General features: G+C 33.6%; 1 protein-coding gene across 1 annotated transcript; it reads right to left on the bottom strand.

Moving 5' to 3' along the window:
* Positions 1–24,337: 24,337 nt before the first annotated feature.
* On the bottom strand, positions 24,338–85,872 carry LOC127557109 (ADP-ribosylation factor-like protein 13B). Its single transcript, XM_051990559.1, is given in 10 exon segments — positions 24,338–24,495; positions 25,348–25,470; positions 49,512–49,734; positions 58,926–59,025; positions 62,338–62,540; positions 64,088–64,193; positions 71,478–71,730; positions 75,441–75,482; positions 76,095–76,165; positions 85,790–85,872. Coding segments are annotated over 10 exon segments (1,362 nt in total).
* Positions 85,873–144,179: the final 58,307 nt, after the last annotated feature.

Here is a 144,179-nt window from a genome sequence, read left to right as displayed (position 1 = left end):
ATAGAGCAAGGTCAAGATCTCCCACTATTATAGTTTTGCTGTCTATTTCATCTTGCAGCTCTCATCACTTCTCCTTTAGGAATGTAGATACTACACCACTTAGTACATATATGTTTAATGTCAATATTGATAATTTTGGGGCCTCTTTCAGGAGGTGTTGGTGAGTGAATTATTTCTAAGGTAGCCTTTAGCAAGATATAGTTTCCTTCCTTACCTTTGCTAATTACATCAATTTTTATTTTTGCTTGATCTGAGATCAGGATGGCTACTCCTGCTTTTTTGACTTCACCTGAAGCATAATAGATTGGGCTCCAGCCTTTTTACCTTTACTCTGTATGTATCACTCTGCTTTAAATGTTTCTTGTAAACAACATATTGTAAGGTTCTACCTTTTAATCCAGTCCACTATTTGCTTAAGCTTTATGGGACAGTTCACCTCATTTTCATTTACCATTAAAAATACTAATTCTGTATTTCCCACTATCTAATTTACTCCAAATTATACTTTTCTCTTTCCTTTTCCCCTTTCTCTCCTCCCTAGTATTATTTGTGTGCACCACTTGCCTCAAGCAGCCATCCCTCTTTAGAGTCCCTTCCTTTTTTTTTTTTTTTTATACCTTCCCCCTGCTATTTCTGTTTTCTCTTCTGTTAGCCTACTCCTTCCCTTCTCCTTTTTCACCTCCCACTTTTCCTATAAGGTGAGAGAAGTTTTTCTGTGTAACTAGATATATCCAATATTCTCTCTTTGAGCCAAATCTGATGAAACTAAGAATCACACAATGCTCATCCCCTTTCCTTCTTTCCCTCAATTATAATGTTTTCTTTGTCTTTTCGTGAGATATAATTTCCCTCATTTTACCTCCAGTTTCCCCTTGTTCTGATATAATCCCATTTCCACATCCAGTTTCTTTTTTATAACAGTAAAATCAAATTATACCTGTGCTATCTATGTATACCCATAACAGTGATACAGGTCTCAAGAGTTTTTTCTTATTACCTTTTATGCTTCTCTTGAGTTCTATATTTGGAAGTCAAATTTTTTGTTCAATTATGATCTTATCATCAGAAATAAATGGAATTCACATGTTTTGTTGACTGTCCATCTTCTTCCCTGAAAGAAAACACTCAGTTTAGTGGGGCAGTTTATTCTTCACTTCATTCCAAGTTTCTTTGCCTTTCAGAATATCAGATTCCAGCCCCTTTGATCCTTTAAGGTGGAAGCTGATAGATCCTGGGTAATCCTTACTGTGGCTCCTTGGTATTTGAATTGTTTCTTTCAGGCTGATTACAGTATTTTTTTTCCTTGATCTGATAGTTCTGAAATTTATCCATGATATTCCTTGGAGTTTTAATTTTGGGGCCTCTTTCAGGAGGTGTTTGGTGAGTGAATTATTTCAAGGACTATTTTACCTTCTGATTCTGTGACATGAGGGCACATTTCTTTGATGATTTCCTGAAAAATGATGTCTAGGTTTTTTTTTTCCATCATGGTTTGTAGGAAATCCACTAATCCTTAAATTGTCTCTCTTACATCTATTTCCCAGGTAAGTTGTTTTCCCAAGTAGGTATTTTACATTTTCTTCTTCTATTTTTTTTATTTTTCTTTTTTGTTTTTTCTTGACTTATTCTTGATGTCTCATTAAGTCATTCATTTCCATTTGTTTAGTTCTGATTTTCAGTGAATTATTTTCTTCATTTAGTTTTTTTAGTTCTTTCTATATTTGTACCATTGAATTTTTAAATGAGTTCTTCTATTTTGTCGATTTTTTTCCATTTCACAAATTCAGTTTTTAAGGAGTTATTTTCTTTTTTCATTTCACAAATTCTGTTTTTCAGGGAGTTGTTTTCTTTTGCCATTTTGTCAACTCTATTTTTTAAGAGTTATGTGCTTCCATTTCACTATTTTTTGTAATGAATTTTCTTCAGATAATTTCTGTGTTTTCTTCCCCAAAACCTCTTGTAAATTTCTCATTTCCTTTCCTTATTTTTCTTCTAGTTCTCTTTTATATTTTCTTCTAGGAAAACCTTATGTGATGGGGATCAATTTATATCACCCTTTGTGGCTTCATCTGGGGACCGATTTATATCTCCCTTTGTGGCTTCATCTGGAAACAATCTGCTTTTAGTCTTCTCAGGTTTTGAAATCTGTCCTTCTCTTTCACCAGAAAAACTATCTATGGTCAGAGTTCTTTTTGTTCTTTTATTCATTTTTTTTAAGTTGAGATCTGCTTTTAGGACAAGTGAGATTGTCCAAGCTTCCTCTACAAGTGGCAGTGGCTGAGCTGACTGGCTTCAGGTACTGGGTGGGTATGGCCAGATCCTGTGGATTTCTGTGTTATGGGATTCTCTATTTACCTTTTATGTTTGTGTTGAATGTTTTATAACTTCACTGCTGTTCTACTGAATTGCATTCAGGGCAGAGCAGCCAACATTGCTGTACATTCTTCCCTGTAGATTCTCCAGTGCCTGGAGCCCCTACTGCCCCAGGTCTGTGCTATCTGCACTTGGTCCACATCACTCCATACCTGAAACAGACCTTTTCTGGAGAACTTCAAAATTATCTTCTGCTGGTAATTTGTTGCACTCCCAGTATTTGGGATTCTGCCAGACTATAATTAATTCAGAATCTGATTTGCTAATTAGTCTGAGGGTCATGGGAGAAGGTCAGAAAGAAATGTGTGTCTTCTCCACCACCTTGGCTTTGCCCACCAGTACCTATTTTTTCTAAAATTCTCTTCACCACCTTAATTTTTTTGTTTGTTTATGTTGTGGTTAGATTTGTTTGTTTTTGATAGAGGGAGGTTGAGATCCCTCACTAATATAGTTTTGTTATCTATTTCTTATTGCAACTTACTTAACTTTTCAGGGAATTCAGATGTACTTGGTGCAAATATTTTTAATATTGACCTTAGTTCATTATCTATGTTATCTTTTCGCAAGATATAGTGTTTTTTTCCTTTTTTTTCAATTATATCTATTTTTGCTTTTGTTTCATCTAAGGTAAAGATCACCACCTCTAATTTATTTACCTCATCTGAGGCATAATAGATTCTATTTCAGTCTTTTACCTATACTTTGTATTTTAGAGGGCTGAAACTCTTGAGTCAATGCACTGAGGTTGGTTTCGAGTTTTTAAAGCCAATTACTGATTGGACAATACTAAGGATCACTTCTGGGTGGGAGACAAAGAAGGAAAGTCGAGAAGATTCTGTTTTCATCCAATTCAATCCTACCTCTAAAGACCAAGAATGAAGACCAAGGACTTTTGTTTATCCTGACTCCAGCTTATTCTAAGGTATCCAAGGTGCTAACACGGTCATCACACTATATGTGTATCTCTGCTTCAAAAATAGAAACAATATATTGTAGGATTCTGGCTTTTAATCCACTCTGCTATTCACTTCCATTTTAAGGAAGAATTCATCTCATTCACATTCACAGTTTAAATGACTCTGTATTACCTGCCATATTATTTACTTTCCTCTTTCTTTCACCCTTTCCCTCCTCACCAGAGGAGTTTTACTTCTGTCTATTACCTCTTTCAATCTGCTCTCCTTTTGTTCACCCTCTTCCATTATTCTTTTCCCTTTCTACTTCTTCCCTTCCTTATGTTATTCATCCTTTCCTTTCCCCTTTCCATTTTTACTTATTTAGAAGGTGAGACAAATGTCTATATCAAACTAAGTATATATGCTATTCCTTCTCTGAGCAAAATCCAAGGAGATTAAGGATCAAACAAGGCTCATCCCCCATTGCTTCTTTCCTTCAACTATAATGGGTCTTTTTGCCTCTTCATGTGGTGTAATTTGTCTAGTTTTATCTTTCCTTTCATCTTCTCCCAGTACAATCCCTTTTCCACTCCCATTTTTTTATATCATCACAATTAAGTCAACTGTTACCTACATCCTCAAAGTATACTTCTAACTTTCCTGACAATAGTTCTCAAGAATTACATGTATCATATTTCCAAGTAGGGATGTAAACATTTTAACCTTTAGAAACAGGTGATTTTCCTTTTCTTTTAAACCTCTTATGCTTCTCTTGAATCCTATATTTGAAGGTCAAATTTTCTGTTCAGCTCTGTCTTTTCATCAAAAATGATTGAAAATCTTCCATTTCATTGAAAATCCATCTTGATAATGCTTATTTTTGTTGAATAGTTGATTCTTGATTGTAGCTCAAATTCCTTTGCCCACCAGAATATCATATTCCAGGCCCTTCGACCCTTTAAAAGGGAAGCTGCTAGGTTTATGGGTAATCCTAATTGTAGCCCCTTCATATTTGAATTGGTTGTTTCTGACTTCTTGCAATATTTTCTCCTTGATCTGATAATTCTGGGATTTAGCCACAATATTCCCTGGAATTTTCACATTGGAGTTTCTTTCAAGAAGTGATCAGTAATTCTGGCCAAGATGGCGGAGAGGAGGTACACAGCTGCGTAAAGTCCGCATTTTCTCTCAGAATCCATTTCATGACAAGCCTCTGAATTAATGCTTGAATGAAAAAAAACCTACAAATAATTACCAAGAGAAGACATCCTTGAAATTCACTAGGAAAGATCTGTCTTTGCTTGAGGGCAGGGAAGGTTTTTAATTCGGTGGCAGGTTGAGGGCAGGCAGCCTAAACAAGAGCCTGGCAGGCAGCTCACAGCTGAGCAGACTGGAGGGGGATGGGGCGTGATCTCAGCCATCTCTGCAGGGAGAGCTTTGCTACAGGATTGGATATTTTGCTCCGGTTGCAAAGTGAAAAGTGACAAGGGAAGGAATAAACTAAGTGGAAGGGAATATGGAAACTGTGAGGGAAAGGAGTAACATAGGAGGAGGAACTTTAAGGCGGGTAGAGGGATACTAAAAAAGGGAGGGCTGTGAAAAGCAAGTGGTGCTCACAAGTTTAATACTGAGGAGGTGGATAAGGGGGAAAGAAGAGAGAAAAGCATAAACAGGGGTTAACAAGTAATACAGAATTGGTAATTTTAACCATAAATTTGAACAGGGTAAACTCCCCCATAAAAAGGAAGCAGTTAGCAAAATGGATTAAAAGCCAGAATCCTACAATATGTTGTTTACAGGAAACACACTTGAAGCAGAGAGATAAATGCAGAGTAAAGGTAAAAGGTTGGAGTAGAATCTACTATGCTTCAGGTGAAATCATAGATATATTCTTATCTTCTTTTATAATAAACTGAAAATATTGATTTCTTCCAGGAATTTTGGGTGTCTGGTACATTACTGGAGAGTCTTTACCTGATTGTTCCTTCTCATTCAAGGATAAATAGGTGTCTCCCCTTTTAACCCATTGCCTTATCTCCTAGCTTTCTCTAGACCCTTCTGAATCTGAAGGTTGGAAGACTCCCCAGTATGTACCATCTCAAGAGCCTGGTTTAAATCATAATCCTCTGTGACAGAAAATACAGAATTAGTAGCTTTGACCATAAATGTGAATAGAGAGAACTCTACCATAAAGCATAAGCAGATAGCAGAATGGATTAAAAACCAGAATCTTTCTCTCTCTCCCCACCCCATATATATATATATATATATATATCAAACAAGAAACATTTAAAACAGAGTGACTGGAGCAGAATCTATTATATTTCAAGTGAAATAAAAAAAAAAGCTGAAGTAGCCATTCTGATCTCAGATCAAGCAAAAGCAAAAATTGATCTAATTAAAAGAGATAAGGAAGGAAACTATATCTTACTAAAGGAAACCATAGAAAATGAAGCAATATCAATACTAAACATATATTCACCAAGTGATATAGCATCTAACTTCCTAAAGGAGAAGTTTAAGAGAGCTGCAAGAAGACATAGACAGCAAAACTATAATAGTGGGAGATCTCAACCTTACTCTCTCAGAACTAAATAAATCAAACCACAAAAGAAATAAGAAAAAAGCTAAAGAGGTAAATACTAGAAAAGTTAAGTATGATAAATCTTTGGAGAAAATTGAATGGAGACAGAAAGGAGTACATTTTATTCTCAGCAATTCATAGAACCTATACAAAAATTGACCATGTATTAGGACCATAAAGACCTCAAAATCAAATGCAGAAAGACAGAAATAGTAAATGCATTTGTTTCAGATCATGATGCAATAAAAATTAATTCAATAAAAAGCCAGGGGAAAATATACCAAAAAGTATTTGCAAACTAAATAATCTCATCCTAAAGAGTGAATGGACTAAACAGCAAATCATAGACACAATCAATAATTTCATCCAAGAAAATGACAATGACATAACATACCAAAATTTGTGGGATGCAGCCAAAATGGTAATAAGGGGAAATTGTATATCTGTAGAAGTTTACTTGCATAAAATAGAGAAAGAGAAGATTAATGAATTGGACATGCAATGAAAATAGCAAGAAAAAATCCTCAATCAAATATCAAACTTAAAATTCTACAAATAAAATAAGAGATTAATACAATTGGAAGTAAAAAAAAAGTGCTTGAATTAATAAATAAAACTAAGAGTTAGTTTTATAAAAAAACAACAAAATAGATAAATCTTTAGTTAATTTGATTAGACAAAGGAAAAGCAAATTGTTAGTGTCAAAAGTGAAAAGAGAGTCCACCAATGAAGAGGAAATTAGAGCAATAATTATGCTCAAAAAGATACCAAACTGCATTATCCTTTGCTTATACTGAAACCAGGTAAGTTGAAAACAGAGAAAGAAAATTATAGACTAATTTCCCTAATGAATATTGATGCAAAAATCTTAAATAAAATGTCAGCAAAATGATTACAGAAAATCATCCCCAGGGTAATACACCATGACAAGAAGGAGTTATACCAGTAACCAAATTAAGAAAAACCATATGATCATCTCAATAGATGCACTAAAAATATTTGATAAAAGCCAACATCCATTCCCAATAAAAATACTTGAGATTATAGGGATAAATGAAGTTTTCCTTAAAATAATCAGGAGCATGTATTTAAAATCATCAGTAAGCATCAATAATGGGGATAAACTGGTATTTCCCAGTAAGATCAGGAGTGAAATAAGGTTGCTCACTATCACTATTAGTGTTCAATATTGTATTAGAAACATTAGCTTCGGCAATAAGAATTGTGAAAGGGATTAAAGGAATTAGAATAGTAATGAGAAAACCAAATTATCACTCTTTGCAGATGGCATGATAGTATACTTAGAGAAACCCAGAGATTCTACTGAAAAGCTATTAGAAATAATACACAACTTTAGCAAAGTTGCAGGATACAAAATAAATCCACATCCTTAGCATTTTTATACATCACCAACAAAATCCAACAGCAAAAGATACAAAGAGGAATTCCATTCAAAATAACTGTTGATAGCATAAAATATTTGGGAATCTATCTTCCAAAGGAAAGTCAGGAATTATGTGAGCAAAACTACAAAACACTTTCCACACAAATAAAGTCAGATTTAAACAATCAGAAATTTATTAAGTGCTCTTAGATAGGTCGAATGAATATAATAAATATGGCAATACTACCTAACCTAATCTATTTCTTTAGTGCTATACCAATCTGACTCCCAAGAAACCATTTTAATGACCTAGAAAAAATAACAATAAAATTTATATGGAAGAACAAAAGGTCACGAATTTCAGGGGAACTAATGAATAAAAAAATCAAATGAAGGCGGCCTAGCTGTACCTGATCTAAAACTATATTCTAAAACAGAGTTCACCAAAACCATTTGGTATTGGCTAAGAAATAGACTAGTTGATCAGTGGAATAGGTTAGGTTCATAGAAAATAGTCAATAAGTATAGCAATCTAATGTTTGACAAACCAAAGACCCCAGCTTTTAGGATAAGAATTCATTATTTGACAAAAATCATTGGGAAAATTGGAAATTAGTATGGCAGAAACTAGGCATGGACCCACACTTAACACCATATACCAAGATAAGATCAAAATGGGTTCATGATTTAGGCATAAGAATGAGACTATAAGTAAATTAGAGGAACATAGGATGGTTTACCACTCAGACTTGTGGAGGAGGAAGGAATTTGTGACCAAAGAAGAATTAGAGATCATTACTGATCACAAAATAGAAAATTTTGATTATATCGAATTAAGAAGCTTTTGTACAAACAAAACTAATGGAAACGAGATTAGAAGGAAAGCAATACATTGGGAATACATTTTTAAGCTAAAAGTTCTGGATAAAGGCCTCCTTTCCAAAATTATAGAGAATTGACTCTAATTTATAAGAAATCAAGCCATTCTGCAATTGATAAGTGGTCAAAGGATGAGGATTTTCAGACAATTTTCAAATGATGAAATTGAAACTATTTTTATTCATATGAAAGGGTGTTCCAAATCACTATTGATCACAGAAATGCAAATTAAGATAATTCTGAGATACCACTACACACCTCTCAGATTGGCTAAGATGACAGGAAAAGATCATGATGGATGTTGGTAGGAATGTGGGAAAACTGGGACACTGATACATTGTTGGTGAAGTTTTGAATGGATCCAACCATTCTGGAGAGCAATTTGGAATTATGCTCAAAAAGTTATCAAACTGTGCATACCCTTTGATCCAGCAGTATTAATACTGGGCTTATATCACAAAGAGATATTAAAGAAAGGAAAGGGACCTTTATGTGTAAAAATGCAGCCCTTTTTGTAGCAGCTAGAAACTGGAAAGTGAATGGATGCTCATCAATTGGAGAATGGTTGGGTAAATTGTGGTATATGAATGTTATGGAATATTATTGTTCTATAAGGAATGACCAGCAGGATAAATACAGAAAGGCTTGTAGAGATTTACATGAACTGATGCCAAGTGAAATGAGCAGAACCAGGAGATCATTATACATTTCAACAACAATAGCGTATGAGGATGCATTCTGATGGAAGTGGGTATCTTTGACAGAGAAGATCCAATTTAGCTCCAATTGATCAATAATGAACAGAATCAGCTACACCCAGAGAAGGAACACTGGGAAATATATGTGGACTACTTGCATTTTTGTTTTTCTTCCCAGGTTATTTTTACCTTCTGAATCCAATTTTTCTTGTGCAACAAGAGAACTGCATGGATCTACACACATATCTTGTATCTAAGATATATTTTAACATGTTTAACATATATGAAACTGCCTGCCATTTAGGTGAGGGGGTGGAGGGAGGGAAAGATAGAGTTGGAACAGAAGAGAGTGCAAGGGACAATGTTGTAAAAATTACCTATGTCTATGTTCTGTCTATAAAAAGTTTAATAAAAAAAAAAAAAGAAGAGTAGTAGTGTAGTAGTAATAGTGTAATAGTAGTGTAGTGGTATACTGTAGTTATAGTGGTAGTAGTTTATAGTAATAATAGTATAGTTATAATAGTAGGATAGTAATAGTAGTATAATAATACTAGTAGTGCAATAGTAGTAGTGTAATAGTAGTGTAGTAGTAGTAGGAGGATAGTAGTAATAGTAGAATAGTAACAGGAGTATAGTAATAGTAGTAGTAGTAGTAGTATAGTAATAGTAGTGTAGTAGTATAGTAGTAGGAGGATGATAGTAATAGTAGTATAGTAGTAATATAGTAGTGGTGTAGTAATAGTAGTAGGTCATTAGTAGAATAGTAATGGTAGTATAGTAGTAGTAGTAGTATAATGATAGTAGTGTGATAATAGTAGTAGTGTATTAGTAGAATAGTAGTAATAGTATAGTAGAGTATAGTAATAGTAGTAGTAGTAGTAGTGTAGTAGTAATAGTGGTAGTAGTTCCAATAATAATAATTTGAGGAAGTTTACCAACTTCTTCACAAAGCATAAAGCTTCCCTGCAGGGGAATATTAAAGAATCAGACATGAATACTATACCAAGGATTCAAAAAACTAATTTCTCTCCTGAAGACATCTCCCATCTTTATATTCTCACCTCCAGCCAATAGCAGTCCTGTTACATTTATCTTCTGTTTTCAGCAGAAGTGCTGAAGGTGCAATATTCCCTAAAATACTGAAGCATTTTCTTTAAGAAGATCATGTATTCTGAAGAAGACCAACCTTTCTAATCGACATGATAATTAAGAACTCAATCCTCATTGCTTATGTCATTGAGATGGTGCCTCTTACTGGCATGAGAGTTATGTCTCTCCATGTTATTAATTATGGAGGGGAATTCTGGGAAGATAGCAGGAGAGGATGATTAATTTTAAGTTCTCCAGATCTCCTCCCCCCCCCCAATGGAACAAATTTGTGCCTCAGAGCAAACATAGACTGGTGAAAAATCAAGAAGACTTGGGGCAGAACAAGGGTCCTCCAGGTACAACCTGAGAAAATCTGAAGACCAACCTGAGTCAGGGATTAACTCAGGTGAAGTGCAAACTCCTCCAGGCTAGTTCTGCAGAAAAACCAATTGGGGAGTCCTGGTGCTCCCTGGGTGTAGCTGGAGCCTCAGCAGGAAACAAAGAAATTTTTACTTCCCAAGCTACTTGTGGAGTCTGAGTCTGGGAAGACTGAGAGAACCTCAGCTGATGATTAGGAACATCAGGCTCAGCTTGTCACTGGATGCGGTCTTGGGTGAAAAGGAACCATCACACCCAATGCAGGAGGGGCAGGAATATTGCTGGCGTGGGCACCTGAGGGGATTTAGGAGTGGGGTTCTTGGTTTGGGGTTCCAGGTCAGAGGGAAGAGCTGAAGGGAAGCTTGAGGCACCATCCCCCACCCAACAAAAAGAGGTGCTTACACTAATCTCTTTTTTTTTAAGCATCAAAACTCTATTTTATTTAGGAGACATATGCATGGGTAATTTTTCAGCATTGACCCTTGCAAAACCTTCTGTTCCAACTTTTCCTTCCTTCCCCCCACTCCCTCCCTTAGATGGCAGGAAGACCAATACATATTAAATATGTTAAAGTATATGTTACATACAATACATGTATACATATTTATCCAATTGATGGGCATGCATTCAATTTCCAGTTTCTCGCCACTACAAAAAGGTCTGCCACAAACATTTTCACACATGTGGGACCCTATCCTTTCTTTAAGATCTTTTTGGGATATAAATCCAATAGTAACACTGCTGGATCAAAGGGTATGCAGTTTGATAACTTTTTGAGCCTAGTTCCAAATCAGGTACAGCTAGGTCACCTTCATTTGATTTTTTTTTTCATTAGTTCCCTTGAAATTCTCGACCTTTTGTTCTTCCATATGGATTTTGTTATTATTTTTTCTAGGTCATTAAAATACTTTCTTAGGAGTCTGATTGGTATATAGCACTCAATAAATAGATTAGTTTAGGGAGTATTGTCATCTTTATTATATTCGCTTGGCCTATCCTAAAGCACTTAATATTTTTCCAAATATTTAAATCTGACTTTATTTGTGTGGAAAGTGTTTTGTAATTTTGCTCATATAATTCCTGACTTTCCTTTGGTAGATAGATCCCCAAATATTTTATGCTATCGACAGTTATTTTGAATGGAATTTCTCTTTGTATCTCTTGCTGTTGGATTTTGTTGGTGATGTATAAAAATGCTGAGCATTTATGTGGATTTATTTTGTATCCTGCAACTTTGCTAAAGTTGTGAATTATTTCTAATAGCTTTTTAGTAGAATCTCTGGGGTTCTCTAAGTATACCAATCATATCATCTGCAAAGAGTGATGATGTGGTTTTACTCATTACCTATTCTAATTCCTTCAATCTCTTTCTCAACTCTTATTGCCAAAGCTAGCATTTCTAATACAATATTGAATAGTGATGGTGATAGTGGGCAATCTTGTTTCACTCCTGATCTTATTGACAATGGTTCCAGTTTATTCCCCATATGATACTTACTAATGGTTTTAAATAGATGTTACTGACTATTTTTAAGGAATTTATTCCTATTCTCTCAAGTGTTTTATTAGACATGGATGTTGGATTTTATTAAATGCTTTTTCTGCATCTATTGAGATGATCACATGGTTTTTGTTAATTTGGTTATTGATATAGTCAATTATGCTAATAGTTTTCCTAATATTGAACCAGCCCGGCACTCCTGGTATACATCCTACTGATGTATTATCCTGGGATGATTTTCTGTAGTCTTTTTGCTAATATTTTAGTTAACATTTTTGCATCAATAATCATTAGAGAGATTGGTCTATAATTTTCTCTCATTGTTTTCAACCTACCTGGTTTAAGTATCACTACCATGTCCATGTTATAAAAGGAATTTGATAGGACTCCTTCATTCCCTATTTTTTTTCAAACAGTTTATATAATACTGGAGTTAATTTTTTTTAAATGTTTGGTAGAATTCACATGTAAATCCATCTGGTCCTAGGGATTTTTCCTTAGGGAGTTGATTCATAGCTTGTTCTATTTCTTTTTGTGAAATGGGACTATTTAAACAATTTACTTCCTCCTCTGTTAATCTGGGAACTCTATATTTTTTGAAGGTAGGCATCCATTTCACTTAAGATTATCAAATTTATTGGCATAAAGTTGGGCAAAGTAACTCCTAATTATTGCTCTCATTTCCTCTTATTTAGTGGAAATTCTCCCTTTTCATTTTTAAGACTAGCAATTTTATCTTCCTCTTTCCTTTTTCTAATCAGAATTACTAATGGTTTGTCTATTTTGTTGGTTTTTTTCATAAAACCAGCTCTTAGTTTTATTAATTCAATAGTTTTTTTTTACTTTCAATTTTATTAATCTCTCCCTTTATTTTAAAAATTTCAAGTTTAGTGTTTGACTTGGGGTTTTTAATTTGTTCCTTTTCTAGCATTTTTAGTTGCAAACCCAATTCATTGACCTTCTCTTTCTCTATTTTATGCAAGTAGATCTCTAGATATATAAAATTTCCCCTTATTACCCCTTTGGCTGCATCCCACACATTTCAGTATGATGTCTCATTAATGTCATTTTCTTGGGTGAAGTTATTAATTATGTTTATGATTTGTTGTTTTAACCAATCATTCTTTAATATGAGATTATTTAGTTTCCAATTATTTTTTTGTTCTATTTTCCCCTGGCTTTTTATTGAATGTAATTTTCATTGCATCATGATCAGAAAAGGATGTGTTTACTATTTCTGCCTTACTGCATTTGAGTTGGAGGTTTTTATGTCCTAATATATGGTCAACTTTTGTATAGGTTCCATGAACTGCTGAGAAAAAAGTGTACTCCTTTTTGTCACCATTCAGTTTTCTCCAAAGATCTATCATATCTAACTTTTCTAGTATTTTATTTACCTCTTTGACTTCTTTCTTATTTATTTTGTGGTTTGATTTATCTAATTCTGAGAGTGAAAGATTTATATCTCCCACTATTATTGTTTTGCTGTCTTTTTCTTCTTGCAGCTCTCTTAATTTCTCTTTAAAGAATTTAGATGCTACACCACTTGGTGCATATATGTTTAATATTGATATTGTTTCATTATCTATGCTACCCTTTAGCAAGATATAGTGCCCTTCCTTATCTCTTTTAATTAGATCAATTTTTGCTTTTGCTTGATCTGAGATCAGAATGTCTACCCCTGCTTTTTTGACTTCACCTGAAGCATAGTAGATTCTGCTCCAACCTTTTATCTTTACTCTGTATCTCCCTGCTTCAGGTGTGTTTCTTGTAAACAATATATTGTAGGATTCTGGCTTTTAATCCAGTGTGCTAACAGCTTCCTTTTTATAGGGGAGTTTACCCCATTCACATTTATGGTTAACATTACCAGTTCTATATTACTTGACATCTTATTAACCCCTGCTTATTTTTTTCTCCTTTCATTACCCTTACCCCTCTCCCCAGTATTAAACTTGTGAACACCATTTGCTTCTCACAGCCCTCCCTTTTTAGTATCCTTCCCCCTACCTAAGAGTTCCTCCCCCTATCTTACCCCTTTCCCTCAAAATTTCTGAATTCCCTTCTGTTTAGCTTACTCCTTTCTCTTCACTTTTCCTCCCCCTCTTTTCAATAAGATGGAAAAAGTTTCACCATAAATTGAATATGTCTAATATTTTTCTCTTTAAGTCGTTTCTGATGAGAGTATGATATGTTCATCCTCCTTCCAGTCTTTCTCTCAGATATAATATGTTTCCTCTTCCTCTTCCTGAGATGTAGTACCCCCATTTTACCCTTTTTCTTGTACAATTTCCTTTCCACCTCTAGTTTCTAAAACAAATTATATATGTGCTATTTATATATCTTTATAGCAGAAATATAGTTCCCAACATTTCTTTTTACCTTTTGTTTAGTTCTGCTTTTTTTCATCAGAAATAGATGAAATTCACTTATTTCGTGAATGTTCATCTTCTTTCCTGGAAAAAAAAATGCTCATTTTGACTGGGTAAGTTTTATTTTTAGCTGCATACCAAGTTCTTTAGCTTTTTGGAATATCAAATTCCAGGCTCTTTGATCCTTTAATGTGGACACTGCTAGATCCTGGGTAATCCTTATTATGGCTCCTCTATATTTGAATTGATTTTTCCTAGCAGCTTGTAATATTTTTTCTTTGGTTTGATAGTTCTGGAATTTAACCACTATATTTCTTGGACTTTTGTGATTTTAGGGTCCCTTTTAGTAGGTTATTGATGAATTCTTTGAATGTCTATTTTACACTCTGTTTCTATAACTTTTGAGCAGTTCTCTTTGATAATTTCCTGAAAATAGTGTCCAGACTCTTTTTTGCATCATATTTTTCAGGGAGTCCAATAATTCTCAGATTGTCTCTCCTAGATCTATTTTCCAGGTCTGTTGTTTTCCCAAGAACGTATTTGACATTTTTTTCCATTGTTTCATTTTTTTGGTTTTGCTTGACTGATTCTTGGTGTCTCCTCGAGTCACTCAATTCCATTTGTTCGATTCTGATTTTCAATTAATTATTTTCTTCACTTACTTTTTTATATCTTTTTCTAATTGTCCAATTGAGTTTTTAAGTGAGTTGTTTTGTTCTATAGAATTTTTTTCCATTTTGCCAATTTTATTTTTTTAGGGAGCTATTTTCTTTTTCCAGTTCACTAATTCTGTTTTTCAAGGATTTGACTTCTTTATCCACTCTATCTTTAAATGAGTGGGATGACTTATTCAAACTCTCTTGCCAAGTTTCCCTTTCCTTTTCCCATTTTTCTTCTAGCTCTCTTGTGAAAGCCTTTTTATTTTCTTCTATAAGAGTCTTGTGTGTTGAGGGTCAGATCATATCCCCTTTTGGGGATTGATCTGTTTTGACGTCTGTTTTTAGTCTCCTCAGGGTTTAAAGTCTGCTCTCTACCCATATAGAAGCTGTTAATAGTTAGAGTCAATTTTAATTTTTTGCTCATTTTGTCAGAGAAGAATCAAAGACAAACTAGCAAAAAAACAAATGCAGTCTGCTTTTTTTTTTTTTTTGCTGGGGGAGCTGGATGGTATTACCGAGCTTCCTCTACAGACTGTGGGGGGAGGCAGCAGTGAGGCACTAGCAGGACATCAATGGCTGAGCTGCGTCTGTGCTCTGAAATTCTGAGATTGTGCTGACACTCTCCAGGTGGGTGTGGCCAACTCCTGAGGAACCCTAACTATTCGAGGTTATAGTCTTTACCTCCTGTGTTTACAGCTTCTCTGCTGGTCTACTGGCTTGCTGCCAGGGTAAAGTGTGCATGCTGTGGTAAAGTTCTTTCCGGAGAAATGACTGAGATCACACTCCACCCCCCTCAGTCAGCTCCATACTCTCGCTGCTTCCCTGCCTTCAATCTGTGCCCAATCTGACCATCTTTGTGCATGAGTAAAAACAAACCTCTTCTGGTGAATTTCAAGGATGTCTTCTGTTGGTAATTATTTGTGGGAGTTTTTTTCAGTCAAGCACTAATTCTGAGGCCTTCTCATGAAATAAATTCTGAGAGCAAAGACAGAGATTAAGTAGATGTGTCCTCTCTGTCATCTTGGCTGGAAATCAATGCTCTAGATTTTCAAAATACTCATTGCATTAACTTTAAATTAAATTAAATTGATTTAAAATTAAGTACTTCTTAGTATATATATTAGAAGTTGATATACAATAAATTTTTAGGTTTCTGTTATTAAAAAAGAAATGCAACATAAAATAATCAGTCAATAAAGAAAGAAACTGTCAAATGAATGGTCAACATTTTATGCTAACTTGATTGAAAAAGCTTTATACCTCTCATATTATTCTTTCACACACAAAATTCTTCACACATAAAGAACATCATTAATTAGAAGATTCAATCTTCAGGGTTATAAAGATGTTTCCAATTGATTAGTATATATCAAAATAGTGGTATTAGGCAGGAATCTATATAAAAAGCAAAGAAACCAAGTTCAAATTTACTATGTTGATTTCTATTTTCACATAACATTCTTGGGAAGCTGAGCCAAGATGGCAGAGATTAGACAAGATCTTTGCTTGAGCTCTTTCTGGCTTCCCTCAGAGTCTACTAGGATCAAGATTCTGAATGGATTTTGCAATGACAGAAACCACAAACATGCAGAGTATAATAATTTCCTAACAATATATCTTAGAAGGACTTCAAGAAAGGTCCATCTCAATTAGGCAGTGGGGGAACTTAGCCCAGTAAAGGCAAGGCATAGGAAAGCCCAGGGTGGAAAGGTAGAGAGGAGGAATCTAGTGCGAGATTTTCAGTCAAAATACAGCAGTGTTACTCTGCCCTTGATCAAAAGGCTAATAGATTAGCAGACTAGTTGTGAGACCTCCAATGCAACTACAGAAAGCAAATTGTGAGCCTTTGAATCAGTGGGACTTGGAGAAGTGCACCCAGCACAGTGGGGAAGATCACCAGCCCGAGCACAGGCTGTGAGAAGTTCCTGTCCTTCTGTAGAGGAGGCTTTGGACACTCTCACTTATTCCCTAGAAGCAGACCTCAAAATTTTAAAATGAGCAAAAAAGCAAAAAGATCTCTGACCATACAGAGCTAGTATGGAGACAGAGAGAAAAACAATAAAAACTCAGAAGAGGAGAGCAGAGGCAAAATGCCTTCAGGGGAAATCTCAAAAGGGGATATAAACTGGGCTCCACTTCAAAAGGCTCTCTTGAAAGAACTCAAAAAGCATCTTAAAAGAAAGTTAGAAGAAAAACATGGAAATGAAATTGGAACTTAGCAGGAGTACCTGGAAAAGGAAACAGAAATTGACTGAAGAAACCAACTCCTTAAAAAATAAAATTGGTAAAATGAAAAAATAATATATACTGAAGAAAAGCACTTCTTAAAAAATAGATTTGGCAAAATGGAAAAAAGTCAACTCCCTGAAAAATAGTAAAGTTCTGGTAAAGTGGGAGGTAAAAATCCAATGAACAAAACAACTTCTTTAAAATTAAAATTGACTAAAAGCAAAAGGAGGTAAAAAAGCTAATTGAAGAAAATAATTCAGTACAAGTTAGAATTGGACAAATGGAAATGATTTAATCAATGGGACATCAAGAAGCAGCCACATAAAACAAACAAAAAAAAAGAATAAAAAACAGAATGTAAAATACCTCATTGGAAAATAAGTCTGGGAAAGAAAATCTAAGAATTATTAGACTACCTGAAAGCCACGATGAAAAAAAAATTTAGGCAATATCTTTCAAGAAATCATCAAGGAAAATCTCCCTGATATTCTAGAATAAGAGGATAAAACAATCTTTGAAAGAATCCACCAATCATCTCCTGAAAGAGACTCCAAAATGAAAACTCCAGGGAAAACTCCAGGGAATGTAGTAGTTAAATTCAAGAATATCAGATCAATACTGGAAGCAGCCAGAAAGTAATCATTCAAATATCAAAGAACTACAATCAGGATTACTCAGGACCTAGCAGCTTCCATATTAAAGGATTGGAGAGTCTGAAATATGATAATCTGGAACTCAAAGGAGGTTGAAATACAACGAAGAATCAACTATCCAGCAAAATTAAGCATTATCTTTCAAATGAAAAAGTTTATATTCAATAAGATAGGGGGAGTTCAATCTTTTTTTATGAAAAGACCAGAGTTGAAAAGAAAATATTGGCAGAAAACTGCCAATAAATTGCTTTAGAGAGCTGGAAAAAATAATTAACAAAATTCATCTAGAAGAACAAAAGGTCACGAATTTCAAAGGAATTAATGAAAAATGCAAATGAAGGTGCCCTACCTGTACCAGAGCTAAAACTATATTATAAAACAGCAATCATCAAAACCATTTGGTACTGGCTAAAAAATAGAGTAGTTTATCATTGAAATAGGTTAAATTTACAAGATACAGTAGTCAATGCCCATAATCTAGTGTTTGATAAACCCAAAGACTTTAGTTTCTGAGTTGTTGAACTCTTTTTTTTAAACAAAAAGTGCTAGTGAAAAGTGAAAGACAGTGTGCAGAAACTAGGCACTGACAAACACCTAACACCCCAAACCAAGGTAAGGTTGAAAGGGGTTCATGATTTAGATATAAAGAATGATATTGCCAACAAATAAGGAGAACAAGGAATAGTCTAGCTCTCATGTCTGTGGAGAAAGGAAGAATTTATGGCCAAAAAAGAACTAGAAAAATTATGAAATGCAAAATGTAATTTTGATTATGGGAAACTACAAAGTTTTTGTACAAACAAAACTGGTGCAGCCAAGATTAAAAGTGAAGCAGAAAACTGGGGGGAAATTTTTTCAGTGATTTTGATAAAGGCCTCATTTCTGTTTTTTAAAATTTATTTTATTTATTTTTTATTATTATTATTTTTTATAATAACTTTTTATTGACAGAATCCATGCCAGGGTAATTTTTTTACATTATCCCTTGCACTCGCTTCTGTTCTGATTTTTCCCCTCCCTCCCTTCACCCCTTCCCCTAGATGGCAAGCAGTCCTATATATGTTAAATATGTTGCAGTATATCCTAGATACAATATATGTTTGCAGAACCAAACAGTTCTCTTGTTGCACAGGGAAAATTGGATTCAGAAGGTAAAAATAACCCAGGAAGAAAAACAAAAATGCAAATAGTTCACATTCATTTCCCAGTGTTCTTTCTATGGATGTAGCTGCTTCTGTCCATCATTTATCAATTGAAACTGAGTTAGGTCTCTTTGTCAATGAAATCCACTTCCATCAGAATACAACCTCATACAATATCGTTGTTGAAGTGTATAATGATCTCCTGGTTCTGCTCATTTCACTTAGCATCAGTTCATGTAAGTCTCTCCAAGCCTCTCTGTATTCATCCTGCTGGTCATTTCTTACAGAACAATAATATTCCATAACATTCATATACCACAATTTACCCAGCCATTCTCCAATTGATGGGCATCCATTCAATTTCCAGTTTCTAGCTACTACAAACAAGGCTGCCACAAACATTTTGGCACATACAGGTCCCTTTCCCTTCTTTAGCATTTCTTTGGGATATAAGCCCAGAAGTAACACTGCTGGATCAAAAGGTATGCACAGTTTGATAACTTTTTGCGCATAATTCCAGATTGCTCTCCAGAATGGTTGGATTCGTTCACAACTCCACCAACAATGCATCAGTGTCCCAGTTTTCCTGCATCCCCTCCAATATTCATCATTATTTTTTCCTGTCATCTTAGCCAATCTGACAGGTGTGTAGTGGTATCTCAGAGTTGTCTTTATTTGCATTTCTCTGATCAATAGTGATTTGGAACACTCTTTCATATGAGTGGTAATAGTTTCAATTTCATCATCTGAAAATTGTCTGTTAATAGCCTTTGACCATTTATCAATTGGAGAATGGCTTTAGCCTCATTTCCAAAATATACAGAGAAATGACTCAAATTTATAAGAATACAAGGAATTCCTTAAATGATAAATGATCAAAGAATATGAACAAACATTTTTTTCAGAAAAAGATATTAAAACTATTTCTAGTCACGGGAAAATGCTCTAATTCACTATTGATTAGAGAAATTCAAATTAAGATGTGCTCAGACTGGCTAAGATGACAGGAAAATATATTAATAAATGTTAGAAAATTGTAGGAAAACTGAGATACTCATTTATTGTTGGGGGAGTTGTGAACCATTCTGAATCTGAAATATGAAACTATGCCCAAAGGCTACAGTAGTGTTTCTACTGGGTCTGTATCTCAAAAAGATCATAAAAAATGGAAAAAAGATGCACTTGAGCAAAATGTTTGTAGCAGCCCTTTTGGTAGTTACAAGGAACTAGAAATTGAGGAGATGGTCATCAGTTGGGAGAATGGCTGAATAAAGAATGGAATATTATTGTTCTATATGAACTGATGAATAGGCTGATTTTAGAAAAGCCAGGCAAGACTTTGATACCAAGTGAATTGAGTAGAACCAAAAGAACATTGAACACAGCAATAAGAAGATTATGCAATGATCAATTCTGATAGATGTAGCTCTTTTTAACAGCAGGGTGATTCAAAGTATTTCCAATAGACTTGAGAGGGAAAGCATCATCTGCATCCAGAAAGAAAACTATGGAGACTGAATGTGTATAAAAGCGTAGTATTTTCACTGTTTTTATAGTTGTTATTTTTTTTTCCCCTTTCTTGTTTTTTTTTTTATTTTTCTCACACAACATGACAAATGTGGAACTATGCTTAAAAGAAATATATGTATCTAACCTATATTGAATTCAATATTGAATACTGAAACCTGAATTGATTAATCTATATTGAATATAGAATTGCTGTCTATGGGAAAGTAGGGTAGGGAGACAGGCATGATTAAAAAAAAAAAAAAAAGAACTTAATGCATTTTCTGAACTATTTCTACCAAAACAAAGCAAATGTTTCAACACTGAGATAAAAGCCTAATGTAAAGTTTGACCTGAATTTTATAATAGTATCAAAAGGTATGTAACAATTGTGGAATTATTTTACTTCAAGAATCAATTTACATTCTAGTTAAAAATTAGCCTAAGAGAGTGTAAAATACATTATCTTCTTTTGAATTACAGTTATCCTGTAGGATGTAAAATATATTATCTTCTCTTAAACTACAGTAATCCTATAGGATGTACTACATCCTGCTAACTAACATTAGATAATTAGCATAACATTAGAATTTGTAATTTTTAATAAATTCACAGCCAAAGTAGATATAAGTATCAATTCCTCCCAACTACCAATTACTCCCAAATTATTCTCTAATACTGTCTCATACTTTGGGGAAAATGGTTCAACACTTTCAGAGAATTTCAGGTCAACTTGAGATAATGGAAGAACATGTCTTATTTTGTACTTCATAAAGAATAGAAATTCTTGTATTAACAAAAGTGACTCCTTCATTTCAAATAAGTGACCCACTTCTAGGTGCTCATTATATTAACACAAAATGGTTATATTAAATGTTATAAAGTAAAAATCTATTTATCCAAAAGTCATTGTTCTAGAACGATAAAATTATATTAATAGAGGAATATCAGATAGCCTATATGAATTTTCAAGATCAATTAATCTATAATATTTATGATGACATCTAACATGATCCAGATAAAAACACAAGTGCAAAGAAAAAAATCCATACTCACAAGGACCCAATTTCAAATGTGTGTTCTTTTTTTTTATTTTTAAGCATATAAGACAAAGTAGAAATATTATCTTTCTCAATCGACTTTCTATGAAGCCAAGTAGAGGCTTTTTTTTAAAATGAAAATTACATAACATTTCACTTTTTGATTTTTTAGTATAATCGAAATTTGTAGTCTAAAATAATACTCACTTACAATAAAAAATTTCTCTAAAGTATTTGGTAGAATCTTTTGCCTCTTGCTCTCTTCAGAAGTTGTCTGTTGTTTGTTTTTGTTTTAATTACTGACTGCTCTATTTCTGTATTATATGAAAACCTGTAAACAACAGTTATACATTCTAAATAAAACAATAAGATAATGACTTTGGACTCACATAATATTTACACATTACTACAAATGATATTAGAGTTATAATTTGTAAAAGGTTTTAATAGTTTATTAATACATTAAGTATCTACATTACATTTTCTTTGCTTGTAAAGTATGACAAATGTTTTAGTTTTTTATTTGGCATTCATGAATGGAATCTGTATAAAATAATGAGATATTTTCCAACACAAATTTAACAATATACTCTGGAAGTTAAAACCTAGATATCTACAGTAACATTTCTTCATTTTCCCTTGCTTAAAATAATAACAAAATACTTGGATAAGAGATTTTACTACAGTATGTAATCATGAGATGCAGATTAATCACATTTTATAACTTAAAATGAAAATGTTAATATTTTTGATGCAGTTCTAATTTATTCAGAAATATATACCACAACTCAACTCATATTAGTGACCTATTGATCATTTGAATCCTAAAACTGATTTATTTATTTAAATAACCAATTTATTTAATTTGTGATTTCACTTTAAAATTTTCTAATTCTTTAATTTATATCCAGGCTTCTGAATTTTTTTAAAGGCCAAGCCATCAATCATCCCTACTTTTAAGATATTTTACAAATTTTTTTTATCATTTAGAATTTGCCTGGTAAATTATATATTGAACATCTGACTTTTTCCTAATAAAAAGTTATCTGTACATATAATTAAAGATCTTTTATAGAACCAGAACAAGGAGGTGAATGCTTTTTAGTGAATGCTTGAACCAAATTACAATGGCCTGCTTTCACAACAGTACATTTCCAATACTTCATCATATTGTAGAATTAGCTGCGTGTTTTACTAATTCAATCAAAAAATATTTATTAAGTTTCCTTCAACAAAGCATTTATCATGTAGTAGCTAAGATCCATTCAAGATTAGATATTAGAATACAAAGACAAAAATTGAACAGTTCCTGCTTTCAAAAAACTTTAATAGAAAAAGTACACAAGCTCTGGAGTTCTATTATATTAGAAAATATGACCCTAGTAACTGAATGTATAAACCACTTAAGACCACAACAGACAAATATAGATTGATTTATCAAAAGTAGGATCATCACTAGACGTTAATGCCATGACAATCCATGAAACAATACAAAGTAAAAAACTAGGAGATATTATGAATCTTACTATTTTTAGATACCTAAATATGAGAACTTATTCAGCTATTAATGAGTCACCACTCTATTAAAGGAAATGAACACTGCCAAAAAAAATTTATTATGAATAAAACTAGAAGAAACAAAGAATGGGAAGGAATGTGCATAGTCTTTTCTTTGGACAGACAGAGTTCATAGAGTTTGTTTTATTATGCAATGGAAAATAACAATAAAGCATCAAACATTTGGCCTGTCTGTGAGTTCATGATAACTATTAGCAAAAAAAGTCATAAAGAAATCTCAATTTATTTATGAACATATGTTGCAGAGGATAAAGAGATAGATAACTTCTACAAAATTTTTAGTAAGATCCTGCAAACTACATTAACATTTTAATATTCAGGAACTAATTAACAGAAGAGGATGGTAGGGAAAAGTAATGGAAAGAGTGGTTTAGGATTATAATATGAAAAGACTAAATGTTTTTGAAATACACAAAAGGTTCATACTTCCGTAAATCATGAACACTTTAAAGGCAATGAAGTTATAAGATTCTGAATAACTACAGAAAATTATCATACAAAAATCAAAAACCCTCTTAACAGATAGGATGAGGCATTGTGGAAGTAATTTCTGAATCAGCAATACATGTAATCAAATTGACTTGTTAGAGCAAAGATTAAAATTAACAGCCAATTAGAAGAAAGGATAAAGATAAAAAACATTAATTCTAGCACCAATTTGCTGACAGATACTAAGAAACTCAAAATAAAAGGGGAAAGACATCAATATGAAATATCTTTATTTCCTATATAAGTTTGGCTCAAAAATTATTCTGGAAGACCAAATACCCAGATGTCTGCCAATTATGCAGTATCTCAAATATTCAATACTTGAATGATCCAAACAAGGAGACTCAAATGGATACCAATTGATTTTGCTCTTTTCAGACTTTAGTACTCTAATTCTACCTCTTTACAGCTGCCCAAATAAGTTCCAGAAACGTCTTCATGATCTTCCCTGCTCAAGAATCATGCAGGTTCTCTACTGCTTCCAGGACTTATTTGTTGTCCAATTTTGGCCTGACTTGATTTCATATAATTTCTCTTCAGCATTCATTCAAACTATTCTATTTCCTACCTCTCTGATTTTGTAAAGACTGTCCTGAATGTTGTGACTAAATGCTCTGTCCTCTAACTCTTTTAACTTCCATCTAAGCTTCATGCTCAGGGATCACTCTTGTGTGAAACTTCTCAAACTGGCACCAAAAGGTGCTTTTCCCTCACTCAAGTTATCTTGTATTTACTTATCTATATTATTGTGAGCTCTATGAAGGCAGGGATTTTTTAAATTTTATCTTTGTATTCTCAATGCCTACCAAACTACATTAAACATTTGCTGTATAGTGGGTTTAAGCAAGTGACAGAATGATGTCTGTGCAAAAAATCACGATAAAATGTTATCCAGATGTATTATCAGAAAAACACAGGAGCCAGTTATGTAGTGAGAGCAAAGTAGGCATGAGTGCTGCACTAATGGCCAAATGTAAAGATTCCAAAGAAAGGAACATCAAGTGTTCCCCATGGGAGTTCCCCATGAAGGATTTATGGAAGGACACTGAAAAAAACTCACAGAATAAAAATAAATAAATAAAGCTGGAAAAGCATTATTAATTAAACTACCTAAGAGTAATTATGACTCACAAAAAGTATCTTAACTCCTTACCTGATTCACATTTTTAAAGTTATCTGTAAAGTTTAACTTACACCAAATTAAGTAAATTTACAATTTCATATCCACTCAACACTAAACTAAATATATGGGCACTGACTTCCAAAGTTTAATCCTTAATTTCTCAACTTCTTTTGACTAGAACCTTATCTTAATATTTTGTATTTGAGAGACATATTTACATGAGAGAAGTGGCATAGTTATTTAATGTTCAAAGAACTTATTCCTTAAAAATACCATTAAATATGATTTTAAAATATTTTAAATACTTAGAAGATTTTATTCTTTTTCTGTTTAATATTATTGGGATAATTATGATGGTTAGGTGATAGCTATATTATTTTTACAACTTCATATTAAGAATATGAAATAATTATAGATGTATTACATAATATACAAATATTAAGAATCAACTACTTCATTATTATTTAAAATATGCAGTGTCAAAATTATACAGGCAAGTAAAGATAACTGATTTCAATATGTGAGTGTGAAAGATAGTATTCTAAGGAATCTCAATTCAACAATTTCCCATTTTATATATCAATCTATGCACATATCTTTATAAGAGAACTTGAGGGGAAAATCCAAAACTATCTTACTATTTTCACTATGAGGACAAACATTATATGCTGGGGTTACCATGAGTGATGACTTTGGGGATAAAGTGAAAACCTGCTAATTTAGGAATGGACAATGTTCAAAAAAGTTTTGGGAAAAAAAATCCCAATTACTTACCATGTATTGGATGTGATGGTCCAGGCATCTCCTGTGTCTCAAGATCAGGGTTGCTTACAGTATGTGGTACTATTTGATTGCATGCTATGGCCCCAAATGTATCATTTTTCTTCTTATTGAAATCTATAAAGAATATAAATGCTATGTCTAGAATCCATTAATTGTATCATGATACATTATGATAAATATTGTAAATTTGCATGAAAATAACTACTGATTTTTTTAAAGCTTGGGTATTGATAGTCAACTGTTATCCTATTCTTTTCTTTCATTAAGAGGTAGAAATGGCCTTGTATCCACAAAAACAAAATTAATTCTATGTGGTCCTACACAAGCCATAAAAGGTTTCAGGAAAGGCTGGCAATAGGTTTTCTCTCTTTAAAATGTACTTTGTTAATTTTGGAAAGTTTCATTGCCAAAGAGTTGGGTACTTAATAAAGTATTCCATCTATGTCTTTATGTCATTAATATAAATGACAAACCTAAGGCAGAGCACTTGGGCATTCTTAATTAGAGAAAACCCTCCATTCTTCTATTAATCTCAATTAACTCACATCTTTGCACACTCCCAACAAAGTTGACTTCTTTCCAAGATATTCCACAAGATATTTTAGGAGATTGTCAAAATCACCTGGCTAAAATCCAGGCCTTACTCAGGAAATACATGTGGAAACTCAGAAAATGACAATTTAATAACTATCAAAAAGTAAAATGAGTGACAATGATTTGTTCTTAATGGATTTACACTGGCTCCAAGTGATATTATCTCCCCCTACAGTGACGGTAGGATTACTACTCTGATGATTCATTTTGAGATATTTTTTTCTAGGTATTAAGATTACTGGTTACAATCATAGAATTGACTTGTCCCTTTTTAGAAAATCAGAAACATATTTGACTGTGGTCTTGTTATAGCATTCCCCATTATGAAATTATGCAAATGCCATTCCCATGTGTCATTAGAAGGATGTCTTGATTATAAATTCACATCAGTATTTGAAGAATTATGAATTTCATTTCTAGAAATAATCTTTCCATTACTATAGATTTTCACCATTCTCCTATGACTTAGTAGTTGATCTTTGAGGAATTGCTGTGAATGAATATTCATTCAAATACAAGAACCCAGTAATGATGCCAGACAAATGACAAGAAGACAAACCTTCCTAACTTGGCAAGATTAAGCAGACAGAACTCATGTTCAACTGAGTTAAACTCTATAAATTCATAATTATCTAAATGAGATTTCAAAGTAGGATTTTAATAGAGAAGAATTCTAATTATTTCACTCAAAGTGAAACATTTATATCATTCTTCCTGCAAAGTATGAACTGTGCTAAGTAGTATATCTTATGCCAGTGATGTTCAAATAGAAAAAGGTCTTTGAATTCCCTAAGGCCATATATTTACTTAGAAAACCACAAATTAACATTTTCTGTGTTGTATTACATTTTTTGTTTATTTTATTAAACTTTCCAAATTACAATTTAATCCACCTTGTATCATATAAGAATTTTGTCAGAGGCAGAGGCAAGGTGGTGATGAGAAGCCAGGGAATTACTTGAGCTCTCCCTAGTTTCCCTCTGAAACAATATGAAATCAAACCTCTAGAAAAATTCTGTGGCAAGCAAAAAAATCAAAAAAAAAAAAAAAAAAGAAGTGAAATAATTTTCCAGCCCAGGATGACTTTGAAGGATTTCAGGAAAAGTCTGACTCATTTTGGTGAAAAAGGAGCACATTTCAAAGCAGGTGCTATCCTGGCAAGCTAGTGGGAGGCTCTTAGTGTGCATAGCACAGATCAACAACTGAGGGTCTGCAGTACTAACTCAATTGACCTGCTGTGAGATCTCCAGCCCCAGTTCAGCAGTAGGGAAAAGAGGGAGGAAAATGACAGTGTGGAACAAGGGGCACCACAGGCATGACTGAGCCACGTCACCCTAGTGAAATAGATAAACTGGCAGTCCCAGAGGCCTTAGCACAGAAAGTCAGTGACTAGGCCCACTGCACTTTGTACAAGTTGCTTTGGGACAGTGCCCTTACACCAAAGGAGTAGGTACAACTTTAAAAAATGAGCAAAACAAGAAAAAAAGATGGACAGAAAGCTACTCTCACAATAGGAAAGAGATTATAAAACAAACTCAGAAAATGACAATGTCAAATTATCAAATGGGGAATATGGATTATTCTCAAGTCCAGAAAGCCACTAGGAAAGATTCAAAAAGGATTTTAAAAATCAAATAAGAAACATAAAACAAAACTTGGGGGAAAAAAAGAGTTATGCAAGAGAATTGTGAAAAAGGACTCCACAGCCTAAATAAAGAAGCCTGAAATGCTGAAGAAGTTGGTAGAGTTGTGAGCTAATTGAAGCATTCTGAAAAGCAATTTGGAATTATGCCTGAACAACTATGAAACTATGCAAACTCTTTGAGTCAGCATTACTACTACTCGAACTGTATCCCAGAGAGATTAGAAAAAAGAAGAAAAAACTCCACATGTACAAAAATGTTGATAGCAGCTTTTTTGTGGTGATAAACAATGGGAAATTGTCAGGAACACACTATGTAACTTTGCTTTACCTCTTGTAGACCTTTTCTTCTCTTCTTGTGAGAGGATGATGGTGATTCAAGGAGACTGTCAGTCGCTGTTCTCTAACCTCCCCATTGAGAAGCCTTGCATTGTCTGACTGCTCTCCTCTTCCCTCTGCCTCCAATTTTATTTTCCCAGTCTATAAGCAACACCTATGTCAGTAAAGGCTGCTTTGCAACTCCTTCAGATGTTCATAGCTATGGAGACTCTCAGAAAATTGACCTGCCCCTTACAGTGCACTTAGGCATGGTCCTTACCAGGAAATTAAGGGGAATGCCCATCAATTCAGAAATAGCTGAACAAGTTGTTGTATATGAATATAACTGAATATTATTGTTCTATAAGAAAAGATGAGCAGGGCATTTCAGAAAACAACAACAACAACAACAACTGCATGGACTTAAATGAACTGATTTTAAATTAAGTGAGCAGAACCAGGAGAATATTGTACACAGTACCACCAATGGTATGTGATGAATAACTATGATAGGTTTAAATCTTCTCAGCAATACAGTGATCCAAGACAATTCCAAAAGAGTTAAGATGAAAATTGCCAAGCATATCCAGAGAAAGAATATGGAACCTGAATGTAAATCAAAGCAAGATATTTTCACTTTTTCATTTATTTTTCCTTTTTGCTGTTTTTTCTGTTCTTGTTCTTGTTCTGATTCTCTTTTTATACAACCTGACCTAATACGGAAATATGTTTAACATGATTGTACATGGATAGCCTATATCAGATTGTCTGCTGTAAGGGTAAAGGTAGGGAAAAGAGGGAGGAAAATTATGGAACTCAAATTTTTTTTTAATGAATGCTGAAAACTATCTTTATATGTAACTAAAAAATAAAATACGAGTAAAAATAAGATTCAATCAAAAAAAATTAAAAGAATAAAAAAATAGAAAAAATGAGAATGATCTCATTTGAAAATAAAAAACTTACCTAGGGGAAAAAAATCCAGAAGACTCTATATAAAAATTACTGGATTACCTAAAAGCCATCATCAAAAAAAAAAAAAATAACCTAAACAGCATCTCTCAAGAAATTACTAAGGAATACTCCTTGATATCCTAGAGCCAGAAGATAAAATAGTCATTGAAAGAATCCACTAATCACAAACTAAAAGAGGTTCCAAAATGAAAACTGCAAGCAATATCATAGCCAGATTCTATAACTATCATGTCATGTTAATATAATAAAAATGATAATTCTAGTTAAATTCTACATACCCATGGAGAAACAGCCAGAAAGTAACAATTGAAATATCAAGAAGCATCAAATGAAGGTGGTCTAGCTGTACCTGATCTAAAATTATATTATAAAGCAGCAGTCACCAAAACCATTTGGTATTGGCTTAGAAATAGATTAGTTGATCAGTGGAAAAGGTTAGGTTCACAAGACAGAATAGTCAACTATAGCAATCTAGTGTTTGACAAACCCAAAGATTCTAAATTTTTGGGATAAGATTTCATTATTTGATAAAAACTGCTGGGATAACTGGAAATTAGTATGGCAGAAATTAGGCAAGGACCCACACTTAACACCACATACCAAGATAAGATCAAAATGGGTCCATGACCTAGGCATAAAGAACGAGATTATAAATAAATTAGAGGAACATAGGATAGTTTATCTCTCAGACTTGTGGAGGAGAAAGAAATTTGTGACCAAAGATGAACTTGAGACCATTACCGATCACAAAATAGAAAATTTTGATTATATCAAATTAAAAAGCCTTTGTACAAACAGAAGGAATGCAAACAAGATTAGTAGGGAAGCAACAAACTGGGAAAACATCTTTACAATTAAAGGTTCTGATAAAGGCCTCATTTCCAAAATATATAGAGAACTGACTCAAATTTATAAAAAATCAAGCCATTCTCCAATTGATAAATGGTCAAAGGATATGAACAGACAATTTTCAGATGAAGAAATTGAAACTATTACCACTCACATGAAAGAGTGTTCCAAATCACTATTGATCAGAGAAATGCAAATTAAGACAACTCTGAGATATCACTACACACCTGGCAGATTGGCTAAGATGACAGGAAAAAATAATGATGAATGTTGGAGGAGATGCGGGAAAACGGGGACACTGATGCATTGTTGGTGGAGTTGTGAATGAATCCAGCCATTCTGGAGAGCAATCTGGAATTATGCCCAAAAAGTTATCAAACTGTGCATACCCTTTGATCCAGCAGTGTTTCTATTGGGCTTATACCCCAAAGAGATACTAAAAAAAGGGAAAGGGACCTGTATGTGCCAAAATGTTTGTAGCAGCCCTGTTTGTAGTGGCTAGAAACTGGAAAATGAATGGATGCCCATCAATTGGAGAATGGCTGGGTAAATTGTGGTATATGAATGTTATGGAATATTATTGCTCTGTAAGGAATGACCAGCAGGATGAATACAGAGAGGCTTGGAGAGACCTACATGGACTGATGCTAAGTGAGATGAGCAGAACCAGGAGATCATTATACACTTCGACAACGATATTATATGAGGATGTATTCTGATGGAAGTGGATTTCTCTGACAAAGAGACTTAACTGAGTTTCATTGGATAAATGATGGACAGAAACAGCTACACCCAAAGAAGGGATACTGGGAAATGAATGTGAACTATTTGATTTTTGATTTTCTTCCCGAGTTATTTTTACCTTCTGAATCCAATTCTCCCTGTGCAGCGGGAGAACTGTTCGGTTTTGCAAATATGTATTGTATCTAGGATATACTGCAACATATTTAACATATATAAAACTGCTTGCCATCTTGGGGGGGGGGAGGAGAGAGGGAGGGGAAAAAAATGAAACATAAGTGATTGCAAGGGATAATGTTGTGTAAAAATTATCCTGGCATGGATTCTGTCAATACAAAGTTATTATTAAATAAAATTAAATTTATACAACATAAAAAAAAAGATTCTACCTTAAAAAAAAAAAAGAAATATCAAGAAGCCACAGGCAGAATTATATAGAATTTATTGGGACAGCTAGGTAGGGCAGTGGATAGATCACCAGCCCTGAAGTCAGAAGGACCTGAGTTCAAATCTGGTCTCAGACATTTAACACTTCCTAGCTGTGTGACCCTGAACAAGTCACTTAACCCCAATTGCCTCAGCAAAAAAAGAAAAAAAAAGAATTATGTAGAATTTAGAACCTAAAATACTTACATTAAAAAACAGAGAAAGAGCAGTTGAATGAATTGGACATGCGATTAAAAAACTAGAAAAAGGACAAATTAAAATACTTCACTTAAACACCAAATTAGAAATTCTCAAAATCAAAGAAAAGATTAATAACATTAACAGCAAGAAAACTATCAAACTAATAAAGACAAACTATGAAATTATAGGGAAAAAAGAAAAAAATGAGATAGATAAACCTTTGACTAATCTGATTTGAAAAAAGAAAAAGAAAAGCAAATAAACAGTATTACAAATTGAAAGGGTGAATTTACTCTCAATGAAGAGCAAATTAAAGCAATAATTGAGAGTCATTTTGCCTATCTCTATGCCAATAAGTGAAAATCTACTTAAGAAGGATTAACATTTACAAAAAACATAAATTGTCTAGATTAACAGAAGAGAAAATAAAATGCTGACTCAATTTTAGAAAATAAAATTTAACAAGCTATCCATGACCTTTCTGACAAAAATCTCCAGGGCTAGATGGATTTAATTGAATTCTACCACATATTTAAAGAACAATTAAGTGAAATCCTATATAAAATAAATGAAATAATAAGTGATGATGGAGTATGAACAAATTCCTTTTATGAAACAAATATGATGCTGATATCTCAACCAGGAAGAACCAAAACAGAGAAAGAAAATTACAAATTCCCTAATGAATAATAATGCAAAAATTAAAAAACATGTATTAGCAATGTCATTGCAGCAATTTGTCGTCAGAATATACCCTGTGACCAGTTGGGGTTTTTATATCAGGATTTCAGGGCTAGTTCAATATTAGAAAACTATCAACATAATTTGATATATCAGTAAAAAATAAGTAACAATAATCACAGTTGTCTCAATAGATGCTGAAAAAGCTTTTGAGAAATTATAGCACACATTCCTATTAAAAACACTACACAGTATAGGAAAGGAGTTTTCAGTAAATTTCATTAAAATGACAAGCAATATAGATCTAAAATTATCAAGAATTATAAAAAAATAAGATCAAGGATAAAACAAGGATGTCCATTATCACAACAGATATTCAATACTGTATTAGAAATATTAGCTTTAGCTATAAGAGAAGAAAGAATTATAACAGGCAATGAACAAATAAAATCATCACTCTTCATAACTGATATGATGGTATATTTAGAGAAAGCTAGAGAATCAACAAAAATATGCTTGAAATGAACAATTTTAATAAAGACATGGGATATAAAATAAACTCACATAAATCATCAACATTTCTCTATATTACCAACAAAAGTCAGCAGCAAGAGACTGGAAGAGAAATGCCAACAAAAATATTTGATATAATATAATATAGTTGGATAATTTACCTGCCAGGAGAAATTCAGTAACTATATGAATACAATTACTTTTCAGATGAATAAAATTACATCTAAGCAATTAGAAAAAAAAGCATCAAATTCTCATGGGTAGGCTGAGTTAATGTAATAAAAATGACAATTCTACCCAAATTAATTTACTTGTTCAGTGCCATAACAAATTGCCAAAATAACTTTATACATCTAAAAAATAATAATGAAACTCATCAGGAAAAACAAAAGATCAAGAATATTAAGAGCATTAATAAAAATAAGGCAAAAGAAGGTTGCTGCACAAGAAAAATAGGATCTAGAGAGAAAAAAAATCGAAGAAGGAAAACAAAATCAAGAGAAAGCGTGAAAATGCTATGTTGTGGTCCACAGTCAGTTCCCATGGGCATCTCTCTAGGTGTATATGGCTTTCTTCATCACTGAAAAACTGAAACTGGTTTGAATCATTTCATTGTTGAAGAGAACCATGTCAATCAGAATTGATCATCGTATAATCTTGCATAATGATCTCCCGGTTCTGCTCATTTCACTTAGTATCAGTTCATGTAAGTCTCTCCAGGCCTCTCTGAAATCATCATGTTAGTCCTTTCTTACAAAACAATAATACTCCATGACATTCATATACCACAATTTATTCAGCCATTCTTCAATTGATGGACATGCATTCAGTTTCCCGTTGCTTGTCACTACAAAAAGGGCTGCCACAAACATCTTGGCACTTATGGGTTTCTTTCTTAAGATCTCTTTGGGATGTAAGCCCAGTAGACACACTGCTGGGTGAAAGAATATGCACAATTTGATAACTTTTTGAGCATTGTTCCAAATTGCTCTTCAGAATGGTTGGATCCATTCAAAGTTCGACTAACAATGTGTCAATGTCCCAGTTTTCCCACATTCCCTCCAACATTCATCATAATCTTTTTCTGTCATCTTAGCCAGACAAAGAAGTATGGAGTGGTATCTCAGATTTGTCTTAATTTGCAATTCTCTGATCAATATTGATTTGGAGCACCTTTTCATATGACTAGAAAGTTTCAATCTCTTCATTTGAAAGTTGTCTGGACATATCCTTTGACCATTTATCAATTGGAGAATGGCTTGAATTCTTATAAATTTGAATTAATTCTCTATATATTTTAGAAATGAGGCCTTTATCAGAATCTTTGAATGTAAAAATGTTTTCCCAGTTTATTGTTTCCCTTCTAATCTTGTTTGCATTAATTTTGTTTGTACAAAGGCTGTTTAAGTTGATGTAATAAAAATTTTCTATTTTGTGATCAATGATGATCTTTAGTTCTTCTTTGGTCCTGAATTCCTTCATCCTCCATAGATCTGAGAGGCAAACTATCCTATAGTCTACTAATTTGTTTATAGTATCATTTTTTATGTCTACATCATGAACTGATTCTGACTTTATCTTGGTATACGGGTTAGGTGTGGGTCAATGCCTCATTTCTGCCATAGCAATTTCCAATTTTCCCAGCAGTTTTTGTCAAATAGTGAGTTCTTATTCTAAAAGCTGGAGTCTTTGGGTTTGTCAAACACTAGATTATTGAAGTTATTGACTATTTTATTCTATGAACCTAACCTATTCCATTGATCAACTAGTCTGTTTCTTAGCCAAAACAAAATGGTTTTGGTGACCATTGTTTTATAATATAATTTTAGATCTGGTACAGCTAGGCCACCTTCATTTGATTTTTTTTTTTCATTACTTCCCTTGAAAATCTTGACCTTTTTTCCTTCCAGATGAATTTTGTTGCTATTTTTTCTAGGTCATTAAAATATCTTGGGGGAGTCTGATTGGTATAGTACTAAATAAATAGATTAATTTAGGTAGTATTGCCATATTTATTATATTCCCTTGACCTATCCAAGAGCGCTTAATATTTTTCCATTTGGTTAGATCTGACTTTATTTGTGTAGAAAGTGTTTTATAGTGTTGTTCATATAGTTCCTAGCTTTCCCTTGGCAGATAAGATTCCCAAATATTTTATACTATCGGCAGTTACTTTAAAAGGATTTTCTCTTTGTCACTCTAACTGTTCGATCTTGTTAGTGATATATAAGAATGCTGATGACTTTATGTGGCTTTATTTTGTATCCTGCAATTTTTTGCTAAAGGTGTGGATTATTTCTAATAGCTTTTTAGTAGAATCTCTGGGGTTCTCTAAATATATTATCACATCATCTGCAAAGAGTGATAATTTGGTTTCCTCATTATATACTCTAATTCATTTAATCTCTTTCTCAACTCTTATTGCCAAACCTAGCATTTCTAATACAATATTGAATAGTAATGGTGATAATGAGCAACCTTATTTCACTTCTGATCTTACAGGGAAATTCTAGTTTATCCCCATTACATATGATGCTTACTGATGGTTTTAAATAGATGCTCCTGACTATATTTAGGAAAAGTTCATTTATTTCTATACTCTCAAGTATTTTTATTAGGAATGAATGTTGGATTTTATCAAATGGTTTTTCTGCATTTATTGAGATGATCATATGATGTTAATTTTTTTTGTTAATTTGATTATTGATATAGTCAATTATGTTAATACTTTTCCTAATATTGAACCAGCCCAGCATTCCTGGTATATATCCTATTTGGTCATGGTGTATTATCCTGGAGATGATTTTCTGTAATCTTTTTGCTAATATTTTATTTAAGATTTTAGCATCAATATTCATTAGGGAGATTGGTCTGTAATTTTCTTTCTCTGTTTTCAACCTACCTGGGGTTAGGTATCAGTACCATGTCTGTGTCATAAAAGGAATTTGGTAGGACTCCTTCAATCCCTATTTTTTCAAATAGTATAGCATTGGAGTTCTTTAAATGTTTGGTAGAATTTACATATAAATCCATCTGGTCCTGGGGATTTTTTTAGGAAACTGATCAATAGTTTGTTCTATTTCTTTTTCTAAAATTGGAGTGTTTAACTAATTTACTTCTTCCTCTGTTAATCTGAGCAAGTATCAAGTATATTTTTGAAGGTATTCCTCAATTTCATTTAAGTTATTGAACTCATTGGCATAAAGTTGGGCAAAGTAACTCCTAATTATTGCTCTAATTTGCTTTTCATTAGTGGAAAATTATTCCTTTTCATTTTTAAGACTAATAATTTTATTTTCCTCTTTCCTTTTTCTAATCAGATTTACCAAAGGTTTGTCTACTTTATTGGTTTTTTCATAAAACCAACTCTTAGTTTTATTTATTAATTCAATAGTTTTTTTTTTTACTTTCAGTTTTATCAATTTCTCCTTTTAATTTTAGAATTTCAAGTTTAATATTTGATTGGTTTTTTAAAAAATTTTTCTGTGTGTGTGTGTGTGTGTGTGTGTGTGTGTATGTAAAGACACACAACTCTTTTTTTTTTTTATAATAGCTTTTTATTTACAGAACATATGCATGGATAATGGATAATTGTCCCTTGCAATCACTTGTGTTCCAACTTTTCCCTTCCCTCCCTCCACCCCCTTCCCTAGATGACAGGCAGTTTTATACATGTTAAACATGTTAAAGTATATCCTAGATATAATATATGTGTGCAGATCCATATAGTTCCCTGTGGCACACACACACACACACACAAATATTGGATTCAGAAGGTAAAAATAACCTGGAAAGAAAAACAAAGATGCAAATAGTCCACATTCATTTCCCAGTGTTCCTTCTCTGGGTGTAGCTGATTCTGTCCATCATTGATTAATTGGAACTCAATTGGATCTTCTCTTTGTCGAAGATATCCACTTCCATCAGAATATAGCTTCATACATTATTGTTGTTTAAGCATATAATGACCTCCTGGTTCTGCTCATTTCACTCAGCATCAGTTGATGTCAGTCCTTCCAACCCTGTTTTCATCCTGCTGGTCATTTCTTACAGAACAATAATATTCCATAACATTCATATACCACAATTGACGCAACCATTCTCCAATTGATGGGCATCCATTTATTTTCTAATTTCTAGCCACTACAAAAAGGGCTGCCACAAACATTTTCACAGATATAGGTCCTTGTCCCTTCCTTAGTATTTCTTTGGGATATAAGCCCAGTAGGAACACTGCAGGATCAAAGGGTATGCACAGTTTGATAACTTTTTGAGTATAATTCCAAATTGCTCTCCAGAATGGTTTGTTCATAACCCCACCAACAATGCGTTAGTGTCCCAGTTTGCTCACATATCCTCCAACATTCCTGTCATCTTAGCCAATCTGACAGGTGTGTAGTGGTATGTCAGAGTTGTCTTAATTTGCATTTCTCTGATCAGCAGTGATTTGGAACATCCTTTCATATGAGTAGAAATAGTTTCAATTTCATCATCTGAGAATTGTCTGTTCATATCCTTTGATTATTTATCAATCGCAGAATGGCTTGATTTCTTATAAAAGAGTCAATTCTCAATATATTTTGGAAATGAGGCCTTTATCAGAACCTTTAACTGTAAAAATGTTTTCCCAGTGTATTGCTTTCCTTCTAATCTTATTTGCATTAGTTTTGTTTGTACAAAAGTTTTTTAATTTGATATAATCAAAATTGTCTATTTTGTGATCATTAATGATCTCTAGTTTTTCTTTGGTCACAAATTCCTTCCTGTTGGAAGTTGGAGAGGTAAACTATCCTATGGTCCCCTAATTTATTTATAATCTCATTCTTTATACCCAAATCAAGGACCCATTTTGATTTTATCTTGGTGTATGGTGTTAAGTGTAGGTTCATGCCTAGTTTATGCCATAGTATTTTCCAGGTTTCCCAGCAGTTTTTGTCAAAGAGTGAATTCTTATGCCAAAAATTGGGATCTTTGGGTTTGTCAAACACTAAATTGCTAGTTATTGGCTATTTTGTCCTGTGAACCTAACCTATTCCACTGATTAACTAGTCTATTTCTTAGCCAATACCAAATGGTTTTGGTGACTGGTGCTTTATAATATAGTTTTCAATCAGGTACATCTAGGGTGCCTTCTTTTGATTTTTTTTTTCATTATTTCCCTTGAAATGGTTGACCTTTTGTTCTTCCAGATCAATTTTGTTGTTATTTTTTCTAGGTCATTAAAATAGTTACTTGGGAAAATCTGATTGGTATAGCACTAAATAAATAGATTTGTTTAGATATTATTGTCATCTTTATTATATTTGTTTGACCTATCCAAGAGCACTTAATATTTTTCCAATTGGTTAAATCTGACTTTGTGTGGAAAGGGTTTTGTAGTTTTGCTCATATAGTTGCTGACTTTCCCTTGGCAGACAGATTCCCAAATATTTTATGCCATCAACACTTATTTTGAATTGAATTTCTCTTTGTATCTCTTGCTGTTGGATTTTGTTGGTGATGTATAAAAATGCTGAGGGTTTATGTGGATTTATTTTGTATCTTGCAACTTTGCTAAAGTTATGAACTATTTCTAATAGCTTTTTAGTAGGATCTCTGGGGTTCTCTAAGCATACATAGCATCATATCATCTGCAAGAAGTATAATTTGGTTTCCTCATTACCTACTCTAATTTTTTTCATCTTTTTCAATTCTTATTGCTGAAGCTAGTGTTTCTAATACAATATGGAATAATAATGGTGATAATGAGCAATCTTGTTCACTCCTGACCTTAATGGGAATGGTTCCAGTTTATCCCCATTACATATGATGCTTACTGATGTTTTTAAATAGATGCTCTTGACTATACTAAGGAAAAATCCATTTATTCCTATACTCTCAAGTTTTTTTTTTTTTTTTAAATTAGGAATGGATGTTGGATCTTATCAAATGCTTTTTCTGCATCTATTGAGATGATCATATGATGTTAATTTGTTTTTGTTGTTGTTGTTGTTAAGTTGGTTATTGACATAGTTCAATTATGCTAATAGTTTTCCAAATATTGAACCAGCCTGGCATTCCTGGTATACATCCTACTTGGTCATGGTGTATTATCCTGAGAATGATTTTCTGTAATCTTTTTGCTAAGATTTTATTTAAGATTTTAGCATCAATATTCATTACGGAGATTGGTCTATAATTTCCTTTCTCTGTTTTCAACCTACCTGGGTTAAGTATCAGTACCATGTCTGTGTCGTAAAAGGAATTTGGTAGGACTCCTTCAATCCCTATTTTTTCAGATAGTTTATATAGCATTGGAATTAAATGTTCTTTAAATGTTTGATAGAATTCACATGTAAATCCATCTAGTCCTGGGGACTTTTTCTTAGGGAATTGATTAATAGCTTGTTCTATTTCTTTTTCTAAAATGGGAGTGTTTAAGTTTTTTACTTCTTCCTCTGTTAATCTGGGCAAGCTATATTTTGAAGGTATTCCTCCATTTCATTTAAGTTACCAAATTTATTGGGATAAAGTTGGGCAAAGTAACTCCTAATTATTGCTCTGATTTGCTCTTCATTAGTGGCGTGTTCTCCATTTTCATTTTTAAGACTAACAATTTGATTTTCCTCTTTTCTTTTTTTAACCAGATTTACTAAGAGTTTATATATATAATTTTTTTCATAAAACCAACTCTTAGTTGTATTTATTAATTCAATAGGGTTTTTTATTTTAATTTTATTAATCTCTCCTTTTATTTATAGAATTTCAAGTTTAGTGTTTGATTGGGGTTTTTTAATTTGTTCTTTTTCTAGCATTTTTAGTTGTAAGCTAACTCATTGACTTTATCTTCCTCTATTTTATGCAAGTAGGCCTCTAGAGATATAAAATTTGCTCTTATTACCACTTTGGCTGCATCCCACACATTTTGGTATGATTTCCCATTATTGTCATTTTCTTGGGTGAAGTTATTAATTATGTTTATGATTTGTTGTTTTAATCAATCATTCTTTAGTATGAGATTATTTAGTTTCCAATTATTTTTTGGTCTATTTTCCCCTAGCTTTTTAGTGAATGTAATTTTCATTGCATCGTGATCAGAAAAAGATACATTTATTATTTCTGCCTTTCTGCATTTGAATTTGAGTTTTTTATGTTCTAATATATGGTCAATTTTTGTATAGGTTCCATGAACTGCTGAGAAGAAAGTACTCCTTTCTGTCTCCATTTAGTTTTCTCCAAAGATCTATTATACCTAACTTTTCTAGTATTCTATTTACCTCTTTGACTTCTTTCTTATTTATTTTGTGGTTTGATTTATCTAATTCTGAGAGTTCAAGGTTTAGATTTCCCACTATTATAGTTTTGCTGTCTATTTCTTCTTGCAGCTTCTTAATTTCTTTTACATGAATTTAGATGCTACACCACTTGGTGCATATATGTTTAATATTGGTATTGCTTCACTATCTATGCTACCCTTTAGCAAGATATAGTGCCCTTCCTTATCTCTTTTAATTAGATCAATTTTTGCTTTTGCTTGATCTGAGATCAGAATGGCTACTCCTATTTTTTTTTTTTTATTTCACCCAAAGCATAGTAGCTTCTGCTCCAGTCTTTTATCTATTCCATTGAATTTCCATTGTCTTCCCTGGGGAAAAAAAATACTCATTTTGGCTGGGTAAGTTATCCTTGGCTGCATACCAAGTTCCTTGGTCTTTCCTATCAGATTCCAGGCCTTTTGATCTTTTAATGTGGATGCTGCTAGATCCTGAGTAATCCTTATTGTGGCTCCTCTATATTTGAATTGTTTTTTTCTAGCTGCTTGTAGTATTTTTTCCTTGGTCTGATAGTTCTGGAATTTAGCCACAATATTTCTTTGAGTTTTGGTTTGGGGATCTCTTTCAGTAGGTGATAGATGAATTCCTTCAACATTTATTTTACCCTCTGTTTCTATAACTTCTGGGCAGTTCTCTTTAATAATTTCCTGGAAAATAGTATCTAGGCTCTTTTTTTCATCATATTTTTCAGAGATTCCAATAATTCTCATATTATCTCTCCTGTCTATTTTCCAGGTCTGTTGTTTTCCCAAGTAAGTATTTGACATTTTTTCCATTTTTCATTTTTTTTTTGGTTTTGCTTGACTGATTCTTGGTGTCTCCTCAAGTCATTCATTTCCATTTGTTCAATTCTGATTTTTAATGAATTACTTTCTTTATTTACTTTTTATATTTCTTTGTGTAATTGTCCTATTGAGTTTTTAAGTGAGTTGTTTTGTTCTATGGAATTTTTTTCCATTTCACCAATTTCATTTTTTAGAGAGCAATTTTCTTTTTCTAATTCACTAATTCTGTTTTCCTTGGAATTGTTTACCTTTTGCAATTCACTAATTCTGTTGTCCAGGGATTTGATTTCTTTATCCACTCTATCTTTAAATGAGTGGGATGACTTATCCAGACCCTCTTGCCAAGCTTCCCTTTTCTTTTCCCATTTTTCTTTTAGCTGGCTTAAGAGCCTTTTTAATGTCTTCTATGAGAGTTTTTTGTATTGGAGACCAGATCACATCCCACTTTGGGGATTCATCTGGAGACACTCTGTTTTTAGTCTCCTCAGGGTTCGAAGTCTGTTCTCTATCCGTATAAAAGCTGTCTATAGTTAGAACACACTTTAATTTTTTGCTCATTTTGTCAAAGAAGAATCAAAGAAAACAAACAAACAAAAAGCAAATGCAGTATGATTTTTGGGGTAGTGTGGTGGGTCAATATAGATTATTTCAATACCGATGAGTTGAAGTTGGAACAAGCAGAAGATATTAATGATGGTTAGGTTGGCAACGTGAAATCAAGCTGATGTTTCTAATTGAGGCATACGCTCTGCAGGAGCTCTGCAGACTCTGCAGGAGGCAGCAGTGAGGCAGCAGCAGGACAGCAATGGCTATCCTTTCAGACTCTGAGATTGTGCTGAGCCACTCTGGGTGTTTCCCTAGCATTTTGGGATTATTGTCTTTACCCCCTGTCTCTATAGCTTCTCTGATGATCTACTGGCTTACTGCCTGGGCAAAGTAGCCATACTGGTAAAGTTCTCCCCGTAGATTTTCTGCTGGCTGAGATCACACCCCACACCCTTCCTGGTCTACTTTTTTGCTTTTGTTTGATCTGAGATCAGGATGGTTACTCCTTTTTTTTTTTTTTTTTTTTTACTTTGCCTGAAGCAATAGATTCTGCTCCAGCCTTTTACCTTTACTCTGTATGTATCTCGCTGCTTTAAATGTGTTTCTTGTAAACAACATATTGTAGGGTTCTGACTTTTGATGCAGTCTGCTATCCATCTCCACTTTATGGGAGAGTTCATCCCATTCACATTTATGGTTAAAATTATGAATTGTGTATTTCCTGTCATCTTTTTATTCCCAGATTAGGCTTTTCTTTTTCTTTTCCCCTTTCCCCCACTTCCCCAGTATTAAATTATGAGCACTATTTCCCTCACACAGCTCTCTCTTTTTAGAATCCCTCCTACCCCCTTTGAGTCCCTTCCCCTTTCTTAACCTTTCTCTTATTACTTTTTTTCCTTTTCCCTTTTCCTCTTCCACTTTTTAATGAGGTGAGAGAAGTTTCTCTGTAAACCAAATATGTCAATTATTTTCTTTTTGAGCCAACTCTGATAAGAGTAAGATTCACACAATGTTCCTCCCCCTCTCTAAATTCCCTCAGATATGATAGGTTTCCTTTGCCTATTCATGGAATACTTTCCCTCTTTTTATTTCTCCTTTTTCTGATACTATCCCCTTTCCACTTCTACTTCCCTTTTTTATATAATATCAGTAAAATCAATTTATACATGCACTCTTTATGTATGTCTGTAACAGAAATACAGTTCTCAAGAGTTCTTGTTATATTCTTTGCTTCTCTTGAGTCCTATAGTTGGAGGTCAAAATTTTTGTTTAGCTCTGATTTTTTCAGAAACAAATGGAATTCACCCATTTCATTAAATGTCCATCTTCTTCCCTGGAAGAAAATGCTCAACTTAGCTGGGTAGTTTATTCTTGGCTGCATTCCAAGTTCTTTTCCCTTTCAGAGTATCAGATTCTAGGCCCTTTGATCCTTTAATGTGGAAGCAGCTAGATCCTGAATGATCCTTATTGTGGCTCCTTGGTATATGAATTGATTTTTTCTGGCTGATTGTAATATTTTTTTCCTTAGTCTGATAGTTCTAAAACTTAGCCACAATATTCCTTGGAGGAATTTTAGGGTCTCTTCCAGAAGGTGTTTGATGAATTCTTTCAGTGCCTATTTTATCTTCTGATTCTGGGCAGTTCTCTTTGATGATTTCCTGGAAAATAATGTCCAGGCTCTTTTTTTCATCATAATTTTCAGGAAGTCCAATAATCCTCAGATTATCTCTCCTAGATCTATTTCCCTGGTCTGTTGTTTTTCCAAATAGATATTTAACATTTTTTCTACTTTTTTATTTTTTTGGTTTTGCTTGACTGATTCTTGATGTCTAAATGAAGCATTCATTTCTATTTGCTCAGTTCTGATTTTTACTAAGTTATTTTCTTCATTAGCTTTTTTATTTCTTTTTGTATATGTCCAATTGAGTTTTTAAATGAATTGTTTTGCTCTATAGAATTTTTTTCCATTTCACTAATTTTTTTTCACTGAGTTATTTTGTTTTTCCAATTCACAAATCCTACTTTCCTGGGAGTTCTTTATCTTCCTATTCACAAATTCTGTTTCCCTGGGAGTTCGTTACCTTTTCCAATTCACATTTCAGAAAGTTTTCTTTTTTCACTGTATTAAATTTTTCTCTTTGTGAATTATATGCCTTTTCTGTACTCTTTTGCAGAGGTTCTCTTTCCTTTCCCCATTTTTCTTCTAGCTCTCTTTTAAGATCTTTTATAATTTCTTCTAGGAGAGCCTTGTGTGATGAGGCCCAGGGTACATCCTTCTTTGGGGCTTTGTCTGGAGACTGTCTGCTATTAGTATCTTTGCGGTTGAAAACCTGCTCTCTTTCTGTATAGAAGCTATCAATATTTAGAATTTGCTTGGCTTTTTTATTCATTTGTTTTAAAAGTCCTTAGGGTCTGCCTTCAGGGCAAGGTTACCAGCTTCCTCTGCAGAACAGGGACAGATATATAGACAGTATCTGTCCTGCAAATGTACTGCAAAGAGCAGCTGAACTGCAGAAGTGCCTCTGCCCTGGGAAGTGCAGCCAGCTACTAGGAAGTTCTGTTGCCTGGGCAGACCCCACTCCCCCCACCCCCCACTGCTATGCAGATTTATGGCTGTCCCCGACAGAACCCCCCTAGTGTGCAGAAGTGTGAAAGCCCTGGGCAAAATCACCACACTGCAGAGTGGGACTACATGGCTGTGTTGTGGTCTGTGCTAAGTCACTAAAACTCAGCTGGGTGGATATAGCCTGAGCCTGTTAAATTCTGGCGTTTCAATGGAGTACATTCTACCTTTGGCCTTTTTGTAATTTCTCTGCTGATCTACTGTTTTGCAACCAAAGCAGAGTAGCCATTCAGTGGTAGGAGTCCTCCCTGCAAATTTTCCATTTGTGGAGACCATGCCTGTCCCAGTCTGCTCAATGTGTTAGCCTCTGGTTCTGCCTCCCTGCCAGCTCTGGCCTACTCATGTCGATCAGGATAAACCTTTTCTGGTGATCTTCCAGATTATCTTTGGCTGGTAATTTGTTGTACTCCCAATATTCGTGGATTTTACGTTAAGCACTATTTCTGAGGCTGAATTTGGTCACTAGTAGTGAGGGTAGAAGAGAAGCTTAGAATGATGCATGCATCATCTCCATCATCTTGGTTCCGCTACCCTTACTATCTTCTTACATGACTACATGATTACATTTACTATTTTCTTACATGACTACATGATTAAATATGTATGACCTATATCATAGGTCATTGGGGAGAAGGAAATGGGATGGGAGTGAAAATATTTGGAACTCAAAATCTTATAAAAATGAATGTTGAAACTATTTTTGTGTATATGTTATTGGATCTTTGCACATAACTTAAAAAAAAGTATTTACCAAAAAGAGAACTCATGAGCTCAGTGATGTTAGGGGAAAAAAAACATGGAAAGACTTGTATGAATCATGAAGATCAAAATGAGCAGAACCAAGAAAACACTGTAATAACAGTATTGATTCAAAAGTTACTTTGAGTAAATAAATTATTTTATCATGAACATCCAAATAAACTTTGAAGTTTTTAAAAAAAAGATGCTATTTGCAGCAAAAGAATTAAAATTTTATAGAATGATATACAAATATGTGAATTGTGTACATGTATATACACACTTGCACGCACATGCACACACAAAAACATACACATCCCTCCATTTGTGTTTAAAGGTAAACATCTCTAGAGGGTGGGGAGATGTAGAAAAAAATATTTTCATGATAATTTTGTTGTATACTTGAAAGATATAGCAAATTGTAACTAGTAGATTTTTTTCACTCTTTTATACAATTATCTTTTTTTTGTTGTAGTATATTATTGAAATAGTTGTTTTATTAAAAATATGAAATAATGTAATAAAAAGGGAATACAGTTTAAAACAATTTTTAAAAGAATTTGTTGGCCACAGCTTAACAGTTCTGTACTATGCCACCTTCTTTAACATGTCCACATTTGAACTTGCCTTTCAAAAACTATTTATCTATTCCTATCAAGTATATCATCACCACACTTCTAGTCATTAAGACTTGAAATTTCAGTGTCATCCCTGTCAACTTACTATCCTTTGCCATACACATTCAACTACCTCTCAAATTTTGCTATTTCAATTCCTAAAATCTCTCTTATATGTTCTGTTTTCTCTGCTTCCACTCTAAACCTGGCCCTAAATTCAGCTTCAATTACTGCAAAAGTAATAATGTCTCCAATTTGTCTCTTGCTTTCCAATCATCCTTCTACAAAGTTGCCAGAGTCACTCACTTAATAAACTTCAAAGGACTCCTATTACTTTTATGATAAAATTTATCATTTAAAGCCCTTTAATTGAAGGGCTCCAACTGAAGTATCTAGCTTTATTATGGCACTGAAAACATGGATGAGTTTCTCTAGAAGTCCCTTGCCAAGAGGGACCCTGTCTTTCCATGTTCATCATAGTTTGGGTATAATAAGCATTTGTGACCACTGTGGCACAGCATCTTATGATCTCTGCTAAAGGAGCATCTTTGTCTAGTCCCCATATAACTCTTTTGCAAACCTCATTGGTATTTTCCTTAGTCAGATGTCTGGTCATTCTTTCGGTGGCAGCATTATCTCTAATGGTTCTTATGACAGCTGTTTGCAAATGTTCCACAAAATCTGCAAAAGGTTCATTGGGACCTTGCTCTATTTTTGTGAAAGCTTTACTTCCATCTTTCTGTCCAGGGAGAGAACTCCAAACTTTTACTGCAGCCTTAGAAATTTGTTCATACACTGTTATGGGATAATAAATCTGTTCTGAATTCTCTCCATACTGACCTTCACCAGCTAGTTGGTCAAAAGTGATTTGTACATTAGCTCCTGTTTGCCTGTTGCATTGGGATTGAATCCTACATAAGTCATGAAACTCTGAAAGCCACAAGAAATTTTGTCCAGATTCTAAGCATGTCCTAGCTATGGATTTCCAATTGTTCAGGATTAAGATTGTAACAGCTTAACATAAGAGGATGTAGCCCCATAAAGAGTGCAACCCTTTTTCAAATCTTTAATTTTTTCCAAATTAAAAGGAGTGTATTTTCTCTCTTTTTGACCTGAGGAGTCAAGTTTTTCAATCACAGAATATGCACTTATAAAATCAGATATATCTTCTCCTTCATTTTTTGCTTTAATTAATGCTTTTTCTAATCTTGTCATGTTCTCCTTAATAGGTGGTTCTAATTGCATTACTGCCTCTCTCCCTCTTCCTTCTCCCTCCACCCATGAAGGGTTAATTGAGGGGGGAGGTCATGAGTTGTGGAATGGTCTAATTTCTCCTGCTGTGAAGTATCACACTCAGAATTGTACTTAACTCCCTTCTTATCTGATTTTTCTTGTTTTTCACCTAGTATAGTTGGCACCTCCCCTTCCTGCACTTTCTTTTTCTTCATTTTAACACTTAAATAATTTCTTATAGGCAGTTGTATTAAATTGTATGTATAAATTATATTTTTAGAAATTGAGTTTGGATGAGAATTGTTGTATTCACCTAGTTGCGCTCCCACTAACTTCCACTCATTTGGATTCAATTCTTCTTCTGCAGAGAACCAAGGATATATCTACCGTACAGTTTTTAAAATATCAACAACATGTTCCCAGGTTATAATTAAATCTTGATTTAAATCACATACCTTGAATTTTAGTTAGTTCTTGTTGTATGTATTTGTATGTATGTCTACTTTCCCATCTCTATGTTGATGTATCTGAAATGGCTTTTTTTCTTTTTTTCTATCTCTTATATTCTTTAGTTTGTTTTCAGAACTCATTTAAACTCACGTTTTCCATATGAAAACCTTCTCTTTTCTCTCCAACTGATGGGGTCTTCCTCCCTTGCTCCATCCTTTCTGAATTACTTGGTTTTTTTTTTTTTATTATGTATTTATGTGTCTCCCATGATATAATGTAAACATTCTGAAGGCAGAGACAATTTAATTTGAGTTCTATATCTTTGCCCAGGGCCTTTCACATAGTAGTTACTTAATTGATTGATTACTGGTATATAAGCTAATGAAATATTACGGATTTCCTTAAACATGATCAACTTCATGGAAATTCTCAAATACTATGAAGCCACATCCTTAAGAAGGAAAGGAACAATTTCTCTTATGAAATCAAAAATTGATTCATAAATCAGTCATTTTAGAATTATACAGAAGTTAAAAATGGCTAGTTCACTTTCAGCTAGACACTGCTGAGTAACATAAGGTGTGCCTAAATAACAGAAGGCTTTTGAAATGTAGGTTATAATCTTACTAAAAAAGAACTAATAAACAAGCAAATAAATACACTCATATCTGAGGTGAAAGCTACCGAAAAATATGACTATTTGCAAATTTCTGAAAATCCATTTTTCTTCCATGTTCACAAAAATAATTGTGTGAATAGAAATATTCAACTAAGTATTTTCTGCAGTAATGTAAATTCCACTCAACAATTTTAGCAATTAAAAAAAAAACTATTTATGCTTAACCTGGAGAAGAAATGATTCATCTAAAATCTTGCTTTGAAGCATTTGGAAGGCCACTACATAAGAATTGAAATTAATTCCTTGGTTACAAAAAACAAAGGAGTAAAAGTTATAAAGCAACAAACAGTGGAATTAAGAAAGAACTTCCATACTTTAAATCACTATAAATCAGAGAAATGCAAATTAAGACCGCTCTGAGGTACCACTACACAGCTCTCAGATTGGCTGACAGAAAAAACATAAAGATGAATGTTAGAGGGGAAGTGGGAAAAGTGGGACACTAATAAATTTCTGGTGGATTTGTGAACAAATCCAACTATTCTGAAGAACAATTTGGAACTGTGTCCAAAGAGTTATCAAAATGTGCATGCCCTTTACAATCCAGCAATGTTTCTACTAGGCCTATATCCCAAACAGATTTTTAAAAAGGGCAAAGGGACCCTTATGTGCAAAAATGTTTGTGACAGCACGTTTTTGTAGTGGCAAGAAACTGCGGATTCCTATCAGTTGGGAATGGCTGAATAAGTTATGGTATATGAATGTTATGGATTAGTATTGTGTAGTGTTCTTCTTTTATATGAATGTTATGGATTAGTATTGTGTAGTGTTCTTCTTTTCTACAATATAATCGTTCTCTGGGAGCAGATTTCTTGGGGGGGCTTCTGGAGGCAGCCTTAGTTTCAGTTCAGAGTAATAATCACCTCAACTGCAGCCAGCTGTTAAAAGTTCAGTCCTTTATTGTCTCTTCCAAAATAGCCTGGTTAGTTTTCTTGGAGGCCTATCTCTCTCCTTGGTTCCAAGAGCTTGTTACTAAAGTCCTTTGCCTCTTCCAGCTTCAGCCTCTCTTCTTCCGAATCCCCAGTTCTGCCCGACTACAGTCTCTGGCTTCTCAATCTCCACAACTGACCCCTGGCTGAGGATCCAAGAGCTTCTTATATATATGATCTCTTAAAGGTGTGAACTCAAAGATTGACTCCTCCTCCAAGAGTGGGATTGTGGGAGCTGTGACTTGTGAATCTCCTCCACTGAATTTGTGAATCTCATACTGAATCCTGACTTGTGAATCTCGAATGCTAATGTGTGAACTAACGTGCGGACTCTTAAAGATGTGAACACTGAACTAGAGAACTGCTAAGCACGATGCTAAAATTAGACAACTGACATCACTTTGTAAGAATCCTAACAGTATTGTTCTAGATGAAATGATCAGCAGGACGATTTCAGAGAGGCTTGGAGAGAATTACATGAACTGATGCTAAGTGAAATGAGCACAACCAGGATTTCAATGTATACAGCACTGGCAAGATTATACAATGATCAATTCTGATGGATATGGCTCTTCTCAACAATTAGATGATTTAGGCCAATTACAATAATCTTGTGATGATAAGATTCATCTACCCCCAGAGAGAGGATATGTGTATCACAACATAGTATTTTCACTTCTTTTGTTGTTGATTCCTGGAATTTTATTTTGTTTCTCTTTTTTCCCTTTTTGATCTGATTCTTCTTGTTTAACATGATAATTATATAAATATGGATGCCAATATTGGATTTACATATATTTAACCATGCTTAACATGTATTAAATTACTTGCCTTTTAAGAGAGGGGATGGAGGGAAAGAGGAGAAACTGGAACACAAAGTTTTGCACAGGTCAATGGTAAAAAATTATCCTTGCATATATTTTGAAAATAAAAAGCTTCACTTAAAAAAAAGAAAATTTAAAATAAATGAATAAAAAGTACAAAACTTTTGTGTAACTGAATTCAATGATGAATTAATTGAAAAAAATAAATAAGGTTCAAAAATAAAAACATAACACATATTGGTATATTTGGCTAATAAAACCAATGTGAGAAAATATTACCTGATTGAGAAATTTAAACATATATTCCATTTTATATCTTATAAAAATATAAGTAATACATAAAGATCCAAACAATTTATAGGAAAAGACTTGGGAGGGAAAAATATGAAAATCCAAGACAAATTATTAAAAAGAAGTATTATCAGTAGTTAGTCATAATATAAATAATAAGTTACTCTTTTCATATCAAAGTTATCACCTGAATCCTCACAGTCTGAGAGCTGCTGTGCACTGTCAATTTCCTTCTCTTTTGGTGGTATACATGACAACACACTATAAGGCTCTGTGTGTATCGAATCATCAAATTTTCTTTCACTTGCATTGCTGAACTGATTCTGTATGTCAGGTTTTTCTTGTTCTATGTGTGTTCTGAGGAAAATACAGTCGATATCTTTATCCATCCTCTGCTTTCTTCTCTCATTCTAATAAAACCAAATCATAGCATCTATCACAATTTGTTTAATTTAGTTCCAAAAATTTAAAGTAGTAAGTCTTAAAATAAACATTGTGAAAAAAGAGGGAAACTGAATTGTTTTTTAAATGTTAATAAATTTCAAAAAAGAAAAAATGGTAAATAAAGAGCAAATTGTAAGCCACTAAACCCCAGAAGAATGTGGGACCAGGCTGTGACTCCCCAAGCCCCAAAGTCAATCAGCAGACCTGCCCCAGGGAAAATTAAAGTGGCAGATCTTAAGAGCAGACCTTAACCTTAAAAAATGAGCAAAATAGCAAAAAGAACTCTGACCATAGAAAGCTTTTATGGAGAGAGAAGAACAGACCTTACACCCTGAGGTTCTTAAAAGTACATCAACTCCAGATGAAGCTCTACAGGGAGATATGAGCTGGTCCTCATTTTACAAGGCTTTCTTGGAAGATTTCAAAAAAGGACTTAAAAAAGAGTTAAAAGAAAAATGGGGAAAGGAAATGAGATCTTTGCGAGAGGGGATGAAAAAGAAAAAATAGAAATTATCTGAAGAAAACTCCTTCCCTGGGGCAGGTCTGCTGATTGACTTTGGGGCTTGGGGAGTCACAGCCTGGTCCCACATTCTTCTGGGGTTTAGTGGTTTACAATTTGCCCTTTATTTACCACTTTTTTCTTTTTTGAAATTTATTAACATTTAAAAAACAATTCAGCTTCCCTCTTTTTTCACAATGTTTATTTTAAGACTTACTAGTTTAAATTTTTGGAATTTCTGAAGAAAATTATATATGATTAAATGTAAAAAGCATATAACTCATTACAAAATAGATATGAAAAAGGTACCAATTTATTGAAAAACAGTGTTTGTGAAATGGGAAAAAAAGCCAATGAACAAAACAATTGGCCAAATAAAAAAGGAGCTAAAAAAGGTAACTAAAAAATAATACACTAAACATTAGAATTGAACAAATGAAAGTGAATGACTCACTAAGACTGCAAGAATCAATCAAACAAAACTAAAAAACTAAAAAATAGAATAAAATATGAAATACCTTCTAGGAAAAACAACTGTCCTAGAAAATAGATCTAGAAGAGATAATCTAAGGATTATTGGACTTCCTGAAAGCAATGATGAAAAAAAGAGCCTAGACACTATCTTTCAGGAAATCATCAAAGAAAACTGCCTTGATGTCCTAGAACTAGAAAGTAAAGTAATCATTGAAAGAATTCACTGATCACCTCCTGAAAGAGACCCCAAAATGAAAACTCCAAAGAATATTGTAGCTAAATATCAGAATTACAGGATCAAGATAAAAAAATACTGCAAGAAATCAGAAAGAAGCAATTCAAATATCAAGGAGCCACAATGAGGATTACCCAGGACCTAGCAAAATTCACCCTAAGGATCAAAGGGCCTGGAATCTGATATTCTAACAGGCAAAGGAACATGGATTGTGACCAACAATCACCTATCCAGTTAAATTTAGCATTATCTTTCAGGAAAGAAGATGGATATTCAATTTCACAGGTGAATTTCATTAATTTCTGATGAAAAGACCAGAACTGAATAAAAAATTTGATCTCCAATTACAGAACTCAAGAGAAGCATTAAAAGGTAAAAAGGAAAAAACTCTTGAGAATTATTGTTCTGGGTATTGTATACCCAGAATTGTATAAAAATACCCATATTGTTATGGGTATACTTAGAGAGTATGGTTATAATTTGATTTTATTGTGATAATATGACAAAGAAATTTGAGATAGAAAGAGGATTGCACTGGAAAAAGAGGGAAAATGAGGTAAAGGAAATTACATCTCATGAAGAGGCAAAGAAGACCTATTATAATTTTTTCCTCAATTCCCTCAATCGGGGGGATGAACATTTTGTGAATCTTATTCACTTCATATTTGGTTCAAAGAGAGAATATCAGATATATTTGATTTCACAGAAAAGTTTGTCTCTTAATAGTGAACTAGGAGGGAAAAGGGAAAAATAAAGGGGAAGGCTAATAGAAGGGAAAACAAGTAGTAGGGGAAAAATATAAGAAAGGAGAAGGGGCTCTAAAGGATGAGGGATGTTTGAGGGAGGGGGTGATCAGAAGCAAAATACTGGGGAGGAGAGAAAGGGGAAAATGAAATAGAAAGGCATAATTTGGGGTAAATAAGATAATAGGATATACAGAATTAGTTACATTACTTGTGAATGTGAATGGGATGAACTTTCCCATACAGCAGAAGTGAATAGCAAACTACATTAAAAGCCAGAATCCTATAATATGTTGTTTATAAGAAATACATTTAAAGCAGAGTGATACATACACTGTGAAGGTAGAACAGAATCTATTAGGGTTCAGGTGAAGTTTAAAAAAAAAAAAAACAGGGGTAGCAATCCTGATCTCAGATCAAGACAAAGTAAACATAGAACTAATTAAAAGAGACAAGGAAGGAAACTATATCTTACTAAGGGGTACCATAGATAATGAATCAATATCAATACTAAACATATATGCACCAAGCGGTATAAAGAGCTGCAAGAAGAAATAGCAAAATTATAAGGGATCTCAACCTTGCTCTCAGAATAAATCAAACCACAAAATAATTAAGAAAAAAGTTAAGAAGGTAAATAGAAAAATAGAAAGCAGAAATGATAAATTTTTGTAGATAAGTGAATGGAGACAAAAAGGAGTATATTTTTTCTTGGCAGTTCATGTAACTCATACAAAAACTGAATACATATTAGGGCATAAAAACTTCAAAATCAAGTGCTGAAAGGCAGAAATAGTAAATTGAGTTTTTTCAGATCATAATGCAATATAAATCACATGCAATAAAAGGCCAGGAATTTTTAGTTGGAATTAGTTGGAAACTAAATAATCTAATCCTAGAGAATGAATGGCTGAAACAACAAATCATAGACACAATCAATAACTTCATCCAAGAGAATGACAATGAGACAACATAACAAAACATGTGGAATGCAATCAAAGCAGTTATTAGGGGAAATTTTTATATCACGAAATGCTTCCTTACATAAAATAAAGAAAAAGAAAATGAATGAATTGGGCTTGCAACTAAAAAAAAAAAAGCTAGAAAAAAAACAAATTAAAAACCCTCAATTAAATAAAAATTTGAAATTCTGAAAATAAAAGGAGATATTAATAAAATGTAAAGTAAGAAAACTATTGAATTAATAAATAAAACTAAGTTGGTTTTATGAAAAAACTAACAAGACAGAGAAAACTTTAGTTTATTTGATTAGAAAAATCAAAGTAGAAAATCTAATTGTTAGTCTCAAAAATAAAAAGGGAGAAGTTTCCACCAATGAAGCAGAAATTAGAGCAATAATTAGGAGTTATTTTGCCTAACTATATGCCAATAAATTCAATAATCTAAATGCAATAGAGAAATAATTACAAAAACATAGATTGTCTATGTTAACAGAGAAAAAATAAATTATTTCAATAGTACCATTTTACAAAAAGAAATAGAACAAGAAACAGAATAGAATAATAACAATAATAGAATAGAATAATAGAAAATAGCATAGAATAATAATAATAAAGAAATAGAATAATAAATAGAATAATCAACTCCCTAAGAAAAATCTCCAGAGCCCAGATGGATTTACATGTGAATTCAATGAAACATTTAAAGAACAATTAACTGTAATACAATATAAACTATTTGAAAAATAGAGAAAGAAGTAATCCTACCAAATTCTTTTTATGACACAGATATGGTACTGATATATAAACTAGGTAGGGTAAAAACAGAGAAAGAAAATTATAGACCAATTTCCCAAATGAATATTGATGTAAAAATCTTAAATAAAATATTAGCAAAAAGATTACAGAAAGTCATTCCCAAGATAATTCATTATATCAGGATTGCAGGGCTGGTTCAATATTAGGAAAATTATTACCAGAATTGACTATAGCAATAACCAAACTAACAAAAAGATTATTTCAATAGATGCAGAAAAATATTTGATTAAATCCATCACCCACTATTAAAAACACTAGAGAGTATAAGAGTAAATGGATTTTTTATGATCAGTAGCATCTATTTAAAACCATCAGCAAGCATCATATGTAATGGGGACAAATTAAAACCATTCCCAATAACATCAGGGATGAAACAAGGTTACCCACTATACCATTACTATTCAATATTTTTTTAGAAATATGAGTTTTGGCAATAAGAGAAGAAAAGGAGATTAAAGGAATTAGAGTAGGTAATGAGGAAACCAAATAATCACTCTTTGCAGATGATATGATGCTATTTTTAGGGAAGCCTAAATAATCAAATAAAAAACTACTACAAACAATTCACAACTTTAGCAAAGTTGCAGGATACAAAATAAATCCACAGAAATCATAAGCATTTTTATATTACCAACAACATCCAACAGCAAGACAGAAAAAGAAAAATTCCAATCCAAAAAACTATTGATAGTATAAAATATTTGGGAATCTATCTGCTAAGGAAAAATCGAGTAGTATATGAACACAACTACAAAATACTTTCCTCACAAATAAAGTCAGATCTAATCAGTTGGCTAAATATCAAGTGCTCATGGGTAGACTGAGTGAATATAATAAATATGACAATACTACCTAAATTAATCTACTTATTTACTACCAAACCAATCACATTTCCAAGAAATTATTTTATAGACCTAAAAAAAATAATAATCAAGTTCATCTGGAAGAACAAAAGGTCAATAATTTCAAAGGAATTAATGAAAAAAAAATGCCAGTGAAGATGGCCTAGCTGTGCCATACCTAAAATCACATTATAAAGCAGCAGTCATCAAAACCATTTGGTACTGGTTAAGAAACAGAGTAGTCACTCAGTGGAACAAGTTAGGTTCACAGGACAAAACCGTCAATGATTATAGCAAGCTAGTGTTTGACAAACCCAAAGACCCCAGCTTTTGGGATAAGAACTCACTACTTGACAAAAACTGCTGGGAAAACTGGAAATGTGTATGACAGAAATTAAGCATTGACCCACACCTAATACCAAAATAGGGTCATGATTTAGGCATAAAGAGTGATATTATAAGTAAATTAGAAGAAAATAGGATATTTACCTCTCAGATTTGTGGAGAAGGAAGGAAACTGTGACCAAAGAAAAACTGGAACTCATTACAACACCAAATAGATAAATTTTATTATATTAAGTTAACAAAGTTTTTGTACAAACCAACTAATGCAGAAAAGATTAGCAGGAAAGCAATAAATTGGGAAAATATTTCTTATATTTGAGGGTTCTGATAAATGTCTCATTTCCAAACTATATAGATAATTGACTCAAATTTATTTGACTCAAATATATATATATATATATATATATATATATATATATATATATATATATATTAGGAAAACTGAGGCACTAATATATTGTTGGTGGAAGTTTGAACAGCTCTGGCCATTCTGGAGAATGGATGTGGCTCTTCTCAACAATGAGACAATTCAGGCCAGTTCCAATGATCTTGTGATGATTACAATTATCAACATCCAGAGTGGGAACTAAGTGTGGATCACAACATAGCATTTTCACTTTTTTTGTTATTTGCTTGAATTGTATTTTCTTTCTCATTTTTTCTTTTTGATCTGATTCTTCTTGCACAAGATAACTGTATAAGTATGTATGCTTATATTTGATTGGCATATATTTTACCATGTTTAACATATATTGGATTACTTACCATCTAGGAGAATGGGTGGGAAGAAATTGGAAAACCTTGTGTTCCATCAGTGGTGAAATATTGTCCTTGCATATGTTTTGATAACAAAATGTTTCAATAAAAAGAAAGACTATTAGCTATTTAATATAAGATATTTTTTAAAATTAGTAAGAAATAATCAGACATATTAAAATAAAACACAAATTCAAATGTACATAAAAAAGAATTTAAAAGCTTTACATCCTTAAAAAAAAAGGTTTACATATTTTTCCTTTTTAATGTAAGATCAACTAAGAGATGTTATTATTAATATAGAAGGTGTAATTTCACCATATCATTATACATTCTGGATTTTTAACATGGAGTTTAGTTGGCCATGTTCTACAGTAATGTTTCTCTTCTTAATCTTGAGATGTAATATGTTTGGTGGGATATATCGTCATGTTCTCTCTATATAGGTAATTTATTAACATTTTGCTTACAAACACATTTACCTGTATGTCTATATGTGTTTTTGTATCTGTGTGTGTGTGTGTGCGCATTGTGTGTGTTTGTGTGTATGTATAATGTGGATATGTATGTGTGAAAGTATGTATGTATACATAAACATAATCTATGCTTAACTGCAGCCTGAATGGAAAAGTTGGGAAGAAGAAAGGAGAAAAAAATAAAGTAAAAAAAATAAAATAAAGTTCTCTGCACAGCAGAAAACCAACAAGAAAGCAAACAAAAGATGGACAATTCTGAATACAATGTCTTCTATTATTATATATGCTTTTTTTGAAATTGAAATGTATTATTACATATTTTTAGAAATTAGAAATTTAAAAAAACACACCAATTTAGAAAATAGGACTTCTTAGGTAGTAGAGTAGGTAGAACAAGGACTCTGGATTCAAGAGGATCTGAGTTCAAATCTGATCTGAGATGCTTGACATGTATAACCATGTGATCCTGGGCAAGTCACTTTGTGATCCTGGGCAAGTCACTTAACCCCAACTGCCTCACCAAAAACAACAAAAGACACTATATACAAAGGCCAAAGGCCATTATTTGTTCATGCTTCTCACACAAAATAAATTTCTGTATCAAAGTATAAAATAATGCTTAAATTTTTGCTCATACAATGTTCTCAAATGAACATAAAAATAAACATTTCATAAAAATTACACATAATAATTCATGTTATCAAGACGATTTTATTGTACTCATCCTTGCAAATAGGAATACCATCAAAGAAAACCTAACTAGAAAACCTATAATACACTATCTGGATCAGGAGAATCAAATATTCTAGATAACTAAGAAAACTAAGATGTGCAATATCTTCTGTATGCTACCTTCCCACCTCAGAAACAGAAGGTACTTAGAAGAATCAATCATTATTTGCTGCCCAGTGGGAAGCTATAATGAATTAATAAAAAGGACTTTAGAAGAAAATAAGCAGAAGCACAACAACTTAGCTGTATGAGGGAACAGAAAATAAGGTGAGGAGCTGCCAAGACTAAGGAGATTTTGAGATGTGTAAAAAGTCATGTAAGCTCTCAATCCCTGGAGATGTCACATAGACACACACACACAGAGCCATTAAGAATATAATCTGTAAATTAATTTTGCCAAAAATTTAGATAATAAAATAATATTCACAAAGAAATATTCAGACATAAGTATTTATGGTCATTTATAACACTTTACATTGTATTCAGAAAATGTTCAATATATAAATTCTAAAAAGCATTTATATATTATAATAAGATAACAGTATCAAGACAGAGGGAAAGAAGAGACAGAATAAATATTATAAAAAGAATAACACAATTCTGAAATATAGCAAACAATGACAATGATTTGTGTTTCATTATGTTCGTTCCCTCATTTTACTTTACTTCAATCTCATCTCTTTCTGACAGTTACGATTTCCACCTAAAGGGGAAAAGGGAATGGTGTAAATTACCTGCCATAAAGGAGGCAAAACAAGGCTTTTACACTGAAGGGAAGGAAGAGGAGGAGAGGGAGAATGAGTGGACCTTACTTTCACTAGAATTGGTTCAAAGAGCAAATAACATACACAATCAAGACGGGGACAGAGCTCTAATTAATCCTGCAGCAAAATAAGAAGAGAAGGGGATATAGGAAGGAGGTAAGATGATAGAAGAGAGAGCATATTAAGGGAGGGAGTGGTCAATAGCAAAACACTTTTGAGAAGGGACAAGGTGAATAAAGAGAGAGAATAGAATAATTGGGGGAAAATATAGTTAGTAATAGTAATTGTAAAAAGAATTTTAAAGCAAGTTTTTCTGATAAGGCATAATTTCTCAAACATATAGTGAAACGAATCAAATTTATAAAAAATAAGAACCACACTTCAACTGATCAAAAAAAAATATCAACCATGCCTAAAGGACTATAAAAATCATGCCTATCTTTTCACCTAACAATGCCACTACTAGGAAGAATACCAAAAGAGATTTTAAAAAAGAGAAGTACATGTACAAAATTATAGCAGCTTTCTTCTCAGGGAAAAAAAAATTGGAAATTGAGGCGGGGAGCCCATTAATTGGGGAATAGCTGGCTGAACAAATATAATTGTTCTATAGAAAATGATGAGGGGGATGCTCTCAGAAAAACCATGAACTCAAGCAAAGTGAAATGTACTATGTACAAATCTATAGTAATATTCTGAGATGATTAGTTGTGAATGACTTTGCTATTTTCAGCAATACATTGATCCACAGCTGCTTTGAAGGACTTATGCTGAAAAATACTGATTCTCTCTCTCTGTCTTTGTCTCTGTGTCTGTCTCCCTTCCCTCTCTTTCTCTGTCTATGTGTCTCTATCTCTTTCTCTTAAGCTTATTTATCTTCAGGTCTCTTTTTAGGTAGAGAGAGCTACATTTTCTTTCACAACATGATTTTTATGGAATTGTTTTGCATAACTTCACACACGTTTTCTTGATGAAGGCTGGAGTTGAGGGATAAAATACAGACTCTGGAACTCAAATTTTTTTAAAAAAAGAAATGTAAAAAATGTTTTAAATGAAACTGGGAAAAAATAAAAATATTTAAAAAGAAAGGACAAAGAATAACAAAAAATTATGTTTCCGACTTTCAAAAAGAGAAACCTGCAATTTATTTCATGGTTATATGGATCTCCCACTAAGAAAGAAGCTTCTGCTAATTCAGGGAAACATTTTTTCTGCAACTCAGAACCATTCAGAGTTGTCTGAATACTTAGAAGTTAAGTGCCTTGCCCAGAATCACACACTGCATGTACACAGCACAGGCAAACTTAGGTCTTCCTGTCTTTAAGACCAATTCTCTATTCCCTTACACCATACTATCTCTAGCACCAGGAAAAAATCCTATTGGTTATTCATCCCCCAGAACCATTAGGTGCCTTTTGATAACCATTTCTCTGACACTTTCTTTTCATGATCCTCCAAATGCTTTCTTATGGACTTTCATTTAAAAACAAAAATTAGGTGTCATCATACATACCTCCCTGAGTACAATGTCTGTTGGTTTGAACAGGTCTATATCAGAATCAAATCTCAGAAATTCAGGATGTTCTGTGGCATATTCTTTTTCCCTCTCTTCTCTGTTAGATTAAAAAAGCAAGAAAAAATATCCTCACTCAAAAGTCTTAACTTATAAGTAACTTGTTACTTATACTTGTCCAAGTAAGTTAAATTTTTAAACATACAATTGTACATAAAATTACTTGTAATTGAACCCTAGTCACTTTTCAGTAATTCAAACATTTGTCTTGCCTAAACCATGTGATGGCCTTGTACATGATTATCTCTCTCCTGTTTCCCTACCTTTGAATAGGCTGGTCCCCTAGGCTTAAAAGACAGTTCCCCTCACCTCTACTTCTTAGAAACCCAGATTCCTTCTCATTTAAGCTCAAATATATCTTCTATGTGGGCATTTTCTGATTATTCTAATTACTAGTACTGTACAAAAATTACTTTGTGTATATCATAAAGATACATATGTATATGTCATATATATATATATATATATATATATATGTGTGTGTGTGTGTGTGTATATATATGTGTGGGGGTGTGTGTGTATATATATGTATATATATATATAATTTAAGTTTATATACTCTTTCCCTCATTAGGGAATGTAAGTTCCTTGAAAATTTAAAGAATTCTTTTATCTTAGCACCTGACAAGTAGAAAGTTTTTTAACAAATGCTTGTTCATGGACTAATTTTTTTTTAATATAAGTGCTACTTGGGTCAGAAACTCAAATCTTTAACTTCCAAACTCATCAAGGTCATGGGTTTTTTAATAAAAACATATTATTTAATCCATTTGAAAATATCTGTGTTTACCAGTTCACCCACTTGAAAAAAAAAGTCTGCTTTATTACTATAACTGGTTCCATAGAAGACATGAATAACTTTCCCCCCAAAAAAATTTTATTTTATTCTCTGCTAGTATTTTGACATATTAGAAGATAACTATTCTTTTGTGTAACCTCTGTTTCCTTTCTTTTTCTCGAATATATTTATGTAAAAATAGAATACATGCAAACCTATATACAGATTTTGGTCATATATTTAAATGACAGAAAATTAGAAAAAGATATACCATTTGAACTCATGTTTAAACCACTGCATAAGAGTTATACTCCTGTACTACAATATATAGAGACCAATTAAAATTTGCTTGATGTATCATTTAAATAAAATAAATCAGTTCTCCAGATAACTATCAATGGCAGAATCACTATTTGTGTTTAGATGTGAAAGATAATTAAGAGTTACTAAAACAAAACCATAAGAGATATAACAAAGAATACTTTAAATGTTTGTCAGTTTTGATTATAACCATGACATAATGACACTGAGAGTCACTTTTAAGGCTTATCTAGATTATTATGAAAACATGAATTACGTAACCTTTTGTGCTGTACCTCAATTTGTCCTTATTTTTCAAGTTATTCATTTAGTAGTCATTTTAAAATATAATCAGGTGTATCTATGAACGTGTCATTAAAATAGTATTTTGTTTTCCAAATATATTGGAAATGAGTGATTAACAATGAGACTAAATGCTAGAAAGTGAAAAGTTTTTGTATCACTCACAAATTCACACCTATGCATTGTTAATTATAGAGGCTTTCCTTACCAGAAAGGGCCTTGGAACACAAGTATAGTTGGGCCTGCATGACAAAGCAGGATAGGGGAAGAAACATATGAAATGTTACAGAGAAAGTTGCCTATCAAGTGGTCTATAAATTTTCAGAGAAAAGAATGAAAATTTTTTGAAAAAAATCACTGATGATTTCTTTCATAAAAATTATTCATCAAAAACACTTGTTTCGTGAACAAGAAAAATAAGAAACACAAAGAGTCTCAGGATATATAGATTTTTTGGTATATAATTTGTCCAAGTTTAATTTATAAGTATCACTGTTGTATTGTACTCTGAAAATGATACAACATTCAAGATTTTTAAAAATTGTAACATATAAAACAACTTGATTAAATCCAAAAGAATTAAAGATTTTTATGAAAAGTTATGTCCTCCATAAGCAGCTACACCCAAAGAACGAACACTGGGAAACGAATGTGAACTATCTGCATTTTAGTTTTTCTTCCCGGGTTATTTATACCTTCTGAATCCAATTCTCCCTATGCAACAAGAGAACTGTTCGGTTCTGCAAACATATATTGTATCTAGGATATACTGCAACATATCCAACATATAAAGGACTGCTTGCCATCTAGGGGAGGGGGTGGAGTGAAGGAGGGGGAAAAAAATCGGAAAAGAAACGAGTGCAAGGAATAATGTTGTCAATATAAAGTAATCATTAAATAAAAAAAAATTTAAAAAAAAAGTTATGTCCTCCTAATTACCTTATTTATCAATAATAAGATTAGTAATATACTCAAATCTAATTTTCCCTGAAGACTCATTACTACATACCTGACTTTCATAGGAAAAGGAAATTAGCAAATCTACACTTTACAAATATTTCTCCCTAAGCATGAAGTCTATATGTGGCTTAAGGAAACAATGATCATCATTGAACAGTATTACTGTAAACTGGGAAAACATGGATCTGTTTCCCTATGGTCAAAAGTCAGCTTTTTCCACTTTCTGGCCAATGACTAGGAATATAACAATCTGGGAGCTCCACCATATCATGGTTTCTATCATAACTTTTTAAGACTGTGCAAATTTTAAGACTGTGCAATCATCTCCTAAAAGAGAGGGCAACTACTCCCTTCCTTTCTTCTTTGACATCAAGAGAGACAGAGATACACAGATTAAGTGCAGAAATACTGTATGAATTTTTATTAAAATTTAATTTTAAAATGTAATTATGTTCATTTAAATTTATTAAATAAATTAATTTTATATGTTTATTATATGTAAATATAATATATAATAAAATAAAATAAATAATTAAAATTATTAAATTTAAAAATAAAAAGGCACAATTAAATTTTACTCCCCCATTTAACTATTTAAATGTTAAATGTTTTCATTGAGGGGATATTCTTTTTTGAAAAGTACAATTTTTCTTATCTTTCCCACAAAAGAAAAGCAGATAAGTGATTTTGATCTAACAATTCTTTTGAAAATTCACTTTGTCTCAAAATTGACAAGGACAGACAAAATTACAAAACTCTAAGAGATGATGAATGCTTATAAGAAAAAAACATGTTCTGTGTGTAACTCTGCCTACAACATATTTGTTTAATAATGACAACAGTATATTAGTATTACAAATATGTCATCAAAATAACAAATTCTCACCAAGTGGCTTCCTTCATAAAAAAGGAGAAAACTGAATGGATAAAAATAACAAATATACATTATTCCCACAATTTTGGTGTTTTTGATGTGAAATGCATTAAGCTGTGTGCTTTATTGGTTGGTACCTTTCTCTTCGTAGTTGCCTCACTCGTTCTGCTCGTTCCCGTTTTTTCATTTCCTCAAAAATTTGTTGAGCCTTTGTATCTCTTTCAACACGGGATTTTAAAGTATAAAAGTCATCGCCAATGCAACTAAGAAGCCAAAAAATGCCTCTCTTTATGGACTTGTCAATTTTCTTGCCAGTAAACAACAATGTTGAACAACCTTTCTAAAAACACGGTAAATATGTAAAACTGTTTAAGGGTAAAAGATAACACATGAACATTACCTAGAAACAAAATTTAAGACATATACTCATATCAAGAGAGCTGTCTTAAAATAACTGCACAATATATAACCATGTACATCTAAAATTCAAAAAAAGAATTTATCTTTTCATTGGCTTACAAAATGTATAATGTATAGGATCACAAATTTAGTGTTAATTTCACAGAAGAAAACACTGAAGGCCAGAAAGGTTAAAGGATTTGTGCATAATCACACAGCTACTTTAAGTGACTGAGAGAGGATTCAAACCCAAGGTTTTTCTGTATATATATATATATATGTGTGTGTGTGTGTGTGTGTGTGTGTGTGTGTATGTGTATATATTATATATATATATGTGTGTGTGTGTGTGTGTGTATATGTATATATATACATATATATATATACACATATATCCAACATATATCTACTATACCAGGTTAATCAAATGTGAAAAATATGCTTTACAAACTTTAAAGCACAGTGTATATATGTCAGCTATTATTACTATTGTCATCATCCCTAATCTATTTGCCCATAATGAAATGAAATACAGGATTTTCTAAAGCCTTGATATAGTTTTACATTTTAGTAGCTTTAGTAAAACTAAGTCTTTTGGGACACCTTACATTTTGACAACTTTGATATGTTATTTATCACAACTATTATAGCGGTCCAGAGTTCCAGATCTTTGAAGTTGAGTGTGTCAATGAACTGGAATGTGGGGAGAAAATATTGTTTAACTTCTATTTATATTTTTTAATTTAAAAAGAATTAAGCTTTATTAGCAGGTACACACACACACACACACACACACACACACACACACACACACACATACACACTGGCACCTTCTCTGAGCCTGGACTGTATATCAATCAAATCAATAAACAATATTTGGGATCTCTCAAGGCAAGTGTGGAACTGATATACTGATTATGAAAACTGCTTTAAAATCTTAATGTTCATTTTGTAATATCAAACTTAATAACTGAATTCTCTTTACATCATTTAGCTATAAAACTTTTCTACATATAGTCTATTTTAAGCAACATTTTTTAAACTAGAAATATGACTTCATTGATATAGGAATATTTGGATATAGGAATATTGATATAGGAAGGAATGAAACTTTTCTACCAACATAGGTTACTATTCTGCAACTATATTTTTTCCTAAACTACATGAAAGTCAGTGTAATATATAATATATACATATATATCATACCCTATATTGCATAATTACATGTAGGCTCTACATCTCTGAAAAACTCAAAATTAATATATATATATGTGTGTGTAGATAGATAGTACTGATAGTTTATAAAAGTTAATTTAATTGGGAAAAAAGTTACAGTATTTTTTAAGACATATAGAGTAGGAGAAAACTTGATTTGTCTATAGTGTGTTTTTATATGACATTTGTCCTAAAAGATCATAATTTTTTATTAAAATAAAGTTATTCATATTATAATTAGCAAAGAAAGAATGAGGGTTTGAGAAACTTTACCAGCTGACAGAGACATTTTTGCTCATTGATCAGTGTGTCTAGTGACAAACATTTGACTAGGCATGTTTCTGACAAAGCTCCTTCTTTATCTTGTTTATCTGCCAACCTAGAAAACAAAAATCAGAGCTGGTTTTATAACAAGTTTATAATCAAGTTCTTCAAAAGGCAAGCCTTTCAAAAACATTTATATATGTACATATACATATGTATTTAAAGTTTTATTCACCATGTATTTTAGAAAATTCTGTTCAAGATTTATTTTATTCTTTCTTCATTTGTACAGCAATTTTAAAATAATAATAACTTTTCATTTTTCAAAATATATCCAAAGATGCTTTCTAACATTGACCCTTACAAAACCTTGTGTTGCAAATTTTTCTCCCTCTCTCCACCCCCTGCCTCTCCCCTAGAGAGCAAGTAATCCAATATAGGTAAAAAGTGTACAGTTCTTCTAAACATATTTCCACATTTAACATGCTGTACAAGAAAAATAAAATCAAAGGGGGGAAATGAGAAAGAAAAAAAAAAACAAGCAAGCAAACAACAATAAAAAGGTGAAAATAGTATATTCTGATCTACATTCAGTCCTCATAGTTCTCTCTTTAGATGCCAAAGGCTCTCTCCATCACAAGATCATTAGAATTTCCATGAATAATCCCATTGTTAAAAAGAGCCAAGTCTATCCCAGTTGATCATCACATAATTTTGTTGTTGCTGTGTATAATGATCTCCTGGTTCTGCTCATTTCACTTAGCATCAATTCATATAAGTCTCTCCAGTCCTCTCTGAAATCATCCTGATGATCATTTCTTATAGGACAATAAAATATTCCATAATATTTATATATCATAACTTATTCAGCCATTCTCCAACTGATGGGCATCCTCTTAATTTCCAGTTCCTTACCACTACAAAAAGGACTGCTACAAGCATTTTTGCACATGTGAGTCCTGTAAAGCTACTCCTTAACAAAATCTTAGAAATGATTTACTTTACTGCCCATATTGTTAGGCATTTTGATTTAATGTTACTGTTCTACTATTTCTATTTCTAAGTGACCAAAGACTAAGATTTGTGTCTATTATTATCTTCTTTTAACAGTAGAATAAATGAGATATATTTATTTAAAATATTTTGCAACCTTTAAAATGCTACTTGTCCATTGCTATTTTTCAAACAAGCTACCAGAAACAAGAACAACTAGGTACAAAATAAATTTAGTTACCTAGGCACATGTATCACCTCAGGAGAATGTAAACTCTTGCAATCAAAAATCATGTTTTGTCTTTTATGTCCCAACATCCTAACAAGTGCTTAATAATCATATGTTTAACTATATGTTCATAAGTGGGAATGAAAAGAAACCAAACAGAACCTCACATGTCTCTGTGATTCAGCCAAATTATACTGTTTTAGAAATTATATTTGTTAGATTCCTGGGAATTTTTATTTGCTTTTTATTTATATTTTTAATAATAATCAATGCCATTTATATACTGTTCTAACATTTGCAAAGAACTTCCTACATCCTCATTTGATCTTAACCACAATCTTGGCAAGTAGATACTACAAATAACATTATTCTTTTTTTTTCCCCATTTGGAGACACACTCAGCAACATTTAATGACTTGCCTATGGTTATGCAGTAAGTGTCAGAGATAGAATTGGAGCAAATCCTAACATCAAGTTTAGCATTCTGTTCAGTACACTAAAATATCTTGTAGTATAAGAGCGTTTGGTTTTACTTAGATGAATCATTCTTTCTGATGTGCATCTCACAAAATTATCTAAATAACTGAATTAACTAAATAACTAAATAATAGCTTTCTGTCACTTAAAGAATGATTCATGTTCACTCTTTAAAATAAAATATAATTAGTACATTATGAAGCACATGTCAAGAATATTTTAAATCTCTGCACTTAAGCTCATTTTTTTGAGTTGTTTATGGCAACATCCTCCCCCAGCCCCAAATTCTATTGTTAGTATTTGCTAAATATACAAAAAGAGCAAATATTTGAGCTTAATATTACATAAACTGAACATTAAGCTTTCAATGATTTAATTTCCTTTTCTTAATGTGAACTTTAATAATTGTTTGGAAAAAAAGTTCAGAAAATTAAAATTAACCATTTCAAACATATACAAAAGTTAATGATACTTTCAGGCAAAATTTTTTAAAAAAGAATGCCAACATACAATTTTATTTAAAAAGAAAAAGATTCTATCTTTAAAAGTGAGTAGGAAAAATATTTATATGATGTTCATAACTTAAGAAATTATAATAAAATAGAAAATAATACAAATATGAGAAATTTCTCCTATTTGATAGTAATATTAAATGAAGAATCACAATAAATCACAAAAAGTCAATGTATAGTCAATGGTTCAATAAGATTGCAACTAAGTGGATGCTTGGAAACATACCTTCCTTCCTAATTGTTTATTTATATCCAATAATTTTTATGATGGTGTTTCATGAAACTTTTTAATAGAAGCATTAACATCAAGCAACACATTTCTACCTATTTAATTTTCTCATTGAAAGATAAACACTACTTTGGAGAGGACAAAAATAGAAATTATTTAAGCATTTTCATATCATTGAAAATAATCCTATTTTCAATCTGAAAACTGAAGAAATAATAATAAATTATTTAATGATAGTCAAAACATGATTAATTCAACAAACACTTATTAAATGTCTACTCTGTATGGATCATCATTTTAAGTTTTAGGAAACATAAAAGGATTAACTTGGGGAAAATTAGTAATCTTAACTGAATGTAAACAGAATGACCTCTCCCATAAAATAGAAGTGCATAGAAAAGTGCATCAAAAAGCCAGAATCCTATAATATGTTGTTCACAAGAAACAAATGTGAAGCAGAGAGATGCATGAAGAGTAAAGGTAAAAGGCTGGGGCAGAGTCTATTATGCTATAGTTGAAGTAAAAAAAAAAAAAAAAAAAAAGCTGAGATAGCAATTCTGATCTTAGATCAAGCAAAAGCAAAAGTGGATCTAATTAAAAGAGATAAGGAAGAAAACTACATCTTGGGAAAGGGTACCATAGATAATTAAGTAATATCAAGACTAAACAGGGAAGATTCCTGCTTCACTTGCTACCCAGCCTTAATCACTGAATGGGTGTGGCCTCAGTCAAATCGAACCTGTTGAAGATCTTAGCTTAAAATGGTCAAGATCTTTCATTTCATCAAGGACCATCATCTCCATCCATCCTGATCTATATCTGGCCACTGGACCCAGATGGCTCTAAAAGGGAAAGTGATGCAAGTGACCTTGCACAGTCCTCCCTCCCTTAAATCCAATTCACTTGCATGTCATGGCATCACCATAAAAATTACTGTAATAAAGGGCCAAGAAAAAAATAGAACAAAAATTAATTGGAAAGTAGATGATCTAATTCTAAAAAATGAGTGGATGAAACAACAAATCATAGAAAAAAATCAATGAATTCATCCCAAAGAATGACAACAATGAGACAATGTACCAAAACTTATGCAATGCAGTCAAAAAACTTATTGGGGGAAATTTTATATATCTAGATGTTTACATGAATAAAATGTAGATCACAAATGTCAATGAACTGGGTATGCAATTAAAAAAGCTTTAAAAAATTACCCCCCCCATTAAATACCAAATTAGAAATTCTGAAAACCAATGGAGAAATAAAGAAAATTGAAAAAAATATTGAAGTATAAAGAAAACTAGTTGGCTTTATGAAAAAACCAACAAAATAAATAATTTCTTGATTAATTTTATTAAAAAAAGAAGTAAACCAACCAAATAAAAAGTATCAAAATGATCAGTATCAAACTTGTATCAAAAATGAAAAGGGTAAATTTACTGCCAATGAAGAGGAAATTAAAGCAATATTAGAAGCTATTTTGCTCAGTTTTATGCCCATAAGCCTCTTAATCTAATTAAATAAAAATAAAGGTTGCCTAGATTAATAGATGAAGACATAAATTACTTACATGGTTCTATTTTTGAAAAAGATAGTAAACAAGCCATTAATGAATTCCCTAACAAAAAACCCTCCAGGACCAGATGAATTTATGAGAAATCTACCAACTATTTAAACAACAATTAATTCAAATATATTATAAACTATTTGGAAAAATAAGGAGAGAAAGGGTCCTACCAAATTCCTTCTTTAACACACATATTGTGTTGACATTTAAACCAAGAAGGACCAAAACAGAGAAAGAAAAGTATAGACCACTTTCCCTGATGAATATTGATGCAAAAATTAAAATATTAGCAAAGAGCAAAAGAAAAATTAACAAAAAAGATTATATAACCAGGATAATATACTAAGACCAATTTATACTATGGAAAGCAAGGCAAAACTATCAGTGAAATTGATATCAATAATCAAACTAACAGAAATCATATGATTACCTTAATAGATGCAGAAAAAACATTTGACAAAATACAATATCCCATCCTTTTAAAAACATTAGAGAACATAGGAATAATTGGAGTTTTCCTTATAATAGTGATTAGCACCTATCTAAAACCATCCACAAGTATCATATGTAATAGGGATAAACTAGAAGCATTCCAAAAAAGATCAGGGGTAAAACAAGGTTGCCATTATCATCACTATTTAATACTATACTACAAATGTTATCTGTATCAGTAAGAGAAGAAAAAAAAGTTGAAGGTATTAAAGTAGATAAGGTAATTTGCTCTTTGGAAATGATCCTAGAGAATTAACTAAAACTACTAGAAATAATTAAAATTTTCAGCAAAGTTGCAAGATATAACATAAACCCACATAAATCATCAACATTCCTATATGTTACCAACAATGTCCAGAAACAAGAGATAGAAAAAGAAATTCCACTTAAACTAACTGTAGATAATAGGAAATATTTGGGAGTCAAGACAAAGCCCAGAGCCATGTGAACACAATTACAAAATACATTTCACAAAAATAAAGTTAGATCTAAACAACTGCAAGAATATCAAGCACTCATGAGTAACATCAAGCTAAAATAGTAAAAATGACAATTCTACCTCAAGTAATTTATTTTTTCAATGCCATACCAATCAAAGTGCCAAAAAATTACTTTAGAGAGCTAGAAAAAATAACAATTCATCTGGAAGAACAGAAGGCCAATAATTTCACGGGAATTAATTAAAAAATGCAAAGAAAGGGGTCTCTGGAGGCAGCCTTCATTTCACTTCAGTAATCACCACACAAGTAGCCAGGGGTTAAAGTCCAAATCCTTTATTGTCCCCTTACTTGGGGCTTGACTAGTTTTCTGAAGGCCTTTCTCTCTCCTTGGTTCCAAGAGCTTGAGCTCCCACCTGCCTTCTCTGGCTTCCTAATCTCCCAACTCCGAAGGTTTGTGCTTCAGCCTCCAGTCACCACAAAGGTGGACAATGGAATGAATCTGTCTCAGCCTCTGAGAGCTTCTAGGGCACTTGTCCTCTTTGGCCCTGAGAGCTTCTCCTTACATGCCCCACACTGAGAACAAACCAATCACTAGGAAATCATTATTTGTTGTAGGATTAAATCAATGCTAAACTAGATTAACCAATCACTAGGAAATCATTATTTGTTGTAGGATTAAATCAATGCTAAACTAGATTTAATAACTAGTAATAACTAATAAACTAGATTGTCTCCTCAAGTCCATTTAGTACCTTGTTTCAAATTCTGGCCCATAACATCTCCTTATACAATTTAAATCAATCATACTGAACCATGCTAAATTAGTTAACTACTGTCTCTATCAATTCCACTGACTTAGTACCTTGTAAGAATCCTTTATTTCAAGTTCAAAGTTCTGGCCCATGACAATTTACTATCTCAAAAATTTATATCCTTTTTATTAAGCTGCACAAAAATTTACAATATAAGAGTTAAACAAAAGCAACCCCCAGTCTCTCACTCCAAAAAAAGAACAATGATAGATTAATTATTAAACTATAAGAATTACTTTAGATTATACTCAAGGACTGACTTAAGAGTATAGAGTACTAAAAAATGAAATGGCATAGATATACACATAGTATTTTATATAGAATGAGAAAATAAATTCACTTATCTGCACACTATTATTAGATGCTTTAATTAACACTATTATTCATAAAAACAAATGCCAAGTCAGCTCAGTATGATTTTACTATTCTCTATCAATAAAATTTCAGTAATTATAAACTAATTTTAATGCAGAACTTGTGACATTTGGAAGCCCCCTGAAAATAAAAGCACAACTAGCATTCCTGGTATTGTTTTTTAAATGAAAGATTGGCATATGAAAAAGACAGAAGTTAGGCTTTGCAAAAGAAAAGTTGTGTAAACCTAAATGTATTTCCCCATAATTTATACAATATTAATTAAAAACAAGGCAAGGATTTGATAGCTATGAAATGTCATGTAAACTTTCAGATGTTAATTATTTTTCCTTAACTTCGTAAGAATTGTCATTCTAAGAATTGGCAGGAAATATAGATGTTCCAGAATAATTGTGATATATAAAAAAAGATATGATTAAAAGTTTTAAAAAATTCATATGAGGGGCAGGTAGGTGGAGCACCAGCCCTGAAGTCAGGAGGACCTGAGTTCAAATCTGATTTCAAACACTTATTACTTTCTAGGTGTGTGACCCTGGGCAAGTCACTTAACCCCAATTGCCTCAGCCAAAAAAAAAAAAAAAGAAAAAAATCATATGAGAGTTAATGAATATTAGAATTCAAAGTTGGGAGAGTGAGAAGCCAGGAGTTGGAGTTGAGCTAAAGGCAAAGTACTAGCAACGAGAGCTCTCGGAACTAAAGAAAGCTAACTGGGCTATGTTGGAAGAGACAAAAGATTTGAACTTTTATCAGCTGGCTGCATTTGAGGTGATTATTACTCTGAACTGAACCTAAGGCTGCCTCCAGAAACCTCCCCAAGAAACCTGCTCCCAGACAGAACAATCATATTTTAGAAAAGAAGAACACCACATTAAGGGGAAAACAAGTTAGCACCTCTTCTCATTCCTATTCCAGAATAGACTGTATTCTTTGTTTCTTGTCCTCAAGCTAATCACAGATTCCAAATGCCTGCCCCACTATTCTACTCCAATTATTTGGTAGAACATCATGAAAATAAAATTAAATAAATAAATAAATGAACAATTTGAGCAGGCACAAGATATGCCTAACCAATGTGAGAAGGTTTTATATTTTTAAAAATTACGTTAAGAAATATCACTAAAACTCTTAGCATAAAAAGTTAAATAAACTATATACCATTACCATGATATTAATAGAATTAACATGGTGTTCTATCCAATATTTTAAAACTTAAATCAATTTCTTTAAATCAATATATCACTTATCTTGAATTTATCTAATAAGATTTGTTACTTACACCAATACAGGTTTTCCTGACATTGTGGGATGTTTTAATATCTCATTTATTGCCTCTTTTGATTCTTCTATTCTATTTACATCACTAGAATCGATAACAAATATCAGGCCATATGATTCAGCATAGTAATATTTCCATAGTGTCCTAATTCCTTTGCCGCCACCTCCTATGTCAAAAATTGTAACATCAAAATTTCCCCGTATAAAATTAATTCTGGAAAAACCGATGGTTGTAGTCACATCTATTGAACTTTCTGTTTTAAAGGAAAGAAAAACAAAACATGACATTCTTTAGGGATGTGTTTGTTAATGAATATTTAACTTTACATCAAATCATTAAACAATTAAAATCTTAAATCATTTTACTAAAACAAAGCTACATTAATCTGAAATATTCATTTAAAGAAACATTTACTGATTGACTTATTTTTTAAAAAAAGATTTTGGTAGGCAGACAATGTAGACTATGGAAAATACAAAGAAATATATGATACAAAGATCCTGCTGGCTGGTAAAGAGTTTACAATCTAATAAAAGATTAGACACACAAATTAGACAATATAAGCAATGACTTACATACAATTCATAGCTAAAAATGCCATACTTCCTTCTCTACGTTCTTCCTATAAGAATATCTCATACTTATTCAGTGTTTTTTAACTTGTATATAAAGGATTGTAAATGGGTGGCAAGGTGGCAAAGTAAGTAAGAGTGGAAAATCTAGAGTCAGGAAGTGCTGAATTTAAGTTCAGCCTCAAACACCTTCCAGCGAGGTAACCTTGGATAAATCACTTAACTCCATGGATTTCAGTTTCCTCATTTGTAAACTGAGTTGGAGAAAGAAATGGCAAATGACTCCAACATCTTTGCCAATAAAACCCCAAATAGGGTCACAAAATGACTAAACAACTAAGTAAGTGTGTGTTTTTAATCATCACCCCCATGTATAGATAATAAAACTGAGGCTCTAGTTTTAGGTACCAGATCTAAAACTATATTATAAAACAGTGGTCATCAAAACTATTTGGTACTGGCTAAGAAATAAAGTAGTCCATCAATGGAATAGGTTAGGTTCACAAGACGCAATAATCAATAACTATAGTAATCTAGTGTTTGATAAACCCAAGGACCCCAGCTTCTCAGATAAGAACTCACTTTTTGACAAAAAATGCTGAGAGGATTGGAAATTATAGAAACTAAGTATTGACCTACACTTAACACCCTATACCAAGATAAGTGCTACATGTGTTCATGATTTAGACATAAAGAGTGATACTATGAGTAAATTAGAAGAACAAAAAATATTCTACCTTTTAGATCTGTGGAAAAGGAAGGAATTTTTGGTCAATGAAGAAGTAGAATAATATGTTTTATTAAAGGAAGGAAAGGGTTCCATATGTGCAAAAATGTTTATAGCAGCCCTTTTTGTCATTATAAGAAGCTGAAAACTTAATGGATGCCCATTAATTGGAGAATAATAATAACTTATGATATATGACTGTTATGAAATATTATTGTCCTATAAAAATGATCAGCAGGATGATTTCAGAGAGGCTTGGACTTACATTAACTGATGTTAAGTAAAGTGAGTAAAACTAAGAGAACAAGATTATACAACAATCAATTCTGAGAGACATGGCTCTTTTTAAGTGAGGTGCTTCAGGCCACTTCCAATATTTTGTGATAAAGAGAGCCATCTGCACTGAGAGAGAGGACTGTGGGGACTAAGTGTGGATTACAACATAGAATTTTCACTTTTTTTGTTGTTTACTTTCATTTTGTTTTCTTTCTCATTTTTCCTTTTTGATCTGATTTTTCTTGTGCAGCATGATAATTATGGAAATATGTATAGAAGAATTTTTATTTATGCATATGTTAAGAGGCAAGTCAATTCTCCAAGAGTTTCTACAACTATGGATCACATAGCGTCTTAAGGAGTTGCAGGGCAGTCTTTGCTGACACAGATGCCGCGGACTGAGAATGAAATAAATTGGAGGCAGAGGGAAGAGAAGAGAGGTCAGACAACACAACAGCCTCTCAGTCAGAGAGGTCAGAGAATAGCAACTGCCTCTCAGTCTCCTTTTATCATCCTCTCACATGAGGAGATCCATTCTGCAGGTTGGATCTACAGCAGTCTATTTTCAGGTGACTCCCATGTATTCACAATATGCATAGAAGAACGTTTAACATACATTGGATTGCTTACCGTCTAGGAAAGATGATGGAGGAAGGGAGGGGAAAATTTTGGAACATAAGATTTTGCAAAAGGAAATACTGAAAATTATCCATGCATGTGTTTTGAAAATAAAAAGCTTTATAAAAAAATAAAACTGAGGCTCACAGAAATTAAGTGCCTTTGTCACAAAGGTAACAATTATCTGGGATGTGACTTAGACTCAAGTCTTTCTGAATAGAGTGTTTATGGACTATACCAGACTGCCTTTCTCTGACCCTAAGGAAAAAAATCTCCATGGAGAGAAAAAAGGAGAGCTTTTAGAGAATAGATGGGCTCAAAAATAAAACCAAGAATCAAAATATAAAAACCAAGATCAGTTCAAGAAAGCTTACATCAGCCTCATCTCTGCCTCTCAGTTTCCATGGCTTCTTTCAAGTCATAGCTAAAGACCTGCTCTCTATGAGGGGCCTTTCCTAATCCTTATAAATGATTTTTGCCTTCCCTCTGATGACTGTTTCCAATTAATCCTGAATATATCTTGCTTGTACATAATTATTTTTATGTTTTTCAGCTCATAAAATGAGAGAGAAAAGGGACTGTCTTTTGTCCTTCTTTATATCTTTTTTCACTTAGAATAATATCTGGCCCATAGTAGGTAGTTAATAAATATTTACTGATTGACTCACTAAAGGGAAACTTCTGGGGGATACTGCTTTTATTTTGTTTTGCTTTGTTTTTTTAAGGAATAAACATGCTGAACAATCTTTACTGAAAATGCCTAAATTTTTCTATCTCCTGCTGATACAGACATTTTAACAAGCATGTAATTTATTTCACATTAATAAGGCTAGCCTTTTAAAAATAGTTACTTCTGGTAAGCTTAAAAATCTTTTTAGTTTAATTTTATATATTACTTCAAAGTTTACAAAGTATTTTCCTTATAACAAACACCATTTTATAGGTGAGAAAACTGAAGCTGAGAGGTAAAGTGCAGGTTACATAAGTAGTAGTTTAAACCTAGATTAAAAGTGAGCCTTCAAACCAAATACTTATTTACCCCAAATTCTACTTCACCATTACATACAAATTCATTCAATTGGATTGCTTACTTTCCAATTCTTAACTACATAAAAGAATGGAAATGTGATTATTAAATGTAGTGACCTAGAGGTGGGATGCCTTGGGCAGCAAAGAACCTGAATTACCCAAGAAAACTATACAAAGGAATTGGCAAAAATTAAAATAAAAAGATTCCTGGGGTCAGGAAAGGGGAGGTATTTATTTTTTTACAAAATCACAAATTTTTAAAGCTAGAAGTGTTCTTAGAGATCACTTGGTCCAATCCCCTCATTTTACAAATTAGAATGAAGGTCCAGTATAAGGAAAGCAATTTATCCAAAGCTATATGATTTAGTGGTAAAAGTTAGTGGTAAAACTATGACTAAAAATCTGATTTTTTAGTTCCAAATTCAGTGCTGTTTTCTTTATGCCAGTGTTTTTCCAAACAAACACTGTAGACAAGTAAAATATTTAAAGGCTTCAGTAAATGGTATTAAGCACCTCTGTGCAAGATACCATGCTAGACCACAGATCACTCTCTTTCACAATTTTATCAAAAGGATCCATCTATTGGAGGAAGGATATAACTTTGGATAAAAACATCCCACAAGGAAAGGGAAGAGGAAGGAGTCAGCTTGCCGCCACCCCCCCTCCCCTCCCCCCTCGCCAAAATGCTAAGGCTCAGGATGTGTTAATGGTTACTTAAGAAACGTATACAGGTTTTTATACCTTCTCTCCCCACTTATTCTTAGACTGCATGGCCCTTATGTTCTGGGAATAAAAGATACAGTTCTAAGTATTCATACTCTAATTCAGCCATATTAGGGGTTAAATAGGCTCTCAATATTAACCTATGAATCTAGCCACCATTCACTACATTATTTCCATAACAACAACAAAAAAAATTGTTGCAAGTTCCACAACTAACTTTTAAACACAATGATTCTGGAAGAGTCACTTCAATACCATTCAAGAAAATTTAATTAAGGGTATATAACTTGTGCAATTGTGTAATTCTAGTGCAAAGAATGCTGAAATGAAAAATGACACCATTCTTAAAAGAACTTAAAATTTTAATCAGACATATATAAATAATCAAAATGCAAGATATGTAATGATCAGTAAGGTCAAATTTTATGGGAATAAGATTAGTTATGGGGCAGTGACTGAGATCAGAAAAGTCTTCATAAAACAGAAAAAATTTTGTTAGGTGTAGGGGAAATGGAATATCTGTGAATATCCACAGAGATAAAAAAGGGCAAAACATGTTAAAAGATAGTAACCATTTGGTGGCCTAAACTGTATGGGGGAAAAACTGTAAGAAGTAGCTAATCAGAATTAAGGATTATAAAACTAACAATTATAAAAATATCCACAGCTTACCTCCCTTGAGAACTCTGGCTGTGTCAGTTTTTTCTGCATTTTCAAGCCCCAACATAAGAAGAGTAACTTTCCTTTGAAAAATCACGTAACAATCACTTTAGGTTACAATGAATTTACATATTAAAATATTTTAATTTAATCTAATATTTAATATTAATATTTATTTAATTTAAATCATTTTTAAGGTTGTCATTTTCAGATAAGCAATATGAATTACAGGAAAATAATGTAATAAATAATTCAAAAGAGCAAATAAAAAATAACAACAAAACCAAATGATAATTGTGAGCCTAAGTGACTGAAAGAGTTCTGGTGCCCTAAATAGAAATAAATTGAAAAGAAGGCTAAGTGAGAAGATATTTGTGTTTATTTTGTACATTTTAAGTTTGGGATATCTATGGACTTCCAGTTTGAAAGTTATAACATTATAACATTGATGACATGGAATTAGAGCTCAAGAGACCCTTGATTTTTATATCTGAAAGCAATCTGTGTAAAAATAATTGAATTCATGGAGGCTTATAAGTTTCCTAAGAGATAGTACAAAAAGGAAAGAGAGTCCAGGACAAAGCTATTCTATTTTGAAGGCAGGATCCAAACTTAACTCTCGAGACTCCAATTTTAGTATTCTTCTGTAACAGTGTACTGTCCCAAAATGTTTAATATGTATAATAAATGTACTTGGCATTCCTGAATCACCTACCAGAACACTAACTTGTAAGGGAAACATTCCAACATGGTCTGTTTAAACAAGGTACTAATACCCTGAAAATAGGACATGGTTAAAAGGAAAAGCTACTTCCCAGTGATTGTCTTGTCATGTCTGTGAAACCCTAGATTTCTCATGATTAGCATTCACTATAGCCCAACCAGACTCATTACCACTGCTGTGACGACTCCCATCAACTGTCATATTTTGCTTAAGATAAAACTCCCCTCTCCTCATTCTCTTCACTATTCTTCTAATTTCTCTTATCCTCCTTATAATTCCTGCTCTGGAAACAGTAGTCAAAGAAGCACAACCACTCTTGGAAAGAAAATGATCTAGGACTATTGCCACCCTTTTGGAGTGTTCCCTTACCAAAACACCACTCCTCAAAATGTTCTTTTCTTATTTGAATGTAAGCTTCTTGAGGGTAGAATTTGTTTGTTTCTTATATTTGTATCCCCACGATTCCTACAGGAGTAGGTAATAAGGAAACCAAATTATCACTCTTTGCAGATGATATGACGGTATACTTAAGAGAATCCTAGAGAATCAAATAAAAAACTACTAGAAACTATTCCAGCAGCAAGAGATGCAAAGAGAAATTCTCTTTAAATTAATTGTAGATAATATAAAATATCTATGAGTCTACCTCCCAAGGTAAAGTCAGAAACTATATGAACAAAACAACAAAAACACATTCCACATAAATAAAGTCAGATCTAATCAACTGGAAAAATAGCAAAAACTCATGAGTAGGCCAAGCAAATATAATAAAAATGACAATGCTACCTAAATTAATCTACATATTCAGTGCTATGCCAATCAAATTTCCAAGAAATTATTTTACAGATCTAGAAAAAATAACAAATTTCTTTTATATGAGAAATTTTACATATTATAAAATTATATAAAATTACAAATTATAAAATTTCTTTTATATAAAAAATTATAAGAATTTGTTCTTCCATTTGAAAAAACAAAAGTTCAAAAATTTCAAGGGAATTATTGAAAAAATGCAAATAAAGGTGGCCTAGTACCAGACCTAAAACAATATTATAAAGTAGCAATCATCAAAATCATTTGTTTCTGGTTTTCTAAGAAATAGAATAGTCAATCAATGAAATAGATTAGGTTCACAGGACAAAGCATTCAATGACTATAGTAATCTAGTGTTTGATAAACTCAAAGACCCCAGCTTTTGGAATAAGAACTCACTATTTGACAAAAACTGCTGGAAAAATGAGACATTAGTATGGCAGAAACTGGGCATTCACCCACACTTAATACTGTATACCAAGACAAGGTTGAAATGGGTTCATGATTTAGACATAAAGAGTGATATTATAAATAAATTAGAAGAACAAAGTATAATTTACCTCTCAGATCCATGAAGAAGGAAGGAATTTGTGGCCAAAGAAGAAATAGAGATCATTATTGGACACAAAATTATATTATATTTGATTATATTGAGTTTAGAATGTTTTTGTACAAACAAACAAAACAAAACCAATACAGAGACAGGATTAGAAAGTTAGCAATAAATAGGGGGAAAAAATTTAGAGCCAGTATTTCAGATAAAAGCCTCATTTCTAAAACATATAGAGAATTGACTCAAATATATAAGAATTCAAGCCATTCTCCAATGGATAAATGGTCAAAGGATATGAACAGATAATTTTTAGATGAAGAAATCTAGTCACCACAGAAATGCAAATTAAGACAACTCTGAGATACCATTACACCCTTGCTCAGAGTAGCTAAAATGACAGGAAAAGATAATGAATAATGTCAGAGTGGATGTGAGAAAACGGGGGCACTAATTCATTGTTGGTGGACTTGTGAACTTATCCAACTATTCTGGAGAACAATTTGGAATTATCCCCAAGTGCTGTCAAACTGCGTACCTTTTGATTCAGCAGTGTTTCTACTGGGTTTATATCCCAAAGACATCATAAAAAGAAGGAAAAGGGACCCATGTATGAAAATTTTTGTGGCAGCCCTTTTTGTAATGTCAAGAAACTGGAAACTGAGTTTCCAGTTTCCAACTGATGAATGGCTGAATAAGTTATGGTATATGAATGTTAATGAATATTATTATTCTATAAGAAATGATCAGCTGGGCAATTTCAGAGAGGCCTTAAGAGACTTATATGAACTCATGCTAAATGAAATGAGCAGAACAAGGAGATTTTTGTTCTCAGCAACAAGAAGATTATACAAAGATCAATTCTGATGGACTTGGCTCTTCTCAACAATGAGATGACTGAGGCCAATTTCAAGAAACCCTGGTCTAACTATTGGCAGAGTTATGAAGTGATCTAAACATTTCAGAAAAAAATTTTGGAACTGTTAAAGGGCTCTAAAATTGTACATATGGTTTGATACAGCAGTACCACTTCTATGTCTGTATCACAAAGAGATTTTTTTTTTAAATAGGAAAAAGAACCTATTTTCCTTAAAAATAGAGAAAAAATACAAAAAAATATTTATGGCAGTTCTTTTTATGGTGGCAAAGAAGTAAAAATTGAGGGAATGCCCATCAGCTGGGGAATAGTTGAACAAGTTGTGCTATATGATTGTAATGGAGTATTTTTGTGCTAAAAGAAATAAGCAGGGTGCCTTCAGAAAAACCTGGAAAGACTTCCAGGAACTGATGGAAGGTGAAGAAAGCAGAACCAGAACAACATTATACACAAAACATCAATATTGTACAATGATCAACTGTGAATGACTTAGCTTTTCCCAGTAATGCTTCAAACAATCCCCAAGGATTCATGATGTTGGTGATGAGGGTAAGCAATTCCTAGTTAAAAATAAATATGTGACAAAACTATACAGATCAATCTTTTTGCTAAAAGATTTACCTAAGAGGAGAGGTTATAGACAAAATAAGTGGCCAATATTAAACAGAGTTGGAAGAGCAATAGGATTATCATTATTAAGAAAAGGAGTTTAAATCCACCGAGAAGTTTAGCAGACTAACCAGAATTAGCTCTATAGTAAGAGAAAAAGACACCATTAAAGGATACTGTGATGGGGAAAGAGACAGAGATAGAGAAGAGGAAGGGGAAACCTCATAGTCCTGAAAAGGCTTAACAACAATCTTCATTATGAGCATACAGCCTTGGTGTTTTTTTAAGGACTAGGGAAGAATTTGATAGTTCAGATGGAAGATCAAGGAGCTAGATGAAATACCTGGCATATCAGCTCTTAGACTTGTCTAAAATTTATGCTAATCAATATTTTGAAGGTAATTTAAAAATGCCCAGAATTTGGGGGATAGACAATGGAGGTTGACAAAAGAGTTCCGACCTTACAAATCACTCTATACAGACAGGATAGTTTGGGAATGTAAGAGCTAGATAAGAGCCAAATGGGCTTCTTCCTGACAAGGGAAGAGAGTAAGCTCACATTCCCCACTCTTTGATTTACTAAAGGAATCTTTCAAAAAGTGTGGAGTTGTTGTCCCTAACCCGTATGGAGTTCAGGAGACAATATTGACTTTTCTCAGGCTGTTTTGGAGGCTAAATCCATAGATACCAGCTATACTTAACAAGTATAGAGGCTGGAAATGAAATACAATGATCAAAGTTTGATGACTTCTTATGGGAACAAAATTAATTGCCAGGACACAATAGTGGAAAATAGCACAAGGTCAGTTTCTTCTTTACTCAGGGCTCATTCAGACACTGAATCTAAACAGCTTTTTGCTGGGGTCCATTCATAATAACACACAGTCTGTTTCTCCCCAAACAAGAGGGTCTCAAAGTCTTTTGAGGAATGTTATGTTGATCTTCTCTTCTGAAACTATTTCCTGCTGAGAGTGGGTGCAAAGCTGATTCATACTACAGGGTTCCAATTTGGAGGGTGCTGAGCTTGAGGGTGGGCAGGAGTCAGATCCCTGAAGTTGGTCAGTAGAGATGTGTAATGCTAATCATATGAACTGACCAAAGCCTAGAACAAAACAAACCTAACAAACAGAATTTAGGGAGAGAATCATTACCAACAGGGAAGGAATTACTTGGGTGTCCAAGGATATACGTGCCTAATTATTCAAAAGGACCTAGGATTTGGATATAGAGAATGACAGATTGGGTAGGCAGGTCTTCAATGGGAGGCATTTTTCTCAATAGAGCCTTCAGAAATGTTTCCTCACAGGCGTAGATAGTGTCTGAAATAAGGTTTTAAATAAACATAACAATTAAAAGCATGAGGGGAAGGGAAAGTCTCCAAAGATCTCCACCAAAGTCTACTTAAGAGCAAAAGACCCATTTAAAGCTGGGATGTTAATTAGAAGTGAAGTGCAAAGCAAAAAGTGTATCCATGATCCTGATGAAGGACACTACTTGGGGAGATGAGGTTGTATTTAACTCAAAAGCAATTTTCAGAAAGGGGAAATCCAACAGACTAACAAAGGTGTTCCTTAACAGGCATTAGAATTTCCTGTCAAAAGCAGGACACTGAGATAGAGAATGATTCAAAACTTCTATATGAAGTATATGAATAAAACCTCCCTGCCAATTTTTTCCCAACTATCCCTCCTCTGAACAGGTTTTAGAAGAGGAGTTTAATGGCACTTTCAGGAGTCATTTGGGCACAAAATTTCAGTCTTTCAGCATTTCTGATAATCCTGTCTAAAAGTTTCTCCTAGCTTGTGATTGATGAAAATATAAATCATAAGAGACTGCAGGGTATTCTTTGTAGCCTGATGTAGGCATAAGAGATTTCTCCCAGCTTGTCTCAGGTATTATTAGCTGACCTGAACATGTTTAAAACTACCCAGACTGGAGACAGGGGAGGAAAGAGTATATCACCTCTTTGCCAGGGCCTATTGTAAGATGCAATATAAGAGAATTGGAGGAGTAAGAAATTGTATCAGCAAGCTGATTTCCTATAACTTGGTCTATGCATATCAAATAAATTATTTATGTTTGCGCCAAAGAACACACAGGACAAATAAATGTTATTCCCTCCCACATTAGCTTAAAATTGACTTCTACACTGATGTAACAAAAAAAACAACTCTAAGTTACATTTTCTTTAAAAGTTGTTTGCACAAAACTCTCTATGTCACACTGCATGAGAATAGCAGATTACAAACAGTTGCATCAGTAGCTAAATGTCCTTACATTTTGCAAGAATCAAAGGTCTTATAAATTATATTTCTAATAATATATATCTCTAACAGGCAAATGACTACACCAAATATTCAAGTACCCAATGATGGAAAAGTCATTTATCTAATGACCACACATTTTCAGAAATAAAACAGTAAGATTGCATTTTGCTCATGACTTCAAAGTTGACCACTTGCTCTGAATATGGAGATTATCACTGAGAGAGAAAAGCAGGGACATGATTACAAGGCAAAGCGTCCTTAATTATTTGTCTTCAGTTGTGAATTAAAATAATAAATTCCATCCCATTGCCAGACTCGGGAGTAATTAGGTAAGAAATATTCCTATTCAAAGAAACAAAACTGAGAAACTGAGTCAGAAGGATCCAACCTTAAGCAGAGACCAACATTGTTCTACCTGCTCTTGCCCAGATATAAAAATTCAACTGTAATAGTTCAGGATGGCAACTCTCTTGAGATACCATTGCATTTCTCTTAACGCTGGATTCTTGACTTAATGGACAATAAAACAATTATACCCAAATTCAAAATGCAGAAGAATAGAGATTTTCTTTCAAACAACCAAGTCCCCATATCAGATGCAAAAAAGAAAGCTTACAAATCATTGTACATAACTTAATAGTATCAGAACTGATATGACAGCAGACATTCTTATGCCATATTTTCTTTTCACATGCAGATGAACTTAAAGAGAAGGATCTCTTGTTTCCTGGCTCTGGGCAGGGGGCATAGGCCAAACCAGGAGAAAAAAAAAAAAAAAAACAGAAAAATACAGGTTCTGTCAACACTATACACTAAATAAATGTTAAACAGTTTGCTGAACACAAATGTTAACTATGTCAAAAGTAATCATTTTCAAAGAACTTGCAGTTAATCAAAACTAAAAAAAAAAAAAATCTAACAAGCTTTTCTTAGAAGTTCCTTGGATTGCTAAACAGTAAAACCTTTTAATACAACATTTTATCTAAGTAGATGTTATCAGAAATGATTTTGCTCTTAAAAAATCCACAGACTTGAAAAATAAAAACAAATTCAGATATTAACATCGTGTAAACATAAGCTATTCCCTTAAAAAAAAAAATAGAAGAAAAGGTCTGAGCTTGTTGTTTCTATCTGCCTACCCCAAGTATTCTTAAGGCTTTTATAAGCTATATTTTTGATACCTCACCCACTCTGTGAAAGGGTAAGGGTAAGGGTAAGAGCCCAGGTCAGGGCACTTCACAGCCATAGGAAGATGGATTATGCTCACGTAATCTAAAATGCTCAACTATCTAAAATAAAACCATGAAATTATGCAATAACTAATTTCAGATAACTATCAAAATTTCTAATCAAGAATTTTTGGAAATGACAGCCAAATTGTTACCTGTTTTTTATTTCTTGTTTGGAAATTTCATCTTCCATAGTAGCTTATTTCCTAAGGCTAGCACCTTTCTTATAGTAAGAATGGTTCAATTTGATTTTTTTTCTTTTACTTCCCCCAACTGATCTGAAAATAAAACAGTCTAAATAAAAGTTTCATGTATCTTTCCTTCCTACATACAGTAGGAAATTTTAAGTTTTTAAATCATCAATTTCAGATAACAAAAGAAAATAACTTATCCCAGTTCTAAAATATCACAGTTCATTAATTCATCAGTTAATATTTACTAAGATGAAATTCAGCCAACATTCAGCTTTTCATTGAAAGGAGAAACCAGATGATTCTAAAATTCAGAACAAAGGTGATAACTAAATAATTTGGGGCTGGCAGAATTTTAAAACATAGTTTTACAAATTTCACAATATACAATTTAGAAAGCAACATAACACCTTATAGAAACGTGTTTGGTTTGAGTATTAACCAGAAAGAACTTTGTTTAAATATTAATTTAAATTTTCAACACTAATATTTCAATATTACAGAGTAATGCACACACATCTTATAACCAGATTAAACAAGTTCACAGTTTTAGGACTCACCAGTTAACAGTGATTATTACTTCATACAATTCTTTCATACAACTTTAGAATCAGAATTCCAATTTAAACACACACAGTCCCAAAATTTTAAGGTGACAGAGAACTACCCCTCCAAGTTACAAAACCTTATAGCAGGCTTAGTCCTAAAAAGGACTTAGCAAAGATCTTCATCATGAGCAGATTTTTTACAAGAGAAATACAGCCTTGAAAGTTTCTCAGGACAAGAGAGGATTGTGGTAGCTCAAAGGGAGGGATCGAGATGGAGCCAAATCAGGTCCTAGACCTCTCTTAAAGACATGCTAATTAATATCTCAAAGGCTGTTTAAAGATGCCTATAAGTTGGGGGATAGACAATGGAGGTTAATAAAAAATTCCACTCTTAAAAATCACTCTATACAAACAGGATAGTTCGAATAATTGGTTCCATCTTCTTCCTGACAGGGGAAGAGTAAGTTTACATTAATGGTATGATGGCCTTTCAGGAAAATTGTGGGGAAAATACTAATAGTATTCTATATACAGCTAGGGGGAAAAAAAAAAAAAAAACCTCTACTTGATTTTTTTTTTCCCTTTTTAAAAACAAAGAAAAATCACTATTTAATGTGAAAATAAGGGTTCAGGAAAGAATGAAATCAAATCAGAAGCTATAAAAATCAGAATCTATAGCACACCAAAACATCAAAAGGCAGAAATCAATCTCATTAAAGCTATTAAATTTAAAAATTTAAAATAGTACTTAAAAGTAATTATCACCAAGCTTAAACCCCAGGGAAGAGAGAAAAATAATTCCCTTGTATCCCTCTCCTTTGAAGCGGTAGAGAGCAATATTGTGGAAGGGGCATAGCATATACAAGCAGATGATTTAGATGTGTTAGCTAGGTTTTTTATGTTTCTTTTAAAATTCTTTTTTTTTTTTTGCTTTATTTTTAAAATAGTATTTTCCCCCAAATACCTGTACAGAGTTTTCAACATCCCAAATTTTTCTGCCTCCTTCCCTTACTCCTCCAACCTAAGACAGTAAGCAATATCATATAGGTTAAATATATGTAATTCTTTTAAACATATTTCCATATTTGTCATGTGCATTCTTTTTTGTTTTAGACTGTTCAAGGGGTAGGGAAATGAGGGAGGACATATTAGAAAACTAAAGTAATATAAATAGCACAAACTAATGTAAATGTCAATCTAAAATATATTTTTCTTAATATGTTTACAATTCTTTTGAAAATTCACTTCCATAAGTACAACTCAATTTGGTTCCAAAATTTCTGTGTAAAGAAAATAAACGTTAGTTATAGGTAGTTGCAGACTATCTCTACTACAATTTTCTGTTTAGACAACATTTTCTCTAGGTAACTAATAAGTTAATTCACATGATCTTTTTACACTATATGGGCTCACTGTAATTATAAGAAATTTTAGTTTGATATGAGATCTAAAATACAGAAAACTGAAGTCTTAGTCGAGATATATCAGTGTCTATTCAGACATGTATAGTGGAAGTTATTCAAAATTTTGAAAACAAAACGAGAGGTAGAAATATTTAATTAAAAAGTTTATTCCATTTCTTTGACTCTCTTTTCGAATTTTCCCCCAGTACAGAAGGAACCTCCAAATTCAAATGGATTACAATTTCGAGGAACTAAAAAACATTTCTTTTCTCTACAATACTGCAATCAGCAAAAATTTGAATCGTCATTTCTTTAAGAAACTAGATTTTCCCCCTTCATGGTTCCGGGTTTTCCTCAAAGAGAGAAAAGTGGGAAAACAAAGCAAGAATTTAAGAAAACCTATGTCACGAGCCCCATCCACACCCACCCCAAGGAACACGTTTAAAGCAGACCCCACGGGTACGGGGCTAGACTCCTAGCCTTCCCTCTTTCCTACCTTAGTGGGACTTGATAATTTTTCTTGCATGGGAAACAAGCAGTCAAGAAACTGAATAATTTACAGCGACTGATTCCAGCCATCTCCTCTAGGACAGGGAGTTGGTGCTAGAGGCCTACGGATTTTGGATTTAAAGGATCCCACCCAAGGTGGGGAAAAAAAAAAAAGGCAAGGCCAGTGAATCAATATCGAAATTGAAAAAGGTATCCCCTGGAATCAATACCGGGCGGATGTGGGAAGGTGGTCTTGGAGAAACAAAAGATAATTTTTGCCCCCCGGAAAACAGGGGGGGAGAGTGGGGGCAAGACGGATGGAGAAGCTCCAATCATCAGCGAGAAAGCATAAGGACAGAGCCAACATCCAAGGCCACTACTCTGTGACTGAAGGGTTGTCCCTATACCATTATTTATAGGCCTTCCAAAGCCTCGCCCAATCTCGTGAGCTAATGTTTGCTCCGGTGTCCTAAAGCTAAAGGCCTCTGGGTAGCTGGCGACCGTAGCTCCGCCCCCATAGTCCAAGAGGACAACAGGGAAAAGAACGCAGTTTAGGAGGAGGGGTGGAAGAGTGTAATGTACTACCATATAAGGCGAGTATCCCTTTTGATAGGGCTTCTGTTGTGTAAAACCCTAGCTAGGCATTTCCTAACAGACTATATTCCTTATTTCTTTCCTGTCTATTAAGTTTCTCAATGAATTTCAAGCTTGCATTATTATTTTTTGTCTGTTATATTATACTATTGACTCATTAAACTTTTAGTCCAAAACAATCTCAGGTGTTTTTATGTTAACAATTCTCTTAATTATATTCATGAAAAAGACAATATCTTTATTCTAAAAAATATTTAATTTTCTATGTTGTTGTGGAACATTTCTTTCCTTTAGGTAATAGAGGCAGAGTTTATTATCTGGGGGCCTGATTTAAAATCAGAAGTATCATGCTACTCATTCTTCCAAGAGAGATCTATTCCCGCTCTGTGATTTCAAGTTATTCTGAGAGAGACCAACAGTGAAAGAAAGAGACAGACAGAAAGACACAGTGACAGAGACACAGAGACAGTTATTAAACTTAATAATAAATTAGAGAGACAGAGAGAGAGAGAGACAGAGACAGAGACAGAGACAGAAAGACAGACAGTAAAAAGGAAAAAAGAGAGAGAGAGAGAAAGACAGACAGTAAAAAGGAAAAGAGAGAGAGAGAGGGAGTTCTTCATTAAATTTAATTATAAATTAGTAGTTCCCAGAAGGGATTTTTAACCTTTCATTCTAAGATTGCAAAATCCTAGCATAGTCTATGAAATGCAAAATCCTTAAAGGCAATCCCACTATACACTCTGATGTCAAGTAATAATGTGCCTTTAGATGACACTATTGAACTAATTTAGAAAAAGAAAATCAATCTTAGAAAGTACAGTGGTAAATGACAAATGACAAACAAAAGTTGTTTGTTTGTTTGTTTTTTCCATTTCTAAGGTGATCAGAGGTAAGAAGAAAGACCTCAGCCATTGTGTTACCAGTAAATAGTCATACTCCCAAGAGAATTTTTTTTTATTGTTTTTTACTACATTAAATAATCTCTGCTCTCCTTCCTATTCTCCACAGCCACAGCTACATCATCTCCTAACCATATTCCTCTACATTCTTTCAGATCTTACACTGTTCTCATCTCAAATGAGATGTGGCTATTTTTTTTCCTAGGGAATTATCTAAGTAGTCAGTGAAAACTTATAGAAGGGTCATGAATATTCCCTTCTTCCCTCATTTTCTTTCCTTTGACTTTTTATATGTGTGTATTTGTATATACACATGTACATATATGTATGTATGTATATATACATATACTTACACACACACACACACACACACACCCATATACATGCATGACCCAAGTTGACACAATGGATAGAGCACTGCATTCGGAATCAGAACTCATCTCATCTCATCTCAAACATTTACTAGCTGTCATTTAGTCATTTAGCCCTGTTTGCCTTAGTTCCTCATCAGTAAAATGAGCAGGAATTCAGTTTTGAGAACATCTAAAACATTATTTAGCCTTTACTTTTACTGTAAGTAAATTATATGTATGAGTTACATATCAAACAACCTGAATTGATTTACTATTGAAAGAAATTGATTTACTATTGAAAGAAATTAATTATATTTATATTAGCATTCTGATTACAAATGAAGCAACCTAAAAGAGCTTACACCTAAATGGAAGGGCAGCTCAAGTATGTCATGAGTTGGCATGATTTCTAACTCACCAATAGATTCATTGATATTCTATGCCTCCTTGCTTTCTTATATGAAATTCAGGCCTTACCTTTTCTATTGTTTTATTCTGCTGATTCAGATTTTCTTTTTATGCTCTTTATATTAACCATTTTTCTCCTTTAATCTCTTCCACAATTTTTTTTTTGGTATCTTTTAATTCTAACTAGAATTTTATGATTTTTTTTGCTCTCTTTAATTTCTGTTTTTTGTTTGGATTTGTGATTTTCTTATCCTTATTAGTTCTTGTCTAATTTCTTTAAATACACCACTCATCCATATGAGCATATTTTATGTCTACTTACCTGCATTGTTTCTAATACTTTAATTGTTTCAGTTGTTCTTTATTGTTATGTTTTTCTTGACTTTACTCATTTTCTGTTATAGTTAGTTTTTTATTATGTATGTGTTTGTGATTGTTGTGGGTGTCTTTAAGTTTCTTTTCCTTCTCTTTTGGACTTCTCTATCTTTTGTATGGTTTGTGGCCTTTCACTCTGCTATTTTGATTAAAAAGTCTTTTCTCTCTCAGTCAGAAAGCTCCTCTTAGCCACTACAGAGCTTCTACTCTGTAACTTGTGGACTTATAGAAAGTTGTTTGAGCCACTGAGAAATTAGGAGATTTCCCCTAAAATTTTCCCCTGAGGTCAAACAATATTTTTTCAGAGGTGGTACTTTGTAATGTTCTCTCTACAATGTAATGTTCTCTGTTAAGGTTTTCTTGGGGTCTCTGGAGGCAGCAGCCTTAGTTTCAGTTCAGTAATCACCACACAAGTAGGCAGGGGTTAAAGTCCAAATCCTTTATAGTCTCCTTCAAAGTCCTTTCTCCTTCTCTTGGGGCTCAGCTACTTTTCTGGAGGCCTTCCAGAGTCTTGGTTTCAGTGGAGAAGCAAAGGAGGAGAGCCTGCCACCAAGGTGGTGTGAGATGGGATGAATCTGTCTGAATCCAAGGTTTTATGCTCCAGCCTCCAGCCTCCAGTCTTCTGTCCACTTGTCTCTGAATCTCTGAATCTCCCTGGCTGAGGCTTCTAGCTTACATCCTACACACTGAGTACAAACCTATCGTTATATCAGTAGGAAACCATTATTTGTTGTAGGATTAAATCAATGCTAAACTAGATTTAACCATTGTCTCCTCAACTCCATTTAGTACCTTGTTTCAAGTTCTGGCCCATAACATCTCCTTGTAGGATTAAATCAATCATACTAAACTATGCTAAATTAGATAACTATTATCTTTATCAATTCCACTGACTTAGGACCTTGTAAGAATCCTTTGTTTCAAGTTCAGAGCTCTGGCCTATAAAAATACTTCAAAGCAGTTTTATAGATTCTGAGACCAAGACCCACAAAGAGTAGAAAAATTAGGCAAACCTAAAAAAATGTGCATGTGTGTGATAAGTAGATAGATAGAAATAGAGACAGAAATCAAACATCAGTAGTTATCTGCTACTGCTCAAACACACACACACACACACACAGAGACAGAGAGACAGAGTGAGAGAGAGAGAGAGATAATAGTTTCTGAACAGAAGCAATTTTGATCACTTGATAATTTTTATCTTATAGTGCTTTGTCATTTTAGCCTCTTCCCATCAAACCATCACAAAAAGTCAATATCATATAAACTGATTTATCCAAGTAAAACAATCAGAAATTAGAAATATTTTACAAATTAGCATACACCAGAAAAATAAACAATGGTGATTGAGCTCTATAGGTAGGAAAAAGAAATCTCTGATCATTCCTGGGGAGGCAAAATGATCTTGCTTAAAACAAATATTCTATGTATCATAAGAACTGCCATTAAAAGTATTTTTCTCTTTCCTTTCAGAAGCATTGTCCATCTTTCTATCTGTCCTAAGAGCCTTTGAAATCAACTTACTAAGTCCCTTATGAGCATAAATATTAGACTGTTCTCCATCAATCAGCTATCATGCCTCCCTCCACATGAGTAGCATCACACAAAACATACTAGGTTTGAGTCAAACCTTTCATGTAAAGTGAGTTGTTTGGAAGAGAGCATCTTTAAGGTCTTTTCCAGTTCTAAAGCCTGTAATATTACAGGCATAAGATAAATCCCTATCCACTAAATGTGGATTAGAATTAGAGAGTTCTGAAGTAAGCATTGTCAGGGAGTATAAAAAGTATAGCACCTTTGTGAAAAACAAGATTTCCCCAAAGCTGGAACATTTTCTAGAAGGCAAGTTTCATAATATTCTGGTTGAGCTTAACTAGGGCCAGTCCCCTTGTAGTCTAGATTTGATATTGTAAATCAGTGGCATCAAATTCAAATAGATATAGGATCTGCTAAATCATACAGAAATATATCCATGGGCCACACAGCGGCTTAGAAAAATGTAATTAGAAAAACACACATTAATGGATAGATCACCAGCCCTGAAGTCAGGAGGACCTGAATTCAAATCTGGCCTCAGACACTTAACATTTCCTAACTGTGTGATCTGGGCAAGTCACTTAACCCCAATTGCCTCAGCAAAAAAGAAAAGAAAAGAAAAGAAAAGAAAAGAAAAGAAAAGAAAAGAAAAGAAAAGAAAAGAAAAGAAAAGAAAAGAAAAGAAAACACATTAATACCATCCATATGTTATTATATTTTCATTTATGCTATTAATTTTTTGCTAATTCCATTTTAATCTGTTTAGGGCCTACATGTAGTCTATGGAGGGCATGTTTGACATTAGATACTGTTTAAAAAAAAAAAAACTGAGACATTCATAGGTCATTCAGCAATTCACAGAATTTTGCTTAACCATAGTAAGGGAAGAATATTCAACAAGGATAAGCATTGAGAATTCTTTGAGTTAATGCAACATAATCTACCAGCCAATGGAATGTCCAGACTAGCTCTCTATAGAATCTCAGTACCTGATTGAATCCTTCATTTTGGGAGAAGAGTGAAGAGGCAGGAACCCACACTCAAGCATGGAGTCCATTTATTTCAAGTTCTCTTAGCCTTAAATCCCCTAGTACACTTGCATCACTGTAGCATACTGCATATGTGTTAATTATACTAGGCATGCACCAACTATAGGACACTGCACATGCAGGGCCACATAATCAACTTGCTATTGTTTTGTAGATGTCTCCTTGCTAAACGTTTCTATCTCTGCTTCATGTAAAACACAGATTGTCACTACCCCCTGACTTCTCAGGAAGTCACCCCACCCCCCGCAGAGAGGAGATGAGACACCCCCAAAGGGGAGATGAGAGCCAAACCAGACACTATCAGGAGGTTCCCTGGCTGGGCTGAAGAGTCTTATATTTCACTCAGAGTTTCCCCACTATCTGGCCCTCTACTAGTCAATAATCTGAGGAATTACTTATCACTACTCCATCCCCATCCCATATCCTCAGGGTGCTTTGTACTCAGGTAACAAAGAAATGAAGTCAAAAGTATGGATTCTTCTTTCCCTAAGCCAGCAAGGTCTTAAGAAAAGTCTCAAACTCTTTTAAAGAAAAGCCCAGCTCAAACTACACAGGAAGAGTAGTTACGATATTGCTTCTATTCTGACTGAAGTCTATACTATTTTAACCCTGTGTCCTAAACAGCAACATCTATATCAACAGTTAAAACTACAGTACATCATAATAACTAATAATAAAAAAAAAAAATCTCAAGCAACCAAAAATAGTAAATTACGATGCATTTTGCTTCCTCTATTCAACAAAGTCAGAAATTGGATACCATATTTAAGAAATAGATTCATAGCCTTTGATCCAGCAGTGTTTCTACTGGGCTTATACCCCAAAGAGATACTAAAGAAAGGAAAGGGACCTGTATGTGCCAAAATGTTTGTGGCAGCCCTGTTTGTAGTGGCTAGAAGCTGGAAAATGAAAGGATGTCCATCAATTGGAGAATGGTTGAGTAAATTGTGGTATATGAATGTTATGGAATATTATTGTTCTGTAAGGAATGACCAGCAGGATGAATACAGAGAGGACTGGCGAGATTTACATGAACTGATGCTAAGTGAAATGAGCAGGACCAGGAGATCATTATATACCTCAACAACGATACTGTTTGAGGATGTATTCTGATGGAAGTGGATCTCTTCGATAAAGAGAGCTTTAATTGATCAAAGATGGACAGAAGCAGCTACACCCAGAGAAAGAACACTGGGAAATGAATATAAACTGCTTGCATTTTTGTTTTTCTTCCTGGGTTATTTATATCTTCTGAATTCAATTCTCCCTGTGCAACAAGAAAACTGTTCGGTTCTGCACACATATATTGTATCTAGGATATACTGTAACCCATTCAACATGTAAATGACTGCTTGCCATCTGGGGGAAGGGGTGGAGGGAGGGAGGGGAAAAATCGGAACAGAAGTGAAAGCAAGGGATAATGCTGTAAAAAATTACCCTGGCATGCGTTCTATCAATAAAAAGTTATTTTAAAAAAATTGTGTTTTGGCCAAGTGGGTGGAACAGGAAATAAAGTTTAGTTGCTACTAAATGTGAAAAAAAAAAAAAAAAAGAAATAGATTCATAATGTACTTAGGAAAAATGGTTAAATCTAAAATATATTTTTAGATCTTAAAGGAATGACCCTTCGGTTCTCTGAAAAATACCTTCTAGAATGACGTGATTCCTGGCAATGGTTGGTTGACCAAAATTTCACTTTAGTAGTATGTAAAATGAGAAAATGTATTTGTTCTTTTTGGGACTTTTGGACAGATTTCTTTGGGATCTGATCTAATTCCCAAGGACTCTTGCTAATCAATCTGACTGGATTCATCAGACTAATTGAAAATTTCCACTAGCCTTTCTAATTGTAGTAGAAGATTCATTTCTTATCACCAGTAAACATAGTGTGCATGCATAAAATGTAAAACTGAAAGCAAAAAATATCATTTACTTTTGTATGATGGGTATTCCTTTGCATTCTCCTGAAATTACTTTCTACCCAGAAATACTATGTAATAGAAGCAGCAATGCTCTGCACAACAGTTCTACAGCAAGAGTACTTTACAGTCTCATTGCATTCAAAGAATAAGAATCACAAAATAGTGACTGATTAAAGGACTGATTAAAAAATTAAACATGGAATTCTTTATGTTATTTAAGTTTAAAGTTATTAACTTTAAAAAAGCAACATAAATTGCTGCTGTGATTTCAAATTTTACAAAGAATAAGTTTAAAAGGGGGGAAAGAGGTTAAACATAATGAAGAAAATTGTAATAAAAGATAGGAACTAAAGAATACTAAGGTGAAGCAGAGAGAGATAAACCAAAGCCTCTTTGAATTATAATGAAAAAATTAAAAAATGTCATATCAATGTAGAGAGCCAGAACTCTGGAGAAGTGTACTTGAAACAAGGTGTTAACTCAGAGGAATTGATGAGGCAATGTTATCTAGTTTACATATACTTAGTACTTAGCATGGTGATGTAATATTTCTCTAATTCACACATATTTGTTATGCATATGTACATCATAATATACATTATGATGTAATTGTATAGGATATACAAGAACTGGGAACAGGAAGTCAGACTGGCAGACTTTTTAAAATAAAAAACAAAATTAAAAACATTAGAGAGCATAGGAATAAAGGGAGTTTTCCTTAAGATAATCAATAGCATCTATCTAAAAACATCAACAAGCATCATATGATGTAATGAGCTTAAACTAGACACATTTCCAATAAGATCAGGGGTGAAACAAAGTTGCCCCCTGTCACCATTACTATTGAGTATTGTATATTACAAATGTTAGCTTTAGCAATAAGAGAAGAACAATATATTAAAGGAATTAGAGTAGGGAATAAGGAAACCAAATTATCACTCTTTCCAGATGATATGATGGTATATTTAGAGAATCCTAGAGGATCAACTAGTCACTATGATCTAGAAATAGAGTGAATACAAAAATAGACAAGCAGGAAACTTTAGTAAGGGCTAAATTAGTGTTTTGGCTGAAATGGGGCAAATGATTAGAAAAAAGCATTCATTCCCCACCCCAGGGGAAGTATGTGGAATGCATAATTAAGCTAATAAAAAACCAAGATTTAATTGTAACTTAGAAGCAGATTATTGGACTCTTAGAAACATTAAAGTGGTTCTCTAAGAAAGAAAAATTAGAACCATATATGTGGGAATTAGTAGGAGAGCAACTAATTGAATATTACAATGATAATGGTCCTGATTAAATTCATGAAGAAATATTCTATATATACAACATAATATAATTGGCTTTTAGTTTTAGAATAAGGAAAAAGAAAAAGCAGGAGGGGGATGGTACTGATAAAGCAGCTGAAAAACATGAAGAATTAGACAAGAAAGGAATTAAATACAGTGCTGGTGAAATTAAGGAGTGTGGTGTTTCACAGCAGAAGCCATTAGGGCATTCCCCATCTCATGACTCTTCCCCTTCAATTTCCCCTTTGGAGGTGGAGGGAGGAGGAGAAGTGGGAGGGGAGTGACAAAATTAGCACCACCCATGCGGCAGCTTTGTCCACCCCTTATGACATGATTACAAAGAGCACTAATTAAAACTAAAGAGGAAGGACAAGATATATCTGATTTAAAAATAGAAATGTACCCTACGATTACAGAGTTTGACTCTTCAGGTCAAGAAAAAAAGAAAACACACTCCATTTAATCTAGAAATTATCAAAGATCTGAAAAAGGCTCACACTTTTTATGGGTCTACATCGTCTTATGTTAAGATATTGTTAGAGAATTTGGCTTTTGGTTGGAGGGGATGCGGGAAAACTGGGACACTGATGCATTGTTGGTGGAGTTGTAAATGAATCCAACCATTCTGGAGAGCAATCTGGAATTATGCCCAAAAAGTCATCAAACTGTGCATACCCTTTGATCCAGCAGTGTTACTTCTGGGCTTATATCCCAAAGAAATACTAAAGAAGGGAAAGGGACCTGTATGTGACAAAATGTTTGTGGCAGCCCTGTTTGTAGTGGCTAGAAACTGAAAATTGAATGGATGCCTGTAATGACCGCGTATTTAAAATCAGCCGGAGTCAGGAATTCAGGTTAAAGGAAAAATCTTCAATCTTTATTGAAGTGAAGAGGTGAATAAGGGTTGTGATAGCAATATGGGCAAGAAAGATTGTGATAGCAATATAGGCAGCTGCGACAGGAAGCCAGCTAACAGAGGGGACTCTGAGCTGAAAGCGCCGTCGCAATGGCAAATGCAAGCAGTCTCTCCTTCCCCTTTTCCACTCCCCTGCCTCCACCCACCAAAATCGTCATTTCCTATACAACACATCAGGACGTGCACAAAGAGTGGGCAGGGGCCATTCTTTCTCCAAGCTTATATATTAATAGAGTATGGTCTAATTACTATTTAGCCTCATGTGCTTGGGACCTCAGTGCATCAACTCAAGCCTCAGCCCATTACATCTCCCGCTTTCTTTTGTTTTAGAACACAGGTGATCATGCCATCCCTGACTCCTCAGGGAGGTCAGAGCCCCCAAGGAGAGGTGATCACACCCTCCCTGACTCCTCGAGAAAGGAGGTGAAAGCACCAAAAAGGAGGTGATCACAACCCCCCTGACTTCTCAGGAAGGAAAGTGAAAATACTAAAACACGCTCTCCCTGACATCTCAGGAAGGGAGATGAAAAGCACCAAAGGGAAGTGGGGGTTGCTAGCAGGTTTCTGGGCTGAAGGGTCTTATTATGCACAAACCCATCAGCATGGGAAGTATTACACAAGCACATAGCAACAATGCAGAGGCTATTAGTGATGACTCTCCCCACAGTCTGTGCAGGCTTGATGTGGTGTAACAAATATGAATTATACACCCAAGTAATGGTATAACAAACAATATAAATCAACATTGTGTTGTAAAAGATTGCCAGAAGTCCTAGAAGGAGAGTATGTAAACAGCAGTCACACATACACCTTCTTCAGCAGCCAAGAGATAATCCAAAACCAATCTATTGTCCATTGCTTCACATATCAGGGAATCCAATGATTCCCCCCAAGTTTTTGAAGTCCAGCAAAAGTCTTTTTATGTCTTAGGGAATCCAATGATTCCAACAGATTTTGAAGTCCTGTAACAGTCTTATCATTTCTCAGAAAATCCAATGATTCCTGAGGGCTTTCAAGTCTTATGTCTCAAAGAATCTGATGATTCCTGAGGGATTTAAAGTCCTACAACAATCTAATGTCTCAGAGAATCCAATGATTTCTGAGGGTTTTGAAGTCCAATGATTTTCTTTGTCCATGAGTCAAATGCCATAACTGCCACGCTCTTTCAATGGTGAGCACAATCAGCAACAGAACCACCCAATGTTTCTTGGGTCTTCTCCTTCATTTGAAGAGTCTGCTCCGTCTCTCTGAGACTGACAAGGCGAATACGGCTCGTTGGCACCCATCTGATTCCTTCTCCACCTGTAGACATACAAGCAAACCCTCTCCCCCAAGCAGTTAGCCTATCTGGTCCCTTCCATTCACCACTTTCTGGGTCTCTCCATATCACCTGGTGATTATCTAAAGATAGTGGAGCTGCTCGCACTGGACACTGCCCTTCCGGTGGGTTATAAAACCTGTCTGCCGGACCCAGTGCATCTTTGTCAAAAATCAAGAAGTTAATAGTGTAAAGTGCTAGATTTAGAAGTTCTCTAGGATTACCTGTGGCTCCCCCTTTCTTTTGTTTTTGGAGCAGCGTCTTAATATCTCTGTTTCTCCTCTCTACTATTGCCTGTCCTTGAGGGTTAAAGGGTATGCCAGTGTGTAAAATCTTATACTGTGCACAAAAGTGTGCAAAATGTTTGGAGGTGTATGCAGGACCATTGTCTGTTTTTATTGCTTGTGGCACACCCATAATGGCTAATGCTTGTGTGAGGAATTCAGTGACCACTCGGGCTGTCTCTTTTGCTGCTGGTATGGCAAAAGTGAATCCTGAAAAGGTGTCTACCACAACATGGATAAAAGACAGACGACCGAAAGATTTATAATGGGTCACATCCATTTGCCAGATTTCATTGGGTCTCAAACCACGAGGGTTCTTCCCTGGAGGCAGTGTAGGAGTGTGGAAAGGAAGGCAAGCTGTACAGCTTTTTACTATGCTCATAGCTTCCTCTTTTGTAATGCCAAATTATAAACGCAAAGCTCAAGCAGCCTGATGGTATTTAGAATGGGATTCCTGGGCCTCCTGAAATAAAGGCATGCTGGCTAACATAGTTAAAAGGCTATCTGCCTTTTAATTCCCATCAAAAATAGGACCTGAAACTCCACTATGTGAGTGGACATGCAAGATATAAATCTTACCTGGATGTTTTCTCACTTGCTCCTGAAGTTCCTTAAAGAGTTGATATATATTAGAAGCTGCAAATTTTATTTGGGCCGTGGCAATTCTTTGTACCACACCTACTGAATACACTGAATCAGATATTATATTTATGTCTCCTGGGTTAATAAGTGAGAGCTAACATGATTGCATGTAATTCGTTCTGCTGAGTGGACTGAAAAGGAGTTCTGACTACTCTCTTTATAGTTAAGTCATGAGAGTATACAGCACATATATTGTGTTTGGATGCATCTGTAAAGATAGTTGGTCCTTTAAGAGGAACTTTAGAAACTTTTTCTTCAAGAATCCATCGCCAATTATGTAAAAGTCTGGTTATCTTTAATGGAGACCCATGTGTAAAATTTGGAGCTATGGCTAATAAAATTTGCCACTCTGGGATGGTCTCACCACACACATTAATTTGTATATTGGTGTAAAAGGTGTATATCTTATCAGGTCTTGCCCCAGATAATTGTACTGTTTGCTTAATGGCCTTTAATAAAATTCTAGCCACAAGCACTGGGTAAGAAGTAAGGCTTTGTTCTGGTTGTGCTGGGAGGTTCACCCACTCTATCACAGTGTCTCCTTGATGAAGGACTGCTGTGGGTGCCTCTTGTGTGGCAAAAACTGATATTTCCAAGGGTTTTTGAGTGACTCTTTCAACCACATTGGATAAAGCCAGTTCAACTTCTCTCAAAGCCTCTTGAGCTTCTTTTGTAAGCTGGCATGGTGAATTTAAAGCACTGTCTCCCCTTAAAATATCATATAATGGTTGTAACTGATAGGTAGTCAAGCCTAACACTGGTCGCATTTATTGGATATCTCCTATCAATTTCTGAAAATCATTTAAGGTGTTTAGCTTCTCTGTTCTTAAGGACAGTTTTTGTACTGTAAGCACCTTAGGGTATACTTCATAGCCTAAATATTGAAAAGGATCATGTCTTTGAATTTTCTCTTCAGCTATGTATAATTTGTAGTATCTTAGTGTTTCTATGGTCTTTTGTAGACATGCTTCTAGCATTTGTTCCTCAGGTGCACATCCCAATATATCATCCATATAATGTAATAGCATAACTTTTGGAAATGCTTTTCTTATTGGAGCAAGAGCAGCAGCAACATACATTTGACACATAGTGGGGCTGTTTTTCATTCCCTGTGGCAAAACTGTCCATTTATATCTTTTATAAGGCTCAGCTAAGTTAACACTGGGCACTGAAAAGGCAAATCTTTTCATATCCTCCTTATCCAGAGGGATAGAATAGAAATAATCCTTAATATCGATGACCCAAAGAGGCCACTTTCTAGGCAATTGAGTAGGAGATGGAAGTCCAGGCTGAAGAGTTCCCATAGTTTCCATCTGTTCATTCACTTTTCTTAAATCAGTGAGCATCCTCCATTTTCCCGATTTCTTTTTTACAACGAACACTGGGGAATTCCAAGGACTTAGAGAAGGTTGTAAATGCCCTTGTTCAAGCTGCTCCTGTACTATATTTAATAAGGCCTGAATTTTATCGCTACTTAAGGGCCACTGTTCTTTCCACACTGGTGTATCAGTTTTCCATTGGATAGGAACAGGTGAAAGCGTTGGCAGGCCTTCAATAGCAGCCCTGCTTAAAAAACCAAAGTATTCATTTTTAACCCTAATTGTTGTAAAACGTCTCTTCCTCACAGATTGATGGGGATTTTTTTCAACTATAAAAGGAGTAAAAACTCCTGTTTTGCCTTCAGAAGTCCATCTCATAGGGGCAGCACTAACTTCAGCTGCTATTGATCCTCCTACTCCAGACATGTAGGTGTCTGCTTTAATCTTTGGCCAGTGACTGGGCCAATTGGCACCTCTAATGACTACGATCTGCATCTGTGTCTACCAATCCTTCCAATGGTAAGCCATTTATATAGATCGTGAGCATAGGTCGGTCAGCTGTTACAGCTGCTGTCCAGTATATTTCTGGATTTTGTGGTCTGGAGTCAGAACCTGGGTGACTATCACCAGGTTGCTTATTAGGATTCTGCATGAGTTAACCTGATGCTACTACTTCTCCTGGGTGATGTCACACATTGTCTACCTGTATTAGTGACTAGGATATTATCTACACATTCCCCAGTTTCCCACATCAGTGTGTAGATGGACACTGTTTTGTACGTACAAAAAGGAGGTGAAATGGTCAAGCTTACTGTGCCTGGAGGTAAGGGATCCATAGGCTAGAGAGGAACAGATTTCTCCTCTCCAGGGGGTATCTCAGTTGTTCCAGCTGCATACAGCTCTATTCTCCCCAATTGTAATTCCTTTCTGCCATCAGGTTGCTTCCTGGCTGGTTGACTGTGTAATCCCCTTCTCCCATCATATGGCTTTCTGGCTGATTGGTCATGTCTGGGTACTGGACTTCTAGGCACTCTCTGGGTGCACCATTGGCTGCCATCATGCCCCAAGTGTTTTTTGCCTTGGGCCCTGGGGCTGGGCCCCTCATCCCGTTTCCCTGAATCTGTCTACATTCTGAGGCCCAATGGAAGCCTCTGTTGCATTTTGGACATGGGGTATTGGGTCTTGTTCTCCCACCTTGTTTTCCCATTCTATCTCTATACCAACATTGAGCTTTCAGATGTCCTACTTTTCCACACTGAAAGCATCTACGAGTCTCTCTGGAAGTCCCTTGCCAAGAGGGACTCTGTCTTCTCATGTTTGGATTTTGGGAAGTCTGCATCATGGCCTGGCTATAAAAGGCACCTGTGCCCACTGTGGCACAGCGTCTTATGAGCTCCTCTAAAGGAGCATCCTTGCACAGTCCTAGTATAATTCTTCTGCAAACCTCATTAGCATTTTCTTTAGCAAGTTGCCTTATCAAGATGTCTGTTATTGCATTTTCTCCATTTGTTCTTGTGATAGCTGTCTGCAAACATCCCACAAAGTCAGCAAAGGGGTCATTTGGCCCTTGTGTTATTTTTGTGAAGGCCCCACCCTTGTCATCTTTATTGTGCAGAGAAGCCCACACTTTGATAGCATTAGCAGCAATTTGCTCATATGCTGCTATAGAATAATTAATCTGTACTGTGACATCTGTATAAGGACCTTCACCTGTTAGTAGGTCACAGGTGATTACAGCATGAACTCCACTTTGACTATTTTGTTGGGCTAGTATCCTACAGAGCTCACTATATTCAGAAAGCCACAAGTAGTTTTGTCCAGGTTCTAGGCATATCTTTGCTATAGATTTCCAGTCATTAGGGGTCAAGATTTCAAAAGCCAAATTCTGTAATCACATCTTAACATAAGCTGATGTAGCCCCATAAAGAGTGCAAGCTTTTTTCAGGTCTTTGAGGATATCTATATCAAAAGGAGAGTATCTTCTACTTTCTTGACCTGAAGAATAAAACTGTTGAATAACAGGAAAAATGTGGTGTTGAAATTCCAAAACATTTCTCCCTGCCTCTTTGGCCTTAATTAATCCCTTTTGCAATCTACTCAAAGGAGCAGCTGGATGCAGGGGGGAAGGTGCTGGATGCTGGGGGGGAGGTGCTGGTGCTGTCACTGCCTCCCCCCACTACCCCTCCTCCCTCCATCCCGGAGGATTACCTGCTCCTTAGGTGGGGCTGAAGCTGCCTCAGATTCACCCCACCCTTGAGCCTCACTTAAGTCTCCATACCCTGTGGGGATATGGCCATTAATCTGTTCTTTGTCTTCCTCCTTTATCTCAGGCTTCCCCATTTGGCTATTCCTAGAGTTTTTTCCTTTTCTCCTAGAACATATATGGTATCTTAAGGCCAACTGTATCATATTGTATAAATAGAATGCCTCGATGGAAATTGAATGAGGACCGTTTTCATTGTAATATACGGAGAGCTATTGACCAACCAATGTCCAGTTATCTAGAGAGATTTGCTCTTCCTCTAAGAACCAAGAGGAGGTGCGTTTTAATGTACCCAGAAGTCTAGCTACCTATTCCCAAGTTATAAGTAGCCCTTGATCTTCTATCAGCTTAAGCAGGCTTTCTATAGCGCCACTCCTGGGTGGGGCTGGGGGGTGGGGGAGTTGGGGTGTGGGATGAGAATCTTTACCTAGGATCTGTCCCATTTCAGCCAAAAAGTTACTAGTTTAGTCTTTAAGAAAATAAGTTCCCTGTTTGTCTTATACTCACCTAAGTTCCTGGTCACTGGAGACTTCTTCAGTGAAAGTAGGGTCCTTGGTTCCCATGCTTGGGCGCCAAATGTAATGACCGCGTATTTAAAATCAGCCGGAGTCAGGAATTCAGGTTAAGGGAAAAATCTTCAATCTGTAATAGCTATATGGGCAGCTGCGACAGGAAGCCAGCTAACAGAGGGGGTTCTGAGCTGAAAGCGCTGTCGCAATGGCAAATGCAAGCAGTCTCTCCTTCCCCTTCCTTTTCCACTCCCCTGCCTCCACCCACCAAAATCGTCATTTCCTATACAACACATCAGGACTTGCACAAAGAGTGGGCGGGAGCCATTCTTTCTCCAAGCTTATATATTAATAGAGTATGGTCCAATTACTATTTAGCCTCATGTGCTTGGGACCTCAGCCCATTACAGATGCCCATCAATTGGAGAATGGCTGGGTAAATTGTGGTATATGAATGTTATGGAACATTATTGTTTTGTTAGAAATGACAAGCAGGATGAATACAGAGAGGCTTGGAGAGACTTACATGAACTGATGCTAAGTGAAATGAGCAGAACCAGGAGATCATTATATACTTCAACAACGATATTATATGAGGATGTATTCTGATGGAAGTGGATTTCTCTGACAAAGAGACCTAACTCATTTTCAATTGATAAATGATGGACAGAAGCAGCTACATCCAAAGAAAGAACACTGGGAAATGAATGTGAACTATTTGCATTTTTGTTTTTCTTCCCAGGTTGTTTTTACCTTCTGAATCCAATTCTCCCTGTGCAACAAGAGAACTGTTCGTTTCTGCAAACATATATTGTGTCTAGGATATACTGCAACATATGTAACATATATAGGACTGCTTGCCATCTAGGGGAGAGGGTGGAAGGAGGGAGGGGAAAAATCGGAACAGAAGTGAGTGCAAGGGATAATGTTGTAAAAAAAAAATTACCCTGGCATGGATTCTGTCAATATAAAGTTATTATAAAATAAAATTATATATATATAAAGAAAAAAAGAGAGAGAATTTGGCTTTTGAAGCTTTAACCCCTAATGATTGGAAATCTATAACAAGGACATGTTCAGAACCTGGACAAAACTTGTTGTGTCTTTCTGGGTATAGCAAACTCTGTAGAATACAAGCCCAATGAAACAGGCAACCTGGAGTTAATATATTAGTCACCTTTGATCAACTAACAGGTTTAGATCTTTATGCAGACTTTAGCACAGATTAATTATTCTATAACAGCATACGAGCAAATTGCTGCTGCTGCTTTTAAAGCATGAGGCACCATTCCAGGAAGATAAAGATAAAGGGGAAGCCTTCATGAAAATAGCCTAAGGTCCAAATGAACCTTTTGCTGATTTTATGGGATATCTGTAGACAGCTGTCTTGTGAAATGTAGCAACAGAAATTATAAGACAACTTGCTAAGGAAAATGCTAATGAGGTTTATAGAAGAATTATACTAGGACTACAAAAGGATGCTCCTTTAGATGAGATCATAAGACCCTGTCACAGTGGGCACCAATACCTTTTATACCCAGGCTATGATGCAGACTTCTCAAGATCTGAACATGGGAAGATAGGGTCCCTTTTGGCAAGGGACTTCCAGAGAGAATTGTCAGTGCTTTCAATGTGGTAAAGTAGGGCTTCTGAAAGCTCAGTATTGGCATAGAAAAGAGAGTAGGAGAACAAGACCCAAAATCATATGTCCACAATGTAACAGAGGCTTCCATTGGGCATCAGAATGTAGATTGACTCAGGGAAACAGGAAGCAGGGCCCAGCTCCAGGGCCCCAGTGGGCATCAGAATGCAGAATGACTCAGGGAAATGGAAAGCAGGGTCCACCCAGCTCCAGGGCCCCAGGAAAAAAAAAGTAGGTAGGGCATGATGGCAGCCAATGCTACACCCAGAGAGTCTTTAGAAGTTCAGTACTCAGTCATGATCAATCAGCGAAAAAGCAATCTGTTGGGAGAAAGGGATTACAATTAGGGAGAATAGAGTTATATGCTGATGGGACTACTGAGATATCCCCTGGAGAGGGGAAATCTGTCCCTGTCTGGCCTATGGATCCTTTGCCTCCAGGCACAGTAGGCTTGACTATTTTACCTCTTGAGAGTGCTTACAAAACAGTGTTCATCCATACACTGATGTGGGAAATTGGGGAATGTGTAGCTAACATCCCAGTTACTAATACAGGCAGATAATGTGTGACTTATCACCCAGGAGAAGTAGTAGGTTTACTTCTACATACTCCTAATAAGCAATTTGGTGATATTTGCCCAAATTTTGATTCCCAACAACAGAATCCAGTAATACTCTAGACTGTAGCTATTACAGCTGATTGTCCTATGCTCATTATCTATGTACATGTCATAACACTGAAAGGGTTGGTAAACACGAGTTTAGGTCGTACAGTCATTAGAGGTGCCAACTGGCCCAGTCAGTGGCCAAAGATTAAGGTAGACAGCTTATATATAGGAGGATCAATAGCAGCTGAAGTTAGTGTTATCTCTTTGAGATGGACATTTGAAACAAGAGTTTTTACTCCTTTTGTAGTTGAAAAAATCCCCATCAATCTATGAGGAAGAGACATCTTACAACAATTAGGATTACAATTGAATACTTCAGTTTTTTAGGCAGGGCTGCTGTTGAAGGCCTGTCTGCACTCTGACCTGTTCCCATTCAATGAAAAACTGATACATCAATGTGGGTAGAACAGTGGCCCTTAGCAAGTAAAAACATTCAGGTCTTATTAGATATAGTACAAGAACAACTTGATCAAGAACACTTATAACCTTGGAATAATAATAATCCTTGGAATCCCCCTGTATTTGTTGTAAAAAATAAATCTGGAAAATGGAGGATGTTGACTGATTTAAGAAAAGTAAGTGAACAGAGGAAAATTATGGGAACTCTTCAGCCTAAACTTCCATCTCCTACTCAATTGCCTAGAAAATGGCTTCTTGGGTTATAGATATTAAGGATTGTTTTTATTCTATCCCTCTGGTTAAGGAGGATATGAAAAGATTAGCCTTTTCAGTGCCCAACTTTATTTAGCTGAGTCTTATAAAAGATATGGACAATTTTTCCCCAGTCCCTTCTAGAGAGAGAAACATGAAACTTACCTTTTGAGAAAAGTTCAGATTAGTTTAAATCGAGATGTCTGACAGGTAAACAGAAACATAAAATAGAGATACAAAACAAGAGCTTTTAAATTCTAAATAATCAAATGCTAAACTTTAAATTCTAAAATTAAAAGGAGAAATTGATAAAATTGAAAGTAAAAAACTACTGAATTAATAAATAAAACTAAGAGTGGATTTTATGAAAATACCAACAAAATAAATAAACCTTTGGTAAATTTGATTAGAAAAAGGAAAGAGGAAAATGAAATTGTTAGTCTTAAAAATGAAAAGGGTGAACTTTTCACCAATGAAGAGGAAATTAGAGCAATAATTAGGAGTTACTTTGCTCAACTTTATACCAATAAATTTGATAACCTAAGTGAAATGGATGGCTACCTTGAAAAATATAGGCTTCCTGGATTAACAGAGGAGGAAGCAAATTGCTTAAATAGTCCCATTGTAGACAAAGAAATAGAAAAAGCTATTAGTCAACTCCCTTAGAAAAAAATCCCCAGGACCAGATGGATTTATATAAGAATTCTACCAACCATTTAAAGAAAAATTAACTCCAATGTTATACAGACTATTTGAAAAAATAGGGAATGAAGGAGTCCTACCAAATTCCTTTTATGACACAGACATGGTACTGATACCTAAACCAGGTAGGTTGACAACAGAAAAAGAAAATTATAGACCAATCTCCCTAATGAATATTGATGTTTAAATCTTAAATAAAATATTAGCAAAAAGATTACAGAAAATCATCCCCAGGATAATACACCATGACCAAGTAGGATTTATACCAGGAATGTAGGGCTGGTTCAATATTAGGAAAATTAGTAGCATAATTGACTTTATCAATAACCAAATTAACAAAAACCATATGATCATCTCAATAGATGCAGAAAAAGCATTTGATAAAATCCAACATCCATTCCTAATAAAAACACCTGAGAATATAGGAATAAATGGACTTTTCCTTAATATAGTCAGGAGCATCTATTTAAAACCATCAGTAAGCATCATACGTAATGGGGATAAACTTATTTCCAAAAAGATAGGAGTGAAACAAGGTTGACCAACTCACTGTTACTATTCAATATCATATTAGAAATGCGAGCTTTGGTAATAAGAGTTGAGAAACAGATTGAAGGAATTAAGAATAGGTAATGAGGAAGCCAAATTATCACTCTTTGCTGCTGATATGATGGTATATTTAGATATCTCCAGAGATTCTACAAAAAAGTTATTAGAAATAATCCATGCCTTTAGCAAAGTAAATTATTTTCAACTCACTTGCCAAAAATCATGAAGAGAGCAGTCATGAGAAATAAGCATACATTAGTCATGTAAGATGTAATTTACCTTTTTAAATATTGTTTTTATTCTATTTTCTCAGTTAGTCTACCAAAAAAAAAATCAAGGACAAAGAGTAAATTATTAATTCATTGCAAATTTATACATTAAAATGTGTAGGTGTACAAGCCTGTGTATATGATTACATAAGAAAGTGTTATTTTTTTTAATCCACATAGTTTCCTGAGGTTGGAGACTGATAACAATAGCTTACATAACTGTTGGATTACATTTTAAAAAATGTTTTCCTGCTTCTTGAATTTAGTCAAGAATTTAAAATCTTAGAATTTAGAGTTCAGACATTTAGAAATTAATGTAATCTTTCCCTTTTTGCAAGTGCAGAAAGAAGTTTAGAAAAATTCAATGATTTGTTCAACATCACTCTGGTAGAACATAATGGAGGACATAGTCTTTTTTTTTTTTTAATAGCTTTTTATTTACAAGTTCTATGCATGAGTAATTTTACAGCATTGACAATTGCCAAACCTTTTGTTCCAATTTTTTCCTTCTTTCCCCCCAACCCCTCCCCTAGATGACAGGATGACCAATACATGTTAAATATATTAAGAGTATAAATTAAATACAAAATAAGTATACACATCCAAACCATTATTTTGCTGTACAAAAAGAATCGGACTCCGAAATATTATATAGTTAGCCTGTGAAGGAAATCAAAAATGCAGGCGGGCAAAAGTATGGGGATTGGGAATTCTATGTAGTGGTTCATACTCATTTCCCAGAGTTCTTTTGCTGGGTGTAGTTGATTCAATTCATTACTGCTCCATTAGAACTGATTTGGTTCATCTTATTGCTGAAGATGGCCAGGTCCATCAGAATTGATCATCACATAGTATTGTTGTTGAAGTATATAATGATCTCCTGGTCCTGCTTATTTCACTCAGCATCAGTTCGTTTAAGAAGGACATAGTCTTAGAACATGTGTTATGGTTCCATTTTTTCTGAGACTATTGTCCTTAGCAATTGCATGAAACATAATACACAGATGTTAAGACATTTCTATTGTGAGAAAATTTTATAAGCATATAGAATCATATATTATGTAAAAAACCCCATTTAGTGGGGCAGAGTCAAGATGGCAGAAAGGACATATGCATCTTTCTAAACTCTCCTTTTCCTTCAATCTATTTTAACGAAATTCAGCCTTGGAATTAATACTTGATTGTCAGAACCCACAAATATTGGGAATACAACACATTACCAACTGAAGATAATTTCAAGATTCTCCAGAAAAGGTCTGTTTTGCTCGTGCACGGGGATGGAATGGGGCTGGGCCAGGCACAGACCTCAGGCAGGCAGTGAGAGCATGGGAAATAATTCATGCTGAGCAGACCAGAGGGGGTGGGCTGTAATCTCTGTTGGTGGAAAATCTGTGAGGAGAACTTTATCACAGTGTGAGCTACTTTGCCCTGGCAGCAAGCCAGTAGAACAGCAGAAAACCTATAAACACAAGGGGTAAAGACTATAACCGCAAAACACTAGAGTCTCCCAGGACCTGGCCACACCCACCCAATATCCAGAGTGACAGCATGATCCAAGTTCACCTGCAGTTGTTGGTCCCAGTGCAGCCCTAGTACCTGCCTTTCCTTTTTTTTTTTTTTTTTTTTAATAGCTTTTTATTTACAAGATATATGCATGGGTAATTTTTCAGCACTGACAATTGCAAAATCTTTTGTTCCAATTTTTCCCCTCCTTCCCCCACCCTCCCCGAGATGGCAGATTGACCAATACATATTAAATATGTTAAAGTATATGTTAAATACAATATATGCATACATGTCCATACAGTTATTTTGCTGTACAAAAAGAATCAGACTTTGAAATAGTGTACAATTAATCTGTGAAGGAAATAAAAAATGCAGGCAGACAAAAATAGAGGGATTGGAAATTCTATGTAATGGTTCATACTCATTTCCCAGAGTTTTTTCACTGGGTGTAGCTGATTAAATTTATTACTGTTCTCTTGGAACTGATTTGGTTCATCTCATTGTTGAAGAGGGCCATGTCCATCAGAATTGATCATTATATAATACTGTTGAAGTATATAATGATTTTCTGGTCCTGCTCATTTCACTCAGCATCAGTTCAGGGAAGCCTCTCCAGGCCTTTCTGAAATCATCCTGCTGTTTATGTCTTACAGAATACAAATATTCTTACAGAATATTTCAGAACATTCTTATATCACAATTTATTGAGCCATTCATTCTCCAATTGATGGGCATCCACTCAGTTTCCAGTTTCTGCCCACTACAAAGAGGGCTGCCACAAACATTTTTGCACATACAGATCCCTTTCCCTTCTTTAAGATCTCTTTTGGATATAAACCCAGCAGTAACACTGCTGGATCAAAGGGTTTGCACAGTTTGATATCTTTTTGAGCATAGTTCCAATTCGATCTCCAGAATGGCTGGATATATTTACAATTCCACCAAAAATATGTGTGTCCCAGTTTTCCCATATCTGCTCCAACATTCAGTATTATCTTTCCCTGACATCCTCGTCAATCTGAGAGGCATATAGTGGTATCTCAGAGTTGTCTTAATTTGCATTGCTCTGATTAATAATGACTTGTAACATCTTTTCATATGGCTAGAAATAGTTTAAATTTCTTCATCTGAGAATTGTTTGTTCATATCCTTTGACCATTTATCAATTAGAGAATGGCTTGATTTCTTATAGAGTCAATTCTCTATGCATTTTGGAAATGAGGTCTTTATCAGAACCTTTGACTATAAAGATGTTTTCCTAGTTTATTGCTTCCCTTCTAATCTTGTCTGCATTAGTTTGGTTTGTACTAAAACTTTTTAATTTGATATAATCAAAATTTTCAATTTTGTGATCAATAATGATCTCTAGTTTTTCACCAATTCCTTCCTCCTCCACATGTCTGAAAGGTAAATTATCCTATGCTCTTCTAATTTATTTATAATCTCATTCTTTATGCCTAGGTCATGAACCCATTTTGACCTTATCTTGGTGTATGATGTTAAGTGTGGGTCAATGCCTAGTTTCTGCCGTACTAATTTCCAATTTTCCCAGCAGTTTTTGCCAAACAGTGAATTCTTATCCCAAAAAGCTAGGGTCTTTGGGTTTGTCAAACACTGGATTATTGAAGTTATTGACTATTTTGTCCTTTGAATCTAACCTATTCCACTGATCAATTAGTCTATTTCTTAGCCAATACCAAATGGTTTTGGTGACCACTGTTTTATAATATAATTTTAGAGCTGGTACAGTTAGGTTACCTTCATTTGATTTTTTCTCCATTAGTTCCCTTGAAATGCTTGAACTCTTGTTTTTCCATATGAACTTTGTTGTTATTTTTTTCTAGGTCATTAAAATATTTTTTTGGGAGTCTGATTGTTATAGCACTAAATAAATAGATTAGTTTATGTAGTATTGTCATCTTTATTATATTTGCTCGCCCTATTCAAGAGCATTTAATATTTTTCCAGTTGGTTAGATCGGACTTTATTTATGTGGAAAGTGTTTTGTAGGTTTGCTCATATAGTTTCTGATTTTCCCTTGGAAGATAGATTCCAAAATATTTTATACTATTGGTAGTTATTTTAAATAGAATTTCTCTTTGTAACTCTAACTGTTGTATTTTGTTAGTGATATGTAAGAATACTGATGACTTATATGGGTTTATTTTGTATTCTGCAACTTTGCTAAAGGTGTGGATTATTTCTAATAGATTTTTAGTAGAATCTCTGGAGTTCTCTAAGTATATCACCATATCAGCAGCAAAGAGTGATAATTTGGCTTCCTCATTACCTACTCTAATTCCTTTAATCTGTTTTTCAACTCTAAATGCCGAAGTTAGCATTTCTAATACAATATTGAATAGTAATGGTGATGGTAGGCAACCTTATTTCACTCCTATCTTATTGGGAATGGTTCTAGTTTATCCCCATTATATATGATGTTTACTAATGGTTTTAAATAGATGCTACTGACTATTTTAAGGAAAAGTCCATTTTTTCCTATACTCTCAAGTGGTTTTAGTAGGAATGGATGTTGGATTTTATCAAATGCTTTTTCTGCATCTATTGGGATTATCATATGGTTTTTATTAATTTGGTTATTGATAAAGTCAATTATGCTAATAGTTTTCTTAATATTGAACCACCCTGCATTCCTAATATAAATCCTACTCGGTGATGGTGTATTTTCCTGGGGAAGATTTTCTGTAGTCTTTTTGCTAATATTTTATTTAAGATTTTAGCATCAATATTCATTAGTGAGATTGGTCTATTATGTTCTCTTTTTTCAACCTACCTGGTTTAGGTATCAGTACCATGTCTGTGTCATAAAAGGAATTTGGTAGGACTCCTTCTTTCCCTATTTTTTCAAATAGTTTATATAACATTGGAGTTAATTGTTCTTTAAATGTTTGGTAAAATTCCCATGTAAATCAATCTGGTCCTGGGATTTTTTCCTGAGGGAATTGACTAATAGCTTGTTCTATTTCTTTTTCTGAAATGGGACTATTTAAGCGATTTACTTTCTCCTCTGTTAATCTGGGAAGCATATACTTTTGGAGGTAGTCATTCAATTCACTGAGGTTATCAAATTTATTGGCATTAAGTAGGGCAAAGTAACTCCTTAGAATTGTCTAATTTCCTCATCATTGGTGGAAAGTTCTCCCTTTTCATTTTTAAGACTAACAATTTGATTTTCTTCTTTCTTTTTTCTAATCAGATTTATCTAATCAGATATATTTAATCAGATATATATATATATATACCAAATAATATAGCATCCAAATTATTTTTATTTTTTTTCATAAAACCAACTTTTAGCTTTATTTATTAATTCAATACTTTTTTTTACTTACAATATTATTAATTTCTCCTTTTAATTTTAGAATTTCAACTTTAGTATTTGATTGGGGGGTTTTAATTTGTTTTTTTCTAGCTTTTTAAGTTGTAAGCCCAATTCATTGATCTTCTCTTTCTCTATTTTATTCAAGTAAGCCTCTTAAGATATAAAAATTTCCTCTTATTACTGCTTTGGCTGCATCCCACAAATTTTGATATGATGTCTCATCATTGTCATCAAGGAAAAGCAAAAATTGATCTAATTAAAAGACATAAGGAAGGAAACTATATTTTACTAAAAGGTACCATAAATAATGAAGCAATGGCAATACTATATATATATATACCAAATAATATAGCATCCAAATTTCTAAAGGAGAAGTTAAAAGAGATGTAAGAAGAAATACACAGTAAAACTATACTAGTGGGGGAATCTCCTCCCTGGCTCTCTCAGAACTAGATAAATCAAACCACAAAATAAATAAGAAAGAAGTTAAGGAGGTAAACACAATGCTAGAAAAGTTAAGTATGATACATCTTTGGAGAAAATTGAATGGAAAAAGAAAGGAGTTTACTTTTTTCGCAGCGATTCATGGAACCTATACAAAAATTGACCATGTATTTAGGGCATAAACTTCTCAAAATGAAATGCTCAAATGTAGAAATAGTATATACATTTTTTCAGATCATGATGCAATAAAAATCACATGCAATATAAGGCCAGAAAAAAATAGACCAACCATTAATTGGAAATTAAATAATCTAATCTTAAAAATGAATGTGTGAAACAGCAAATCATAGACAGCATCAACAACTTCATCCAAAGAATGATCATAATGAGACAACATACCAAAATTTGTTGGATGGAGCCAAAGCACTTATAAGGGGAAATTTTATATCTCTAGATGCTTACTTGCAAAAAATAAAAAGAAGACCAATGATTGGGGCTTGCAATTAAAAAAAAAAAAAAAACTAGAAAAAGAACACATTAAAAAACTTTCAATTAAACACCAAGTTTGAAATTCTGAAAAAAAGGAGATTAATAAAATGACATAAGAAAACTATTAAATTAATAAATAAAACAAAGCATTGGTTTTATGAAAAAAGCAACAAAATAGATAAACCTTTAGTTAATTTGATTAGAAAAAGGAAAGAAAAAAATCAAATTATTAATCTAGAGGAATAATTAGAAGTTATTTTGCCCAACTATATGCCTGGTAAATTTGATAATCTCAGTGAGATGGAGGAATATCTACAAAAATATAGATTGCCCAAGTTAACATAAGAGGAAATAAATTTCTTAAATACTCCCCTTTTACAAAAAGAAAGAGAACAAGCTATTAATCAACCCCCAAAGAAAAAACTTCCAGGACTAGATGGATTTACTTGTGAATTTTACTAAACATTTAAAGAACAATAAATTCCAATATTATATGAATTATTTGAAAAATAGGGAAATATGGAATCTTACCATATTCCCTTTAGGATACAGACATGGTCTTGATATAGCTAAACAGGTAGGGTACAAACAGAGAAAGAAAATAATAAAACAATTTTCCTAAGAAATATTGATGCAAAAATCTTAAATAAACTATTAGCAGTGACATTACATAAAGTCATCCCCTGGATACCATGACCAAGTAGAATTTATACCGGTAATGCAGGGCTGGTTCGATATTAGGAAAACTATTAGCATAATTGATCATATCAATAACCAAACTAACAAATATGATATGACTGTCTCAATAGATGCAGAAAAATAATTGGTAAAATCCAATACCCATTCCTATTTAAAACTCTAAAGAGAAAAGGAATAAATGGAATTTTCCTTAAAATGATCAGTAGCATCTATTTAAAACCATCAGCAAGCATCATATGTAATGGGAACAAATTAGAATCATTCTCAATATGATCAGGGATGAAAAAAGATTACCCTCTATCACCATTACTATTCAATATTATATTAGAAATGTTAGTTTTGGCAATAAGAGAAGAAAAGAGATTAAAGGAATTAGAGTGCATAACGAGGAAATTAAATTATCACTCTCTGCAAATGATATATGGTATACTTAGAGAACCCTAGCTAATCAACTAAAAAATTAGAAACAATTTATAATTTTAGCAAAGTTACAGGATTCAAAATAAATTCACATAAATCATCAACATTTTTATATATTACCAACAAAGTCCTGAAACAAGAGATACAAAAAGAAATTATATTCAAAATAACTGTCAATGGTATAAAATATTTGGGGATTTATGTGCCAAGGGAAAGTCAGGAACTATATGAAACAAACAACAAAACATTTTCCACACAAATAAGGTCAGATCTAATTAGTTGGAAAAATATCAAGCATGGGTAGGCCAAGCAAATATAATAAAAATGACAATACTACCTAAATTAATCTACGTATTTAGTACCATACCAATGAAACACCCAAGAAATTATTTTACAGACCTAGAAAAAATAATAACAAAGTTAATTTCTAAGAACAAAAGGTCAAGAATTTCAAGGGAATTAATAAAAAAAATGCCAATGAAGGTGCGCTAGATGTGCCAGATCTAAAAGTATATTATAAAGCAGCAGTCAACAAAACTATTTGGTATTGGCTAAGAAATAGCATAGTCAATCAATGGAACAGGTTAGGTTCACTAGTGTTTGACAAACCCAAAGACCCTAACTTTTGGTGTAAGAACTCACTATTTGACAAAAACCACCACATTAGGTCAAAATGGGTTCATGAGTTAGACATAAAAAGTGATATTATAAGCAAATTAGAAGAACATCAGATAGGCTACCTCTCAGATCTGTGGAGAAGGAAGGAATTTGTATTTAAAGAAGAACTGGAACTCAAAACAGAACACCAAATATATAATTTTGCTTATATTAAGTTAAGTTTAAAAGTTTTTGTACAAACAAAACTAATGCCGACAAGATTAGAAAGGAAACAATAAATTGGGAAATATTTTTACATATAAGGGTTTTAATAAAGGTCTCATTTCTAAAATATGTAGAGAATTGACTCAAATTTGAAAGAATTCAAGCTATTCTCCAGTTGATTAATGATCAGAGATATGAACAGACAATTTTCAGATGAAGAAATTAAAACCATTTCTAATCATATGAAAAGGTGTTCTAAATCACTATTGATCAAAGAAATGCAAATTAAGATGACTCTGAGATACCACTAAACAGCTCTCAGACTGGCTGACAGGAAAAGATAATGATGAATGTTGGAGGGGATGTGGGAAAACTGGGACATTAATACATTGCTGGTGAACTTTGATCACATCCAGCCATTCTGGAGAGCAATTTGGAACTATACTCAAAAAGTTATTAAAATTTGCATACCCTTTGATCCAGCAATGTTTTTATTGGGCCTATATCCTAAAGAGATCTTAAAGGAAGGAAAGGGACCCACAGGTGCAAATATGTTAGTGGCAGTCCTGTTCATAGTGGCAAGAAACTGGAAACTGAATGGATGTCCATCAGTTGGAGAATGAATAAGTTATGGTATATGAATGTTTTGAAATATTATTATTCTATAAAAAACAATCAGCAAGATGATTTTAGAGAAGTCTGGAGAGACTTACATGAACTGATGCTAAGTGAAATGAGTAGAACCAGCAATATCAATATTATAGGATGATCAATTCTGTTGAATTTCTAATGATTAGATGATTGACGCCAGTTCCAATGATCTTGTGAGAAGAAAGCATTCTACACCCAGAAAGAGGACTGTGGGAACTGACTGTGGAACATAACATAATATTCTCACTTTTTTTTGTTGTTTTTCACTTGCATTTTGTTTTCTTATTCATTTACTTTCCTTTTTGATCTGATTTTTCTTGTGCAGCAAGAGAATTTTATAAATATGTTTACACATATTGGATTTAATATATATTTTAACATGTATAACACATATTAGATTGCTTGCCATCTAGGGGAGAGGGTGGGGGAAAGTTGGGAAAATCTGAAACACAAGGCTATGCAGGAGTCAATGCTGAAAAATTATTCATGCATATGTTTTGAAAATAAAAAGCTTTTTAAAAAATCAAATAAAAGCCATGTGACTTTTGGGAAGTCATTTAACCACACCTGGCTCACCAAAAACAAAAAAAGAAAAGAATTTTACTTTAGTATACAAAGGCCTTCATTTGTGCAAGCTACTCACACAAAATAAACTTCTGGACATAAATTTAAAATAATGTTTAAATTTTTCCTCATGCAATGTTTTCAAATGAAAACAAAAAAAAATGAATATTTTATCAGAAATTAGACATGATAACTAATGTTATTAAAGTGATTTTTTTTATTCATCCTTGCAAATGGAAATACCATTAAAGAAAATGTAACTAGAGCAACAGAAAATATAATAAATGCTATGGTATCAGAAGAACTGAATATTCAAGATAACTAAGAAAAGTAAAATATGCAATATCTTCTTCTATAAGTTGCCTTTATATCAGCAGTCAGGAGCTAATATGAAGAATCAATCATTACATTTGCCCAATAGGAAGATATAATGAAGCAATTATGAGTTTAGAAGGCAATATGCATAAGCAGAAATAATAATTTAGCTATATGAGGGAACAAAAAATAAGATGGGAACTGCCAAAACTAAGAAGTTGTGGAGATATGTAAAAGATAATGTAAGCTCGCAGTCTTAGGAAATGTTACATACACACACACACACACACACACACACACACATGACTAAAAACACAATCCAAAAATTAATTTCAGTAAAAATTTTAAATAACTGAAAATTATATTCAGAAAGGAATATGCAGACACATAAATGTCTATGGTAATTTAAAATCCTTTACAATGTACTCAGAAAATGGTCAGAAAACAATTTATAAATTCCAAAAAACATTTACATATTACCATGACAAAGGCAACGAGACAGAGAGAAAGACAACTCACAGAATCCTTAAGAATAAATATCACAAAAGGAATAACGCAATTAAAAAATGTAGGAAACAATGGCAGTGGTTTGTATTTCATTATATTCATTCCCTCATTTTGCTTCACTTCATTCTCATCTCTTTCTGACAATTATGCTTCTCTCTTAAAGGGGAAAGGGAAATGGTGTAAATCTACTGCCATAAGTGAGGAAAGAGAAAAGTTTTTACAGTAAAGGAGAAGAGAGAAAGGAGAGGGTGAATAAGTGAACCTTACACTCATCAGAATCGGCTCAAAGAGAAAATAACATACACACTCAATGTAGGAATTGATATGAATCTTATCCCTCAGGAAAGTAGAAAAGGAAGGGGATGCTGGAAGAGTAGGAATATTGGTGGAGGGAGTGGTCAGTAGTAAAACTCTTCTGAGAAGAGACACCTTGAAAGCAAATCACAAATAAATTAAATTTTTAAAAATATAAACAATTTAACATAAAATCATTTGTAATTGATCATTGGTCGCCTTTCAGGAATTCAAACATTATCTAGCCTAAACTATGTGATGGCCTTGTGCATGATTATCTCTCTCCTGTTTCTCTACCTTTGAATAGGCTGATCTCCAAAGCTTAAAATACAGCCCCCTTAAGCTCGAGTATCATCTTCTATGTTAGGTATTTTCTGATTATCTTAATTACTAGTACTCTGCTAAAATTACTTTGTGCATATATGTGTAGTTAGTTGTAAGTGTACATACTATTTCCCTCAAGAAAGAATGCAAGTTCCTTGAAAATTTAAGGGATTGTTTTGTCCTAGTACTACATACAGTACGTAACAAATAATTTTTTAACAAATGCTTGTTGATGGAATTTTTTTTAACTGAAATGCAATTTGGGTCAGAAAGAAAAGTCTCTGTTATATGAACTGATATTAAGTGATGTGAGTAGAAACAAGAGAACTTTGTAGTTAGCAGAAATAAGAGAACTTTGTAATTAACAAAAACGAGATTATATGATGGTAAACTCTGATAGACATGGCTCTTCTCAACAATGAGGTGATTCAGGCCAAATCCAATAATCTTGGTATGGAGAGAGTCATCTGCATCCAGAGAGAAGACTGGAGACTGAATGTAGATGACAACATAGTATTTTCATCGTTTTTGTTCCTGTTTGCTTGTTTTTTTTTGTTGGATACATGGGAAATACTGCTGAAATACATGGGAGCCACCTAACAGTGGCTGCTGCAGCTCCAAATCAGAATGGATCTCCTCTTGTAACAGGATGATACAAGGATATTGAGAGGCAGTTGTTGTTCTCTGAATGAGAAGCTGTTACTTTGAATGACCTCTCTCCTCTTCCCTCTGCCTCCAATTTATCTCATTCCTAGTCTGCAACACCTGTGTCAGCAAAGGCTGCCTTGCAAACCCTTCGGATGTTATGATCCACAGCTGTGGAGGCTCTTGGGAAATTGACCTGTCCCTTAACATTTTTTTCTCATTTTTTTATCTTTTTGACCTGATTTTTGTTGTGTAGCATGACAAATGTGGAAATAAATGTAGAATAATTGCATATGTTTTACATATATTGGATTATATGCTATCAGAGGAGGGGCTGGGAATAAAAGAGGGAGAAAAATTAGAGCACAAGGTTTTGCAAGGGTAAATGTTGAAAACTTATCTTTGCATATATATTTTGAAAATAAAAAGCTATTATTTAAAAATAGAAGTCTTTGACTAAGTTCCAACTTCATAAGATTTTTATAAAAATACATTATTTGCTTCAACTAAAAATAATTTGTATTTACCCGTTGACCTACTTAAAAAAATATGCATTAATATTTTTTTTTTGTCCTGTGGCTGGTGACTGGTAGCATAGAAAGACAGGAATAAATTCATCCCCTCCAAACCATACATTTTTCTCTATGATATAGCTGTTTATTTGACATACTAGAAAATTATTATTCTTTTGTCTGACCTCTGTTTCCTGTCTTTTTCTTGACTATATTTATGTAAAAATTATGTATTTTCTCTATGTATAGAATTTACTTATACACTAATGACAGAAAACAAATAGAAAACAATATACCATTTGAAATCATATGTTTAAATCACTGCATAACAGTTGTGCTCCTGTAAAACAGTTATATAAGGACCAAAAAATTAAAACTTGCTTGATATCGCATGAAAATAAAATAAAATATTACTCTAGTAAATAGCTACCAATGACAGAATCACTGTCTCTATTATGTATACAAAAAATTAGCATATGTGAAGGTAACTAAGAATTTCTAAAACAAAACAGTAAGGAATATAATAAAGAACATTTTAAAAAAATTATCATTGAGAATTATAATCATATGATGGCACTAAAATTCATAGCTGGAACTTTTAAGACATATTATATTATTATGAAAATATAACTAAAGTAATCTTTCACATTGTAGCTAAATTTGACCTCATTTTTCAAATTATTCATTTAGTAATCATTAAAAATCTAATCAGGTATATTTATGAATATGTCATTAAAATAGTATTTTGTTTTCTAAATATACAGGGAAATTAAAAGTTTCTGTATCAATCACAAATTCACATCGATGTATTGTTAAATATGGAAACTCTGCTCACCAGAAGAGGCCATGGAACATGGAACATTATTATGGTGGGTCTGCATGGGAAACCAAAAAAGGACAAAAAAAAAGATAAGTGGAATATTACAGGGTAAGTTTCCTGCCAAGTGGCCTAGATTTTGATAGAAAAGAATAAAAATATTTTGGAAAAAAATTACTGATGATTTTGTTTATAAAAATTTCTCATCAAAAGCTTGCCTTGTGCTCATCAAAAGCTTTCCAGTTGTAACTGGAAAAAGAAAAGACTCAAAAAATCTCAGGATATGTAGATTTTTTTGATAAAACTTATCCAAGGTTGATCTATATGTATTACTGTGGTCTTGTACTTTGAAAATGATACAAGATTCAAGTTATTTTTTTATTATAGCTTTTTATTTACAAGATATATGCATGAGTTTCAGCACTGACCTCTGCAAAACCTTCTATTCCAACTTTTTCCCTCCTTCCCCTCACCCCCTCCCCCAAATGGCAGGTAGACCAATACATGTTAAATATGTTAAAGTATATGTTAAATATAATATATGTATACACATATTATTTATTTTGCTGCACAAGAAGAATCAGATTTTGAAATAATGTAAAATTAACCTGAGAAGGAAATTTTAAAAAATGCAAGCAGAAAAAAAAGAGGGACTGGAAATGCAATGTAGTGGTTCACACTCATTTTCCAGAGTTCTTTCTCTGGGTGTACCTGGTTCTATTCATTATTGAACAAATGGAACTGATTTGGTTCATCTCATTGTTGAAGAGAGACACGATTATCAGAATTGATAATCATATTGTATTGTTGCTGAAGTATAATGCTCTCCTGGTTCTGCTCATTTCACTCAGCATCAATTCATGTAAGTCTCTCCAGGCCTTTCTGAAATCCTCCTGCTGATCATTTCTTACAGAACAGTAATATTCCACAACATACATTTACCACAATTTATTCAGCCATTCTCCAGTTGATGGGCATCCACTCAGTTTCCAGTTTCTAGCCACTACAAAAAGAGCTGCCACAAACATTCTTGCACATACAGGTCCCTTTCCCTTCTTTAAGATCTCTTCGGGATATAAGCCCAGTAGTTAACACTGCTGGATCAAAGGGTATGCACAGTGTGATAACTTTTTGAGTATACTTCCAAATTCTCTCTCCAGAATGGCTAGATGTATTCACAATTCCACCAACAATGTATGTGTGCCAGTTTTCCCACATCCCCTCCAACATTCTGCATTATCTTTTCCTGACATCCTAGCCAATCTGAGAGGCATGTAGTGGTATCTCAGAGTTGTCTTAATTTTCATTTCTCTGATTAATAATGACTTGGAGAATCTTTTCATATGGCTACAAATAGTTTCAATTTCTTCATCTGAAAATTATCTGTTCATATCTTTTGACCATATATCAATTGGATAATGGCTTGATTATAAATTAGCATCAATTCTCTATATATTTTGCAAATGAGTCCTTTATCATAACCTTTAATTGTAAAGATGTTTTCCCAGTTTATTGCTTCCCTTCTCATCTTGTCTGCATTACTTTTGTTTCTACAAAAGCTTTTCAATTTGATATAATCACAATTTTCTATTTTGTGATCAATGATGATCTCTAGCTTTTCTTTGGTCACCAATTCCTTCCTCCTCCACAGGTCTGAGAGGTAAACTATTCTATGTTCTTCTAATTTATTTATAATCTCATTCTTTATGCCTAGATCATGAATCCATTTTGAGCTTATCTTGTTGTATAGTGTAAAGTGTGGCTCAATGCCTAGTTTCTGCCATACTAATTTCCAATTCTCCCAGTAGTTTTTGTCAAACAGTGAATTCTTATCACAAAAGCTGGGATCTTTGGGTTTGTCGAATATTAGATTATTAAATTTATTGACTATTTTGTCCTTTGAACCTAACCTATTCCAATGATCAACTAGTCTATTTCTTAGACAATACCAAATGGTTTTGGTGACCACTACTTTATAATACAGTTTTACATCTTGTACAGCGAGGCCACCTTCATTTGAGTTTTTTTTTTTCATTAGTTCCCTTGAAAGTCTTGACATTTTGTTCTTCCAGATGAATTTTGTTGTTATTTTTTCTAGATCATTAAAATAGTTTTTTGGGAGTCTGATTGGTATAGTGCTAAATAAATATATTAGTTTAGGTACTATTGTCATTTTTATTATATTTGTTTGACCTATCCAAGAGCACTTAATATTTTTCCAGTTGGTTTGATCTGACTTTGTGTGGAAAGTGTTTTGTAGTTTTGCTCATATAGTTGCTGATTTTCCCTTGGCAGATAGATTACCAAACATTTTATAGTATGAGCAGTTAGTTTAAATGAAATTTCTCTTTGTAACTCTGTTGGATTTTGTTAGTGATATATAAGAATGCTGATGATTTATGTGGGTTTATTTTGTATCCTGCAACTTTGCAAAAGGTGTGTCTTATTTCTAATAGCTTTTTAGTAGAATCTCTGGGATTCTTTAAGTATATCATCATATATCTGCAAAGAGTGATAATTTGGTTTTCTTATTACCTATTCTAATTCTTTTAATCTCTTTTTCTTCTCTCATTGCCAATTCTAGCATTTCCAATACAGTATTGAATAGTAATGGTAATAGTGGGCAACCTTGTTTCACTCCTGATTTTACTGAAAATGGTTCCAGTTTATCCCGATTACATATGACACTTACTGATGGTTTTAAATAGATGTTACTATTTTAAGGAAAAGCACATTTATTCCTATACTCTCTAGTGTTTTTAAGAGGAATGGATGTTGGATTTTATTAAATGCTTTTTCTGCATCTATTGAGATGATCATCTATTTTTTGTTAATTTGGTTATTGATATAATCAATTATGCTAACAGTTTTCCTAATATTGAACCAGCCCTGCATTCCTGGTATAAATCCTTCTTGGTCATGATGTATTATCCTGGGGATGCTTTTCTGTAGTCTATTTGCTAATATCTTATTTAAGATTTTAGCATCAATATTCATTAGGGAGATTGGTCTATAATTTTCTTTCTCTGTTTTCAATCTACCTGGTTTAGGTATCAGAACCATGTCTGTGTCATAAAAGAAATTTGATAGGAGTCTTTCTTTCCCTATTTTTTCAAATAGTTTATATAACATTGGAGTTAATTGTTCTTTAAATTTTTGGTAGAATTGGTTCGGGGGATTTTTTTCTTAGGGTGTTGATTAATAGCTTGTTCTATTTCTTTTTCTGAAATGGGACTATTTAAGCAATTTACTTCCTCCTATGTTAATCTGGGCCTCCTATATTTTTCTAAAGTAATCATTCATTTCACTTAGGTTATCAAATTTATTGGCACAAAGTTGAGCAAACTAATTCCTAATTATTGATCTAATTCTTCTTCATTGGTGGAGAGTTCTCCCTTTTCATTTTTTAGACTAAGAATTTGATTTTCCTCTTTTTCTAATCAGATTTACCAAAGATTTATCTATTTTATTTGTTTTTTCACAAAACCAACTCTTAGTTTTATTTATTAATCCAATGTATTTTTTTTACTTTCAATTTTATCAATTTCTCCTTTTAATCTTAGCATTTCAAGTTTAGTATTTGATTGGGGTTTTTTAATTTGCTCTTTGTCTAGCTTTGTAAGTTGCAAGCCCAATTCATTGATCTTCTCTTTCTCTATTTTATTCAAGTAAACCTCTAAAGATGTAAAATTTCTCCTTATTACTACTTTGGCTGCATCCCACAAATTTTGGTATGTTGTCTCATAGTTGTCATTCTCTTAGGTGAAATTATTAATTGTGTCTTTGATTTGCCATTTCACCTATTCATTCTTTAGGATGAGATTATTTAGTTTCCAATTACTTTTTGGTATATTTATCCATAGCTTTTTGTTGAATGTAGTTTTTATTGCATTGTGATCTGAAAAGGATGCATTTACTATTTCTGCCTTTCTGCATTTAATTTTGAGGTCTTTATGTCCTAATATGTGGTCAATTTTTGTATAGGTTCCATGAACTGCTGAGAAGAAAGTGTACTCCTTTCTATCTCCATTCAGTTTTCTCCAAAGATCTATCATACCTAACTTTTCTAATATTCTATTTACCTCTTTAAGTTCTTTCTTATTTGTTTTGTGGTTTGATTTATCTAATTCTGAGAGTGCAAGGTTGAGATCTCCCACTATTATAGTTTTGCTGTCTATTTTTTCTTGCAACTCTCTAAACTTCTCCTTTAGGAAGTTAGATGCTATGCCATTTGTTGCATATATGTTTAGTATTGATATTGCTTCAGTGTCTATGCCACCCTTTAATGAGATATAGTTTCCTTCTTTATCTCTTTTAATTAGATCAATTTTTGCTTTTGCTTGATCTGAAATAAGGATGGCTACCCCTGCTTTTTTGACTTCATCTGAAGCATAATAGATTCTGCTCCAGCCTTTTAACTTTACTCTGTATGTATCACCCTGCTTTAACTGTGTTTACTGTAAACAATATATTGTAGGATTCTTGCTTTTGATCCAGTCTGTTATCTGCCTCCATTTTATGGGAGAGTTCATCCCATTCAAATTTATAGTTAAAAGTACTAATTCTGTATTTCCTGCCATCTTATTATCCCCAGATTATGCTTTTTTTTCTTTCCCCCCTTACATCCCTCCCCAGTATTAAACCCTCTCCCTCTTTAGAATCCCTCCCACCCTCTTTGAATCCCTTCCCCTTTCTTATACTTTTCCCTTATTATGCTTGTCCTTTTCCCTTTTCCTCTCCCACTTTTTAATGAGATGAGAGAAGTTTCTCTATAAACCAAATATGTGTATTATTTTCTCTTTGAGCCAGATCTGATGGGAGCAAGATTCACATAATGTTATTCCCCCTCCCTAAATTCCCTCAGATAGGATAGGTTTCCTTTGCCTCTTTGTGGGATGTACTTTCCCTCTTTTTATCTCTCCTTTTCCCTTTTTCTGATACTATCTCCTTTCCACTTCTACCTCCCTTTCTATATTATATCAGTAAAATCAAATTACATGCACTCTTTATGTATATCCATAACAGAAATACAGTTCTCAAGAGTTCTTTTTACTTTTTTCTGCTTTCTTGAGTCTTATAGTTGGAGGTCAAATTTTTTTGTTTAGCTCTGGTTTTTTCACTAGAAACAAATGGAATTCACATGTTTCATTGAATGTCCATCTTCTTCCCTGGAAAAAAATGCTCAGCTTAGCTGGGTAGTTTATTCTTGGCTGCATTCCAAATTTCTTTGTCTTTCGGAATATCAGATTTCAGGCTCTTCAAGCCTTCAATGTGGAAACTGCTAAATCCTGAGTGGTCCTTATTGTGCCTCCTTGATATTTGAATTTTTTTTTCCTGGCTGTTGTAATATTTTTTCCCTAGTCTGATAGTTCTGAAATTTAGCCACAATATTCCTTGGAATTTTTATTTTAGAGTCTCTTTCAGAAGGTGTTCGATGAATTCTTTCAATGACTATTTTACCTTTTGATTCTATTACATCTGGGCAGTTCTCTTTGATGATTTCCTGTACAATAGTGTCTAGGCTCTTTTTTTCATCATAATTTTCGGGAAGTCCAATAATCCTCAGATTTTCTCTCCTAGATCTATTTTCCAGATCTGTTGTTTTTCCAATTAGATATTTAACTTTTTTTTTTTTTGGTTTTGCTTGACTGATTCTTGATGTCTCAACAAATCATTCATTTCTATTTGTTCAGTTCTGATTTTTAATGAGTTATTTTCTTCATTAGCTTTTTCTTTTCTTTTTTTTTTTTTTACTTCTTTTTGTATATGTCCAATTGAGTTTTTAAGTGAGTTGTTTTGTTCTATGGAATTTTCTTCCATTTCACTATTTTTTTTTTACTGAGTTATTTTCTTTTTCCAATGCACAAATCCTACTTTCCTGGGAGTTCTTTATCTTTTCCAATTCACAAATTCTATTTCCCTGGGAGTTCTTTTACCTTTTCAATTTCACATTTCAGGAAGTTGTTTTTGTTTTCCACTTCATCAAAGTTTTCTTTTAGTGAGTTTATATGCCTTTTCCATACTCTCTTGCAGAGTTTCTCTTTCCTTTTCCCATTTTTTTCCTAGCTCTCTTTTAAGATCTTTTATAATTTCTTCTAAGAGAGCCTTGTGTGATGGGGACCAGGTTAAATCCCCTTTGGGGTTTTGTCTGGAGACTGTCTGCTATTAATCTCCTCGGGGTTGAAAGCCTTTCTTTCTTTATAGAAGCTATCAATGGTTAGAGTTCATTTGGCTTTTTTACTCATTTTTTAAAAGCCCTTAGGGTCTGCCTTCATGGCAAGGAGGTTACCAGCTTCCTCTACAGAACAGGGATAGATAGATGGACAGTAGCCATACTGCAAACAGTCTCCAAAGAGTGGCCAAGCTGCGGAAGTGCCCTGGGAAGAGCCCCATAGTGGAAGTGTCTCTGCCCTGTGAAGCGTGGTCACTCCAGGCAGAGCTTCCCTGCTGTGTAGAATTGTGGCTTCCCTGGGCAGAGCCCCCCACTGTACAGATTTGTGGCTAGTCTGAGCAGAACCCCCTTGGTATGTAGAAGTGTGACTGCCCTGGGTAAAGCCTTCCCTCCTCCCCCTCACTGCAGAATGCAGCTGCACAGCTGTGCTGTAGTCTGTGCTGAGTCACTTCTGGTGCTAGGTGGGTGTAGCCAGGTTCTGTTAAATTCTGGCGTTTTTTGGAGTACATTCTACCTTTGGCATTTGTGTAACTTCTCTGTTGATCTATTGCTTTGCAACCAAAGCAACCTGTGGTAGAGTCCTCCTGCATACTCTCCACCTACCCCCAGTCTGCTCAATGTGTTAGTCTTTGTGTTCTGTTCCCGCCGATCAGGACAAACCTTTTCTGGCAATCTTCCAGATTATCTTTGGCTAGTAATTTGTTGTGTTCCAAATATTCATGGATTTTACCAAACACTATTTCTGAGGCTAAATTTGGTAATTATAGTGAGGGTAGAAGGAGAGCTTAAAATGACGCATGTGTCTTCCCCACCATCTTGGCTCCAGCCCCCCAACATTCAAGGTTTTAAAAAAGGCAATACACAAAACAACTTTATTAAAATGAAAAGAATTCAAAATTTCTATAGAAATTAATATCATAATTATATCATACATCAATTATCAATAAGGCTAGTAAAATACTCAAACCTAATTCTCTCTGAAGACAAAGAAGAACACAGGCCAGACTTTCTTAGGAAAAGAAAATTAATAAATCTACATTTTATTTCTCCCTAAGGATGAAATCTATATATGCCTTAAGAGAAAAAAGTTTTCTCCCTAAGGATGAAATCCATATATGGCTTAAGAGAAAAAAGTATCATCAGAGAACAGTATTACAATAAATTGGGAAAACATGGAACTGTTTCCCTACGGTCAAAAACTTTTGTCCAATTTCTGGATGATATCTATGAGAATAATAACTAAGTTATTAATATCATGGTTTCTACCATGCCTTTTTAGGACCATTCAACTTATGGGCCTTTTTCTAATAAAAAGCTATTATTTCCCAAGGAAGGAGAGGACAATTACACTTTCCTTAATTGAATCTTAAAACTGATTTAGTTTACTGCCATTATTGTTATGTGTAAAAAGAAGTTGTCCTCATTTTGATCTTAGCAACAGCCTTCACTTCTCAAAGTCATATCAATTTAATGTTATTCTACTTTCTCTATCTGCTGTATTTAAATAACCAAAGAGTTAGGACTGTGGCTGCAATTATTTTTCTTATGCAGTAGTTGAAATGAGATAATAAATATTTAAAACATTTTTCAAAGTTTAAAACATTACCTGTTCATTATTATATTTTTCATATAACCTTCTAACAGAACCAAGAAATGAAATAAATTTATTTACCTAGATTCATGGATCACCCCAGTAAAATAGAAATTCTTGAAATAAAAAAGCCATATTTTGTTTTTTGTGACCTAAAGGATCTAGCAGCTGCTTAATAATAATATGTTGAAATATATGTCCATAAATGATTATGTACATCTCCCTGCATCCCTGTCAAATTATGTGAGAAATTACATTTGTTAGATTCCTGGCAGTTTCTATTTGCTGATTTCTAAGGTGATACACACATACACACACACACATATATATACTGTTTAAATATTTGCAAAGAACTTCCTATATGCTCATGTTAGCCTGAACACAACCCTGGCAAGTAGGTAGTACTGATAATATTATTTTCATTTTCCATTTGGAGAAATAGTCAGAAATTCTTAATTACTTGCCCATAGTTATATGGGGAATGTCAAGAGTAAGACTGGAATAAATGACTTTCCTCACCCCAAGTTTAGCATTCTGTTGATACACTATAAGACATTATATGCACATCTCACAAAAATATCTATGTAACTCAATCTTCCTGTTATTTAAAGGTCTTCATTTCCAGACTTTAAAACAAAATGTATATATATGTTGTGAGTATATATATGTTGTGAACTAAATGTCATAAATAATTTAAATCCTTCTTAGGGTCATTTCTTTGAATTGTGTATGCAACATTTCTTCTTCCCCCTCTCAAATTCTATTTTCAATATTTGCTAGGTATACAATAAGAGCAATTATTTGAGCTTAATATAACATAAACTGAGTATTAAGTTTCCAACAATCTAGCTTTCTTCTTTTAATATGCACTTAATAACTTCTTGGAAAAAATGTCTAAAAAGCTAATATGAAGGGATTCAAACACATAGAAAAGTTAATGATGCTTTCAGACAAGAATAAAAAGAGAATGCCAATTTTATAATTTTATTCAAAAAGAGAAAATATTTTATTTTAAAAACCGATTAAGAAAAACATTCTTGTATGGTATTCATGATTTAAGAAATTATAATAAAACAGAAAATTATATAAATTTGAACAATTTCTCCCATTTGGTAATAGTGTTCAATGAAGAATCCCAGTAAATCACACACACACACAAAAAAAAACCCTGTCAATGTACAGTCATAATTCAATAAGATTACAACTAAAAGAATGCTTGGAAACATGTCTTCCCTCCTAATTGCTTTTTAAATCCAATAATTTTTAAAAGCATTGAGCAACACATTTTTATCTACTTAATTGCCTTATTGAAAGGTAAGTATTACATTTGGGAGAACAAAAATGAAAATTATCTAAAATGTTTTTATATGATTTAAAATATTCAAGAATTGAAGAAAATAATAAATTAACATTTGATGATAGTCAAAATATGACTAATTCAATAAACTTTTATTAAAGGTCTATTCTGTAAAGATCACCATATTAAGTTTTAGAAAAATAAAACACTAAGGTAATATGTGGACTCTGCCCCTCAATTTGTGATTTGGTAAGATTAAAGAATGTTTATAAATAATTATAAGGCATATGTATATGTAAGTGTATATAGACAGATGAATAAGAGGAAGGAAAGAAAAAAAGAAAAAAGGAAGGAAAAGAAGAGGAAAGGGAGAAGGGAAAGAGAGAAAAACTAAAAATGGGAAAAAAAATATGAAAATTCATCACCAACTTCAGTATTAAAGGAAGGTTTCATTGATAACAAGATATTTCAGTTGTACTTTAAAGAATCAAGAGGACAAAAAAGGAGATGGTGGAATGTATCCTAAACATAAGGAACATTAGAATATGAAAGGAAGCAATGAAGTTAGGACAGTAAAAGATGCACTTAAAGGGCAGAAAGTAATCTTGACTGGAGCACAAAGTATATGGCAAAGAGTAATATGAGACTAGGAAGTTAAGGAAGCACTAGACTCTGAAGTAGCTAGAAAGCCAGGCAAAGACAACAGAACAATGGGAAACTATTGCAAAACTTTCTGTGAATTCTAATGAAACATTCCAAAACAGACAAGAGAAAAAAGATAAGAGATATGTATAGAGCTAGAATCAGCAGTGGTTAGTAGACAAAATGCAAAAAATTAAGAGAGAATTAAGACTAAAAAGACATCAAGGTAGAAATAGTTAAGTAAGAAGGAAAAGCAAGTTTAGGGGAAAACTTCTGCTTGGTATTAGGCTGTTTGAAATCCAGATGGAATAAAACTTGATAATAAAAATGTAAAAAAATAAATATGTACATTATTTTTTAAAATGCAAAGAATACATAAAATATAGGCATGTATGAAAGTGTGAGAAAGATAGATAGATAAGCTTAATTAGAAGGAGTAATCCAATGCCTTAATTTTACAGAGTAGACCACTGAGATTCAGAAAGATTAAGTGATTTGTCCAAGAAAATGCTGATAGCAAGTTTCAGAGCTGGTCCTGTGATGCCCTGAATTGCTATGCCCTGAATAAAATTTTTATAGCTCTCCTCACCACCACCACCACACACATACCTTTTTCCCTATCATTAGGATGGGAGAATTGAGTCAGGAAAATCCTTGAAGCTCTGGCTACTTTACTTTCCATTGTATCCAGATGCGTTATCTTGATCCTTGCTAAAATAATTCCCCTCCATTTGAATATTGTCCCTCCCCTTGTTGTTTGCTGTCCACCACCTTCTTATCTTGACCCTTATCCTCTCAGGACTAAGTTATGTTCTTCTCCTGGAATTATGGCTTGGCTGCCCACTCTATGTCTTTGTCTCCCTTATCTGATACTGTTTGAAAATCCAGTTAGCAATAAAAGTTCCCTGCTTCAGTTGCTCGGTGTCGAATGATTTTTGAACATAAGTTCCATTCAGCCAGCTAGCCTAAATTCTCTACATTAAAAAGATTAAAAACTAATCTGTGTTTTCCTGTTTCTCTGACAGTACAATTCAATATCAAATTTAGCTCTTTTTCCCATTATGTTCAGGTTGAGAAGTTATTTTTTTTCTTTTGGGTATACTTCTTGGGTAATTCTTAACCCAAAGTAATTTTTCACTGTTATTAGGCATTTCTTCTTTTTAATGGTATCTTCATTGTGAGGGTCTGGGTTGGGACTTTGCACCAGGACCAGCCTCTGCTACTTTCCTGGGCTTCTGAATGGGGAAGCTAAACCTAGTTTAGTCCCCATATAGCCTGGTTCCCATTGCTGTAGCCTGGTAACAATTCTGAATGGCGTGGGGGGTGGGGTATCCTGATCCTGGTCTCCCTTTATGCCTTATTGCATTATCCTGATCTGGAATCTGGAATGAAAAATAAAATTGGAACCACCAAGTCTGATTCCCTGCCTCATTTTCTGCCGTGCCTCTGATAGGCCAAATCTAGCACTGTCTTTGGTTTGATTTCCATCTCTTCCTCTTTCCCAAGTTGAGTACCAGAAGTGGGCTTTGTCTCCATTACAAAACTCCAATAAAATCCCAGGTACTAAGCACCCTAAACGTTAAGCCATTATGAGGCTCTGGGGCACAGAAACTGCTAGGTTCCTCTTTCCTGACTGTCAGTCAATAAACATTTGCTAAGTGCCTGTTAGGCTCCAGGTACAAAAAAAGAGGCAAAAGACAGTTCCTGCTTTCAAAGAGCTCACAATCTAAAGGGGTAAACATTCAACAACTTTGTTCAAATACTTGAACTACCTCTGGCAATGAGTTATCAACCTCATTATCACTAAGGACAACCCTAGAAAGTATACTTCCAAGCTAAGTGAACTTATCTACAGCATTCAGAACTCCATTTGCTGCCAACTGATGGTTCCACACCAAGGAAGATGTGGTGCTGGCTGATGGAGTTCCTTTGTTTTCTTGGTATTAAATATTAGGCCAAAATTAGCATTCCTACTTGGTTGTACTCCTCAGCTTCAGTAGTTGCACTGAGGACACAATCATCTGCAAACAAAAAATTGTGCACCATCACTTCCTTCACTTTAATTTCCAGTTGTAGCCTTTTAAGTTGAGAATTTAGCATGGAAGGAGAGGTATTAGATAGACTGTGGCCTGTATATAGAGCCATGGTACTGATTTTATCGTTGTATACCTGTGAAACCTGTACAGTATACCAGTGCCAAGCCAGGAAATTGAATTGCTTCCACTTGTATTGTCTTAGGAAGATTCTGAAGATCACCTGATAGAACAAGTTACTAGACACAGAGGTCCTTCCTTTAATTTAATTGCTAAGTATTCAAACTCTACTACACAAAGTACAACTGCACTGGGTTGGCCACATCGTTCAAATATCAAATGTACACTTGCCAAAGATTTTGTTCTATGGAGAACTCACACACGGTCAGTACTCACATGGTGGTCAGAGAAAGCAATACAAGGACACTGTCAAGGACTCTCTGAAGAACTCTGAAGTCAATTTCATGACATAGGAGATACTGACACAGGACTACCCAGCATGGTATCCCCTCATCAGAAAAGGTTCTATATTTTATAAGTGAAGAAGATTTGAAGAAGCTCAGAAGAAATGTAAGATGCATAAAGTTAGAGAATATACCCAAAAGTTCATATGGACTATTTATGACTAGCCTGTGGCACACCATAACTTGAATAATATTATTTTTGTCCTCTTGGAGAACAGACAACCAATCAATGAACTAAAAAAACGCATATATAGAGAAAAAAATTCCAAAACCTTTAAAAGGGGGGAAGTATTAAAATTAAGAGGAATTGGGACAAGTATTTTGTAGATTTGAGGATTTTAGTGGGACTTGAAATCAGGGAAATCCTCAAGATGAGCAAGAAAAATATTCCAGGCATAGGACACAGCCTAAGAAAATGTCCAGAGGAAAGAAATGGAGTCTTTTGTTCAAGGAACAGGTAGGAGGGCTCTGGACACTTCAAGTTTGAAGAGTAATTAGGGATGGAGGTGGGGGTTAGGAAATTAATGTGTAAGAACCCTGGAAGTGTGGGATTTGGGGGGAAGATGGCTGAGAATGAAGGGCATTCTATACCAAAAATAATTTTTTGTATTTAATCTTTGAGGCAATAGGGAGGCCAGTGGAATTTACGTGGTGTGGGGTGTGGGGTGTGGAGAGGAGATAGCCCATTCTTGTATTTTAGGAAAATCATTTTGATAGCTAAATAGAGAATGGACTAGTATGAAGAGAGACTCTGTGTGTGTGTGTGTGTGTGTGTTTGTGCGCGTGAGATCCAGTATCCCAGTATGGGTCACTCAGTGACCCAGAGTGTGGTGGCTGATCTAGTAATAAGCTACTACAACAGCCTAAATTATTGCTAATTAGGGCCCTGCACCAGAATGGTAGCTGTATCTGAGGACAGGACGAGGTATATTTGAGAGATGTTATAAAGGTGAATTCTTCAAGTCTTGGCAACAGATTTTTTATTTGGCATAGGGAATGAGATAAAGAGGAGTAAGCCTTATACCTAGAGTATAAGTATGAGAGGATTATAAGGGGATTATATATTATTAGTATATTTTATAATAAAAGGGAAGTTCAGAAAAGGATTTTTAGGAAAAGAAGTAAGGGAATAAGTAGTTTTTTGTTGACTCATTTTTCAGTGATGTCCAACTCTTCATGACCTTATTTGGGCTTTTCTTGGCAAGATAGTAGAGTGGTTCACCATTTTCTTTTTCAGATCAGATTACAAATGAGCAAACTAAGACAAACATGGTTAAGTGACTTGCCCAGGATCACACAACATAGTAAGAGTCTGAGACTGGAAATGAACTATGGTCTTCCTGAACCCAAGCCTGATACTCTCTCTACTGCATCACCTAGCTGACCAATAAGAATTTATATACCACCTACTCTCTGTCAAGCACTCTGCTAAGAATTTTACAAATATTATTTCATCTTATCACAATTCTGTGAGATGGTACTATTATTCCTATTTTACAACTGACTTATCCAGGGTCACTGAGCTAGTATCTAAGGATAGATTTGAACTCAGGCCTTCCTGAATCCATTGCTCTCTCCATTGTGCAGACTTGCTAAATCAAAAATGTATATGTTGAGTTTAAATTTTGGCTATGTTGAGTATAAGATATTTACTGGCAGGCTGTCTAAAGGGCAAGCTATCTTTATAACCATCTAAACATGGAACATAGAAAAAAATGACATACATCTTCTCAAGGAAATGTAAAAAGTGGAGTCAGAAAGTTTAGGGCAGGATGCATAGTTCTGTGAGTAAAGATAATATAAATATGGAAATTAAATTCATGGTAATTGATGAGATCAAACAGAGGCAATAGGGGGTGTAGAGGGCTGCAGATAAGGGGGAAACTCTGGGTAAGGCACAAGACCTTTCAGCCCAGAGGGAACCTGCTGACAATATCTGGTTCGGCTTCCCATTTCTCTTTGGTGTGTTTCGCCCTTCCTGAGAAGTCAAGTAGGTTGTGACCACCTGTGTTCTATTTGAAGCAAGGCACACTTAGAATAAATATGCATTTACATACCAATAGCAGGGTGCTTATAATTAACACTTGTGCAGTGTGCTGTGATGGTGTGGTGCTGTAATGATTCTATAGTTGGCACATGCTTAGTGTGCTGTAGTGATGTAATCATAGTAAGGTATTTAGGCCTGAGAGGACTTGAAATAAACAAATTCCATCTTTGACCATTCTTGTGGGTCCCCAGATTCTTTTCTTTTCTTTGTTTTAGTATTCTGATATTCCCTTTTTTTAATCTTTTTTTTTAATTTTATAATAACGTTTTATTGACATGCCAGGGTGATTTTTTTTTTTACAACATTATCCCTTGCACTTGCTTCTGTTCCGATTTTTCCCCTCCCTCCCTCCACCATCTCCCCTAGATAGCAAGCAGTCCTATATATGTTAAATATGTTGCAGTATATATATCCTAGATACAATATATGTTTGCAGAATCGAACAGTTTTCTTGTTGCACAAGGAGAATTGGATTCAGAAGGTAAAAATAACCTGGGAAGAAAAACAAAAATGCAAATAGTTTACATTCCTTTTCCAGTGTTCTTTCTTTGGGTGTAGCTGCTTCTGTCCATCCTTGATCAATTAAAACTGAGTTAGATCTTCTCTTTGTTGAAGAAATCCACTTCCATCAGAATACATCCTCATACAGTATCGTTGTTGAAATGTATAATGCTCTCCTGGTTCTGCTCATTTCACTTAGCATCAGTTCATGTAAGTCTCTCCAAGCCTCTCTGTATTCATCCTGCTGGTCATTTCTTACAGAACAATAATATTCCATAACATTCGTATACCATAATTTACCCAGCCATTTTCCAATTGATGGGCAGCCATTCATTTTCCAGTTTCTAGACACTACAAACAGAACTGCCACAAACATTTTGGCACATACAAGTCCCTGTCCCTTTTTTAATATTTCTTTGGGATATAAGCCCAGAAGTAACACTGCTGGATCAAAGGTATGCACAGTTTGATAACTTTTTGGGCATAATTCCAGATTGCTCTCCAGAATGGCTGGAATTGTTCACAACTCCACCAACAATGCATTAGTGTCCCAGTTTTCCCGCATCCTCTCCAACATTCATCATTATTTTTTCCTGTCATCATAGCCAATCTGACAGGTGTGTAGTGGTATCTCAGAGTTGTCTTGATTTGCATTTCTCTAATCAATAGTGATTTGGAACACTCATATGAGTGGTAATAGTTTCAATTTCATCATCTGAAAATTGTCTGTTCATATCCTTTGACCATTTATCAATTGGAGAATGGCTTGATTTCTTATAAATTTGAGTCAATTCTCTATATATTTTGGAAATGAGGTTTTTATCAGAACCTTTAACTGTGAAGATGTTTTCCCAGTTTGTTGCTTCCCTTCTAATCTTGTTTGCATTAGTTTTATTTGTACAAAGGCTTTTTAATTTGATATAATCAAAATTTTCTATTTTGTGATCAGTAATGGTCTCTAGTTCATCTTTGGTCACAAATTTCTTTCTCCTCCACAAGTCTGAGAGATAAACTATCCTATGTTCCTCTAATTTATTTATAATCTCGTTCTTTATGCCTAGATCATGGACTCATTTTGATCTTATCTTGGTATATGGTGTTAAGTGGGGGTCCATGCCTAATTTCTACCATACTAATTTCCAGTTATCCCAGCAGTTTTTATCAAATAATGAATTCTTATCCCAAAAGTTAGGATCTTTGGGTTTGTCAAACACTAGATTGCTATAGTTGACTATTCTGTATTGTGAACCTAACCTATTCCACTGATCAACTTATTTCTTAGCCAATACCAAATGGTTTTGGTGACTGCTGCTTTATAATATAATTTTAGATTAGGTATAGCTAGGCCACCTTCATTTGATTTTTTTTTTCATTAATTCCCTTGAGATTCTCGACTTTTTATTGTTCCATATGAATTTTGTTGTTATTTTTTCTAGATCATTAAAATATTTTCTTGGAAGTCTGATTGGTATAACACTAAATAAATAGATTAGTTTAGGGAGTGTTGTCATCTTTATTACATTCGCTCGGCCTATCCAAGAGCACTTAATATTTTCCCAATTATTTAAGTCTGACTTTATTTGTGTGGAAAGTTTTTTTTTTTTGTAATTTTGCTCATATAATTCCTGTCTTTCTTTTGGTAGATAGATTCCCAAATATTTTATGCTGTCAACAGTTACTTTGAATGGAATTTCTCTTTGTATCTCTTGCTGTTGGATTTTGTTGGTGATGTATAAAAATGCTGAGGATTTATGGGGATTTATTTTGTATCCTGCTACTTTGCTAAAGTTATGAATTATTTCTAATAGCTTTTTAGTAGAATCTCTAGGGTTCTCTAGATATACCATCATATCATCTGCAAAGACTGATAGTTTGGTTTCCTCATTGCCTACTCTAATTCCTTTAATATCTTTCTCGACTCTTATTGCTGTGGCTAGTGTTTCTAATACAATATTGAATAATAATGGTGATAGTGGGCAATCTTACTTCACTCCAGATCTTACTGGGAAAGGTTCCACTTTTTCCCCATTGCATATGATGCTTACTGATGGTTTTAAATATATGCTCCTGACTATTTTAAGAAAAAGTCCATTTATTCCTGTGCTCTCAAGTGTTTTTATTAGGAATGGATGTTGGATTTTATCAAATGCTTTTTCTGCATCTATTGAGATGATCATATGATTTTTGTTTGGTTGGTTATTGATATAGTCGATTATGCTAATAGTTTTTCTAATATTGAACCAGCCCTGCATTCCTGGTATAAATCCTACTTGGTCACAGTGTATTATCCTGGGGATGATTTTCTGTAATCTTTTTGCTAATATTTTATTTAAGATTTTAGCATCAATATTCATTAGGGAGATTGGTCTATAATTTTCTTTCTCTGTTTTCAACCTACCTGGTTTAGGTATCAGTACCATGTCTGTGTCGTAAAAAGGAGTTTGGTAGGACTCCTTCAATCCCTATTTTTTCAAATAGTTTATTTAGCATTGGAGTTAATTGTTCTTTAAATGTTTGGTAGAATTCACATGTAAATCCATCTGGTCCTGGGGATTTTTTCTTAGGGAGTTGGTTAATATCTTGTTCTATTTCTTTTTCTGAGATGGGACTGTTTAGGGTATTTACTTCTTCCTCTGTTAGTTTGGGCAAGCTATATTTTTGGAGGTATTCTTCTATTTCATTTAAGTTGTCAAATTTATTGGCATAAAGTTGGGCAAAGTAACTCCTAATTATTGCTCTAATTTCCTCTTCATTAGTGGTGAGTTTTCCCTTTTCATTTTTAAGACTAACAATTTGATTTTCCTCTTTCCTTTTTTAGATCAGATTTACTAAAGGTTTGTCTATTTTGTTGGTTTTTTTTAATAGAACCAACTCTTAGTTTCATTAATTAATTCAATAGTTTTTTTTTTTTTTAACTTCCAATTTTATTGATCTCTCCTTTTATTTTTAGAATTTCAAGTTTAGTGTTTGACTGGGGTTTTTTAATTTGTTCCTTTTCTAGCATTTTTAGTTGCAAGCCCAATTCATTGACCTCTTACTCTATTTTATGCAAGTAGGCTTCTAGAGATATGAAATTTCCCCTTATTACTGCTTTGGCTGCATCCCATATATTTTGGTATGGTGTCTCATTATTATCGTTTTTTTGGGTGAAGTTATTAATGTCTATGATTTGCTGTTTCACCCAATCATTCTTTGGTATGAGATTATTTAGTTTCCAATTATTTTTTGGTCTACTTTCCCCTGGCTTTTTGTTGAATGTAATTTTCATTGCATCATGATCAGAAAAGGATGCATTTACTAGTTCTGCCTTACTGCATTTGAGTTTGAGGTTTTTTATGTCCTAATATATGGTCAATTTTTGTATAGGTTCCATGAACTGCTGAAAAGAAAGTGTACTCCTTTCTGTCTCCATTATGTTTTCTCAAGAGATCTATCATATCTAATTTTTCTAGTATTTGATTTACCTCTTTGACTTCTTTCTTATTTATTTTGTGGTTTGATTTATCGAATTCTGAGAGTGCAAGGTTGAGATCTCCCACTATTATAGTTTTGCTGTCTATTTCTTCTTGCAGCTCTCTTAATTTCTCTTTTAAGAATTTAGATGCTACACCACTTGGTGCATATATGTTTAATACTGATATTGCTTCATTATCTATGCTACCCTTTAGCAAGATATAGTGCCCTTCCTTTTCTCTTTTAATTAGATCAATTTTTGCTTTAGCTTGATCTGAGATCAGGATGGCTACCCCTTCTCTTTTGACTTCACCTGAAGCATGGTAGATTTTGCTCCAACCTTTTACCTTTACTCTGCATGTATCTCCCTGCTTCAGGTGTGTTTCCTGTAAACAACATATTGTAAGATTCTGGCTTTTAATCCATTCTGCTAACCGCTTCCTCTTTTTGGGGGAATTTACCCCATTCACATTTATGGTTAAAATTACCAGTTCTATATTACTTGCCATCTTGTTAACCCCTGTTTATGCTTTTTTCCTTTCTTTCCCCCTTCCCCCCTTTCCCAGTATTAAGCTTGTGAACACCACTTGCTTCTCACAGTCCCTTTTTAGTATCCCTCACCCCGCCTCAGAGTTCCTCCCCCTATCTTACCCCTTTCCTTCACAGTTTCCATATTCCCTTCTGCTTAGCTTATTCCTTCCCTTTTCACTTTTCCCTTCTCACTTTTCAATGAGGTGGGAGAAGTTTCACCATAAATTGAATATGTCTAAAATTTTTCTCTTAAAGCCAATTCTGAAGGCAGTAAGATATCCACTATATTCATCCCCCTCCATTCTTTCCTTCAGATATATAGGTTTCCTTTGCCTCTTCATGAGATGTAGTACCCCCACTTTACCCTTTTTCTGGTACAATGTCCTTTCCACATCTAGTTTCTGGAACAAGGTATACATGTATTCTTTAAACATCTTTATAGCAGAAATATAGCTCCCAAGATTTATTTTTACCTTTTTTAGGTTTCTCTTGAGTTCTATATTTGTAGATCAAACTTTTTGTTAAGTTCTGATTTTTTCATCAAAAATAGGTGAAATTTGCTTATTTCGTTGAATGTCTATCTTCTTCCCTGGAAAAAGATGTTCATTCTGGCTGGATAAGTTATTTTTGGTTGCATACCAAGTTCCTTAGCCTTTTGGAATACCATATTCCAGGCCCTTCGATCTTTTAATGTGGATGCTACTAGATCCTGGGTGATCCTTATTGTGGTTCCTCTATATTTGAATTGGGTTTTTCTAGCTGCTTGCAGTATTTTTTCCTTCATCTGAGGGTTCTGGCATTTGGCCACTATATTTCTTGGTGTTTTGATTTTAGGATCCCTTTCAGTAGGTGATCGATGAATTCTTTCAAAGTCTATTTTACCCTCTGTTTCTATGACTTCTGGGCAGTTCTCTTTGATAATTTCCTGGAAAATAGTGTCCAGGCTCTTTTTTTCATCATACTTTTCTGGGAGTCCAATAACTCTCAGATTGTTTCTCCTGGATCTATTTTCCATGTCTGTTGTTTTCCCAAGGTGGTATTTCACATTCTTTTCCACTGTTTGATTTTTTTGGTTTTGCTTGATTCTTCTTGTCTCCTCGAGTCATTCAATTCCATTTGTTCGATTCTAATTTTCAATGAAGTATTTTCTTCACTCACTTTTTAAATATCTTTTTCTAATTGTCCAATTGAGTTCTTTTGTTCTATGGAATTTTTTTCCATTTCCCCAATTTTATTTTTTAGAGAGCTATTTTCTGTTTCCAATTCACTAATCCTATTTTTCAATGATTTAATTTCTTTATCCACTCTGTCTTTAAATGAGTGGGATGACTTTTCCAGACTCTCTTGCCAAGCCTCCCTCTCCTTTTCCCATTTTTCTTCTAGCTTTCTTGTGAGAGCCTTTTTAATTTCTTCTATTCATCTGTGCTGAGGAACAGATGATCTCCTCCTTTGGGGATTCACCTGGAGACAGTCTGTTTTTAGTCTCCTCAGGGTTTAGAGTCTACTCTCTATCCATATAGAAGCTGTCAAGGGTTAAGGTCTTTTTCATTTTGTCATTTTGTCAGAGAAGAATCAAAGACAAACTAGCAAAGAAAAAAAAGGAAAAAAACCCTAAATGGAGTCTGCTTTTTTGGGGGGAGGGTCTGGGTGGTGTTACTGAGCTGGGGGGGGGGGTAGGGGCGCAGCAGTGAGGCACTAGCAGTACTGTGCTGCACCTGCACTCTAAGACTCCTAGAGTGTGCTGAGACACTGCGGGGGAGGGGTGGCCAAGTCCCGAGAGACTCCAGCTGTTTGGGGTTGTATTCTTCACCCCCGGTGTTCCTAGTCTCTCTGCTGGGCCACTGACCCACTGCCAGGGCAAAGTATCCAATCCTGCAGCAAAGCTTCCCCCGCAGAGACAGCTGAGATCACACCCTACCCCACTCCAGTCTGCTCGGCTGTGAGCTGCCTGCTGCTGCTACTGCCTGCTCTCAGCCTGCACTTGATCTAAAACCTTCCCCGCCCTTGAGCAAAAACAGATCTTTCCTGGTGAATTTCAAGGATGTCTTCTCTTGATAACTATTTGTGGGTTTTTTTTTTCAGTCAAGCATTAATTCAGAGGCTTGTAATGAAATGGATTCTGAGAGAAAAAGTGGAGCTTACACAGCTGTGTGCCTCCTCTCTGCCATCTTGGCCGGAAGTCCGGTCCCCAGATTCTTTACTTCTCCACTAAAACCAAGGACTTGGGCTGGTCCTGAGATCTTACAGAGAGCTAGTCCAGATGGTATATTTTGGCACCCTAGCATGGGGGCTCTAAAAAACATAGTACATTTTGGCATCCCAATTTGGTGGCTCTAGAAAGCATACTCCAGAGAGAATTTACAAGTGAATTCTACAAAACATTTAAACATCAATCAATGTCAATACTAAATAAATAATGTGAAATGATAGGCAAGTTCCTTGTATGAAACAAATTTGACATTAATATATAAACCAAGAGAAGTAAAAATAGAAAAAGAAAATTATAGACCACTTTCAAGATAGATGAAAATTAGTTATGAAAATTAATAGATGCAAAAATTCCAAATAAAATAGGAGACTACCACAATATATGACAAAGTTTATACACTGTGATCAAGTGAGATTTATACTAGGAATGCAGGGGTACTTTTTAACAAAAGGAAACATATCTATAAATAATAAAAATCACATCATTATAGCTATGGATGGAGAAAAACACTGATAAAATATAACATTTCTATTAAAAACACTTGAAAGCATAAGCATAAAAGGATTGTTCTTCAGATGATAACAAACATTTACCTCAAAACATCAGCCAGGATTATATATAATCGAGATAAGCTGGAAGCTTTCCCAGTAAGATCAGAAGTGAAACAGGGATGCCTATTATCATCAATATTATTCAATATTGTATTAGAAATGGTAGCAATAGCAATAAGAGAAGAAAAAGAAATGGAAGGAATCAGAATGGGTAATGAAGTAATAAAACTATTTCTTTTTACAGACGATATGATCATATGCTTGAAAAATTGTAAAGATTGAATTTAAAAACTAGTTGAAAAATTAATAATCTTAGCAAAGACAGCATATAAAATAAACCCACATAAATTACAAGCAATTCTGTATATAAACAACACAACTCTACAAGATTGTATAGACAATATAAAGTACCTGAGAGTGTACCTACCAAAACAAACCCAAGAACCACATTAACATAGTGTTAATATACTTTGTTATACAAATAAAGTCACATTTAAATAATTGGAGAATTAATTGTTCATGGGTAGGCAGAATATTTTATCTAAATCTATTCAATGCTACTAAAATCAAATCACCAAAAGTTATTTTACTGAGCTAGAAAAAAATAATTGCAAAATTCATTTGAAAGAAAAGGTCAAGAATATCAAGAGAAGTAATGAAAAATGTAAAAGAAAAAGCTTTCACAGAACAAGATCTTAAACTATTCTACATGGCAGTAATTATCAACCTTATTTGGTAATGGCTGGTAATTAGAACATTAGTCATTAGAAAAGAGTAGACACATATAATTATATGGGGCTTTATTTAACATCTGTAAAGATTTTGAGATAAGAATTCATTGTCTGATAAAAAATCACTAGGAAAGCTGGAAAAACAATCTAGCAGAAATTCCTCATAGACCATTATCTTATACTATTTACCAAGAGAAGATCAAAATGGAAAATGAATTAGATATAGAGGGCAACATTGTAAGACAATTAGAAGAACACACAACATATTACTATCAGACTTACAGATAGCAGAATTTATGGAAATAGAAAGAGACAATACAGTGTAGTGTAAAATGGATATTTTTTTAACATTAAATTAAAAAGGCTTTGTATCATTATAGCCAAGGTTAGAAGGAAAGAAAATTGGGGGAAAGGGACTTTTATAGAATTTCTCAGATAAAGGTCACATCTCAAATATATAAATAAACTTTGTCAAATTTCTAAGAATATGACACATTTCCCAATTGATAAATGGTCAAAGGATATGAACAGACAGTTTCAAAGTTATCAAAACTAGATATAGTCATATGGAAAAAAATGTCTTAAATCACTAGTGATTAGAGAAATGTAAATTGACTCAACTTTGAGATGCCATTTCATACCTAGCAGATTGGCTAAAATGATAGAAGTAGAAAATAACCAGTGCTGGAGGGGATGAGAAAAAATTGGAACACTGATTCATTGTTGGTAGAATTGTGAACTAATTCAATCATTTTGGAGACCAAGATGGAATTTTGTCCAAGGAATTATAAAACTTCATGTATCTTTTGACCCAGTGGTACCATTATTAGATCTGTTTTCCAAGGTGTTTTGGGTAAAAGGAAAAAGTTTATATGTCCTAAAATATTTATGGCAACTCTCTTTGTTGTGGCAAAGAATAGGAATTTGAGGGGATACCTATCAATTGGGGAATGGCTAAACAAGTTTTGGTATGTGATTATGACGGAATAATATAGTGCTATAAGAAATGATGAACTGGTTGACTAGAAAAACATGGAAAGACTTGCATGAAATAAAAAATAAGTAAATAAAGTGAAACAAGCAGAACCAAAAGATCAATGTACACAGTAATAGCAGTGTCATTCTAAGAACAACTCTGAGTTGTTATATTGAGTATTATAAATACTCTAGTGATCTACAAGGGACCTATAGTGAAAGATGCTATGCAGATTTAGAGAAAGCATTAATAAATAGAAGTATTCATAGTATGATTTTACACATACAATTGTGTGTAATGATAGCCTTTTATACTATGGGATAGAGAGGGAGATCTGCACATCAGAGAGCAAAACTTAGAAGAAGCATAGAAAAGCAGGGTAACTGTGAAATGATATATAGCATTTATTACAGAGTTTCCAAAAAAAGAAGCAAAAAAGTATGATGCAGATTTCATGATTTTATATGGAATTATTTTTATATTTTACTATATACAGGGAAATATTCTCTATTTTTAATCTTTTTGTGTTTAATTTTAAATGAATTAAAAATTTTAAAAATGTAACTGTCTGATTTTCTTGAGAGGGAATAAAGTGTTACCACTCACTGGATGAGACAGCCAGATATTAGGTATAGGAAAGCAATTGTTGCTTTTTAGAGCAAGCAAATAAGGGAACTGGAAGATAAGTAGTTGTTTCTTCTATGTACACCTGAATTAATTGTTAAGGAGTTGAATAATTCAGAAATACTTGTGCTTAATCTTGATTTATTAAGTATGCCTATGAGTCAACATTTCCTTACATTATACTTTTTAAGTTTTTCTGTCTACCTGCTTCTTTTGTAAAGAACCTGAACTAATGGGGAGATATTATTTAAGAAAGTGCTATGGTAAATCAGAGATTCTTTTTATTATTTAAATCATTATTCTATAGCAACAATTTTTAAAGACTGGATTTTCATAAAGCAAAACACACACTTGCAACATCATCACTAACTTCAAAAAAAAATCATTTAAAAGTTTGAACCAGTAAAGCCAAGGATAATATTCCATTATCTTAAAATTATCTAAAACAATAAATACAGGAATAAGCTTTCTAAAAAATCATAATAAAAAGTTGCCTTTAAATAGTTTATAAAATATTTTAAATTTTTCATTAAGTAAAGCATTATTCTTATATTGTATTGTTCAGTTGTTTCAATAATGTCTGATTCTTCTTGATCCCATTTAGGCTTTTCTGGGCAAACTATTGCAGTGGTTTGCCAAATCCTTCATCAGTTCATTTTACAAAAGAGGAATAGAGGCAAAAAAAGGTTAAATGCCTTGACTAGGTTCACACAGCTAGTAAACTGAGGACAAATTTGAATTCACAAAAATGAATCTCTCTGACTCCAGGCCTGACCTTTTCTTCATTACATGACCTGACTATCTTCATTTTACAAATGAGAAATCTGGGGTCTATAAAGATTAATATTACAGTTGCTTAAAGTTGTAACAGCTGATAAGTTACAGACCCAAAAATGGATCACAAATACTCTGATTACCAGTACAATGTTCTTTCCACCATATATCATGCTTTCTTTCATTAAGTTCTTTTTCATTATGGTCAACTCATATTAGACTGATGGTTTTCCCTTGAAAATAAAAATATTTTTATTATGTAAAGATGTTATAATTAAAGTTTTGAGAAGTGGTCAGTTATAGACTCAGTGGCAACAGATAAACAGCTGGCTTTAAGAAAATATAATGACATATTATATATACATATAAAATAATATATAAATATTATATATCTACATAAATTAGATAATAAAAAGTTAAAGAGCTATCTCAGATTAGAAATTGGCAGCCAAATGTATGAGAGTTTGGCCATAGCCATCATAACCTATTGATAAGGGCAAGTTGGGATGCTATAGAAATTTTATTACAGTGTGTTTAACTACATATGATTATCTTGCATACCTAAGTAAGTGACTGGGGAGAGAAGAGAAAGAGAAGCATTCCCAAATACAAGTTGAATTTATGATTCATTAAAATGGTCCTGAGGCACATAACAGAAAGTTACTTTGTTTTATTTTATAGCCAAAGAGAAGTGATTATTGCTAATTTTACTAGCAAATTATAAGTTGCATGATATTTGTACTGATGTGATCTAAGAAATGAGTACAAATTCAATATAAGGAAAAATAAATGAAAAAATGGGCATTTAGATAATGTTAGCTATACACTATACAACCCAAAGAAAACTGTGACACTGAACAGGGTAGAGCTGCTAAAATCTGAGACAGCCAAGATTGAAAGACATCCTTAAGCAAAGTGACTACAACTACCACATCATAAATGAGCCCCTCTTCAGAAGGAAACGATGTATTTCTGAGAAGATAGACTATGTGGTGTAATAGTCTTAAAGGAATACATAGCAGGTAGGACCTAGGATATATTGTAGTAAAGTCCTGAACACAAGGGATGTGTTTGAAATAGACTCCAGTCTCCCATATATTATATTCTTGAAAAGAAAAAAATAACATCTAACACTCAGCCTTACTTAGCATGAAATGAACTCTGTAGAAACTATTTATGAGTAGATGGAGTCTTAAAAAACATGATTCTGTTTATATAAGTTTCTTCAAAATAGAAATGTGTTATCCCTGGGTATTAATCCTCCTGAGTTTGCTAAAGGATAATAGT

Source organism: Antechinus flavipes, chromosome 3, assembly GCF_016432865.1.
Source record: "Antechinus flavipes isolate AdamAnt ecotype Samford, QLD, Australia chromosome 3, AdamAnt_v2, whole genome shotgun sequence".
Taxonomy (NCBI): domain Eukaryota; kingdom Metazoa; phylum Chordata; class Mammalia; order Dasyuromorphia; family Dasyuridae; genus Antechinus; species Antechinus flavipes.
This window is presented reverse-complemented; position numbering and strand designations above follow the sequence as displayed.